The sequence below is a fragment of the Vigna unguiculata genome, chromosome 4 (assembly GCF_037176805.1).
Source record: "Vigna unguiculata cultivar grain cowpea cultivar isolate G323 ecotype 2 chromosome 4, ASM3717680v1, whole genome shotgun sequence".
NCBI lineage: Eukaryota > Viridiplantae > Streptophyta > Magnoliopsida > Fabales > Fabaceae > Vigna > Vigna unguiculata.
In genome coordinates this window covers 37,481,999-37,626,177 of record NC_140795.1, presented here as the reverse complement: position 1 = coordinate 37,626,177, position 144,179 = coordinate 37,481,999, and the positions used below count along the sequence as shown (strand labels likewise).

Here is a 144,179-nt window from a genome sequence, read left to right as displayed (position 1 = left end):
GTTTCTATGAGACTCTTGTAAATTTATCTTATAATAATACGTTGCTAACATTACTTTTAACATAATATACATTTTTTGTTTTTTTAGGTTCCGGGGGATATCTCTATGTGGTGGTCGTTCCTCATTTGTTTTGGATATAAGGGACTTTAATTATTGTGATCATTGTATGTAAATTTTTTGTATTTTATTTTAGTGAAATACGAAATGAAATTATTTTTTTAATTTAATTACTATTATGGTTGTATTTTTTTATTTAAACTAGTTAGATGTACAATGATATATTCATTGAAAAGTGATGTATGTATTCTGAATATTTCTAATAGTTACAATTTAAGAAGAAGAATTTTAGATCTTTTCTCTTGACCAAATATTAGCAATATTTCTTTCTCTTGAAAAAAAAATGAAACAGAAAAGGTAAATGATATACATATCTATTTTTTAAATCTTATTTTTAACTAAAATTTTTCCTGATAAAAAGAAAAATTGTTACAGCCTTTAAAAGTTTATAATATTCTGCAGGTTCAAAAGAGGTTTTTTCAACGGTAGCCTTTATTTTGTTTTCTTAAAACAATGAATTAGTTTAAATTAAATTTTGTTTACTTGGATCAGGAATGGGAAAAAAAATTCTAATTTTCGGTTAAAATTCAGAAAAATTTGATTAAGTCGGTCTCGAAAACAAAGTTCTGGTAGAAAGTGGATTTTGAATTTTGAATTTAATCCAATGGCACTCGAAAACGCTTTTCGGGTTTCAATTACGAACTCTGCCTCGTGTTGTTTCTTTTCAGATGGCAAAGAGCGGTGCTCTTAATGAAGAGATGAGAAGGAAGACACATGGTTCTTCATCTCAGTATGGGATGCTTATTACAGAAGCTAGGGGGAGAAGTCAGAAAAAAGGAACATAAAGGTGGTAGAGAGAAGAGTAGGAGCAAGTCCAAGTCAAGATACAAGAATTTAGAGTGCCATTTTTGTCATAAAATTGGGCATATTCAGAAATACTGTTTTAAGTGGAAAAAGGAGAACAAAGACAAGAAGGGCAAGCAGAGAGAGAATGACCATGATGATGATGATCGTGTCACTACTGCTACAGATGGTGATCTTGTTCTTCTTCGTGACTTTGAGTCCATTAATCTTGTATCTGATGAGAGCATGTGGATTATTGATAGTGGTGCTACACTGCATGTTACACCTAGGAAGGAGTTCTTTACATCTTACACTTTTGGTGATTTTGAAGTGTTGAAGATGGGTAATGATGGTGAGTCTAAAGTGATTGGTGTTGGTGATGTTTGCCTGCAAACCAACATGGGAGTGTAGTTATTGCTTAAAGGAGTCAAACATGCTCCGGATGTCCGTTTTAATTTAATCTTTGTGCAGTTGCTTGATGATTGTGGTTATGACAATCACTTTGGTTCTAGTAAATGGAAGCTCACTAAAGGTAACTTGGTTATGGCCAGAGGGGAGAAACAATCTAAATTGTACTAGACTAAAGCTTTGGTTGCTAAAGACAGTGTGAATGCTATGTATATGGAGGCATCTTTGTGGCATCGGAGGCTTGGTCATATAAGTGAGAAAGGGCTTAACTACTTAGCTAAAAAGGATGTGCTTATGGGATTAAGGAATGCAGAATTGGAGAAATGTTCTCATTGCATGACTGGTAAACAAACCAGAGTATCTTTTAAGAAGCATCCTCCCTCAAGGAAGTTAGAATTGCTTGAATTGGTGCATTCTGATGTTTGTGGCCCATTAAAGGTAAAGTCTTTTAGTTGTGCACTTTACTTTGTTACTTTTATTGATGATTGTTCCAGGAAGCTATGGGTCTATGTTCTTCAGGGGAAAGATCAAGTACTTGAAAAGTTCAAGGAATTTCATGCTATGGTTGAGAGGCAATCAGGCAAGAACCTGAAATGCATCCGTAGTGATAATGGTGGTGAGTATCGTGGACCTTTTGATGTTTATTGTAGGTAACATGGTATTAGACACGAGAAGACTCCTCCTAAAACTCCTCAGTTGAATGGTCTAGTGGAGAGGATGAACATGAACTTGGTTAAAAGGGCTACATGTATGCTTTCGGAAGCAAAGTTGCCTAAGCACTTTTGGGGAGAGGCATTGATTGTAGTTGTGCATGTTATTAATCTCAGTCTCGTAGTTGCTTTGAATACTAAGGTGGCAGACACAATTTGGTTTGGTAAGAATGTTATCTATGATCATTTGCGTGTCTTTGGTTGCAGGGCATTTGTTCATGTTCCTAACGATGAAAGATCTAAGTTAGATAAAAAGACAAGGCAATGTATCTTTATTGGCTATGGTGAGGATGAATTTGGCTACAGGTTTTATGATCCTGTTGAGAAGAAGCTTGTTAGAAGTCGTGATGTATAATTCATGGAAGACCAGACCATTGAAGACATTGATAAGGTGGAGAAGACCACACCCGAGAAAGATAGTAATCTCACTGATGGTAGTCCGATGAGGTTGCCCGCTCACAATCTGGAGAATGTTAAAACAGAAGCTCAAGACAATGAGCAACATGGTGATGTTGATGATCAACAAGTTGGAAGTGGAGTAGAGGTTCCAATTGATGATGCTCAAGAGGAACATGATGATGATGATGATCTTGGTGATGTACCTGAACCATCTCAAGTCCAACTCAGGAGGTCTAATAGACAGAAACAACCTTCTACAAGGTATTCTTGTGATGAGTACATAACCTTGACTGATGGTAGAGAACCTGAGTGTTTTGAAGAGGCAAAGTTCATTGCTATTACTGAAGCATACAAGGAGTTTCTATAGTTGAAGAAATTCTTGCAGGAGCTTGGTTTTAGGCAAGATAACTATTCATTGTTCGTTGATAGCCAAAGTGTTATCCATCTTGGTAAGAATCCAACTTTTCATTCTAGATCTAAACATATTGATGTGAGGTATCATTGGATACGTGATGCTTTGGATGCCAAGTTGTTGGAGTTGGAAAAGGTTCATACAATTGATAATGGTGCTGATATGATGACTAAAGCATTGCCAAGACGGAAGTTTGAAGTTTGTTGTGAGATCGCCAATTTGGCGGTTATCTCCACATAGTTGGAGGGGGAGATTTGTTGGGTATTGGTTACCTCCACCTTTCCCGCTATGATCAACCACCCCGTTCCACCTCACATGCCCCCTCCTCACCAGCCTAGACGCCGCCACCCATTCACGGACTTTATCGCCAACACCCCTCTCCCAGCCCAGTGGGAACCCTTCACCTTGGATCGCTATACTGGCGAAACCGACCCTGACGAGCACCTTAAAGTCTACATCACCCATGTCGCCTTGTACACGTCCCAAGACGCAGTCTTTTGCAAAGCTTTCCCCACCAACCTCAAAGGCCCTGCCCTAGAATGGTTCACAACTCTTCCGCCTTACTCAATCGATAGTTTCGACATCCTCTCCCACATGTTTTCCACCCACTTCGCCGGAAGCCGTCCCCATCAAACCACCACCATATCCCTACTGGGCATCAGACGGGAACCTAACGAACCACTCAGAGCGTTCATCGATCGCTTTAGTAAAGCCGCCCTCCGTACACCGCACCTCAACCAGGAGATGATTCTCCAGTGCATGACTCTTACCCTACAACCCGGCCCCTTCGCCAACAACGTCTATCTCCACCCACCTGCCTCCATGCACGAACTCAAGCTGTGTGCAGCCGACTACGTCCGCATGGAGGAAATGCAAACACTTCACACCAAATTCTGCAACGACTACGCCGCCACCACCTCCAACCCCACCCCATAGCCTAACCCACGCCCTGATACCCGCTCACGTGAACCCCGCCAACCTCACTTCACCAGATACGCCCCCCTCACAGTAGCCCGTTCCCGCATTCTGGACGAAGCCCTCCAAGCCGATCTAATCCCTCCACCACGCAAGACAACCACTCCCCCCGACGTCAACATGACCAAATATTGTCGTTACCACCGCAACCATGGCCACACTACAGAAGAATGCAAAGCACTCCAGGATAAAATAGAAGAAATGGTCCGTGCTGGCCACTTTCACCGCTTCATCCGAAGAGATGACCATTCCTCCTCCTCTCGATCCTGTCACCCCCCGCGACCTGACCACAGACGTCAACCAAATGACTCCCATCACAACAGCCATCTCGTCCAACCCAACAATCAACAACCAGAGCCCGCCCGCATCGACATCACCCTTGCCGACCCCCCCTTACAAGGCACCATTAACACCATCTCTGACGGCTTCGCAAGCGGAGGCTCCACCTCCTCTGTCAGAAAAAGACACCTCCGCCATATACAATCCATCAACCATATCACTCATTCCCAGCACAGACGCCGTATGCCCCCCATTGTATTCACAGATGATGACTTCCACGGCCTCGACCACCAACAAGATGACCCCATGGTCATCACTGTCGAAATCGAGAATTATGCTGTTAAGAAAGTCCTTGTTGATCAGGACAGCTCTGTTGACATCCTCTACTGGGCCACTTACCAAAAATTACAACTTCCTGACACCGCCATGGTCCCATATGATGGGCCCATATATGGCTTTTCCAGCGAACAAGTATCCACCCGGGGCTACATAGACCTCCACACCGTCTTTCGGGACGGAACCCAAACCAAAACCATCCCAATCCGCTTCCTTATTGTCGATGCGCCAACATCTTACAACATCCTCCTAGGCCGTCCTTCCCTCAATACACTTGGCGCAGTCGTCTCCACCCCTCACTTGGCCATGAAGTTCCCTGCCCCATCCGGTGACATCCTAACCATACACTACGACCAGCGCTTGGCACGCGAATGATACATGGCAAGCTTGCGACCATAAGTCCCAATCCAACAAACCAACCATATCGAACGACCCCCTGGTTCCAACATAGCCCTATCCGACGAAGACCTTGACCCCAGAATAGGTCGGGATGTCCGCCTCGAACCAGTTGAGGACACCACTCCTCTAGAGCTTCCCAATGGTCACTTTATTAACTTAGGCACCGGTTTGAACTCTTACGAGCGTGCCACAATCACACCTATCCTCATCAACAACAAAGATCTATTCGCCTGGTCGGCCGCCGACCTCCCTGGAGTAGACCCCCAGGTGGCATCCCATAAGCTGTCCATATATAAAGAAGCCCGCTATGTATCCCAGAAAAAACGCAAGCTTGGTGAAGAACGCCGGCAAGCAACCAAGGTGGAAGCCGACAAGTTACTGAGCGCAGGATTTATAGAAGAAGCTCAATACACCACTTGGCTTTCCAACGTTGTCTTGGTAAAGAAAGCCAATGGCAAATGGCGGATGTGCGTAGACTACACGGACTTGAACAAGGCTTGCCCTCGCGACGCCTACCCCTTACCCAACATCGATCGACTCGTAGACGGTGCGGCAGGAAACAAGGTGCTTAGCTTTTTGGATGCGTATTCAGGGTATAACCAAATCCCCATGGCCACAGCAGATATGCACAAAACCGCCTTCATCACGGACGATGCCAACTACTTCTATAGGGTCATGCCCTTTGGCCTCAAAAACGCCGGGGCAACTTACCAACGACTAATGGATAAAGTTTTCAACCACCTAACAGGGCACTGTGTCGAAGTATACGTCGATGACATGGTTGTCAAGTCCCCAAGCCATCATTAACACGCTGAAGACCTGGCAGCAGTGTTCTCCGCGCTGCGCCAAAATAACCTTCGCCTCAATCCCGATAAATGCGTATTCAGCGTTGACCGGGATAAATTCCTTGGTTTCATGTTAACCCAACGCGGCATAGAGGATAACCCTGAAAAATGCAAGGCTATCATCGAAATACGCAGCCCCACTACTGTCAAAGAAGTCCAACGTCTCATTGGCCGTCTCACAGCCATCTCTCGCTTCCTACCTAAACTAGCTGAACAAACCCAACCCATAATCCAACTCCTAAAGAAATCCACCTGGTTCACGTGGACTGATGACTGTGAACAAATCTTCCAAAAACTCAAAACAACCTTAACCTCACCGCCTATCCTCCACAAACCGGACACCAGCCAACCCCTGCTGGTATACATCACGGCCACCGACTATACCGTCAGCGCAGCGCTTGTACAAGAAATAGAAGGCACACAACATCCTGTGTATTTTGTGAGCAGAACACTGCAAGACCCTGAAACCATATATCAGATGGTAGAAAAACTAGCCCTATCTTTGGTCCACGCAGCACGCCGCCTTCGCCCGTATTTCCAAAACCATACCATAACCGTTAAGACCGACTACCCAATCCAAAAAGTATTACAAAAACCAGATCTAGCCAGACGCATATCATCATGGGCCGTGGAACTGTCAGAATTCAACATCCGCTATGAACCCCACGGCCCCATCAAAGCCCAATGTCTTTTAGACTTCGTCAACGACCTACAACAAACACCCATTGAGGACCAGTGGACGCTTCATGTAGATGGCTCCTCAAATCCAAGGGGTGCCGGTGCCAACATCGTCTTAGAAGGCCCGAACGACATCCTCATCGAAAAATCCCTTCACTTTGCTTTCAGAACGTCAAATAACCAAGCCGAATGATAAGCCATCCTCGCCGGCCTTTCCCTAGCCCGTGAAGTCGGCGTCAAGAAGTTAACGTGCAAAACCGACTCCAAACTCACTGTAGGTCATCTAAATGACGAGTTTCAGATCAAAGACCCCATCCTTCTACAATATTACCATCTGGTCCGTGCAGTTATTCAATCCGCTTTTGAACAAGTCCGCGTCGAACACATCCCAAGAACCGACAATGTCAAGGCCAACATCCTTTCCAAATTGGCCAGCACCAAGCTCAAAAACCGTAACCGATCCCTACTACAGCAAACACTATCCACACCTTCCATCACACACACTTGCCAAAACTTAACCCACACCCCAGCTAACAACATCACCCCCTCCCAAACCCAAAACTGGACCACCCCCTACATTCAATACCTCAAAACCGGCAACCACCCCTTCGACGCGGACAAAACTTGGCTGGCTAAGGCCGCTAGGTACACTATGATAGGCGATGACCTCTACAAACGCGGATACGGCCAACCCCTACTTAAGTGTGTCACAGCAGAGCAAGCCCAATATATCATCAAAGAGCTACACAAAGGAATTTGTGGTTATCATTCCGGTGCACGCATCATGGCTACAAGAGTTCTCAGAGCCGGATACTTCTGGCCCACTATAGAAGCAGACTGCCAGGATCATGTCAGGAAGTGCAAGCCATGTCAGAAACACGACAACCTTATTCATCAGAAAGAGGAACAACTACATCACATACTATCCCCATGGCCATTCGCTAAATGGGGAATGGACATCCTCAGCCCCTTCTCACCCGGTAAGGGGCAAGTAAAATTCCTAATTGTAGCCGTCAATTATTTTACCAAATGGATCGAAGCCAAGCCGCTAACCACCATCATGGTCTAGCAAGTCCAGCAATTCGTGTGGAAGGACATTATATGCAGATATGGTGTACCACATACCATTATCACAGACAATGGCCGACAATTCATCGACAAGGAGTTAGCCAAATTCTACACCAGCCTAGGCATCAAACATATCATAACCTCTGTAGAACATTCACAAACCAATGGGCAAGCAGAGGCAGCAAATAAAGTCATCCTTGTAGAGCTGCGCAAGAGGTTGGATATCGCCAAAGGTCGATGGCCTGAAGAGTTAATAGAAGTACTATGGGCTTACAGATGCACCCCCCAATCATCAACAAACGAATCCCCATTCAACTTAGTCTACGGCGCAGACGCCATGATACCAGTAGAAATTGGCGAACCATCCCTGCGCCGAGAACTATACGACCCAACCCACAACCACCAAAACATGGCCTTACATCTCGACCTCCTACCCGAACTCAGAGAAAAAGCCCAGATACGCATCCTAGCTGCCAAACAACGAGCTGCCAAGAAATACAATGAAAATTTACACCCACGATCATTTGTCGTCGGGGACCTAGTATGGAGAATGGCCAGCAGTGCTAGAAAGAAGGATGGCAAGTTCTCCGCCAATTGGGACGGCCCATACCGCATACGAGAAGATGTAGGAGGAGAAGCTTATCGCCTAGAACAATTGTCTGGGGAAGAGATTCCCAACACATGGAATATATCCCACCTCAAGTTCTACTTCAGCTGAATGTGTATTGTAATCGAACCAATACTTGTAACCCCAGGTGTACTCTTTTTCCTCACTTGGTCTTTTTCCCTAAGGAGGGTTTTGGCCAAGGAGGTTTTAACGAGGCACCCCTATTCGATAAATAAAAAGAAGGGTTCCCTACTTTATGACTCTCTATGTGTCTTGTCTCTTGCTTAATTCGTTAAAGTTCCCCACCCTTACCCCAAGTAAGTGGCCTGGGTCGAACACCCTTATCTCTTGCGTAATTCGTTAAAGTTTCCCACCCTTACCCCAAGTAAGCGACCTGGGTCGAACACCCTTATCTCTCGCTTAATTCGTTAAAGTACCCCACCATTACCCCAAGTAAGCGGCCTGGGTCGAACACCCTTATCTCTTGCGTAATTCGTTAAAGTTCCCCACCCTTACCCCAAGTAAGCGGCCTGGGTCGAACACCCTTATCTCTTGTGTAATTCATTAAAGTTCCCCACCCTTATCCCAAGTAAGCGGTCTGGGTCGAACACCCTTATCTCTTGCTTATTTCGTTAAAGTTCCCCACCCTTACCCCAAGTAAACGGCCTGGGTCGAACACCCTTATCTCTTGCTTAATTCGTTAAAATTCCCCACCCTTACTCCAAGTAAGCGGCCTAGGTCGAACACCCTTAACATACAATCGATTGCGTCACACATACATCACATATAATCCAAAACCGACATACACAATAACATACAAAACCTTAATTGCATTTAAACATAAGTGCAAGAATGTACCAACGTAACAAAATGTACCAAATATTACAAACATAGGCTCATAATAATCTCGAATCAATTAAAGCCGAAATCCTATTCTGCTGCATCAACTGCTACCTCCTCGGCATCGCCCGCCTTCTTCTCGTCCTTTACCACCTGCTGCGCTTCCTCGTTCCCACTATCCTCATCGTCCTGGACCAACTTCCCATCGATAACATCCTTATTTACATCAAACCTCGAGTCCGTTACGTCCACATCTTTATGAAAAAAAGCCGCCTGCCGCAATCCTTTCTCAAACCCATTAATATGCTCCGGTATGATGTTGTTCTTCAGATCATCAAGCTCACCAACAACTCCATCATACTTGTCCTTCAAATCATCGTAGTCCTCCTCCAACTCCCCTACACGTCTATTCAGCTTTTCCTCAGAGTCCAAGCAACGCACCCTCCATGTTACCAACCTTTTCCTCTCCGATTCCCAATCTTCCTTTGCCTTTTCCAAAGCAGCCTTTTCCTCCTCCATCTTATCTACCTTCCCCTGCAACTCCTCCACTCTTTCCCGACCACCCTCCTTCACCTCCCTCCTATAAAGCAACCCAACACACCGGCTCAGAACTAAAGTCTTGCTCCCAAATTCCACCATTGTTCTCACAATGTGCTCCGCATCCATGTTGTCAATAGAGTTTACGATGGTGTCTGGGAGGGTAATCGAGATATCCTTCCTCACGGATATCTCCGGCAACTCGATCAGCCCAGCCTCCAGCCCCTTCTCCCCGCTAGACGACCCCGTTCCAAGCAAGGCCGCCCTTACCTTCTTCACATCCTTTCCCTTCTCGGGTCGAGGCAGAAGCTCAACCTTCCTCTTTGTCCCGCCGTGGACGTGCACCTCCACCACCGATTCCTGTAAGTTGGGAACATCAGTCTTCCTAGCCGCCTTGGCCTTAGCGGCCATTTCTTTCCTCAATGTCTGAAAAAGCGCCAGATTCTTCTTTCCAGACTGCGCCATATGCCCTACAATAACACATCACAACTCGGATCAAAACAACTTAGCATTATTAACACAGCTTAAGTAATAAACAGATACCTTCAATATCTATTATCGGGTGCACCGAATTATAAACCCTAACTAGGCCCTTAGTGGGCAACTTATCGACAAACTTCAACAACATCCCCACCACCTCCTTATCACTAGCCGACAACTCCTCCATTCCCATGTCTTTATACCGAGAAGGGTTGCTGGTCCAACTAAAGGGAAACTTGGTACTCCCATCCGCATTCAAAAAGTGAGCTTTGCCCCCTTCCTTGACGACGACCTTGAAGTACCCATCCTTGAAATGCTTGAAAGACTGGGAGAAGGCATCCAGTCTGCTGATGCTAGGGCGACTTATCAACGATAACCAAGTAGCCGGCCGTCGAGGTCTAGTGTCGTAAAAATACAAGAAAGCGTAAGGAGTGGGCTCCAAGTATAAAGACTGGCACAAAATGCGGAAGGCCTGCAAATAGGCCTGCAAATAGGCCCAACTGTTCGGATGCAGCTGTGTAGGTGCCACATTCAACGCCCGTAATACGCCCATAGTAAAATCATCTAGCGGCAATCGCACATGAAGTTGAGAGAAGTGGCACATGTACCTGTAGAAAAACTTTTCAGTAGCCCCCTCCTGCCCATGGCATACCCGGTCGATAGCACTGACCCTCTCCAGAGAAACAATGCCCCTACTAACACTCTTGGAGATAACAGGTGTGCAATTCAACCAAGAGTTCAGTAAGCGGGACCACCTGAACAAAGACGATTGATCGCGAACATTAGCAGCCACCCACCCGTAGCTGCCTTTCGCCGGCCAGTTGCTCTCCTCCAACTCTTCGGGGGATCCTCCCGAACCTCCCTCACAACCTCCATTGGCATCCCACTTGTAACAACCCTAGAACTCGTACCCTCGTCATCAAGCCGCCTATCTTTACTCCTCTCCGACTCGGTACTCTCGCTACTACTAGACGTAGACATGCTATCACTACTAGACATACCTGGTTTTGTATTTTCGAGAAGATGTCGGTTGAAATTAGGAACTATTCGGACAGTATTACGCGCACAAGATCTCTGAATTCAGGATTCTCGCAAATGAAACAAGTAACCCCTCATCTGTTTTCAAATCCATATTTATAGTCCACGATCCCAAACGACGAAAACTCTTCCCGCAGAAATAATGCCCCAGACCAATCGACACCATCATTGCGAAGGATATGACACTTAAAAACGACGACGCCAAAACTTTTTCGATTTCACCACTGACACCCTTCACCTACCTTCTGACGGTTACCACTTCTTAGCCTTAACACTGTTCACCACACTTAAAGGCTGGGGGACTGGTGTACCGCACCTAGCCAAACTCGACCAAATAAGTAAACAATGTGTATATCAAGGCAGCCAAGTTTCCAGCCTTGGCCGAGTTATCCTAAACTTGTACCGGTTTTAACCTAAACTAAACATCTAAAGGAACAACCTGCATCTCATATCACCAACATAAGCCATCAAGATAAGTAGCTGGCCTAGACCGACTACTCCAGCATATCCGATAAGATTAGAGCCTAGGCCGACCACTCCAATGAACTCAGTATGATAGAAGCCCCCGCGTTCAATAAACCTTAAGGGCCTGGGTTAGGGCCCAGGCCCACTCACATCCCAAGCTAGAGCCCAAGTCAAGGCCCATCCCATGAGATGGTCAGACATCATTAATGCTCTATAAATATACGTGGACCCCAGCAATTAAAGGTACGCATTCATTAATCACTGATTTGACTCTCTGAGAGCTTTGACTTACTTGAGCTTCAGAGACTGTTCCGCAGGTAACCCCTCCTGGGTTCAAGTTGACATGTATCGACTGGGAAGAGACCAACTGAAGAGATAGTGGACTACATGGTAAGGTGATACTCGTGCCTAACTTATCTTATTTGCCCTCTGCAGGAACAATTTCAAAAAAATATATTAGACGAGTTCATTTCATTGATTACACGAGTCTAAGAATACACTGAATAAATGAGTATAGCAAAATATATTATGAGTTTATCACTAATTAGATGAGTGTAACAATATACATTAGACAAGTCTATTCATATATATATATTGGACGAGTCTATTAATATACATTAGACTACACTATCAATTATCTAATTAGATGAGTCTTGTGATACACATTAGATGAGTCTCTCAACATAATGATTGGACAAGTTTAACAATACACATTAGATGAGTCTGTCAACATAATGATTGGACAAATTTAACAATACACATTAGATGAGTGTGTCCATATATTAATTAGACAATAATACAATAATTAGACAAATCTAGATATACACATATTCTATGTTTTTCCACGTACTCTAATTTTTGTATTTTTATAAAATCTACTCATTACATTTATAAAATATATGTGTCGATGCACATATTTTTTTGCACATACTGTTTAAGCATATAATTCCATTATTAGTAATATGTAAGGTCATTTATAAAAATTATTTATACTACATAGTTTAATTCATTTAAAGAATCATAAAATAGATATTGTCCAAGTTTGAAATTTGGTATTTTGTAGAAAACGTCTTAGAGATTAAAAGAATAAGATATAATTAATTTGTTTTGAATTCACCTCCTTAATTAAAATACGATATAGTACATTTTTTAAATTAAATTAGGTCTTCTGTAATTGTCTTTAATATTCAGTAAATTAGATTCGAATATTTTTTAGAGAAAATATTTTGTCAATAACTTTTTGCACTACTACAATTTTTGAAGTAACATTGATTAAAAATCTAAATTTAGATCGAATGTATTCAGAGATTGTTAAAAATATTTAATATATTATTATCATAGGTATGCGAGTCCATTAGCCATATATCAAACTATAAAATATTAAATTATTTTTGCAATTTTTTTTTACTACAAACCTCATCGTTGCATGAGAAAAAAAGGTTAATTTAAATCAACCAAAAAGTATGTGGTGTTTGTATGTGTTTTTAATCCTTAATTATACTTTATTCTTGTAACAATCTCTTAATTCAACATAGATGTTGGATTATCTTGTGATCTAGATTAAAACACAGAAGAACTTGTAATAGGTGACATGAAATAAAATCTTTCAAATTCTTATATATAGAATTCAAATTAGGGAAAATATTATGCCAGCAAATATTTTTTTATTTTTTTTTAATTCGTAAGTTTTCATGTTGCATTTTGGAGAGTAGTGATATGTAAAATGAAATTTCAATTTTGGTAAAAAGAAACGTAGAAATTAGGAGAAACTGAGAAATTCAGTTGATGGCATCGTATGATAATAATGACTTGTTTAGTGTTGAAACCCAGTTAAACTACAACTTATCGAGCAAGTACACTATTTCAATTGTACTATCCTAATACTCCTAGGAATCCACGAAAACCATTAATACTCCCATCCACCCAAATAACCTTCCAACAACCACATCCCAGCAGCCTAAGTATCCATTCCCTCAATTGACCTATTCTAGCCCATTTCCAACTTTGTTGACAAAGTTTTTTCATGCACCACATGATAATGTTAGGATGTTTTTTCCTACACCTCCAACCATTTCTTTAGCACATCTTGTAAGCACACTTTATTTCTTACCTTTTATTTTAAAGGTTGCTCCAAACTATTGGGCCTAAAGGCTGGTCCAAAGAGGAAAAGGAGACCTTAAGTCCGTCCTCATCACTAGTTCAAAACAGTAAAATAACAACAGGATACCACATCATTTATAAAAAAAAGATGTAATAAATCACGCGGTGGCAATTTTGTAATTACTGTGAACTATATTACATCGGTTGTTGATTTAACCGATGTAATACATCATTTTTAAATAAAAAAATTAAAAGATATTTTAATCGTCACTTTTTGAAAATTAAACTTGATATTACATCGATTATATATGGGAACCGATGTAATATATCTGTTTGATTTTAAAATAAATCGTCACTTCTGCTTCTCCTCATTCCATCTTCTTTCGTTTCCGTGTTACTTTCACTTCTTCGTTTTCCACCTCCGTTTGCACCGTTGCTCTTCCATTCGATGTCCTCGTTGCTCCTCCATCGTTCACACTGTCGCTTTGCCGCATTGTTGTTCAGTCACACCGTCTCACAGATCCAGTCGCGCGACCATGGAGTCTTGGGTCTCAATCATTTTTTGCTCTACTCCTTCCAACCCTAGCCCTAAGCCACCGCTACATTGCCCTCAACTCACGCCTCTTGGCCATGCTTTGTGGTGGGCTTCATACGGGAGTTTGTAACTTTGTTCCAACCAACGCCAACGATGTCATTCTTCCCACCACCACCAACGAGAGGGTTTTTGTGTTCGGATGTCATGGGTTGAAGTGTGGTTAGACATGTCAAAGTGAGCCAACCCGGCTCACACGGGTTGGCTCACCACGAGCCGGGTTCAAAACGAATGAACCCAACCCGGCTCACTTTCTGGTGAGCCAGAAATTTTGTAACCCGGCTCAACCCACCATGGGTTGATGGGTTAAGTGGGTTGGCTCACCAACCCACCTAAAAAAATTATTTATTTTTTTTTTAGTATTCAAATATTTAAATAATTTTTTAAGTAATCCATGAGATGACAATTATAGTAAAATTAAGAACCAATGTTTTGATCATGCTCACCACTAATATATGAAGAATTATTTCCAAGAAAGTATCCATTAGTCTAAGAAAGCATGGCTAAGATTACAAATTTTCTGTCATGCTATTCAACAAAATATAAATAAAAAAACTATACATTTTCTTCATGCTAATTTAGAAAAAAATGTTTATAAGATGTTTACTTGAGTAATTTACTATAAAGATTATAGTTAAACATTAAAGTATCAACATATATATAACTTGACAATCAAATTAATTAAACATTTAAACTATTTAAATATAATTAAGCAACATTCTAGCATTTAAAAATATGAAATTGTGAACAAATATAATAGGAGTAGTAAATAATTATTAAAAAAAAAATTTAAAAAATAAAAAAAAATTGTAAAAAAATGTTGGTGGGTTAAGTGGGCCAACCCACCTTCAACCCGGCTCGAACTCGTTTAACCCGTGGGTTAAGTGAGCCGGGTTGAATTCAACCCACTTTTGAAAAAGTTGAATTTTTCTCAACCCAACCCGGCTTGAACCCGTGGTGAGCCGGGTTGGCTCACGGGTTGAAACCCATTTTGACATCTCTAAGTGTGGTGGTGTAGACGTTGTTTTCGGTGAGCTTTCTGGTGCTTATGGCTTTTGTTGGCATCTAGGGTTTGTTTCAAGCCAATGTAACAATTTTTTGTTGAATAAGGAAAAATTTATTTGTGTGTGTTTTGATTTTGTTATGGGTTGTGTGTTAATTGTTGGTTTCTTTTGGCAGGTGGAAGGTTAGGGGTGTTTTGGCAGGTGGAAGGTTGGGGGATGCATCCTTCCATTCCTCTTACTCTACAGATTTCGCAGCCGTCAAACTCTTTCTCTTTTTCGCAACTGGAAGCTCTGCTAGGGTTTGATCCTAGCTCTTGGGCAAGACAGCTCTGAGCTCAGCTCTGCTCCATGTAAGTTAATCTCGAGCTCATGCTTCTCACTCTCTAGGCATCCTTTTCTTTTGATGATCACAGTAGGAACTTTGTAGTAATCTCGTTCCTATTCTGCTCCCCTTCTTTTTCAGCCCCTTGGCCTACTCTTAGGACTGTGGTGCTCTCTGTGTGCGTGTCAAAACCTCTCGCTAGCTCGTTTTCAGGTAAGGGAAGCTAGGGTTTACGATTTACTTATGTTTTTCGCATGTTTTCTGAGTTTAAGTTACATTCTTGAGGTGTGCTCATGATTTGATTGTTTGATATTGGTAAAAATGTGGTTTCTGTGTTTTGCACGAGAGAGCAGTGGCGAGCACTGGTTTTCTTGCCCAAGCAAGCCTGCCTCGCCTAGGCGAGATTAGTAGAGGCTCGCCCAGGATCTGCTGCTTGAACTGTCGCTTAGACGACGAGTTTTTATTTTTTGAGCGAGGAGTGGTCTCGCCTAGGCGAGAAGGGACTCGCCTGAGCAAGACCTCGCAGAGTCCGCTGCTCCCCTGCTCGAGTCCTCGCCTGAGCGAGAGGACCTCCCTCGCCTGAGCGAAACTGGTTAGCCTTAGCGAGACTGGGGGTAAGTTTTGGTACTATTGTTGAATGGTGCACTGATGTGTGATTGCTTATCTGATCTAAATGTTTTACTATGAGGGCACTTATGTTCTTAATTTTTGTTTATATCATGATTGATTCTCCCTAAATCTAGAAAAGAATGAACTTCCAAGTTTTTGTTGAAAAGAAATCACTTAATCCCTATTTTGTGTAATTTTCAGGTAAATTATGATTGAAGGAGGAAAGAACAGAAGAAGAGTGAAAGGAAAAATGAAGAAACAGGAAAGAAACTCTGCAGGGTCGCTCAAAACCAAAGCATGCTCGCCTAAGCTAAAGCCACTGCCGCCATTCTCGCCTAAGCGACGCAGGACCTCGCTTAAGCGAGCGCTCATGCAGTGGAGACCCTCCCTTGCCGCCATTCTCGCCCAAGCGAGATCAAATGATGCCAATCTCGCCTAAGCGAGATCCTTTCTTCAGCTCGAAGTACTCTTGCTCGCCTAAGCGAGATCTTGGCTTCAGCACGTCTCGTCCAAGCGAGAGGCTTTCTTTAGCATGAAGAATGCTGTCTCGCTCAAGCGAGACTCAGGTGGCTTGAGCGAGACCTTCGTGGAGTATATATACTCCGTGAATCAGAAGTGAAAAGGAGCTAGAGATTTTGGAAGAGGAGTGCATCCGTGCTGTAGAGCTACTACCAGGAGCATAACACAGATCATATTTCTTCTTCTTCTTTAGTTCTTAGGATTTGATAGCTACCATGAGTGGCTAATCTTCTCCTTTGGGATTGAATGTAATCTACTCGACCTTGGATGTAATCTGGTGATATTTATATATAGCATTTCTGTTTTACTCAATATTGGTATTATTGTTCTGCTCTTAATGCTTACTTCTATCTGATAAATAGATGTTTTGATTTTGATTTTTAGATCTGACTGGAAAGTATTTTTGAAAATCTGATTTGAACAATGATACTTGATATACTGTGATGCTAGGAATAGATCTCAATATATCAATTGCTTTTAACACTTGATCCTAATGCTGGATAGTTTGTTGAATATGTGAGCAATCAATATTCAGGGAACTAATCTTATGAATTTTATACGCGAGGGATCGATATAAATGATTTTTGAGTGTGCATCAATATTGGTATTTTCAGAAGTTATGTATTATATTCATCCAGATTACAGACAAGGGAGATAGATGAAATTCAATCCCAGTTTCTTTTACTGAATTTTTATCTAATTTTCTGCTTTTACTGTATTTGTTTATGCAAATTAGTTTAAACATCAATGATCTATCAAATTAAAATTTCTGTATATATATGCTGATCGAGATAATTAATTATTTTAACTGAATCCGTTCCTCGTGGGTTCGACACTCTTACTTCAAATCATTATACTATAGTTGACTTTTGGTACGCTTGCCAAGAGACCAACAGTGGAGGGAAAATGTTATGGATAGGATTCACTTGGACTGTTGGGGGTAAATAAAAGGTAACTCCGATTTGTCCTTCGATGACAATCGGTGCGTTTGGAGCAGAGAGGAAAGTAATGGTAGAGTTTCTCGTTCCCTGAAATGTTACAGAATTATTTACTGCGTTGGTCTGCTATGCATTTCCTGGAAAAATAGCCACAATATCAGCGAAGAAGGGATCAAGCATGTTGGGAGCAACCAACTATGATAAGGTTATAAAATTTTGTTTTTCACACACAACCAAAAATGGGGAAGTGAAACAAATATCACATAAAAAAATACAACATCTCATAATAAAATAAAATGAAATGAAAATTCTCCCAAATCCATGAAACTAAATTTAATCATACTTTATAAAGATATTGATTAATTTTGTAGTGACTAGTCAGGATAAATGAGCTCATGGCCAACAAAGTAACTCAAGAACATCTCATCTTGTGTAATACTAACTCGTTTAAATCCCCAAGGTCATACCTCCAATTACAATAATCAAATCTTTATTTATCATAAGTTTCATTTTAATATTAAACCATATAATTATATAAATAATTAAATAGATAGGATCAATGAATAATAAATATAAATAAATAAAAAGGACCAGTACATAACTGGAGATAAATATAAATAAGTAAATGAGAGTAAATATAAATTGAATAAATAGGACCAGTGCGGAACTGGAGATGAATATAAATAAATAAATAGGAACGAGAACTAAATATAAATTAGAATGAGGTTAGGGGCACCTCACTTAAAGGTAAAAATAAAATAAATTATGAGGAGATAAGAAAAATTAAAAGTCAAAAGATAGAATGATAAATGTGTCCTTCCCTTACCTTAGAAATTGAAAAAAAAAAGTATGAATAAATGCACGATTCAACTCTTCTTTCTCCTTAGAGTCTCATTACTTTGTTTTTTTTTTCTATTTGCCTCTCTCTAACTCTCGGATCTCTCTCTTTTTTTTTTTCCTTCCTTTGCTTCATATGACTTTTAGTGAACCAGCTCCATATATATAGAGGCTTGACCATTAAATTCACCTAATCTTTGCAGAGATTTGCAGTACAAGAATGGAATATCATTAACTGAAACTTTATCTCTTTCTAAACAATGTACTTGCACCATTCATTCCAGGATAAACTTGTATTATGTTTGTAAACGTAATTCTATTATAATATTTATCTTATATATATATACACGTTTGAATATAAGATTATGTACTCATAGTCAAATATACTACATACATATATAACGTACATATATTCTTATTTATAATATTTATAATATTATGATATTAAATAATATATATATATATATATATATACGTTTAAATATTACGTACATATATACGTACAATTATATATATATATATATATATATATATATATATATATATATATATATATATATATATATATATATATATATTTATTTATTTATGACTGAAAAAAAAAATTATTATAACTATTTAACCTTTTTTTTATACCGAAAATATTGTGGCATAAATTTTAAGACGTTACATGCAGAAATGGAAGATGGCTTTGCGTCAAGTAGCTGACTTGTCTTGTTATCATTTCAAAGATGAGTACACCACCTTACCAATCTTTCACTTCATAATTTTGTTGCCTTAAATTTCACTTCAAGATAAAACAAACATTTGTTGTCCTTGATACTAATTTGTTAAAATCTTCTGTTTGAAACAGCATTGAATATGAATACAAGTTTATTGGGAGCATCGTTGAAAGGGTCTCTAGCGAAATTAATCGCGGTAGTTGTTTACATGTTGCAGATTACCCGGTTGGACTAGATTCACAAGTGCTTGAAGTTAGGAAGGTGTTAGAGGTTGGATGTTATGATGGTGTCCACATGATAGGCATCCACGGAATGGGTGGTGTAGGAAAATCAACACTTGCTCGAGCTGTTTATAATAGTTTAATTGCTGAGAATTTTGATAGTTTGTGTTTTCTTGAAGATGTTAGAGAAAAATCAAACAAACATGGTTTAGAACACCTCCAAAGCATCCTTATCTCACAAGTATTAGGAAAGGAGGAGATTAACTTAACAAGTAAGCAACAAGGAATTTCAATGATAAAGTGTAGGCTCAAGAGGAAAAAGATTCTATTGATTCTAGATGATGTTGACAATATCGAGCAATTACGAGCACTTGCTGGAGGATGTGATTGGTTCGGCCCTGGAAGCAGAATAATCATCACAACTCGGGATAAACAATTGTTAGCAACTCATCAAGTTACAAGAACATATGAGGTGAGGGAATTGAATGAGAAGGATGCTCTACGACTGCTTACATTGAAAGCTTTCAAAAAGGAAAAGGCTGATCCAGATTATGTGTTAGTCTTGAATCGTGTGGTAACTTATGCTTCTGGCCTTCCACTGGCACTAGAAGTAATAGGCTCCAACCTCTTTGGAAAAAGTGTAAAAGAATGGGAATCTGCTACCAGACAGTATAAGAGAATTCCTAAGAAAGAAATCATTGAGATACTTAAAGTAAGCTATGAAGCTTTGGAGGAAGAAGAGAAGGTTGTTTTTCTTGACATTGCTTGTTGCTTCAAAGGATATGCATTCAGAGAGGTAGAAGATATTCTTGGAGCTCTCTATGATGACTGCATGAAACATCATACTGGTGTGTTGGCTGAAAAATCTCTCATAAAGGTTAGTCTACTTAGTACAGTTGAAATGCACGATCTGATTGAGGACATGGGTAGAAAAATTGATCAGAAAGAATCACCGAATGAACCAGGGAAGCGCAGGAGATTATGGTTACCTAAAGATATAATCCAAGTTTTAAAATACAACATGGTAAGTGAGCTTCACCAATCATTAATTTGCCTTCTTATCTTGATGCAGTCTTTGTCTATCATAGTTCACATCATAGTTATTTTTTCTGGACAGTTTCTAAATTTTTCTGTTTATATTAGCTTTTAAACTTCGCTTAATTGAGGTCTTACACTTATGTTGTGGTTGATTCGTGCCTTTTTGCAATATCAGGGAACAAGTAAAATTGAAATCATGTGTCTGGATTTCTCCATCTCTGAGAACGAAGAAACAGTAGAATTTGATGAAAACACCTTCATGGAGATGGACAACCTTAAAATACTTATCAATAGAAATGTTAAATCTTTCAAATGTCCCAATTACTTTCCACAAAGTTTGAAAGTACTGGAATGGCATCGATATCCTTCAAATTGTTTACCATCTAATTTTCATCCCAACAAACTTGTCATATGTAAGTTACCTGACAGTTGCTTTGAGTCATTTGGGATTCATGCTTCATCGAAGGTAAGTTTAAAGCGTATATTTTCCTCATCTTGTAAAGTGATAAATGTACTTTAAATATATCCATTGGGTTGTCATTTCTTTTCCCTTGTTTTCTTTGCAGAAGTTCGAGAATCTGACAAGCTTGAATTTTGACGACTGCAAACTTCTAACACGAATACCAGATGTATCTGTTTCCTTTGAATGGTGTGAGAGTTTAACTGCAGTTCACGACTCAGTTGGTTTTATGACTAAACTTAAAATATTAAGTGCAGAAGGTTGCTCAAAGCTTACGAGTTTTCCATCTCTTCACTTGACTTCTCTTGAAAGACTAGAACTTTCATATTGTTCCAGTCTTGAAAATTTTCCTGAAATATTAGGAAATATGAAAAACATAAAAAGACTTGAACTGATTGATAACAGATAGCTTCATTTGATGAATTGTTGAATAGATGAACTGTGACTAGCAGAAACTTCACGAGGCTGGAGGAACAGTGTTTATCTTTCCAGGAGGAAGTGTTCCAGAGTGGTTGGATAAAGAAAGCAAGGGACCTTCAATCTCTTTCTGGTTTCGAAATAAATTCCCTGTCAAAGTTCTTTGTCTTCTAATTGCACCTGTGCTGGGCCCTTTAGACTTGGCTATACCAATGGTGTCCATCAATGGAAAGATTAGAAAATATCTTTTTCATATGAATAAAGGAGTTAAGATTTTGGAATTGGACTATACACATCTCTTCGACATACGAGAGTTGAATTTCGAAGATGATCTTATGGGAGTGTCTACAGAATGGAAGCAAGTGGAGATCACCTATGAAGGGTTGTTTGATACCTCCGTCATTAAAGCAACAGGAATTCATGTAGTGAAAGAGGAAAGCATGAACGTGGAGGACATTCGATATGATGATCCTTGTACCAACAATAAAGAAGACAGTCATCTCAACACTTTCCAATCACAAAACTACTCCTAAACGAGCATAGGTTTAATGTTGACATTCAAGTTTTTGATAGGTTCTTTTATATTGTTTTCTTGCTTCTTCCTTTTTGTTGTATTTACAAGCCTGGGGAGTTAGTATCACCCATCAATTTTCCTTTGCATTGTGGTCAAAGAATCGGATTTCTTTCTCCAAACATTTTATTCATCATGAATGACAAATTACATACATTTTTCTTTCACGGTAACAAGAGAAGAGTGAGAAAAGGTACCATTCCAACCTCAAGTCCAATTAAATAGCTTCGTTAAGGTCAATATTGAGGTATTGTTCGTTTGGTCTCAATTTCAGAGCTAGACTATTAGATATACCGAAATAATGTGAATCATACATTTAATTGATACATGTTAATGATAATTTGCTTTTGTATACAACTGACTTAATTGATACATGTTCATGATAATGTGTCTGAAGTTTAGTTTAACTGAAATAAGATTTAGTTTTTCTTGACATAGCTTGTTGCTTCAAAGGATATGCATTAAGAGAGGTAGAAGATATTCTTGGAGCTATTTATGATGATTGTATGAAACATCATATTAGTGTGTTGGTTGACAAATCTCTCATAAATTGGTTGGTGGAGTACAGTTTAAATACACGACCTGATTGAGGAGATGGGTAGACAAATTGACCAGCAAGAATCACCAGAAGGATCAGGGAAGCCCAGGAGAATATCGTTACCTGAAGTTATAATTCAAGTTTTAATTGTAAAATGCACTAATTTTCCCTTAGAAGTGACTGTAGAATCACCAAACATCTCAGAATCACACGAATGAGAAGGTAATTGGGAAGCTTTGCTCAATCTCCTAAGAGTCTGATTTGTAAAATTACTTGTCACACTTTCTTAGTCTATATTTTCCACTATAGGCTCCACTTCCAGCACAATGCTGGGCTGTGAGAACACTTTAGACTTTTTCCAGTTCCAACAGGGTGTCTGATCAACTACAACATCTATGTTGTTTAAGACTTTGCAGTTTACAGGATCAAACAACTTATAACCACTTATTGAGTGATATCCAATGAGGATTAATGGAATCTCTATATCATCCAGCTACTTCCTCATCTGATCTGGAACATGCTGGAAACAAAGAGAGCCAACTATTCTCATGTGTGTGACATCTGGTTTGGTCTCGATTCAAGCTTGCTCAGGTTATCTCTTGAAGCCTCTTTGTTGGACGCCTATTAACAACATGTGTTGTTGTCTCAACAACTTCTCCCCACAAGAAATTTGGAAGACTTTTACTCTTTAACATGCAGAGTACCATGTTTAGGAGAGTTTTGTTTCTCCTTTCAGCAGTACCATTATGTTATGGCATGTATAAGGGTGTTACCTCATTTATTAATATCCCTTTATCTGCACAGAGACTTTGGAAATCTATACTGATGTGTATTCTCCTTCTCCATTAGTTCTCAACACTTGAACATTGTGTCCACTTTGTTTCTTAGCAAGCCATTTAAACCTTTTAAGCACATCCAAGGAGTCACACTTTCTTTTTAGCATATAAGTCCTCATTTTCCTAGTCACATCATCAATGAATGTGATGAAATATCTATTTCCACCAGGGGTTTCAACCTATATTAGCCCATAAATATTTGAATGGATGACTTTCAACTTTTCAGTTGCCTTTTAGGGTAAAAAATTACAAAATTTTCCCTTTGTCTGTTTGCATTGAATATACTCCTTACACAATTCATCTGGAAGCAGTACAATAGGCAATCAAAACACCATATTTCATTGGTTGAGCTGATGTAAATCTCTGAAGTTCAAATTTCTAGATCTAAGATGCAAACCATTCATTTCTATTCACTGCACTGGCAAAACACTGATATTTCAAAATGCTCATTCTGACCCGAAATGTCCTGTTTTGAGACAAGTTAGCATGTATAACTAACTTTTTGTTCGTATCAAAGACAATCAAAGAGTTACCTTTCATAGTCATCATTAACCCTTTCTGCAATAGTTGACCCAAGCTTAAGAGATTTGTGATTTGTGTTCAAACCTGGTACATACAACACATCTTCGATAATGACATCTCTGCCCTCATAATCTTTTAAACCATATGTCCATTGCCCTTAGCAATCAAATTGTTATCATCCGCTAAGTGAATCCTTCCATGAGCTGCCTCATTTATACGAACAAACTAGTCTTTTCTACTAGTCATATGTGTTGAACATCGTGAGTCCAAATAACAAGATGATTCATCCACGACATCAGTGCCGGTTTGAGCCATCAGCATTATCGCTTCCAAATCAGAATTATCATCTTGTGCTAGATGTGCTTCGTTTTTTGGTTTATTCTTTGCTCGTATAAATGAGGCAACTCATGGAAGGAATCACTTTGCAGATGATAACAACTTGATTGCTAAGGGCAATGGACATATGGTGTTAAAAGATTATGATGGCAGAGATGTCATTTGGAATATGTGTTGTATGTACCAGGTTTGAACACAAATCTCTTAAGCGTGGGTCAACTACTGCAGAAAGGGTTAATGATGACTATGAAAGGTAACTCTTTGAGTGTCTTTGAAAAAAAAATTCTTTACTCCCTATCCATCCTAGAAATGTCGAGCAAAATGACCAAATTTTTTGCAATTATAACACATAACCTTTTTATCAAACTTCCACTCCTTCCTTCCACTGGAAGAAGCATTCACCTTCTAATCTTTAGCCTTTGTAGAGTCACCAGAACCATTAGAATTGTGATCAAGTTTTTGTTTATGCCTTTCCTTTCCCCCTTTATTCTTCCCTTTATAACCAGACATTGCTTGGAGATCTTGTCCTTGGATGTGTCTTCTTTCATTTATCCTGTAATCATGAGCTTCAATCAAATGTTGCAACTCTTCGATCTCCATGGTCTATAGATCTTTTGTTTCTTCAATTGCAACAACTACATGATCAAACCTTGGAGGTAAAGTTCTCATAATCTTGTCCACGACCTGCTGATCTGAGATGCTGATATGAGATGTTATCTCAACAAGATCCCATAGCATGAACACGTTCTTGAATTTTATCAAAATAATCTGATGTGGTTTCACTATCTTCCATAGTCAGAAATTCAAACTATCGTAGTAGAATTTGGAGTCTTACCTTCTTGATTTTATTACCATCATCATAGGTCTTGACCAAAATTCCCCATTCTTCTTTGGCGATGGCTGCTTTTGAGATTTTGTTGAAGATCTTAGGACTCACACATTGACAAATAAGGAACTGTTCCTTGCTGGCTTTTGCTGAACCTTGTAATTTTTCTTTTCTTCATCGGTGATCTTGGACCCCAGTTCTGACAGCTCATCGGCAACCACTTCTGCAGCATCTTGAAATCCAAAGATGGCTAGTATCTTAATCTTCTCATCATCAAACATCTTGCCCTAAAAAACTATCAACACCCCTTCATCATTCCACCCATTCCAACCATTTCTTTTTTATCAAACTTGGAGGTTCTTCTATCTTCTTGTTTCGCTCAAGAAACCACACTACAATATGAAGAATCATTCTTGGCTAACTCGCAATTTCGCAACACTCAATGTAAGATAAAAAGATTGGAATAGATTTTATTTCCAGAGTCTTAATGGATCGTATGTAACTCCTGATACCATATAGGAATAGAAAATCAAGAGAGAAAAATATATAAACAACTTTTGTCGTTAAACCATAAAAGTACAAAAATATAACGGGAGATAATTCACCTTTGTAAAAGATAAAATAATCATTTTAAAACTCATGAAAACCAGTTAAAAGTTATGAGGTATACAAAAAAAAGTTTTTTTTTTCTTTCTAGAATTTGGGCCTTGGTTCCCAATCCGTGAAGCATACGAGGCAACACGTCTCTCGGCCTTTTGCAACTTTAATTGATCTATTGTATACCGATGCTACCCTACAAAATGATGTCATTTTCATTTCTTAACCAATCTTTTTTTATTTTGTATAATATTCAAATAATAACTTATAAACATCATAAATCTAAATTATAAAATATTTATAATTTATTAAATAAATATCTAGTAATATCTATGTCAGGTGCATTTCAATATGATGGTTATTACAATATACAAAATTAATTTAAATAACTTCAATCTTTGTAATTCATACAAAAATTAATTAAAACTGCTTTGAAATTTAATTATTTAAGTATTTTCGATAGATGTATTTTCAATTAGCTGTGGTAAAATTAATTAAATTAAAATATAAAATAAATATATGTTTTAGGATGTTACCGTTCCGTTATGAACTGATGAAAATGCCTTCAGAAGATGAGTGGGATTATGTGGAGATTACATACGAAGGTTTGTATGATACCTCACTCATCAAATCGGAAAGAAGAGGCATGAAGGACATTCGATATGATGATCCTTACTGTTATATAAGGTCTGCAATATTCACTTTTATGAGAGATATTTTATTGATTGCAACGTTGGCTTTAAATAAGCCTTTACACAGAAGGTAACTGTTTAGCAGTTACAGCAATGCCACTGAAATAGAAAAATGCATATATGCCTACCACTAAACTAGGAGAAAAATATGCAACTAAAGAAAAGATTCATCTCTCGTCATAATAGGAGATTTATTCGAAACATTAAATAACATTCCCTCCCTTAAGCTAAATACAATATTGTATTTTAGCTTATCTCACTGATTTTCACAACTCCAAGCATTTGGCGAAGTCGTTCGAACTGCTCCTGCTTCAGTGCCTTGGTCATTATATCAGCTAATTGTTCTTCAGTGCAACAGTAGCTGAGGCACACAACTTGTTCTTTAACTAAGTCTCTAAGAAAATGAAATCTTACTGCAATATGTTTACTCCTCCCATGGAAGACAAGATTCTTGGACAATTGAATTGTTGAATTGTTATCACATTGGATTTTTGTTGCTTCCCTTTCTTCTGATCCAAGGTGTTCTAAAATTCTGCGAAGCCAAATACATTGACATGCGCAAAATGCTGCAGCAATATACTCTGCCTCAGTTGTAGACAAGCTTACTACGGGTTGTTTTTTTGAGGCCCATGAAACAGCACCAGTTCCTATTAGAAAGACAGAACCAGAGGTGCTTCTTCTATCATCTAAATCTCCTGCATAATTGCTGTCGCTGTAGGCAATAAGACCAGTCTTTCCTCCCTGTTGGTAGAAAATGCCGTATTCGATAGTCCCTTTAAGGTATCTTAAAATTCTCTTGGCTGCAGCCCAATGAGATTCCTTTGGATTTGCCATATATCGACTTATAAGACTTACCCCATACATTAAATCTGGCCGAGTGACTGTGAGATACATGAGACTACCAATTACTTGTTTGAACTTTGTGGCATCTACTGGAGTCCCTTCCTCATCTCTAGATAATATTGTTCCTGGTACAATAGGATTCCTTACAGAATTGCTTTCTGTCATATTGAATCGTGCCAAGATCTCTCGGGCATACCGTCTTTGACAAATAAATATTCCTGCATTGCTTTGTACAACTTCTATTCCAAGAAAGTATTTCATCTTGCCAAGATCAGTCATATCAAATTCCATCTTCATTGAGCTTTTGAATTCTTCACACATGTATTTGCTGTTTCCAGTAAAGAGCAGATCATCAACATAAAGACTCACTATTAAAATATTACCTTGACTTGTTTTTGTGAACAAGGTGTGTTCACTAGAGCATCGGTTGAATTTTTCTTTGGCAAAGTAGGTTTCAATTTTACTGTACCAAGCTCGTGGAGCCTGTTTGAGGCCATATAGAGCCTTTTGAAGTCGATATACCTGAGTTTCTCTGCCTTTCTGAATGAAATCCGCAGGTTGTTGAACATATATCTCTTCTTGGAGATCACCATGTAAGAATGCACTCTTTACATCAAGTTGAAATACATCCCATGCACTTTGAGCAGCTAGTGCTAACAACAATCTTACTGTATCAAGTCTTGCAACAGGTGCAAAAACCTTAGTATAATCTATGCCATACCTTTGCGAATATCCTTTTGCCACCAGTCTAGCTTTGTATTTTTCTACCTGACCATCTTCATTGAATTTGGTCTTAAAAACCCATTTAATTCCAACGGGTATAACTCCTTTTGGTGGATCTACAAGCTGCCATGTGTTGTTTTTTTCGATAGCTTCCATTTCAACTTTCATTGCCTCTCTCCAACGTTGACTCGTCCAGGCCTCTTCAAAGGTTTGGGGATCCGCAGAATCAGCAATCATCATTGCCAACAACCCTTCATCCTCTTCTACTAGCATATTTGTTTCATAATCAGTCATCCATAGAGGAGGTTTTCGAATTCTGGTTGCCCTCCCTGAAGCTGCAGATTCAGTTTCAATGTGTTCTGTGATTGACTCTGATGCGCTTTGATTCCCATCCGTGCGAATTGTTGTGTCTTGTGGTGCTTGTTCATGTTCATCTTCTTGGGTCACTCTTTCCTCCCAATCCAGAGTGTCTGCGGTGTCTGCCTTATTCTTCTCAGAATCATCAGACCAGTTCCAGCTTTTTTCTTCCTCAAACACAACATCCCTGCTAACTATAACCTTTTTTGTAATAGGATTAAACAATTTATATGCTTTAGATTCGTCACTTACCCCCAAGAGAACGCACTTTTGACTTTTGTCGTCCAACTTTCTTCTAGTTTGATCTAGAACATGAGTATGTGCAATGCAACCGAACGTTCGAAAATAATCAACACATGGTTTTGAACCACTCCATACCTCTTCTGGTGTTTGATGGTCTATGACAGATGTTGGACTCCTATTTTGAACATGCACACACCATCGTACTGCTTCAGGCCAGAAAGGTTTTGGAACCTGTTTTTCATGTCATACAGCACGCACAGCATTCATAATGGTACGATTCTTCCGTTCAGCAATTCCATTCTGCTGTGGAGTGTAAGCAGCAGTCAACTGTCTGGATATACCCTCCTGAGTGCAGAAATCAGAAAACTCCTTCGAGGTGAATTCTCCACCTCTATCAGTCCTAAGACAGGTGATAAAGGTACCAACTTCTTTCTCCACCCTGATTTTAAAGCTCTTGAAAGTGGAAAGTGCTTCGGATTTTTCATGTAAAAAATAGGCCCAAGTCTTCCGTGAATAATCATCAATGAAATTTATTACGTACCGTTTGTTGCTATGAGAAGGAGGTGATATGGGACCACAAATATCTGCATGAATCAACTGGAGCTTTGATGAGGCTCGCCAGGTGCTTTGCTTGGAAAAAGTGTCTCTGTGTTGTTTTCCCACCAGGCATGTGGTGCAGATTTCCTTGGGTGGTTTCAAGGATGGTAGACCAATTACCATTTGCTTATTTGCAAGTGTTTCGAGACCTTTGAAATTAAGATGTGCAAATCGCTTGTGCCATAAATGACTTTTTGTGTCTGAGGCCTCTACAGTTTGAAGGCAACGGGGTTGTAGCGAAGCTGTCAAATGAAACATCCTGTTTCCCTGCATTTTGGTCTGTAAGATGAGTCCATGCTTTGGATGAAATACTTTGCACATACCATTTTGGATTAAAATAGAAAAACCTTTCTCTTGTAACTGTCCAAGACTTAAGAGATTTGTCTTAAGTTCAGGTACGTAATAGACATCCGATATGACATAAGATGTGCCATTAATCTCAATCCTAACACTCCCTTTTCCAATAACAGCTAGAGTTGAATCATTACCAAGTCTGACTGTTTTGTTGACTCCGTCTTCTTCCAAATCAACGAACCACATTTTGTTTCCGGTCATGTGATTGCTACAACCAGAGTCTAAAAACCAATCCTCCTTCTGGACAGTTTGTGTGCCCTCATAAGCAACCAGTAGAACTTCTTCCTCCACCTCTGCTGTTGTTTCGGATGATGCATAATAAACCCTTTTTCCAGCCTCTGGACATTCATATTGATAGTGTCCTAACTTGTGACAATGAAAACACTCAATGAGTGCTTTATTTAACGTAAATCTCCCACGCCCTCTTCCACTTCCATACATGCTTCTTCCGCGGCCTCGACCTGCTACAGGTTTATCAGCATGAATAACCTTCAGCACATGTTCATCCGGTTGTGCATCTTGCATCCTTTGTTCATGGACAAGTAAGCTGCCATGAAGCTCGTCTAGGCTGAGAGTACTCAGATCATTGGATTCTTCAATCGAACATACAACGTAGTTGAATTTCGGGGTCAAAGATCTGAGAATTTTGCTTACCACCATGCTTGTTTTTATCTCTTCTCCATTGGATTTCATCCTATTGACAATACCTAGTGTGCGTCCCACATAGGTATCTACTTTCTCACCTTCTTTCATTCCCAGCAGTTCAAACTCTCGACGCAAAGCTTGAAGCTGAGAACGCTTAACCCTTGTGGACCCCTGATATTTCTGCTGCATGGATTTCCATATGTCCTGTGATGTGCTCTTGTCCAATATTGTTTCAAGAATCTCCCTATCAATTGCTTGAAACAAATAATTCTTCACCTTCAAATCCTTAAGGTTGGCTTCAGATACGCTTCTCCTCTGTGCTTCTGTTGGTGCAACACCAAGCGTTGGAATTCCCTCCTCAACGAGCGACCACAATTCTTTGCTTCGTAGAAAATTTTCCATTGTCATGGCCCAGAAATCATAATGGCCATCAAACCTTGGGATGGCTGGTTGCACAAATTTTTCAGCCATCTTCTCACTTTTACTCACGCTGTTTTCTCTCGTCACTCTCTTCCACTAAATTTTACTGTGCACACTCTGGATCAGGCCCCTTACGGAGCTCTGATACCAATTGTTATATAAGGTCTGCAATATTCACTTTTATGAGAGATATTTTATTGATTGCAACGTTGGCTTTAAATAAGCCTTTACACAGAAGGTAACTGTTTAGCAGTTACAGCAATGCCACTGAAATAGAAAAATGCAGATATGCCTACCACTAAACTAGGAGAAAAATATGCAACTAAAGAAAAGATTCATCTCCCGTCATAATAGGAGATTTATTCGAAACATTAAATAACATGGTGTCTTATGTGGTTGGGCTCAGGTCTCATTGGTGTTGTTCTCCCCGGTGAAACCCCCTCTGTAAAACCTGACAAGTGGTATCAGAGCCGATGGTTGAAACCGGCTCAGACGAGTACAGTATGGTCCCTGTATCGAAAGTCTTCCTGGCAAGGCTTCCAGGTAAGCGTGTCCCGTTAAGATGAACGGCGGTACGAGAAGGGGTACTCACCCTTGAGGGGGAGAATGTTAGGAATCCAAGTGTGAGTCTAAGTCCCACATTGACCAGAATTGAGAAAGTAGAGCACCATATAAGGATCAAGGCCCATAAACCCATTGCCTTAAGGTTTTGGGTTGAGAGTGGTGTCAGTGTCTTATGTGGTTGGGCTCAGGTCTCATTGGTGTTGTTCTCCCCGGTGAAACCCCCTCTGTAAAACCTGACACTTACACCACCACAAAAGTGTGGCCATGCAACTTCTTTATAACTTTTCTTCCTTTCTTTTTTCGCTTTTTCTTAGCTCTCATTTTATTTACAAGTCTCATGGCCTACCCTACCCAACTATGACAACTCTATTTGGGTTTATGTTGTATAAAATACATTTGAAATCAATTGACATTGGTTGATCCATTTGGATTTCGTAAATCTTCATGACTTTATGATTCTGTGTTTTCAATCTTTCAGGTTTTAGCCTTTTTTTTTAGGGGAGAACTGACATCATGCATTTATTAATGTGATTGCAGTAGTGAGTTTGTTTTTGTTTTGAAAAAGCTTATGCGCTGATGTGGTGTGGAATAAGATAATGATACTTGGAGAGAAAATTTTAGCATAATTGAATTTTACACATGTCCTCAATCAAGTCATGAAATGTAACTGTTTTATCATGAATGGTTAGCTACTTCTTTTAGTGCCATCTTCCAATTCTCCATATTATGTTCCTCAAGAAGCCTTTTGGGTAGTCTGGCCAATGCTTCTCCATCTTGTAAAAGACAGGCAACATCAAGAATGACTGCAAGTTCATGTAAACAGACTTTAAGTTTACTTTAAGTTCTGGTGTTATTACTTCTCCACTCTGAATGCCCTCATCATCAATGAAAACGTGGATTCCACTCTCATCAAGAGCTTTGTGGCATGTGTCTCAGAGAAGTTTATTCCAACAAACCAACGTATGATTTGGAAATGAATAGGGATTATTTATTTTTTGAGAGAAGTTTCATCCGCGTAAATTGAGTTATGTGTGTGATGTCCCCGTAATATTAGGAAACATAAGGGAACTTTCTTTGTAGAATTTCCCATAGAAGAATTCCCAGTTTCATTTCTTAATCTTACTGGGTTCAAGCATGTTGTTAAATTGTGATAAATTCCCTCCCAAAGTTCTTTGTCTTATTATGTTCCTGTACTACAGGGTCATATCACTATAAAATTGGATAGACTATAGAATAAGAGTGGAAGCATGTGGACATTACATTCCAAGATTTGTTTCATACCTAACTCATCAAAGCAATGGGAATCCGTGTAGGGAAAACGGAAAGAAGGACCATGAAGGACATTCGATATGATAATCCTTACACCACCACAATAGTCTGTGGCCATACACAACTGTTTTTTTTTTTTTTCTTTACCTTTTTTTTTTTTTTTTTAGCTCTCATCTTATTGGCTTGATTACGTTTTAAATCATGATAAATTTTGAGAATTCTAATAAATTTTTATGGTTTATATTAAGTATTTAATAAGTTTATATTTTCTATTAGCAAAGAAGTGATATGGAATTATAAAGTTATAAAGACATAAAATTTTTAATTTATGAAATTATAAAATTTTAAAATTTTAAAATCATAATTTATAATTTCAAACCTGGAATCCATTGTCATGTTTATTTCTCATGCTTATTTCTCATTGCTTCCATCTCCCTCTTCATTTCTTGCATCATAGCCATGGGATCCATATGTTGCTCGATGACTTCTTCGACTACTATATTACTCGTCATATTACTTATGGTTCCCATGGAAGTAAAAGAAATGTTTCTTCGACTATATTACTCGTCATATTCCTTATGATTCCCATGGAAGTAAAAGAAATGTTTGTTCGGCACCACGGTGATGCCAAAATGTGTCTATAGAATTAATCAAACACTTCCAACTCCTCGATGTCTCGATTTTCGAGTCGCTTCTATCTTTGTTTGATATGAAGAGTGTTCCGATCGTCTCAAACAGTTTCAATTTAATGCTTAAGTATAGGAGTTTGAGTACATATTATTGAATGTTGTAATCAATGAGTGTTCCAACAATCATACCTGATACCTTTATATAGAGTAATTGTTATAGGCTTTTACCGTTTTGTTGACCTAATTATGACTCAATCACACCTTAATCAACATTAGTTGGTTGATTCAAGGTTATCATTGACTAAATGTTAATCTTACTTTTTTTTACAACCGATCAATCTTGTTAGTTGGTCTGGAAGATCCATCTAGAAATGTATTAGTCGGTTTTGCTAATCAGTCTAGAAGATCAGTTCATAGGTATACTAGTTCATGTTGTCGATTAATTTAAAAGGTAGATCCAAAGATATATTGATCACTCTTTTAGTCTAATTTATTGACTAAAAGGGTGTGTGTGCCATATATATATATATATATATATATATATATATATATATATATATATATATATATATATATATATATATATATATAATTTATTGTCAAGAAAGTGTTGGCCAAATAGAAGACCTCCATTAATACCCCTCCATTAAACAAATCTTCCCCCCCCCACTACTTTGAACTAATCTCATAAATAACACTCATCCATTCAAATTCTTATTTTATTATTTTTTATTATCATAATAATAATGTACCACAATTTTAAGAATTGACCAAAAGTGAAGACCTATTTTCCAAAAAGTGAACACAATTGCTTACACTAATGGGTGATGATAGGTCCCACGCACTTCACTCTCATAATTTCATATTTGTTCAAAGTTTGATTCCACTTACAGTTCCAACGTGCTTAACATTATCACTATTTTTTCTTTCTTTCACCGCTTACTGCAACAAAACATCTTATGATTTGGAAATTAATAGGGATTAATAATTTATATTTGATTTCTTTTATTTTTATTAACGTGGTTTTCATTGTTTTCATTTAAAAATCATAATTAAATAAGGGTAGAAGGAAGGTTTCTTCTTCAGTTTAATATACAACATAGTTCCTGCTGCTATAGTTTATTGCACAAAATTGGCAATGGAGGCAGAATACACGCGAGTCATCCTTAGAATACACGCGAGTGACGAATAAGGAGAAAAGAGACAGTGATTGAAAAAAGAAAAAGTAAATGATAAAGGTGAGAAAAAAAATTAACAATTAAGTTAAGCATACTGATGTAGAAATAAATCTTAATATTTCAGGAAATATAGTTGTGAAAATTAAGTGAAACAACTAACACAGTTAATTATGTGGTTTTAAGTGTATAATCTTTATAAAATGAACCACAATTGTAAGCATTGACCCAAAAGTGAAGCAAATTAGAATGAGAGCAAACAAATATTTTCCAAAAGTTTCACGCGCTTAATGAACGACAGATCCCACGCTGATTATGGTTTGGTATTTCATTACATTACACTTTACTCTTCTAATTTCTTATTTATACACAGTTTGATTCCACTTACAGTTCCAACACGCTCACCATTATCACTCTAAACTTTGTTCCAATGGCGACTCCAAGATTCGGTTATGATGTGTTCCTCAGCTTTAGAGGGGAAGACACGCGATATGGTTTTACTGGCAATCTCTACAAAGCTCTCTGTAACAGAGGAATTCACACTTTCATCGATGATGAGGAGCTTCAGAGCGGGGAGGAAATCACACCAGCACTTCAGAAATCAATTGAAGAATCTAGGATTGCCATAGTTGTGCTCTCTCAAAACTATGCTTCTTCCTCCTTCTGCTTGGATGAACTCGCAACCATCCATTACTGCCACACCCAAGGACAGTTGGTTTTACCGGTCTTCTATAAGGTTCAACCTTCTGATGTCAGACACCAGAAAGGTGGTTATGGAGAAGCATTAACTAAGCATCAGAGAAGGTTCAAAGATAAGGAAAAGTTGCAGAAATGGAAGATGGCTCTGCGTCAAGTAGCTGATTTGTCTGGCTATCATTTCAAAGACGGGTACACTACCATACCATAACTTTCTTGGATTAAGTTTTACTTCTCTAATAATTTAACGTTAAAATTCTTGTTAACCTTTACCCGTACAAATTATTTTCTGTTCTATCCTGTCAGATTCAATTTAATGACAAAGCTTTTAGTGGAAAAAGTTAGTTGAATGGTAAGAAGTAGAGATATTTAGTTGAATGGTATGGTGTGTATTAATTAGAGAGAAAGATTTTGTAAACAACCAAGAAAATTGAAGTTTACTGCTTTTCTCCCTTTATCTGTTGTGCAACTTCACAAAAACCTTCTTCTCTGTTGAAATAGTGATGGATACGAATACAAGTTTATTGAGAGTGTTGTTGACCGGGTCTGCCACAAGATTAATCCTGCTCGTTTACATGTTGCGGATTACCCTGTTGGACTAGGGCCACAAGTGCTAGAAGTAAGAAAGCTTCTAAACGTTGAATGTGGTGATGGATTCCACATGATAGGGATCCATGGAATGGGTGGCGTAGGAAAAACAACCCTTGCTTTAGCAGTTCATAATTTGATTGCTGACCGTTTTGATGGTTGTTGTTTTCTTCAAAACGTGAGAGAGAAATCAAAAAAGCATGGGCTGGAACACCTCCAAAGCATTCTTCTTTCGAACATACTTGGGGCGAAGGACATCAACTTAACAAGTGAGCATCAAGGAATTTCAATGATACAAAGAAGGAAACCAAAGAAGGTTCTGTTGATTCTTGATGACGTTGATAGGTGTGAGCAGTTACAGGCACTGGTTGGAAGCCCCGATTGGTTTGGTCCCGGCAGCAGGGTCATCATCACAACTCGAGATATACAATTGCTTGCATCTCATCAGGTCAAAAGAACGTATAGTGTCAAGACATTGAACAAAGATGATGCTCTTCAGTTGCTTACATGGAAAGCTTTCAAAACGGAACAGGTTGATCCAAGTTACATGGAGGTGTTGAATGATGTAGTAACTTATGCTTCTGGCCTTCCATTGGCTTTGGAAGTAATTGGTTCCAACCTGTTTGAAAAAAGTGTGGAAGAGTGGAAATCTGCTATCAATCAATATAAAAGAATTCCTAACAATCAAATCCTAGAGATTCTTAAAGTAAGCTTCGATGCTTTGGAGGAAGAAGAGAAGTGTGTTTTTCTTGACATTGCTTGTTGCTTCCAAGGATATGAATTGACAGAGGTTGAGGTTATGCTTCGTGCTCTCTACGATGACTGCATGAAATATCATATTGGGGTGCTGGTTCAAAAATCTCTCATTAAGATTTATTACTCTGGTACAATTGTAATGCATGATTTAATTGGGGACATGGGTAGACAAATTGACCGGAGAGAATCATCGAAAAAGCCAGGAAAGGGCAGGAGATTATGGTTACTTAAAGATATAATTCAAGTTTTAAGGGACAACACAGTAAGTGAGACTCATAGATGATTGGTTTTGTTTCTCAAATTGATATATTTTTCTTTTTAATCTTATATCTCTGTCATAGTTTTTTCTTTTTTCTTTCTAGATGATTTACAATTTCTATAGACAAAACTGGTTGATTTGTGTGGCTCTTTTCATTATCAGGGAACTAGCGAAACTGAAATCATATGCCTGGATTTGTCTATATCTGAGAAAGAAGAAACGCTAGAATGGAATGCCAACGCCTTCAGAAGGATGAAAAACCTTAAAATACTTATCATTCGAAATGGTAAATTTTGCAAAGGTCCCAATTATTTTCCAGAAAGTTTGAGAATACTGGAATGGCATGGATACCCTTCAAATTGTTTACCATCAAATTTTCATTCCAACAAACTCGTGACATGCAAGTTGCCTAACAGTCCTTTTACGTCATTTGGGTTCCATGGTTCATCAAAGGCAAGTATAGAGAATAAATTCTTTATCTTGTAAAATGATAAAAACATTTTTAAATTATTCATACTCTTCTTATTCTATCTTCCCATTATTTTCTTTGCAGAAGTTCGAGAATTTAACCGAGTTGAATTTTGACAATTGCCAACTTTTAACACGGATGCCTGACCTATCTGATCTCCCAAATCTGGAGAAACTTTCATTTGAACGGTGTGAGAGTTTAATTGCACTTGACGACTCAATTGGTTTTCTGAATAAACTTAAAATATTGAAAGCTCAACGTTGCACAAAACTTCGGAGATTTCCACCTCTCAACTTGCCCTCTCTTGAAGTACTTCATTTTCCATATTGTTACAGTCTTGAGAATTTTCCAGAAATATTAGGAAAGATGGGAAACATAAGAGAACTTTATTTGCTTAACCTCGCCATAAAAGAGTTGCCAGTTTCATTTCAAAATCTTACCGGACTCCATGAGTTATACGCGGCATGTGATTTTCTTCAGTTAAATAGCAGTGCCTTGATGTCTTCGTTGACTACCTTTTACGCTTCTCGATGCAAGGAGTGGAAATGGATAAATTCAAAAGATGGTGAAGAAGTGGGCTCAACGTTATCTTCGAATCTACGTTCGTTTGATTTTGAGCTTTGTGACCTGAATGATGATATTTTTTCAGCAGGTTTTACGCAGTTGACCACAGTTACGTATTTAAACCTATCGTACACTAATATCACATTCCTTCCTGAGTGCATCAAAGAATTTCAGCACCTGGATGATCTTGAGGTGAGTTATTGCAAGTATCTACAGGAAATAAGAGGGCTTCCACCAAACTTGAGAGAGTTCAGGGCGATAGACTGTAGATCATTGACTTCCTCGAGTTCAAGCATGTTGTTAAATCAGGTTTTTGTCTTGTTTTTAATGAAATTGATTTGATAATACATAGTTCATTTAATGAATTTCCAATGAACTGTGGCTTGCAGCAACTTCACGAGGCTGGAAAGACTAAATTTGTGCTTCCAGGAGGATGTATTCCCGAGTGGTTGGAGAAAGAAAGCAGGGGACCTTCAATTTCTTTCTGGTTTCGTAATCAATTCCCTCCCAAAGTTTTTTGTTTCCTTATTGGATCTGTACGGGATGATACCCACTTTTACTTCATTAGACCCGTGGTGTTAATCAACGGCAAAGTTCAAGAATATAAAGCTGGTTATCATACGGATGTGATAATGCCAGAATTGGATCATATGCAGCTCTTTGATCTACATGTGTTACCGTTCCGTTATAAACTGATGAAAATGGCTTCAGAAAAGGAGTGGAAGCATGTGGAGGTTACATACGAAGGTTTGTTTGATACCTCACTCATCAAAGCAATGGGAATCCATGTATTCAAATCCAAAAGAGGAGGCATGAAGGACATTAGATATGATGATCCTTATACCACCACAAAAGTCTGCCCATGCAACTTCTTTATACCTTTTCTTCCTTTCTTTTTTCGCTTTTTGTTTGCTCTCATTTTATTTATTAGTCTCATGGCCTATCCAACCTAACTATGACAACTTTCTTTGGGTTTATATTGTATAAAATATGTTTGAAATCACTTGGATTTTGTAAATCTTTCATCACTTTGTGTTTTCAATCTTTAAGGTTTTAGCTTTTTTCTTATAGTGTAGCATTGGTTTTTTTATACGCCCAGTTGACACCATGCGTTTATTAATGTAATTGCACAGTGAGTTTTTTATTTTCGTTTTAAAAAATCTTGTGGGCTTATGTGATGTGAGTAGGAAAATTGTTTACAATAAAATCTCAGAAACTATAATTTGTCTTGAGTAAACTATAATTGTTCTTATTGCAATGTCGTACAAGATTCAAACAAAGCAATATGTTAAAGTGGTCTAGAAATGGATTTTTCTTCTAGTGACATGAGTTTTAATTTTTTTAACTCATTTTATATTATTTTAAAAAAAAATTATCTGTCAATAAAGTTGGCATTATTTAGTAGGATGGATGCTTATGACAAGAATAGAGTTGATAAATAACTATAGTTGAATTTAATTGATCTGAAAACACTTTTTTTGTATAAATAGTTTTCTTGCCATGTCTAGCATAAATTCCTCTCTTACATAGGTTTAATATTTATATTTTTTATAGTTTATGAACTTGTTGTTTGTCCAAGCTGTTTTTTCTGAAAATGCAACTTATGCTAATTAAGGATATATTTTTTGATGTATTTTTAGTTGATTACGTGTAACGTTTCAATTTAGTAGAATAATTCTAATTTATAGAAAGCTTCATGTTTATAGTATAAAATAGAGCACAAATATAAAGTATATTAGAATTAACCTTTTACAGTTATCCCAAATTATACTGGAATGGAAGCCCAAAGACACAACACAGTGCCATGAAAAGAATCTAGACACAGATTAGATTAAACTGGAAATTTGCTCAAAGAGCAAGAAACTACAAAATAACCGTACACAAGAAGAAATGTTCAACTAGGGATGACAACGGGGCGGGGCGAGGCGCGGACGGGTTTCACTATCCCATACCCATTCCCGTAAAAATAATTCATCCCCATACCCATACCCATACCCAAACCCAACGGGTATCAAAGTTTTATCCCATCCCCATCCCTATCAGGTAACGGGTATAATCTCGTACCCATACCCGTACCCGTTTCCTTACTAACTTCAATATAAATTTTAATTAATTTTTATAAAATAATAAAAAATTACGGTAAAGGAAACATAATATTATCACATATTCAATATTAGGAGGATGGTTGTTTCTTTGATATCAAATACTTTGGAATAAATTATAATTGTTTACATTTTAGATTAGAATACCAAATAAAATTTCATGAGAACTAAAACATTTATTAAATTTGCAAACTGCAAACATTAATGAAACCTAGTTGATAAAATTTAAAAATATTTTTAAAAAAAATTAAAGGAAAACAAATATTCAAATTAAAATATATTTTAAATATTTGTTTACTTCAATTTTTTAAATTCTAATTAATCTCTTTTTTATACACTAATAAAAATGATAATACATCACTTAATCAAAATGACGCAAATAACAAATAATAAACATAATAAAACAAATTTAACATGATTATTGTATCTTTTGAACTCCAATATATGTTGAATGGTGATAAAAAAATATTCATAGCAATTACATTAAATTTTGATATTGTAGTAAATAAAAGTTATTTATACAATTATAGTGAAAAATTACAGTATGATTGATATAATGAGTTAGAAAATAAAAATAATTAGATAAAATATACTGAAATAGTATTCTACATGATGAAAATAAACAACAAATAAAAATATTAAAAAATTAACAAATGTATGTCTTAGAAACAATTTGAGAAACTATTGAAAGAAAGAAATCACACAAAGGAAAACGAATGTATAATTAAGGGTATGATAAGATGAAAAATACCTTAGACATGTAAAAACATTTTTCAAATATCAACATATATATTCAATGGTTGAAAAATAATTGTTTTAGCAAAACAAAAGAGTTTTTCAAATGAAACAAAAATTAATAAAAATAAGTAAAGAATTTTTTTTATATTACCTAGTAAATGAAAGATTTAGATTATTAAACACTTAAATTGAGAGTATTGAACATACTCATGTGAAAGGAAAATATACAATAAATAAAAATATTAAAAAATAATAGAAATATTCAAATATGAGATATAAAATTTTTTTAATTAACATACATCATTTTAACATAATTACATAAATGTTATGATAAGATGAAAAATATATTGGAGATGTGAATGAGTTTCATGACAAACCAAATAATTAGAAGAAATAAAAAATTGAGAAATAAATAAATATATATATATATATGGTTACTTAATTAATTGTGAATATTTTAATAATTTAAATGATGACGAAGATATGGCGGGGACGGGTATTATGGCGGGGATATGTACATACCCATAACCATCCCCATACCCAATTGAAAAAGTCGGGGATTCCCCATACTCATACCCATACCCAGTCAATGCGGGGATTCCCCGTCAAAACGGGAACGGGTTCGGGCAATATCCATGGGGACAGGTTTATTTGCCATCTCTATGTTCAACAATGAGCAATAAAGGATCTAGGAAGAGAACAGACACAAAGAGAAAGGGTAAGCTATAGTAGAATATTTAACATGTTATTGAGCAATCAGATTATAAAACAAGTTATAGACAAGCAAAGCAGTAAGCACCCAAAACATGTGAAAGCAAACAATTAAAGGACTCTCTAACTCAATATTCGGATCATACTCTTGATATAGAATTCTAAAGGAAGTATGCACATGTGCTGGTTTCTAAACTCTACAGAGTCTAGACGCAAGGGGTTATCACCCAACCACACACATGGTTAATCCTCTACTGTCTTGGGGCCAATATGTCCCAAGACTAGGACCTCCTGCCACTCTCATCACATAAATTATTCTACTCTATGTGAGCGTGAATAATTATTAGAGTTCAGGATATCTTCCTTTATCTAGACATGTCCTATATCAAGGTATACACTAACCACCATCACCAAGAGTTTCTCTTGAAACTCTTTTACCAACAAGCATTCAATTCTCATGCCAAACAACTACCAACCATACAATCATGTTTTCCATTTCATACCCAACATAACAAGATCCCATTCAATTTCATGCTTTATAAATGCATACCAATGTCCAACCCAACCAAGTCATGGCTCATTACATAACAACACATTATGCAAACGATTTGGGATTTTAGAAATAAAACTGCAGCTTGTGTAAAGCTCCAAAAATTTTGTATTTATATTCAAATTAAAGATTATTGAATCAAGAACCAAATGCAATAAGAACCAACTTAATTGAATAACTATAGAGAAAGTTATGCATCAAACAAGTAACGAAGGTCAATGTTGTCAACAACCAAATTACAGGGACCTTGCGATAAAAACTGCTCTCACTACAAAAGCTCTGATTCAAGATCCGACCGGTCAAATTCAAGAACTAGGTGTTAAAGATCAGCTGTTAAAACTTTAGCTCAATTCAACGGTTAAAGAGACGAGAAAGACAATTTTACTAAAACTGCGCATATGAGAAAAAGACACAGTCGTCCAACGACCAAGGCACTCGCTCAGCAACCACCCGACGCTTCAAGAATACGAAAAATAACGTCAAATATCACAGTTTCATGAATATTTAAACCCTAACTTGGAAACACACAAAAAATTAACGTTTTTCCCAATCTTGTCTCATATTCCACAAAACACTAATCAAACTTTATCAAATGAAATAGGAACAAGCAAAACAACTTAAAAAAAATGAACCCTTTATCCCTTACCTCAATAACACTAGAAAACAAAGGCAAACTCTTAACCGAGGAACACCACAGCTCTAGGAATCAAACAGTGAGCTGAAATGTGTATACAAACACAAAACAGGGGCATGAGGATGAACCCTAACCCAAACCTACGTACCCGAACAGGAAAAGGAGAAGAAAGAGCAAGAAAGTTCTAAGGTCCACTTACTTGGAGGCAAAACTGACTTAGCTGGCTCGAAAATGGAAAGTTTCTTGTGCCCTAGCAGAGCTCTCAAATGCTACAAAGGAGGGGGAGAAACTGCTTTTCGAAAATCAGACAAGTGAGGTATTAGGGCTGGAAAGGAGATCTTGGAGGTCCCCAAAATGAGCTGACTCTGGATCCTCGAATAAGCTAGGCCTAAACCCCTCTAAAAACAGAAATTAATTAAAAGGGTCTCACATCCATGCGATTCTTTTTCCATCCAGTATTAATTTTTACAAAATTTTAGATAATAATAAAAACTTTCATTTTTTTTTCTGGAGAATGGAGTAGTGGATTATTGAATTCTCTTTTAAGATATAATTTTAGTATCACTATATTATTTTAGTTGATAATTATGTTTTTATGACAATGATTTTTTTTCAACTCCTGACATTCAAACAACGTTTATTTTTAAATATTTTAAAATGATTAATTACTTCATAAAATTACATCTTTTAAAATCAACTTAGTCTTATTTTGCCGTTTAATTTTATTTTATAATAATCATTGTCACAGTTTTAAATAATACAACAAAGGTTGCAGAAAAAAGAAGGTTCTATTGATTCATGATGATGTTGACAAGTGCGAGCAGTTACAGGCACTGGCTGGAAGCCCAGATTGGTTTGGTCCCGGCAGCAGGGTCGTCATCACAACTCGAGATACACAACCGCTTGCCTCTCATCATGTCAAAGAAACATATGAGGTCAATCCATTGAACAAAGATGATGCTCTTCAGTTGCTTCCAAGGAAAGATTTCAAAACTGAACAAGTTGATGCAAGTTACGTGGAGGTCTTGAATCATGCAATAACTTATGCTTCTGGCCTTCCATTGGCTTTGGAAGTAATAGGCTCCAACTTGGCTGGAAAAAGTATAGAAAAATGGAAATCTGCTATCAATCAATACAAAAGAATTCCTAACAATCAAATCATAGAGATACTTAAAGTAAGCTTTGAGGCTCTGGAGAGAGAAGAGAAGAGTGTTTTTCTTGACATAGCTTGTTGCTTCAAAGGATATGCATTAAGAGAGATAGAAGATATTTTTGGAGCTATTTATGATGATTGTATGAAACATCATATTAGTGTGTTGGTTGACAAATCTCTCATAAAGATTGGTTGGTGGAGTACAGTTTAAATACACGACCTGATTGAGGAGATGGGTAGACAAATTGACCAACAAGAATCACCTGAAGGATCAGGGAAGCGCAGGAGAATATCGTTACCTAAAGTTATAATTCAAGTTTTAAAGGAGAACACAGTAAGTGAGACTCGTGGATGATTGGTTTTGTTTCTCAAATTGATATATGTTTCTTTTTAATCATATATCTCTGTCCTAGTTATTTTTGTCTAGATGATTTGCAATTTTTCTGGATTTGTTACACAAAACTACTTCATATGTGTGCTTCTTTGCATTAACAGGAAACTAGCATGATTGAGATTCTCTGTCTTGATATCTCGATATATAAGGAAGTAGAAACACTGGATTGGAATTGAAACGCCTTTGGAAATATGAAAAACCTTAAAGCACTTATTATTAGAAATTGCAAAATTTCTGGAGGTCCCAATTGTTTTCCTGAAAGTTTGAAAGTATTGGAATGGCATGGATACCCTTCAAATTGTTTTCCATCGAATTTTGATCCGAACAAACTTCTGACATGCAAGTTACCTGACAGTGATTTTACGTCATTTAAATTCCGTGGCTCATCAAAGGCAAGTTTACGGAATATATTCCTTGTAAATTTGTAGGTTTTTTTACACAAAATAATTCCCTACGAAAATAGACAACTTTTTTAAAAACTACAAAAGTCAACTCGGACGACTTCAGTGTTTTTTTAATTGTTCTTAAATCTCTATTGCCTCCTATGACTTCTTTGTAAGTTTGTTCAATTTCCCGAAGTCGTAGTGATACGACTTCTTATTGAAGTTGTACTCATACCGGTAATTTGTTTAAAAGTTGCCTATTTTTGTATTTAAAAAAGACAATAACCTCATTTGTGTAAGAAAATGAAATTTGTAAATACACCTCCAAGTTATCCATTGTGTTCTTATCTCTTGTTCCCATTATTTTCTTTGCAGAAGTTCGAGAATCTAACCGAATTGAATTTTGACTACTGCAATCTTTTAACACAGATACCTAACGTATGTCATCTCCCAAATTTGGAAAAGCTTTCTTTTAAAGAATGTGCGAGTTTAATTGCAGTAGACGACTCAGTTGGTTTTCTGACTAAACATAAAAACGTATGTCTTGATTATTAATTAGCATTTTTAAGGGAAAAAATAAAATAGAACTGATGTACACAAGACATTAACCCAAAAATGTGATAATTAAGACATATCGAAAAAAATCCACACTTTATCAAATATTCTCCAAAAATGAAAAAAAAAATGTTTCATTTCCACAAACATCAACGAATACCACAAATTTGTTGTAATAGGTAAATCCAATACTTTTTATGTTCCACCAATGGGGAAATGACGAACCGCGTCGAAAAATAACTTCGAAAACGGAGTAATAACAAACTTGGGGAATGGAGGAAGAAGAAACTTAGGGGATGGACGAAGAATACACTTCGAAGATGGAAGAAGGAAAAACTTGGGGGAAGGAGGAAGAACAAACCTGGGGATGGAGAAAGAACAAACTACTTTCCACTTCTCTCACGCTTCCACTTCTCTCTCTCCTTGTCCTTCACCCCATTGATGATATTGTTGGTAAATATATTCATTATTCACCATTGTCCATGTACTTATAGTTCTATCTAATATTATATTTGGTTGGAGGTGTGTAGAAGAGGATTGAGATCATAATACATATTGTGATAGACATCATTTTAGTCCATGTTATTATGATAATAAGAATGTTAAAATAGATATTAGCACACTCTAAACATCTCGTACTAGGTCTATCCTACCTTGTGCACAGCCATGTTAATTCAACTAAAACCCAAAAAAAAAAATGTATAAAGGGAACATTATTGGTATAAGTAAAATGGATTGTAAACTATCAAGTATGGTTAAGATGTGAATTGCATTGTTCAGGTCGACTAAGATAGTCAAATGATTTGGATATACTTGGATTAGAAAACTATTTGGTTAAATAACGACACAATGATAACATATCTGAAGAAAACTGAAGGAAAGAAACAATTGGAAAGTAAATCAAAATGAGGATTTACGGTTCTAAGACTTAAGCAATTCAAAACTTAAGCCAATTGGAATGAGAACAAAACCTATGAGTGAAGAAGGTTATGAGATGAGTGAACTTAAGATATACATGCACATTCTCTCAGCATTAGCATTTGTGCATTTGTTAGCAAAAGTGTGTGAAATCTCTAAGAAAAGTTATACAAGATAAACCATCAGTACAAAAAATAGAAATTGCATTCGAATACTAAATCTTAATTGGTAAACAAATTAAAATACAATATTCAAATAATTGACAGAACATTACACCTGTTCAAATCACAAACCTGCAAATCAACCATATCTAACACAATATCAAATCATCATATGTTTCAAGTATTTGTGTTTAGGACATTTAATTCAAGATGAATAAGGTGTGGAGTGCCAAAATTTACAAAGGCAGTATTCTAAATGTTTAATTAACTTTTACTTAATTCCTTTTTATTTTCACATTCTCCTTATGTGTCCTAAATAAAGGAACATGAAATATACCCAATGCAGAGATGTTATATCTAAAATAGAGAAACAAAAATATATCAAATCTAATTAATTGTAAAAATTGGAAACATTAAGTCATCCTTTAAAACGCAAAAGTTACTACCGGAAAAATAAATTTTAGCATCATTTAACCGGTGACGGTTTTACTAAAATGCCACTATATTCAAAAAATTAATAAATTATAAAATAATTATAGTCGATTTAAAACTGACGGCATATACCAACATAATTTTTGTTCATTGTTATATTCTAATAACTTGTATTTTTACTGATGAATTCTCGCGTTTTCATTGTAGTCTCTTCTAAGAAGATTCTCTTTGTTTTCTTCTTTTCTTGGAAGTCATATTTAATCTTCTCGTATTTTGTAAGTCATCTTCTCTTACGCCTTTATTCTTTTTTTTTTTTTGGAAGTCATGTTCAATTTTCTGGAGAATTCTTGTAAATCATCTTCTTCTTTCTTTTTTAGAAGTATTTTTCCCCTTTTCACTGTAGTTTATTTTTCTCTTCAAATTCATTTTCTTTTGCATTTTCAACTCTGAACCCTAATTACTAATGCGTGTTTTTGGATTGGTTTAGAGGCAAAGCTCAATCCGCCGATTTTCCCAACTACATCAACTACAGCTTCTCCATCGGTACTTCTTGGCTGGCCAATTTCAATCACAATTTCTGCTACTGATTACCAAAATGATACCAGAATAGTAGATGTTACTAATAATACCATCAATGCATCAGCCAAGGAAAATCAAAAGAGAGTACAAGGAACCATGGGTGAGAATGTGAGATCATTGTCATATAATCCATTGTTATCTGTACCTTTCCCATGCATCTAAGAATTTGAATATTTATCTACAGGATTATAACAACTCTTATTATCTTATTACTCTTCCATTAAAGAAGCCAAATTCTGGAAATCTAGGTTTACTCGAATACATGTCAATAAATGATCCATTAATAGAATTAATATTTGTGAACTCGACTAATAAAAGTCCAAAATAACGTTTACATTGCAGTAGTAGTGCTCTAGAAGATATAATTTTAGCAAAAGTTTCCAAAGGATGCTTTTCTAAACATTGAAAGTCATGTACTTTTTAATCTCGTAGAAATTCTTGATGAGGAAGAATTTGGGGAAGCTGCTACTAGTTTGGAGTATGATGAGAATATTGTTAAAGTGACACAAAATAATATATTTAAACAAGCTAACTTTTATTCACTTTCACCAATACACAATTAACTAACCAGAACTTAAATCATGCTAAACATGAATTTTAGTTACTGTATGAATCACTAAACCTATCGTATGAGCTAAAGGTAAGCTTAAGAAAGAGAACAATTTGATCATGAATACCAAACATCACTTTCAGAAGTGATTAAGTTTGGAAAAATATTGACACTGCTGAAAAGTGATTAAGTTCTCCAGAAAGTAGTGATTATAGTATGTTAAACTTTAAGTAATTAAGAAAATATCTATGTATGCTTGTATTCAATGTATATGTAATGTAATATTCCTTTTGGTAGGTCATTGTTCCCAAAGGCTCTCTTTGCAACATCAATGTAGAAATTGATGTTGGGTTACCCACTAATGTAGTATATAATATACCGACAGATCCTGGAAATAGAAGAGTTTTAAAAAATATATCAAAAGTAAGTGACTTTATCGTCCTTACTTTTGTGATGAATGCAAATCCTTACCTTAAATATTTTTGTGATGAGAACATGTTGGTTAGTGTCAGGCACGCGACAAGAGTTGGAGAAGAAAGGATGGGCATCTCAAGACACATACGAGGATAATTGAAACAAATCTCACATATTATCATTGAAAGTAATGTTTTTACCTGATGATTGGAACTAAACATGTATCTTCTTGGTTTGCTTTAGTTTACTTTCCATGATAGAGATTAAATACCTCAGTTACACTTACGTGTGAATATATTATCATATGCTTAAACATTTTCCATAATGGCTTATGCTTTCTCTAGAGATGGGGCCATGCCATTGTCATCATTGTGGCACATTAAACACTGGCTTTCTGTTTCAGTATTTTCATTTGTGAAAAGGTGTAACTTTAGGTTTCTTTGATTGTTGAAAAGTGGAATAATATTTTTGAACATATCAGTGAAATGTAAATAAATGTCTTACAGTCTCTTAGTAGTATTTGGCCTTTGAAGCAATAGTGTCTATAGCAGTGTTTTACATATTGTCTATTCCCTACCTACACATCAGTTTTAACATAACTGAAACAAGTATATTTACCTACATTGGATTTAATATAAAGTTTAATCCATAATGTTACAATGTGCAAAAGATTAATTTAAAAAAATAAAGATTATGATTTTGCTGGCAGTTATAATTGTCGTTACATATTAGATAATTTTTTTAAAATATGATTTTGCTTACGGTTATAACTGTGTTATATATTAACTATTTTTTAAAATTTCAATTTTGTTGGCAGTTATAAATGTTGTTAAATATTATATAATTTTTTCTTTAAATTAGTTTAGAGACGGTTAGAACCGACTTTAATAATTTTAATGACGGTTAAATCGATGTTATGGTATTTTGTGGCGTTAAATTTTGTGACAATTAATTAACTTACGGAAATAAACATAGTGACAATTAGAACCGTCGTTAATCCACACATTTAATTGACGTTAAAAATCAAATATTTAGTATATTTATAAATAAAAGAAATTGACATTTTCTTCAAGTGATAAGTTTCCTATTTTCTCTAGTATTTTAAAAAATTTAGAAAAATAATATCTTATGGATTATATTTTATAATTACTTTAGAATCTAATAATTTTAAGAAAGAAAAATTCCAACACATTAGAAAGGTCTAAATTCAATTTAACTTCCAAATAAATATATTTTAATTTAAATTACTTAATTATATAAGAAAGCATAAATCAAAGGTTTATTCATAAAATTTTTCAGAAAACTGTAAAATATTATAATATTTAAAACTAAAACAAAATCATCTTTTGAATTAAGAATACTTTTAATTAAAAAATAATTTACTGAATTTTTATATCATAACACATGTACTGTTTCTATATTTTAGTATATATTTTATTAGAGTGCTCTCTAAATTAAATATGTGATGACATAAAGCATTTCAAGCGTATTGAAAACACATTGATTTCTATAATAGAGAACAATAAGTTATTTGACTAAAAGATAAATTTACATATATTTCAACTATTGGTAATTAAAAGAAAATGACACTATAGAGATAAAATACAAATAATTATTAACTAGACCACTAAACAAAAAGTTTTATGTCCCTAAAAATATTTAATATTCCAAATATATTAGAGAAGTATATAATAAATTTCTAACAGAGAAGAGAAATATTTATTAAATTTGCTTAAATTTGAACTCATTTACGTAAATAAAAATGGTGAAAATAGTATACTCCTTTTTGTCATGTACGAGAGATTTGTTTTAGAATGAATCTCCCTTAGTTGAAAGTGATACACCCAAATACTCATATTTTATATTTCATACTTATACTTAATTTAGTATTTATTTTTTGATACCATTCTTAAAAATTAACAGAAAGTATGGTAAACAACTAAATCGAAACTAACTATTAGGGTGATCACGGGTAAATATTTAAATCTACATCCAAATATTTAGATTAATTTCAAAATTTAAAATGCACTTTTTACAAAAATACTGTTTTTGAGATGGATTTAATTAAATTTGTTTGAATTTTAATTAAGACATACTCGATCAAATTTTGGCAGAAATTGACTCAATCCAATTTAAAATTAAAGTAGATCGCATTAAAAAAATTAGAATTGTTTTCCCACTCCTAATCCAAGTAAACAAAATTTAGTTTAAACTAATTCATTGTTTTAAGAAAACAAAATAAAGACTACCGTTCAAAAAAAAAACATTTTTGAACCTGCAGAATATTATAAACTTTTGAAAGGCTGTAACAATTTTTCTTTTATCAGGAACAATTTTAGGAACAATTTTAGTTAAAAATAAGATTTAAAGAATAGATATGTGTATCATTTACCTTTTCATTTTCATTGAATGTTTTTTCAACGGTGCCTTCTAAATTAAATATTTTAATTTTAAGTTTTTTTTTTTTAACTATGCATCAGTATTCGTGTATTTATTACTATTATTTTTTTAATGATATTTGATGATATAAACAGTCATGAAAAATGAATAATCATAAAATGATATATATATATATATATATATATATATATATATATATATATATATATATATATATATATATATATATATATATATCAAACATTCAAACAATAAAATAAAATTTGTATAAATAAATAATAAAAACTATTAATATTAATATAGATATTCAATTCACCCTTGAGATGTATAAAATAATTCATACACATTGACCAAATAAAACTATTCATTACGAACAACTTCTATAAATATTTGAATTATATGGTTGTGAAAAATAGCAACACTAAGTACTATTAAATAAAAATATATATTGCTAATATTTGTTCAAGAGAAAAGATCTAAAATTCTTCTTAAATTGTAACTATTAGAAATATTCAGAATACATACATCACTTTTCAATGAATATACCAATGTACATCTAACTAGTTAAATAAATAAAAAAATACAACCATAATAGTAATTAAATTTCAAAAATAATTTCATTTCGTATTCCACTAAAATAAAATACAAATACAATGATCACAATATTTAAGGTCCCTTGTATCTAAAAAGAAATGAGGAACGCCCACCACAGAGATATATACACCAAAACCTACAAAAACAAAAAATGTATATCATGTTAAAAATAATGTTAGCAAAGTATTAATCATGACATAACTCATAATCTATTAATCATGACATACCTTTTTGATTTGTGCTCTTTAACATGAGCATATCAGTGTGTGCTTCATCAACATGGGTTCTTATGTCTATAAGAGCATCATGCTCCTCCATCGGACATGGGAACACTTTGGCCTTCTCATTCCGCAACCTCTGCACAAGACACTTTACCTGTATATATCATGCACACAGATCTTCTGGCAACACTTAAGAGTGGAAAACCAACAAAAGTGTTATCATCCAAATACATCACAACATCAAGAAACAAACTGAACACACTCCAAAATGTAAGATTAGACATCACAAAAGTAAAAACCAAAAAGAAATTAGTAAACTACTTGATGACAAGATTTTTTAGTTCCTCCAATTCGTTCAAATTGGAGGACAGGCTCTTTGGAGTTCTTATTCTAACCCAAAATTCCTTGACTATACGATATACAAGATTGGTATGGTTCACCTTGTCGCTTCCTGTAAACATAATTCCAGAATTATAATTCATGACTACAATACAAACTCAAAAAACCAATTGATAAAAATGAAAAGAAACCCACTAGAAGAAACTACGGTTGCAAAAGTCTCGACACTTCGAACATGTTCAATAAGCCAATTGTGCCACCTCTTTGACATTCTCCCCATACCTAATTTTCCACATGAAAATCCTCTTTAGACCAAACATGTACATATATATACTTTTTAGGCAAATCCAATTTATAGTATTCAATGCTTTCTTAAAGAAAATACAAAGAAAAACATTTAGAATATGACGTGATTGCATCATTAAACTCTCCAAATATTTCAATTATAGCTCTTACAAATACAAAAGTGAATGCTTAAACCATAAAATAAATAAAAATAACGTCTTTACAAATTTATAATTGCCATGCATTAGACCAAAACTATTTTTCTGTCAAACTTTCTTCCACTTGTCACTGTGATTTCTCAGATTTTCTCCAAGGAAAAGGAGGAGAAAAAAAATGAAGAAACAAGAGAGAAAGAAAAGTGAAACATATTATGCAAAAACTAATTAATAAGATAAGTTACCAACACCAGTGTAATAAGGGCTTTTGGCCCCAGTTATTTTTGTCATTCTGCCTCGGTTTTAGAACCGAAGCATATTGGGGTGAGGCCAAAAGGGGGTGCCTTTTGGCCTCGGTTATCACCCGAGGCCGTAAAAACACTTTTCTGCCTCGGTTGCAGAGGGACCGGAGCCATAGGTTCAACAATATTTTTTTTAATTAAAAATTTCGCAGAGCCTTTGGCCTTGGTTATGGTAAGAACCGAGGCCATATACCCCGTCAGTACCCATCAGCAACCATCCATCATCAACAAACCCATTCTCTTCAGATTCACCCACTTTCTAGTTCAGAAGCCTCCATTTTATACGAATATCAAACCCAAATTCTAAGCCTTTGTTATTGTATTTCTTTTTTATGAAACTCAAGAGAGGATTTGGAAGATTCTCTTCTCCACAAGCCACCAAATTCACTGAGGTAGTATTAATGTTCTCACATTCTGAACAACAGAGATATGAAAAACATGCTTTTTATACTGAAATAAAAGCCACCTAATCTATGTGATAAGGAAGCAGTACCAACAATGTAACCTGCATAGGAAGATGAAGGAGTTTTTATACTGAAATAAAGATAGTAAAATAAAACTTCAATGGCATACTACATACTCATCAGATACAGGTAAATTTTTATGCTTAATGATTTTTCCTGATATTGTTTTGTTGATGGTTCTTGGCTTGATTAACTTGACAGTGATTTCATTGTTATTACCTATTCCAGCTGTCATGACTCAGTGCGTGCATGCTGAAGTTTCTTCCAGTGCTATTCTCCTGACACTGCCATGGATTAGTGTTATTATCTTCGATTTTTCATTGCTCCCTCTCCCTTTATCTCAACCACTCTGCCATCTTCATCTACAATTGAGAAAAACAACATTTTCGGTATTCTGCACAATACTAAACAAAATCTTGGCACTGATCACACAGGCACACTACAAAGAATCAAAAACCATACAACCAAGACTAGACTTTTCACATAGAATGCTTCTTGCGTAAACCTTTTTCATGACCTGAGAGATCCGACTCCTTTGCCGCCACGCGCTGGTGCAGGATGAACGGTAGGCGCTTGATCGCGTCGGCGTCGAGATCGTCCTGAGAAGGAAGCATCGACGGCGCCTGGTGCGATGGATGGCGTCGAAGAGGAGGCCATGGTGGCGGCAAATCTGTCGAGCGAAGAAGAGCCACCAGCGAGAGCTTGTCACGACCTTGCAAGCTTCCCGGTCCGCTAGAGCCACCAGCAACGGCTTGCGGAGACAGTGGCCGGAGCAGCGCAGTGGCAGCACAGCGTGGTTGCAGAACTTCGCGTGGTGGTGGTGGGTGGCTGGAGCAGCAAGTTGTAGAGAGAAAGAGAGAGAGAGAGAGAGAGAGAGAGAGAGAGAGAGGAGAAATGCACCGCGGGGAAGAAAAGGGGTTCGCAAATTTTGAACCCTAATTAAACTATATGGCCTCGGTTCAATTAATAACCGAGGCATATAGCCCTATTTGGCCCCGGTTCAATGACACCCGAGGCCAAAGACTTAATGGTTAGTGGCATTTTTGAAATATCCAGCCACATTTTTTGCTTCGGGTCTTTGGAACCAAAGTATATAACCCTCTTTTGGCACCGGTTTTTTTGAACCGAAGCATATAACCCCCTTTTGCTTCGGGTTTTCGCTGAACCGAGCATAAAAGTTGCTTGAAATTGCAAAAATGTCACCGCGCCATTATATGCTTCGGTTCCTGACCAACCGAGGCATATAAGGCGAGGTAAAAAGCAAAATTTGTACTAGTGCAAGAAGAACAAGCGCCGCAAACTATTGTTTTGCTCTTCTTCTTCTCCTTTCTAGCTAGGTTAGAAAATTTTTTTTCTTCCTCTGAATAAATTAGGTATCTTAATGGAACCAAACCTAATCTACGGAGCAGTGGAGAAATGAGTTAGGTCTCTTAAAAAGAAGGAAACCTACTCTCTCATTTTGGGACTTTGAAAGAAAAGAAATAATACACTTTTGCCACTGCCAATACGAATGCTTTGGCTTTGAAAGTAAAAACAATGTATCGTTGCCACTGTTTATACAAATGCTTGCACCATAGGTTTTAAAGACGCTCACGTGAATTACTTTTGTTTTATTTATTATTTTTTTTATATTTTATGTTATTATTGAATTTTAAAATTAAGATTTTTTTATCTTATTATTTTATTTTCTTTCTTTTCTAAATTGCATGTTTTAGTTTGTTTATATTTTACTGTTTGTAGAGAAAGTTTATGAACAAATATCTTATATTTTATTTTCTTATATAATCAATTAATTTTATTTAAATTATTTTTATCTAGATGTTAAATTTAATTTAATTTCTTTCTAATGTTTTAGATTCTAATATAATTATAAATATAATCTATATTTTAAGACTTATTTTTAAAATCTTTTAAATATTAAAATTTGCTTAACTAGCATATTCTAGTAAAAAAGAAAATAAGAGGGGATTTACGATGTAATTTTTCTAATTTATAATAACATGTCTAAATATCGTAATGAAAATAAATATCTGATAGAAAGTAAGACATTTAAGTTAAATTTTAGATATAATTTTTCAAAAATTTGAAATCATAAAACACGGGATTATTATTTTGTTTCTGTTACTTTTTTCTGAAATCATAAATCATAAAACCAAAGTCCTACTGATTAGATTAGTTTATTAGAAAATTTACCTAATTGATTATCGTAGGTGAATTTTCACTCCATATACAATGTTTTATGATAATCTATTAGTTAAATATCTAATTCATTAATGTAATCGATATATTCAAGAATATGAAAACTTACCATTAAAAAGACAGTAGTAATTAAATTGCTTCTTTCATTGGTTCAGAAAAAGTACGGTTTTCAATGAAAGAAAAGAAAGAAGTTATTGAAAAGATGTAGAAACAGTAAATTGTTTGTTTCGTGGTTGAGGTCATTGGTGAATAGAAGCGGCACAAGAAAAGGGTTTTCAATGAAAACAAAATTCATTGAAAAGCTAAACTTGCTGCGTCATTGCTAAGTTGGAATGAGTGAAAGAATACAGATTTCAACAAAAGAAAAAGTTGGTATTGAAAAGCTGAATACCGTTGCCAATAGCAATTCTGCACATGTTTCAACTATTGGCAATTAAAAGAAAATGACACTATATAAATAAAATACAAATAATTATTAACTAGAGCACTAAACAAAATATTTAATATTCCAAATATATTAGAGAAGTATATAATAAATTTCTAACAGAGAAGAGAAATATTTATTAAATTTGCTTAAATTTGAACTCTCACTTACGTAAATAAAAATGGTGAAAATAGTATACTCCTTTTTCTCATGTACGACAGATTTGTTTTAGAATGAATCTCCCTCAGTTGAAAGTGATACCCAACTACTCATATTTCATAATTAATTTAGTATTTATTTTTTAATGCCCTTCTTATAAATTATCAGAAAGTACGGTGAACAACTAAATCAAAACTAACTATCCAAGTTAGGGGTTATATCACGGGTCAATATTTCAATGCACACCCAAATATTTGCATTAAATTCAAAATTCAAAATTCACTTTTTATAAAAATTTTGTTTTCGAGACCGACTTAATCAAATTTATTCGAATTTTAACTGAAAAATAGAATTTACCTTTTCAGTTTCATTGATTTTTTTTCAACAGTGCCTTCTAAATTAAATATTTTAATTTTAAGTCTTTTTTTCTAATTATGCATCAGTATTCGTGTATTTATTACTATTGTTTTTTTAGTGATATTTGATGATATGAACGGTCATGAAAAATAATAATCGTAAAATGATATATATATATATATATATATAAATATATTTCTACATATATGAATTATATGGTTATGAAAAATAGCAACACTAGGTGCTATTAAACAAAAATCTATATTGTTAATATTTGATCAAGAGAAAAATCTAAAATTCTTCTTAAATTGTAACTGTTGGAAATATACAGAATACATACATCACTTTTCAATGAATAATATATCGTTGTACATCTACCTAGTTAAAAATACAACCATAATAGTAATTAAATTAAAAAAAATAATTTCATTTCATATTCCACTAAAATAAAATACAAAAAATGTATATACAATTAATTAAGGTCCTTGTATCCCAAAACAAATGAGGAACGGCCAGAACAGAGAGATATCTACGAAAACCTACAAAAACAAGAAATGTATATCATGTTAAAAATAATGTTGGCAACATATATTATTATTAGATAAATTTACAAGAGTCTTATAGATACAATACCATGATGCACCGAGTGTTTTGACAAGCGTCTTGTTTGAGAGCTCTTACATCTTTTAGCCCTGCAAATGCAATTCAATAGCTGTGGCTTAGTCTAGATAACATGAATGATGCATAACTTATAATCCATTAATCATGACATACCTTTTTGATTTGTGCTCTTTAACCTGAACATATCAGTGTGTGTTTCATCAACCTGGGTTCTTATATCTATAAGAGCATCATGCTCCTCCATTGGACATGGGGACACTTTGACCTTCTCATTCCACAACCTCTGCACAAGACACTTTACCTGTATATATCAAGCACACACATTTATTATGAACACACGATAACAACAAGGATAATCCATATACAAAGAGCATAATAACACCTTGTTGTATATTACCTTTTCCTTAGTTGCAGCTTCAAAAATGGCTTTAGCTTCTCCTTTCTTGAGATCAAGAGCCTGATTAAAATTACACATAGAAAATATCAGTGAAGAAATAATTGATAATTAGTTCCAATTTTGTAACATCACTCGAAGCATTAAAGGAATTTGTCGATTATGGTGCAAAAGTAAAATTAAAAAAATAATAATAAAGTACCTGATATGATTTTTTAATAAGGTTTTCAAATTCCTTGACAATACGATATAAGAGATTATACTGTTTGTCTCATCGTTTCCTACCAAAATAACTCCAGAATTAATCCATGAATAAAATACAAACTCAAAAAACAAATAGATAAAAATGAAAAGAAATCCACCATCAAAAACTACGGTTGCAAAAGTCTCGATACTTCGAACATGTTCAATCAACTTCGAACATGTTCAATCAACCAACTGTGCCACCTCTTCGACATTCTCCCCATACCTAATTTTCCACAGAAAAATCCTCTTTAGACAAACCATGTACATATTTATATACTTTTTAGCCAAATCCAATTTATAGTATTTAATGCTTTCTTAAAGCTAATACAAAGAAAAAACATTTAGAATATTGCATTATTAAACTCTCCATATATTTCAATTATGAATTAGTTTTAGCTCTTACAAATACAAAAGTGAATGCTTAAATCATAAAATAAATAAAAATAAGTCTAAACTTTAGAGTTTTCACGTTCTTAGAATAAGAGAGAGAAAAATTTTAACATGAATATGCATGAAAGAAATTGCACTTTATGTATATATAAATGAAGAGAGTATATAGAAAGTTGTAAAGGTAAATGAATATATGTCATGAATTAGACCAAAACTATTTTTCTGTCAAACTTTCTTCCACTTGTCACTGTACTTTCTCATATTTTCTCCAAGGAAAAGGAGGAGTAAAAGAAAAATGAAGAAACAAGAGAAAAAGAATAGTGAAACATATTATGCAAGAACTACTTAATAAGATAAGTTACCTGAAGAACACACTCTGCTATCTTAGAGGAACAAACCTAATCTCTGAAAAAGTGAAGAAATGAATTAGGTCTTTTAAAGAAAAGGAAACCTATTCTCTCATTTTGAAACTTTGAAAGAAAAAAAATAATAATGCACCGTTGTTACAGTCAATACGAATGCTTTGGCTTTGAAAGTAAAAGCAATGCACCGTTATCACTGTCCATACAAATGTTTGCACCACAGGTTTTAAAGACCCTCACGTGAATTACTTTTATTTTATTTACTATTTTTTTTATATTTTATGTTACTATTGAATTTTAAAATTAAGATTTTTTTATCTCATTATTTTATTTTCATTCTTTTCTAAATTGCATTTTTAGTTTGTTTATATTTTACTGTTTATAGAGAAAATTTATGAACAAATATCTTATATTTTATTTTCTTATATAATCAGTTAATTTAATTTAAATTATTTTTATCTACCTGTTAAATTTAATTTAATTTCTTTCTAATATTTTAGATTTTTTTTAAATTCATTAATAGATAGATTCTAATATAATTATAAATATAATCTATATTTTAAGACTTTATTTTTAAAATCCTTTAAATATTAAAATTTGTTTAACTAACATATTCTAGTAAAAAAGAAAATAATGAATCATTGAGCAGGTTTGTCCTATACATTGACGTGAATGAAGACTAATTTGTTTATAGAAGAATCTGCGCATTCAATTTTTGCTATGAAGAGTTGAAGTCATCGGTTGAGAGAAGCGGCAAAAGAAAAGGGTTTTCGATCAAAACAACATTCATTGAAAACCTAAACCTGCTGCGTCATTTCTATGGTTCAGAAAAGAGGCAAAGAAAAACGTTTTTCAAAGAAAACAATGTTCATTGAAAACCTAATCCTGCTGCATCACAGACCTTAGAAGATATTGCAGAGATATTTTGTTTCACAGTTGAGGTCATTGGTTGAGAGAAGCGGCAAAAGAAAAAGGTTTTCAATGAAAACAAGATTTATTGAAAAACTAAACCTGCTGCGTCATTTGTAAGTTGGAATGAGTGCAGAAAACCCTCTGAAACAATACAGCTTTCAATGAAAGAAAAACCCTAGAAATTGCAGAGAGGTTGGTGTCTTCTTCATTAATATTGCCTCTTTCATACTCATCATATCTTATGCTCATTGGTTCAGAAAGGAGGCAAACAAAAACGTTTTTCAAAGAAAACAATATTCATGGAAAAGCTAAACCTGCTTCGTCAGAGACCTTAGAAGATATTTTGCTACAAAAATGGGGATTAAAGATATAATTTAACCTAGATAAAATACAAATAATTATTAAATAGAGCATTAAACAAAAAGTTTTATGTCCCTAAAAGTATTTGAGGCCAACTTGGTCGACTTCGACCATATTTTGGTTGGGACTGACTAGGTCGATGTTGATCGAATTTCGGTCAAGGTCAACTTGGTTGAATGGTGGTCGGAACTGAATGGACTGAATTCTGTCATATTTCGGTTGGGGTTGATTCGACTGAATTTTAGTTGAGCTTCAGTCAGGATTGACTTATCTCGACCTTGAACTCTATCTAGATCAACTCATATCGACCTTCTGTCCTAACCAACTAAAAACTTAGATTAAAAATCTGAATTGGATATTTTGTGATTTTCCATATTTGAAAATCCGAATTCAAAGAAAAGATATTCAATTAAAAAATATATAAAATATAGATCAACTAATATCTAAATTTAGTAAATAAATTTAAATAGATTAATTTTTAATAAAATAAACTTTAAATGAATTCGATTGGAAAAAAAATAGATCTAGAGAAAAAATAGATCAGATCAAGAAAATTGAAAATTTATGTCCGACCCTAATCAAGTAAACACAATTTAATTTAAACTAATTCATTTAAGAAAACAAAATAAAGGCTACCATTCAAAAAATTTCTTTTGAAACTGCAGAATATTATAAACTTTTAAAGGCTGTAACAATTATATTTTTTTTATCAGGAACCATTTTTGTTAAAAATAGATTTACATAACTTTTATGTTCTTAACGTGTATCATTTACCTTTTCAGTTCAATTGATATATTTTTAAACAGTACCTTCTAAAATAAATATTTTAATTTTAAGTTTTTTTTTACTTGTACATGAGTATTCGTGTATTTATTATTATTTTTTAATTATATTTGATGATATGTAAAACAGTCAAGAAAAAAATGAATAATCATAATATATATATATATATATATATATATATATATTATTTATAAAACATTCCAACAATAAAATAAAATTTGTATAAAAAAAATAAAGCTAATAATATTAATATAGATATTCAACTCAGAATTGAAATGTATAAATAATTCGTACACATTGACCAAATAAAACTATTCATTACGAACAACATAAATATTTCTACATATATGAATTATATGGTTATGAAAAAAAAAGGGTGATTGTGATATTGATAATTTATATATTTGTAGGAAAAGAATGGGTGATTGTTTCTTACATGCTTGCTCTCCACCTGTTATATTAAGGTTGTGGCTTAATTCTTTGAGAAGCTTAATTCATTTTAATTATTTTCTTCACCAAAATACTTATTGGATGTTGTTTATCGTATAAACATTCATTCAAAAGTGTATTTATATGGTTAAAATAAGATATAATTAAGACATTTCCACCACTCTATTATATAAGCTATGATACCATGCTAGATTTCATTTTAAAATATCAATAAATATGTAATAAGATGTACTATTACACTTAAGTCGACTATATGTGACTTCTCAACATTTATTTGTGGAATTAATTTTTATAGAAATCTTCTTAACTAATTTCGTAAATAACTAAAGCATAACTTCTTTTATAATCTCAATTCATTTTAATTACTTTCTCTTGATATAAATATTTATTCTGAAATTTGTGGAATTAATACCGAAATACTTTTTAAAATGTATTTATCATGTAAGTATTCATACATAAATTATTTCTATGATTGAAATCTGTAATGTTTTATTTTAATAAATACAAGCTATTAATTGAATTAAAAAATAATATATAACATATAATTGGTAACTATATATTATTTATGTAACAATATAGAACCATTTCATAAGAGTGATTTTTTAAACAGTTATTATCATTCATACTTTTAGATTATTCTAAATAATTTATTATGTAACAATTTAAAATACATTTTTTTAATTTATTATTATTATCAAATAAAGAAGAAACATACCATAAAACAAATTTCAAAATAAGATTTATTTATCTTCATTCACAAATAAGGATAATGATAAAACAAGACTACTTTATGAAACATCTGATGACAAGAATTTCCTCTTTTTCTGATTCGAATCAGAGGACTAGTCACAACATTCTTAGAGTTCTTAATTCGTTTTCAAATTCTTTGACAATACAATATAAGAGATTGATATTGTTCATGTCATCGTTTCCTATAAAAAAACCTTCAGAATTAATTCATGAATACACAAACTTAAAATACAATTAGATAAAAACGAAAAGTAATCCATTAGAAAAAAATATGGTTACAAAAGTCTCGAAATTTCGAACAAGTTCAATCAATCATTCTCTCCATACCAAATTTCTCATAGGAAAATCCTAAAGAGAAAAAAAAAAAAATATATATATATATATATATATATATATATATATAAAAGGTATATTATTCATGTGAATAATTACGAAAAAAAAAATAAAAATATTCGTCAAACAAGTCAAATTCACTTTCAAATAAAAATCATCTTTAATTAATTTCTCTTTCCAAAGGACATGCAAAATTCTTTCTTTTTGAACTCTAACCCTTAGCCAGGACTGTTTCAACTCTTTCTTTAAAAATAATAATTATTCAAACTGATAAACATCAAAGAACAACAAATTTGAATATGGAACACTGTCTTTGAATCTCCAAATGTGAACACTGTTCCACAATAAGAAGATATTATATTTAAGAACTAATACATATTAGTACCTTCTTTCTGTGCACCCTCAATTGAAGAAAAAACATCAATAAGCAAAACTGATTTTTATTATATTAAATCAGTTATTTTTCGACTTTATCTTTTTTACCTTACATCTATTACTAATTTTCAAAACTACATTTTTATTACTAACTAATTTAGTCTTTTTAATTATTAATTTTAATTTAAATAACTAATAACTTCAACAAATAATTATCTAATTTGAATTTGAATTTTTTAATTTTATACATTTTGTATTTTAAATTTTATATAAAATTTTATTAAGTAGTTTTATACTTCTTTGAAATAAAAAAATAAAATTCAATCTAACAATTGAAAATAAATAAAAATTAATCTTATATTTTATGTGCAGATGTGACACTTAATCCCAATGAATGTGCAAATGTGACACTTAATCCCAATGTCAAGTTTGACCATCCAAGATTGAATTCATTGTCAATCTTCTTGAATGTCTAATAGAATGATCTCCCAAGAATGCAAGAACTCTGCCTATCTCAATCTCTTAGAAAAATCTCTTCTTGATTCAGTGATGTGTAATTTTCAAATTGATTTCATATTTGTTTTTAAACCAGAGTTGTATTAATGAGATTAGTGTATTAGGAAATTTACCTAATTGATTATCATGGGTGAATTTTCACTACATAAGTACAGTGCCTTATGATAATCCATTAGTTACATGTCTACTCCATTAACGAGTTCTGCAATTGATATATTCAAGAGTCTGACAACTAATCTATACCGTTCAAGCTTGGCTTACATGTAATCCTAGGTATACATCACCTATACAAATGATAAGTTCAAGACTAAGTCTAAAAAAGTGATACAAGGTGCTTGTATGACTTTGGACATCATCAAAATCATTTTTATTGGATTGATCAGGCTCCCCTTTCAACAATTATTTTTTAACAAAATACATAAAAATTAAAAAAAGAAAAAGACATAAAGGTTAAAAAGGTATTTTAGGTAGTTTCATAAAATATGGGAATGCTGAAGAAATTATTGGAGGTGCAGGGAAAAACAGCCCAACAGTTTCATAAAATTTGTCCACAAAGTTGGGAATGGGCTAGGTCAATTGAGGGAGTGGGTATTGATGCATTAGACCTTGGCGGGGTATATGAGAGTATTAATGATTCTCGTGATTCCTAGGAGTATTAGGGTATTACAATCGAAGCAATGTACTTGCTCCATAAATTACACCTTTTTTAACACTAAACAAGTCATTATTATCATACCATGCCATGAACCGAATTTCTCAGTTTCTCGTAATTTCTACATTTCTTTTCACCAAAATTTAAATTTCATTTTACATATCACTACACTCCAAAATGCAACATGAAAACTTACCATTTATATAGAATAAAAAAGAAACATACTTGCTCGCGATAGCAGTGTGTTTACGCTAGTGCCAGTTAATGATTCTCGTGATTCTTAGGAGTATTAAGGTATTACAATCGAAGCAATGTACTTGCTCAATAAATTACACCTTTAATTGGATTTTAACACTAAACAAGTCATTATTATCATACATGCCATGAACTGAACCTCTCATTTTCTCGTAATTTCTACATTTCTTTTCATCAAAATTTAAATTTCATTTTACATATCACTGCACTCCAAAATGCAACACGAAAATTTATGATTGAAAAAAAGTAAAAAAAAGAAAAATACTTGCTGACAATATATATTGTTATACTCGTTTAATTAGTGTATAACAAACTCATATAATATATTTTGCTATACTCATTTATTTAGTATATTTTTAGACTTGTGTAATCAAAGTATGAAATGACTCGTCTAATATTTTTTTTTTTAAAATTTACCATAAATATAAAATAATTTTACTTAAACCCTTGTTAAATCAATAACAAATTTATTAAAAAAGTTTAGAAACTTACCTTGAAATTATATTTTTAAAAAGGATTTATTTTTTGTTCGTTTATATATATGGATACTAATCATAAAATGACTCCAAAATGCAACATTAAAACTTACGATTAAAAAGAATAAAAAAGAAAAAAATAGTTGCTGGCGATATATTTTCCTAATTTGAATTTTATAAGATTTTGAAAATTTTTATTTCATGTCACCTATCACAACTTCTTGTATGTTTTAATCTCGATTAGAAGATAAATCAATATTTATGTTGAATCAAGAAATTTTCTAATGTATATTGTTATACTCATCTAATTAGTATATCAACAAACTCATATAATATATTTAATATATTTTATTATACTTATTTATTTAGTATATTTCTAAATTTGTATAATCGTATGAAATAGCTCGATTAGAAGATAAACTAATATCTATGTGACGTAATTTATGATGAATAGATAAGATGCTGTTAAATTAAAGTTCAAAAACTATGCATTTCTTCCTCTCTTTTACATCGGAGAAGAAGGAAACAATTTTAATGTGCACATTCAATTATTTACTATAAACAGTTAGATATAAAGACAGTAGTAATTAAATTGCTTCTTTCATTATTGGTTCAGAAAAAACACGGTTTTCAGCAGGTTTGTCCTATACATTCACGTGAATGATGACTAATTTGTTTATAGAAGAATCTGCGCATTCAATTTTTGCTATGACAGAGCACAGACTAATGTTTGGTTGTTTCACAGTTGAGATCATTGGTTGAGAGAAGCGGCAAAAGAAAAGGGTTTTCGATCAAAACAACATTCATTGAAAACCTAAACCTGCTGCGTCATTTCTATGGTCCAGAAAAGAGGCAAAGAAAAACGTTTTTCAAAGAAAACAATGTTCACTGAAAACCTAATCGTGCTGAAAACAAACGTTTCTTCTTTCTAAATCAAATTTGTTTCATGATAAGTTTTCTAAAAGATATAATAAAAGTAACGTCTTCATTTTTTGTTTTTGTTTTAAACTGATACAGATTAAATTTGAACGTAAATATATAAACATCTTATGGACTAGAATCTAATAATTTTAAGAAAGAAAAATTCCAACACATTAGAAAGGTCTAAATTCAATTTAACTCCCAAATAAATATATTTTAATTTAAATTACTTAATTATATAAGAAAGAAAAAATCAAAGGTTTATTTATAAACTTTTTCAGAAAACTGCAAAATACTATAATATCAAAAACTAAAACAAGTATAATTTTCTTTTGAATTAAGAATATTTTTAATTAAAAAATAATTTACTGGATTTTTATATCATAACATATGTACCGTTTCTATTTTTTAGAATATCTTTTATAAGAGTGCTCTCTAAATTAAATATTTTAGTTTTACTTATCCATGAATTTTATTATTCAGGTGTCATCAACGGTTCATGTATCCATTAATACGTAAACATTTCAAGCGTATTGAAAACACATTGATTTTTATAATAGAAAAAAAAATAAGTTACTTGACTAAAAGATAAATTTACATATATTTCAACTATTTCTTAAAATAAAATGACATAATAGATAAAATGTTGTTCCTATTTTCGTAGTAAAATATTAATTTAGTCACTTTATTCTTTTTATTTTAATTTGGTTCTTATTTTGAGAAATTTGATGCAATCAAGTCCTTTCCATTAGTGGTGTAGTAACGGTATTAAATGGGATGTCACGTGTCAATTTTTGAATTTTTTTGAATTTTTTTTATATTTCATTTATTTTTTAAAATTTAAAAAAAAATTAAAAATTTGACACGTGTCAAGGTGACATTGTGCCACGTGGAAGTGACAGTGCCATGTGGTGAGTGATAGTGCCACATTTCACTGTTATGCCATGTGTCATTTTCTTATTCTCAATTTGGTTCCTGTATAAATTGTACAATTTTGATAGAAATATTTGTGCACATTTATATAGAAATTAAATTTGGTTTCAATTTGGAGAAGGACAAAATTGCACAATTTTTACAAAATTTTGGACTAAATTGAGACAAAAATTAAAATATTGGGACCAAATTGTGAATAGAGAAATGACACCTCGCATGATAGTGACATGTGGTACTATCACTGCCACGTGGCAAAATTTTTAATTTAAAAAAAATTCAAAAAAAAAATAAAAAAATCCAGGAACTAACACATGGCACCCCATTTAACGCCGTTACTACACCACTAACGGAAAGGACTTGATTGCATCAAATTTCCCAAAATAGGGACCAAATTGAGATAAAAAAATTGAGGGACCAAATTTATATTTTGCTACGAAAATGGGGACCAAAGGTATAATTTAACCTAGATAAAATACATATAATTATTAAATAGAGCATTAAGCAAAATGTTTTATGTCCCTAAAAGTATTTGAGGCCAACTTGGCCGATTTCGACCATATTTTGGTCGGGACTGACTTGGTCGATGTTGATTGAATTTTGGTTAAGGTCAACTTGGTTGAATGGTGGTCGGAGTTGAATGGACTGAATTTCATCAGATTTCGGTTGGGGTCGATTAGATTGAATTTTAGTTGAGCTTCAGCCAGGATTGACTTGTCTCGACCTTGAACTTTTTCTAGACCAACTCATCTCGACCTTCCGTCCAAACCAACTAAAAATTTAGATTAAAAATCTGAATTGGATATTTTGTCATTTTTCGTATTTGAAAATCCGAATTTAAAAAAAGGATATTCAATAATATAGATCAACTTAAAATCTAAATATAATGAAATAAATTTAAATAGATTATTTTTTAATAAAATGAACTTTAAATGAATTCGATAGGAGAAAAAATAGATGAGATAAAGAAAATTGAAAATTTATGTCCGTCTTAATCAAGTAAACACAATTTAATTTTAACTAATTCATTTAAGAAAACAAAATAAAGGCTACCATTCAAAAATTTTCTTTTTAAACTGCAGAATATTATAAACTTTTAAAGCTGTAACAATTATTTTTTTTATCAGGAACCAATTCTTTTTAAATAGATTTACATAACTTTTATGTTCTTAACGTGTATCATTTACCTTTTCAGTTCAATTGATTGTTTTTAAACAGTACCTTCTAAAATAAATATTTTAATTTTAAGTTTTTTTTTTACCTGTGCATGAGTATTCGCGTATTTATTATTATTTTTTAATTATATTTGATGATATGTAGAACAGTCAAGAAAAAAAATGAATAATCATAATATATATATATATATATATATATATATATATTATTTATAAAACATTCCAACAATAAAATTAAATTTGTACAAAAAAAAAGCTAATAATATTAATATAGATATTCAACTCACATTTGAAAAGTATAAATAATTAGTACACATTGACCAAATAAAACTATTCATTGTTAGGTTTATAAAGAGGGGGTTTCATTAGGGAGAAACAACACCAATGAGATCGCTCAACCACATAAGAAATTGACACCACTCTCAACCCAAAACCTTAAGGCGATGGGATTATGGGCCTTGATCCTTATATGGTGCTCTACTTTCTCATTTCTGGTCAATGTGGGACTTAGACTCACACTTGGATTCCTAACAATCTCCCACTCAAGGGTGAGTCCTTTCAACCACATTGGTACACTCCCCTTCCAACAGAAGCATTCCCAACCACGAGTACTCATTTTTTTGTCCTTTTCTGTACTTCCATTCTTTTCTTAACGGGACACGCTTTACCTAGTACCCTTGCCAGGAAGACTTTCGATACTAGGACTATATTGCACTCGTCTAAGTCGGTTTTAACCATCAGCTCTGATACCATTTCTTAGGTTTATAAGGAGGGGGTTTCACTGGGAGATATAACACCAATGAGACCTGAGTCTAACCACATAAGGCATTGACACCAGAAATACAAATACTTCCTAGTGTAGTCATGGACGTAGGCATACACATTGTACGCCGAACCACGTTAAATTCTCTGTGTCTATTTTTCTCTCCTTTATTCTTCCTTTATTGCCTTGTTCGTAACAATTGGTATCAAGAGCCATTTTTCTTAGTATGATCTATGGTTGCAACATTGTTTGATCTTCTACATCAAAAAAGATTTGGTTTCTATTTTTTCTTCTTGGGGATCTCAGTTTAGAGAAGTAGTGGGAGCTTTGGTCAAAAGTCGCAACAGGAGCTTTGGTCAAAAGCCGTAGCAGGAGCTTTGGTCAAAGGCAGTAGGAGCTTTGATTAAAGGCAGTAGGAGCTTTGGTCAAAAGTCGCAGCAGAAGCTTTGGTCAAAAGCAGCAGGATCTTTCGTCAAAAGCAACAAGAGCAATGACATTGGAAGAAGGGAAGGTGAGGATTGAGAATTTTATGGCAGTGACTTCGGGTTCTGGAAGATGCAGATAGAGGACTACCTGTATCAGAAGAAGTTGTATCTACCCTTAACAGGGCAGAAGCCAACCGACATGGAGCAGGCAGAATGGGATTTGTTAGATCGACAAACACTCAGTGTGATCCGGTTGACATTAGCCAAGAATGTTGCGTTCAACATCATGAACGAGAACACAACCATAGATTTGATGAAGGCGTTGTCAAATATGTATGAGAAGCCATCTGTAGCCAATAAAGTGTATTTGATTCGCAGGCTAGTCAACCTAAAAATGGGTGAAGGTAACTCGATTACTAATCATATTAGTGAATTTAATACAATTATTGTGCAGTTGACATCAGTGCAGATAACATTTGATGATGAGGTGAAAGCATTAATTTTATTATCATCTCTTCCGGAAAGTTGGAGTGCAACTGTTACTGCAGTTAGTAATTCTGCAAGTAATAGTAAGTTGAAGTTTGATAACATCCGTGACTTGATCTTAAGCGAAGATGTTCGTAGGAAAAGTTTAGGGGAATCTTCCAGTTCTAGTTCTGATTCAGCATTGAGTACTGAAACTAGAGGAAGAAGTAGCCATAAAGGTCGTAATCAAGGCCGAGGCAGATCAAAGTCTAGAGAGAAATCAAAACCAAAATTCCGGAATGATATCACTTATTAGAATTGTCAGAAAAGGGGTCACTTTACAAATCAATGTAGGGCTCCAAGGAAGAACAACAACAACAAGAGGCAAGATGATGATCAATCAGCAAATGCAGCAACTGATGAAATTGAAGATGCACTATTATGTAGTCTAGATAGTTCTATTGACTCATGGATTATGGACTCAGGTGCGTCATTTCATACTACACCTTCCTTAGAATTATTATCTAACTATGTTCCAGGAAAGTTTTGGAAGGTCTACCTTGCAGATGAAAAATCTCTTGATATTATAGGAAGAGGTGATATCAATATCAGAACCTCTAATGGAAGTGTGTGGACTTTGAATAATGTTAGACATATTCATGCCTTAAAGAGAAACTTAATATCTATAGGGCAGTTGGATGATGAGGGGCATTACACCACCTTTGGAGATGGACACTGGAAAGTAATGAAAGGTAATCTTGTTGTTGCTCATGGAAAGAAGCAAGGATCTCTTTACATGATTGCATATGAGGATATGATATCAGTTGCAGAAATTGGCAATAGTTCCTCTTTGTGGCATCAGAGGCTTGGGCGTATGAGTGAGAAAGGAATGAAGCTCATGGTCTCAAAAGGTAAAATACCTAACTTGAAGCATGTTGACGTTGGACCTTGCGAACATTGTATTTTTGGAAAGCAGAAAAAGGTTAGCTTCTCCAAAACAAGTAAGTCGTCTAAAGTTGAAAGACTAGCACTAGTGCATACAGATGTTTGGGGGCCAGCTCCAGTGAAATCTCTTGGAGGTTCAAAGTATTACGTAACCTTCATTGATGACTTTACAAGAAAGGTATGGGTTTATTTTCTTAAAAATAAATCTCATGTGTTTTATGTGTTTAAAAGGTGGAAACAGGAGGTTGAGACTCAAACAGGTTTAAAGATTAAATGTTTGAAGTCTAATAATGGTGGAGAATATGACAGTAGTCAATTCAAGGAGTTTTGTTCAGAGAACGGGATCAGAATGATCAAGACAATTACAAGAACACCAGAACAAAATGGTGTGGCAGAAAGAATGAACAGAACCTTGAATGAGAGAATAAGATGTATGAGAATCCAGTCAGGATTACCAAGGTATTTTGGGCAGATGCAATAAGCACAACAGCCTATCTCATAAACAGAGGACCATCAGTTTCTTTAGGCTATAAGTTACCTGAAGATGTATGGTATGGAAATAGGTATACCTTTCACATCTGAAAGTTTTTGGTTGTGCTTCATATATTTTGTTGAACTCTAATAGTAGAGATAAATTGGACCCTAAGGCAAAGTGATGTTATTTCATTGGCTATGGATCTGACATGTATGGCTACAGGTTTTGGGATGACCAACACAAGAAAATTATCAGAAGTAGAAATATTACTTTTACTGAAAACATGTTCTATAAGGACAGTACTGCAAAATTTGTAAATGCAAATAACCAGCCAGAGCAGGTATCATTAGAAGAAATTTCAGAAAGTGATGTAGTCAACAGAAGGCAGAATACAGAAGTAGAGCTTGAGTCAGAGCTTGAGTCAGAATCTGGGTCAGAACTTGAACAGATAGTAGAGTCTGTAACTCCTGAATTATCGACTAGAAGGTCTAGCAGAACAATTGTAGCACCACAAAGGTATTCCCCTTCATTGCATTACTTGTTGTTGACTGATGCTGGTAAGCTAGAGCATTTTGTTGAGGCTATGCAAGGAGATGAATCTATTAAGTGGGAGCTAGCAATGGAAGATGAGATAAAGTCTCTTCAGAAGAGTAAGACATGGTCTTTAACCAAGCTTCCAGAAGGAAAGAATGTTTTGCAAAACAAGTGGGTCTATCGGTTAAAAGAATAACCAGATGGCAGCAAACGATATAAGGCTAGACTCGTAGTGAAAGGGTTCCAACAGAGACAGGGAATTGACTTCACAGAAATTTTCTCTCTTGTTGTCAAGATAACTACCACAGAATTATCTTGAGTATAGTAGCTGTAGAAAATCTTCATCTAGAGCAGTTAGATGTGAAAACTGCATTCTATATGGAGATCTTGAGGAAGAAATCTTTATGGCACAACCAAAAGGTTTTGAAGTACAAGGCAAAGGAAATCTTGTATGCAAGCTTCATAAAAGTTTGTATGGGTTGAAACAAGCACCAAGACAATGGTACAAGAAGTTTAATGAGTTTATGAGAAACTCAGGATTTCACAGATGTGAAGAAGATCATTGTTGTTACGTGAAGAAATATGTTGACAGTTATATCATTCTTGCCTTCTATGTTGATGACATGTTGGTTGCTGGTGCTAATATGGCAGAAATTGACAAGTTGAAGAAATAATTGTCAAAAAATTTTGAAATGAAGGATCTTGGTCCAGCCAAGCAAATTCTTGGTATGAGAATTTCCAAGGATAGATATGAAGGTATTTTAAACTTATCTCAGGAAAAATATATAGAAAAATTGCTTAGTAGGTTCAATGTTGGAAATGCTAAAACCAGGAATACACCTTTGGGAACTCACTTAAAGTTCTCAAAAAGGGAATCTTCTCAGACAGAGAAAGAAGAAAGTCATCTGTCTAAAGTGTCATATACATCTGCAGTAGGGAGCTTGATGTATGTTATGGTTTGCACCAGACCTGATATAGCACATGCAGTGGGAATTGTGAGCAAGTTTCTATCCAATCCCGAAAATGAGCATTGGGAAGGCGTGAAGTGGATATTGAGATATTTGAAGGGCACTTCAAAGATGCATTTGTCTTTTAAAAGGAGTAATCTCACTTTACAGGGGTTTTCTGATTTAGATTTTGGAGGTAATTTGGATGGTAGAAAGAACACAATAGGTTATATTTTTACGTTGGGTGGCATAACTATCAGTTGGAAGTCTAAACTTTAAGGAAGAGTTTCCCTTTCAACCACTGAAGCTGAATATGTAGCTATCTCAGAAGCAGCAAAAGAGATGATATGGTTGAAGAATCTTCTAAAAGAATTAGGAAAAGGGCAAGATGAATCTCCGTTGTTCAGTGACAGTCAAAGTGCCATTTGTCTAGATAAAAATCTAATTCTTCACTCCAGATGCAAGCACATTGAATTGAAGTATCATTTTATCAGAAACTTGATAAATGATGGAGACATTTTTTTTGTTGAAGATTTCAGGTGCAGAGAATCCAGCACTGTCACAACAACTAAGTTGAGGCTTTGCATTGCCTCAACTGGCCTACGAGAAAATTGATGATGAAGGCACGACACTAGGTGGTAATGTAAATCAAACCCCAAGTGAGAGAATTGTTAGTATTATGGTGCTTGATTTAGTCTCACATTGCTCAAAATAGTGAGATATGGTTCTCTATTTTACTATATAAGAGACTTTATGTAAAGCTTTGAGATACACCAAAAATACAAATACTTCCTAGTATAGTCGTGGACGTAGGCATACACATTGTACACCGAACCACGTTAAATTCTCTGTGTCTATTTTCCTCTCCTTTATTCTTCTTTTATTGCCATGTTCCTAACATTCATTACGAACAACCATAAATATTTCTACATATACGAATTATATGGTTATGAAAAAACAATGGGTGATTTATATTGAGGTTGTGGCTCTCTTTAAAGCATGCGTTTATTCTCCTTTCTTCATCATTTGTTTAATGGTGTACAATATTTTCTTAATTTTTCTAAAATATAAATTATAATATCTAACTTTATATTTACATATAACATAAAAAGATAAATTGTCATTAGGTCCATGTCCTAAAACAAACCAACATTTATGATATTATTGACTAACCAATACATAAATTTAATAATTTTCTTCACCAAAATACTTATCGGAAGTTGTTTATCATATAAACATTCATTCAAAATGTATTTATATCGTTAAAATAAGATATAATTAAGGCATTTTCACCACTTTATTATATAAGCTATGATACCATGGCATATTTCATCTTAAGATATCAATAAATATGTAATAAGTTGTACTAATAGACTTAAAGTCGACTATATCCGACTTCTCAACATTTCTTTGTGGACTTAATTTTTATAGAAATTTCTTAACTAACTTCCTAAATGACTAAAGCATAACTTCTTTTATAATCTCAATTCATTTTAATTACTTTCTTTTTGTTATAAATATTTATTCTGAAATTTGTGGAATTAATACCGAAATACTTTTTAAAATGTATTTATCATGTAAATATTCATACATAAATTATTTTTATAATTGAAATCTGTAATGTTTTATTTTAATAAATACAAGCTAATTAATTGAATTAAAATATAATATATAAAATATAATTGGTAACTATTATTTATGTAACAATATATAACCATTTCATAAGAGTGATTTTTTAAACAATTATTATCATTCATACTTTTAGATTATTCTAAATAATTTATTATGTAACAATTTAAAATACATTTTTTAATTTATTATTATTATCAATCAAATAAAGAAGAAACATACCATGAAACAAATTTCAAAATAAGATTTATTTATCTTCATTCACAAATAAGGATAATGATAAAATAAGACCACTTTATGAAATAAGAGTTGGTATGTTAAAATCAGATTTTAGGTTCGAGTGTCGGTTTAACTATGTAAAATGAAGGTGATTTTTATAAATGTTTTTCCCAAAAATAAAAATAAAGAAGGTATAAAATAAACAAAAACATATATTTTAACTTTCAGATCCGACAAAGATTAACCTCGATCCTATGTACTCCCATTTACCGTCGAAAATTAGGACCACGTAGTTCTAGAAAAAAACTATTTGAAAACATATTTTTTGAATATTTTGGATTTGTAAGGAGTCACTAGTGCAGAAATTGATTTTTACCTCGCCTTATATGCCTCGGTTGTCCAGGAACCGAAGCATATAATGGCGCGGTGGCATTTTTGCAATTTCAAACAACTTTTATGCCTCGGTTCAGCTTAACCCGAAGCAAAAGAGATGTATATGCTTCGGTTTGCCAAAAATCGGTGCCAAAGGAGGCTCATATGCTTCGGTTACACAGACCCGAAGCCAAAAACCCACTAGTCGTTACCTCTTTGGCCTCGGGTGGGTCTGAATCGGTGCCAAATAGGGCTATATGCCTCGGTTCAATTAATAACCGAGGCCATATGGTTTAATTAGGGCACCAAATTCGCGAGCCCCCTTTCTCTTCTTCTTCCCCGCGCCCCTCTCTGCAACAGTACCCTTTCTCTTCTCCCTCTGGCATGGTTGTTCCAGGCGCAGTGGTGATGGTTGGATGCGCTGCTGCCTGTGCTTCTTCTTCTCCTGTGATGTGGCTGTGCGATGGAGATGGTGGAGCTGCGGTGGCTAGTGCAGGTTCCATGGCTCGTTGACGCTGCTGTTGCAGGTTGTGTGTCGCGGCTCAATGAAGCTTTGCGTGAGCGTTAATGGTGCATATCAGTGTTGGAGCGTTGCGAAGAATGCATCTTGCTCTCGTTGCTGCAATGGAGGCGTTGGTCGCAGTTTCAGATCTGCCAGATCTGCGGAGCGTTGATGATGGTTCGAATCTGGCTCGTGTGCAGGCAGTGGATCTGTGTTGATGGTGAACGTTGCAGGTGCTGCCTTGGTGGTTGCAGGTCCAGACAATGTTGTTGCTATTGCGGAACGCTGGCTGTTGTTGCGGTGTCGGAACTCGCGGTCACGGTGGAAGAAGATGGTGGTGGCTGCTGCTTTTCGCTGGCGAGGTTACAGAACACTATGGCTCCGGTTCATTTAGAACCGAGGTATAAAAGGAATTTTATGGCTTCGGGTAACGACCGATGCCAAAAGGGGTGTCTTTAGGCCTCGTCCTAATATGCCTCGGTTCCAGACCCGAGGCAAAATGAGAAAAACAACCGGGGCAAAAAGCCCTTACTGCACTAGTGAGTGAGTCCGACAAGGATTAACTTTTGTCCTACGTATCGCCATTCAAAAGGGAGAATCAAGATCATGTAGTTCTTTGAAAAACACATGTTTCGGTAGAAGAATTTTATTGGAAACATTTGTAACTAGAAAACTTTTATAGAAAATATTTGTGGGTAAAATAGATTTTTAATTTTAATGTAATATTTTGTAAAACCAAAATTATGAATATTGAAAGATATTTCCAATAGTTTTAAAATAACTAAAGTAGAAGTATATGCAAAGTGATTTTAAAATATATAAATAACTGAATTAGAAATGTACGTAAAGGATTTAAAATATTAAAATAACCAAATTGGAAGTGATTCAAAGTGATTTGAAAATTGAAATAACCAAATTAAAAGTGCATTTAAAGTAGTTTAGAATATTAAAATAACCATATTAGAAGTGCATCCAAAGTGGTTTAAAATATTACAATAACTAAATTAGAAATGCATCCAAAATGGTTAAAATATTGGAATAACCAAATTAGTACATCTAAAGTAGTTAAAATATTGGAATAACCAAATTAGTACATATAAAGTGGTTAAAATATTGGAATAACCAAATTAGAAGTATATTTAAAGTGGTTAAAATATTATAATAATAGTTTTAAAATCTTTAAAAATGTATTTTTTTCATATTTTTATTATTTATAAAAAAAGACATTTTAATGTTACTTTAAAATATATTTATTTTATATTTAATGAGATGCTGAATAATGAAAAGTATGAAGTATGATTAATAATAAAATAGAGACTGTGAAGAGTAAAATAAAGATTAGCCAAAAAAGTGATGTAAATAAGGAAACATGGGATATAAAGAACAAATAAAGTGTTAATAACATGGATGCAACTAAGTAAAATGTAGGGGTACGCATAGCAAAACGTGGGTGCAACCAACACTTAACATCAGGTATATGTTGTGTGAATGTGAAGGTGCTGTCAGTGAAATCATAAAAAGCAATAAAATAAACCTAAAAAACAAAAAATGTGTCACATTAAAAAAATAATGTTAACAACATATTATTATTTTAGATAAATTTACAAGAGTATCGTAAATCCAATACCAAGATGGGGTGAGTGTTTTGGCTGATGTTATGCTATTAAGAACAATTAACATAAAACATAAATTCTTTCAAATTTTGTTGAGAACCAATGTGATCTTACAGTACATTACGCCACATTTAGTGAAGCATTTGATAACAAGATTTTCCTCTTCCTCCGATTCGAATCAGAGGACTAGTCACAACATTCTAAGAGTTCTTAATTCGTTTTCAAATTCTTTGACAATACAATATAAGATATTGATATTGTTCATCTCATCGTTTCCTATAAAAAACCTCAAGAATTAATTCATGAATACACAAACATAAAAAACAATTAGATAAAAACGGAAAGAAATTCACTGGAACAAACTATAGTTGCAAAAGTCTCGACATTTCGAACATGTCAATCAATCATTTGTGCCACCTCTTCCACATTCTCCCCATACCAAATTACTCATAGAAAAATTATCTTTAGAAAAAAAAAAGAAAAAAAAAAAAATATATATATATATATATATATATATATATATATATATATATAAAAGGTACATTATTCATGTGAACAACTATAACAAAAAAAACATAAAAACATTCATCAAACAAGTCAAATTCACTTTCAAATAAAAATCATCTTTAATTAATTTCTCTTTCTAAAGGACATGCAAAATTCTTTCCTTTCGAACTCTAACCTTTAACCGGGACTGTTTCAACTCTTTCTTTAAAAATAATAATAATTCAAATTAATAAACATAAAAAAACAACTATCTTTGAATGTGGAACACAGCTTTTGAATATCCAAATGTGAACCACTATTCTGCAATAATGAGAAGATATTATATTAAAGAACTAATACATATCAGTGACCTTCTTCATGTACACCTTCAATTAAAAAAAACATCAATAAGCAAAACTGATTTTTATTATATTAAATCAGTTATTTTTTGACTTTATCTTTTTTACGTTACATCTATTATAATTTTCAAAACTACATCTTTATTACTAACTAATTTAGTCTTTTTAATTATTAATTTTAATTTAAATAACTAATAACTTCAACAAATAATTATCTAATTTAAATGTGAATTTTTAATTTTATACATTTTGTATTTTAAATTTTATATAAAATTTTATTAAGCAGTTTTATAATTCTTTGAAATAAAAAAAATATAATTTAATCTAACAATTGAAAATAAATAAAAATTAATCTCGTATAATTTATTATATAAGAAAATAAAATCAATTGTTTCAAAACTGTAAAAATATTATAACTAGCAAAAACTAAAACAAACAAATATATATATATATATATATATATATATATATATTTAAATATACATCCAAATATTTGCATTATATTCAAAATTCAAAATTCACTTTTTAAAAAACTTTGTTTTCGATACTGACTTAATCAAATATGTCTGAATTTTAACTGAAAATTAAAATTTTTTTTCCCACTACTAATCTAAATAAACAAAATTTAATTTAAACTAATTAATTGTTTTAAGAAAACAAAATAAAGGCTACCGTTTATAAAACTAACCTGCAGAATATTATTAGCTCTTTTAAAGGCCGTAGGAACAATTTTAGTTAAAAATAAGATTTAAAGAATAGATATGTGTATCATTTACCTTTTCAGTTTCATTGATTTGTTTTTTCAACAGCACCTTCTAAATTAAATATTTTAATTTTAAGTCTTTTTTTTAACTATGCATCAGTATTCGTGTATTTATTACTATTATTTTTTTAATGATATTTGATGATATGAACAGTCATGAAAAATGAATAATCGTAAAATGATATATATAAATATATATATATATATATATATATATATTTATATATATATATATATATATTTATATATATATATATATATATATATATATATATATATATATTTCTACATATATGAATTATATGGTTATGAAAAATAGCAACACCAAGTCCTATTAAACAAAAATCTATATTGTTAATATTTGGTGAAGAGAAGAGATCTAAAATTCTTCATAAATTGTAACTGGTAGAAATATTCAGAATACATACATCACTTTTCCATGAATAATATATCACTGTACATTTACCTAATTAAAAATACAACCATAATAGTAATTAAATTAAAAAAAATAATTTCATTTTGTATTCCACTAAAATAAAATACAAAAAATGTATATACAATGATAACAATAATTAAGGTCCCTTGTATCCAAAAACAAATGAGGAACCCATGATTTGTGCTCTTTAACCTTAGCATATCCGTGTGTGCTTCATCAACCTGGGTTCTTATATCTATAAGAGCATCATCCTGCTCCATTGGACATGGGGACACTTTGGCCTTCTCATTTTGCATTATTAAACCCTCCAAATGTTTTAACCATGAATTAGTTTCACTCTTCGTAAGTGAGGATTGAGACCTACACCAAAATCATTCATATGTAAACTTTAATTCAAGTATCTAAAAAAAATTAATCGCCGAAAAAACTTCAAAGAAGAGTTGTAAGGGATAGTCACTCACTCTTTTTCGGAATCACTTAGGATCAATGCCAAAAGTTTAATGTGAAATTGAATTAGTGAAGAGTTATGTTCATCCATACTTTCTTTACTAATCAATTCTTCAAAAATGGCTTCAGCTTCTCCTTCCTTGAGATCAAGAGCCTGATTAAAATTACACACCGGAAATAACAGTGAAGAAACAATTGATAAATAAATATATTATGAATAGCTGTGACACCATAAGTGTAAATCACCACACTCCAAAATGGAAAAATTAAACGCGCAAAAGTAAAATTAAAAAAAAATAATAAAGTACCTGATACATCCTATGATTTCTTAACAAGGTTTTCAAATTCCTTGACAATACGATATAAGAGATAATACCGATTGTTTCATCGCTTCCTATAAAAATAACTCCAGAATTAATCCATGAACAAAATACAAACTCAAAAAACAAATATATAAAAACGAAAAGAAACCCACCGTCAAAAACTACGGTTGCAAAAGTCTCGATACTTCGAACATGTTCAATCAGCCAACTGTGCCACCTCTTTGACATTCTCCCCATACCTAATTTTTCACATAAAAATCCTCTTTAGACAAAACATGTACATATTTATATACTTTTTAGGCAAATCCAATTTATAGTATTTAATGCTTTCTTAAAGCTAATACAAAGAAAAAACATTTAGAATATGATGTGATTGCATTATTAAACTCTCCAAATATTTCAATTATGAATTATTTTTAGCTCTTACAAATACAAAAGTGAATGCTTAAACCATAAAATAAATAAAAATAAGTCTAAACTTCACAGTTTTCACGTTCTTAGAATAAGAGAAAGAAAATTTTTAACATGAATATGCGTGAAAGAAATTGCACTTTTATGTATATATAAATGAAGAGAGTATATAGAAAGTTGTAAAAGGTAAATGAATGTATGTCATGCATTAGACCAAAACTATTTTTCTGTCAAACTTTCTTCCACTGTGCTTTCTCATATTTTCTCTAAGGAAAAAGAGGAGAAAAAAGAAAAAATGAAGAAACAAGAGAAAAAGAATAGTGAAACATATTATGCAAGAACTAATTAATAAGATAAGTTACCTGAAGAACACGCTCTGCAAACTATTGTTTCTGCTCTTCTTCTTCACCCTTCTTTTCTTCCTCTGAATAAATTAGGTATCTTAAAGGAACGAAACCTAATATATGAAGAAGTGGAGAAATGAGTTAGGTCTCTTAAAAAGAAGGAAACCTACTCTCTCATGTTGGGACTTTGAAGGAAAAGAAATAATACACTGTTGTTTGGCTTTGAAAGTAAAAACAATACACCATTGTCACTGTCCATACAAATGTTTGCACCACAAATTTTAATTACGCTCACGTGAATTACTTTTATTTTATTTATTATTTTTTATATATTTTATGTTACTATTGAATTTTCAAATTACGATTTTTTATCTCATTATTTTATTTTCATTCTTTTCTAAATTGCATGTATTAGTTTGTTTATATTTTACTGTTTATAGAGAAAGTTTACGAACAAATATCTTATATTTTATTTTCTTATATAATCAGTTAATTTAATTTAAATTACTTTTATCTAGCTGTTAAATTTAATTTAATTTCTTATACAGATTTCAATGAAAGAAAAAGCTGAATACCGATACCAATAACAATTATGCACAGATACGAATCCCAAGTGAAGAAACGGTGACCTGAGTTGGAATGAATGGAAGAGTCAAACCCTAGAAATAGAAATTGCAGAGAGGTTCGTGTCTTCTTCATTAATATTGCCTCTTTCATACTCATCATATCTTATGCTTATTGGTTCAGAAAGGAGGCAAACAAAAACGTTTTTCAAAGAAAACAATATTCATAGAAAAGCTAAACCTGCTTCGTTAGAGACCTTAGAAGATATTGCAGAGATCTTTTGTTTCTTTTTCTCTACTTTGTTTCTTCTTTCTAAATCATATTTGTCTTCCTACATCTTTATTATTCTTTCATGATAAGTTTTCTCAAAGATAAGATAAAGGTAACGTAAATAGATAAATATGAACGTCTTAATTTTTTCTTTTGTTTTAAACTGATACAGATTAAATTTGAACGTAAATATATAAACATCTTATGGATTATATTTTATAATTACTTTAGAATCTAATAATTTTAAGAAAGAAAATTTCCAACACATTAGAAAGGTCTAAATTCAATTTAACTCCCAAATAAATATATTTTAATTTAAATTACTTAATTATATAAGAAAGAAAAAAAATCAAAGGTTTATTCATAAACTTTTTCAGAAAACTGCAAAATACTATAATATCAAAAACTAAAACAAATATAATTTTCTTTTGAATTAAGAATATTTCTAATTAAAAAATAATTTACTGGATCTTTATATCATAACATATGTACCGTTTCTATTTTTTAGTAATATCTTTTATAAGAGTGCTTTCTAAATTAAATATTTTAACTATTTATCCATGAATTTTATTATGCAGGTGTCATCAACTGTTGATGTATCCATTAATACATAAACATTTCAAGCGTATTGAAAACACATTGATTTCTGTAATAGAAAAAAATAAGTTACTTGACTAAAAGATAAATTTACATATATTTCAACTATTGCTTAAAATAAAATGACATTATAGATAAAATACAAATAATTATTAAATAGAGCACTAAACAAAAACTTTTATGTCCCTAAAAGTATTTGAGGTCAACTTCGCCGACTTCCACCATATTTTAGTCAGGACCGACTCCATCGATGATGATTAAATTTCAATTAGGGTCAACTTAGTTGAATTGTGGTCGAGCCGACTCGACTGAACTCTGTCAAATTGTGATTGGAGTCGATTCGACTGAATTTTAATTGAACTTTAGTTAGGTTAACCTGTCTCGACCTTGAACTCTATCTAGACCAACTCATCTCGACCTTCCGTCCAAACCAACTAAAAACTTAGATTAAAAATTTGAATTGGATATTTTGTAATTTTTCATATTGGAAAATCCGAATTGAAAAAAAGATATTCAATTCAAAAAAATATAAAATATAGATCAACTTAAAATCTAAATTTAATGAAATAAATTTTAAATGGATTAATTTTTAATAAAATAAACTTTAAATGAATTCGATCGGAGAAAAAATAGATCACATATCAAGAAAATTGGAAATTTATGTCCACCCCTATCAAGTAAACACAATTTAATTTAAACTAATTCATTTAAGAAAACAAAATAAAGGCTACCATTCAAAAAGTTTCTTTTGAAACCGCAGAATATTATAAACTTTTAAAGGCTGTAACAATTTTTTTTTATCAGGAACCATTCTTTTTACAAATAGATTTACATAACTTTTATGTTCTTAACGTGTATCATTTACCTTTTCAGTTCAATTGATTTTTTTTTTAAATAGTACCTTCTAAAACAAATATTTTAAGTTTAAGTTTTTTTTACTTGTGCATGAGTATTCGTGTATTTATTGTTATTTTTTAAATATATTTGATGATATGTAAAACAGTCAAGAAAAAAATAATAATCATAATATATATATGTATATTATTTATAAAACATTCCAACAATAAAATAAAATTTGTATAAAAAAAAAAAATAAAGCTAATAATATTAATATAGATATTCAACTCACAATTGAAATGTATAAATAATTCGTACACATTGACCAAATAAAACTATTCATTACGAACAACCATAAATATTTCTACATATATATGAATTATATGGTTATGAAAAAAAAAGGGTGATTGTGATATTGATAATTTTAGCCCCAGACATATAATTTATGTATTTGTAGGAAAAGAATGGGTGATTGTTTGTTAGATGCTTGTTCTCCACCTATGTTATATTGAGGTTGTGGCTCTCTTTAAAGTAGGGATGACAATATGAACCTGGCCCGCAGGCCTGCGAAAAAAACGTAGGGCAGGTAAAAATGTCATAGTATGAATATGAATATGATAAAAATGTTGAATTATCAATTTATCATCCAACTCCCCAAAGTCTTTACTTAATTTTGTGAACTTCTTAAAGTTTCCCAATTTTTAAACATTGAAAGTTTTATCATAAGAATAAAAAAAAACGGGTTACTCCGCGGGCCCGCGAACCAAGTGCGGGGCGGAGCGGACCAGTGAAATCAGCATACATAAATTGTATGGGACAGGGTGGGCCAATCCGCGATGTGCGGGCCGGCCCGCATTACCATCCCTACTTTAAAGCATGCGTTTATTCTCCTTTCTTCATCATTTGTTTGATGGTGTAGAATATTTTCTTAATTTTTCTAAAACATAAATTATAATATCTAACTTTATATTTACATATAACATAAAAAGATAAATTGTCATTAGGTCCATGTCCTAAATCAAACCAACATTTATGATATTGACTAACAAATACATAAATGGTAATCTAAGACTTGATTATGGTGATGCCATACTTTCCAACGTTTTGTTTTTTTTTTCAAGTTATCCCTGTAAGTAGACATCTAATTTCTTTGAGAAGCTCAATTCATTTTAATTATTTTCTTCACCAAAATACTTATTGGAAGTTGTTTATCATATAAACATTCATTCAAAGTGTATTTATATCGTTAAAATAAGATATAATTAAGGCATTTTGACCACTCTATTATATAAGCTATGATACCATGCCAGATTTCATCTTAAGATATCAATAAATATGTAATAAGTTGTACTACTACACTTAAGTCGACTATATGTCACTACAAGAGAAATTATTTTTAACGGAGGTTATTTTTGGCATTTCCGACGGTTTTAACCTCCACTAAAGGTGTTACCCGCGATTTGGTTTTTCCCTAGAAAAGCCAGCGTCGTTAACGGATTACCGACGGTTTTCAGCAACCTCTGGTAAAGTTGTACTTATTGGCAGTTCTGGAACCCTCGCTATTTATCGGTGGTTCTAGAACCCCCGCTATTTATCGGTGGTTCTGGAACCCGCGCTATTTATCGGTGGTTCTGGAACCCCGCTATTTATCGGTGGTTTTGGAACCCCTGTTACTTACCGACGGTTCTGGAACCCCCACTACTTACCGGCAGTTCTGGAATCTCCGTTACTTACCTACGGTTCTGGAACCTCCTCTACTTACCGACGGTTTTGAAACCTCTGCTACTTTCTGGAAGTTTTTAAAATAAAACTACTTTATAAAATAAATTTTCGATCTAGAGATTCAATTTTTTATGATAGACAACTAGAATACAAACAAATAAAATAACAAATGGCTTCTTTTATTAGTTCAAAAAGAACACAGTTTTCAATACACATTGCCAATAAATCCGAATTCCAAGTGAATTGGATTGAGTGGAAGAGTAAAAAAACCCTGATATTAGATATGGACGCGACACATATTTTCTCATTCAAATTCACCGTTTTTATTTAATTGAATTATATATTACTAACAATTGTCACAAATTAAATTCAGACGGGACAAGACAAATAGATAAATAGTTGAAAAATAGAATTTGCAATTGTTATCATAATTTATTTTGAAAATTTATAGATTATGAAATAAGAGTTTGGTATGTGAAAATCAGATTTTAGATTCGAGAGAGTTGGTGTCCGTCCTAAGACGGTACCTTTAACTATGCAAAATGAATGTAATTTTTATAAATGTTATTTCCTAAAAATAAAAATAAAAAAGGTATAAGAGAAACAAAAATATATATTTTAACTTTTGGATCCGACAAAGATTAACCTCGATCTTATGTATTTCCATTCACAATAAAAAATTAGGACCATGTAGTTCTAGAAGAAAACTATTTGAAAACATATTTTTTGAATATTTTGGATTTGTAGGTGTTAGGTTTATAGAGGAGGGGGTATCACTGGGGAGATACAACACCAATGAGACTTGAGCCTAACCATATAAGGCATTGACATCACTCTCAACCCAAAACCTTAAGGCAGTGGGTTTATGAGTCTTTATTCTTATATAGTGCTCTACTTTTTCATTTCTGGTCAATGTGGGACTTAGACTCACACTTGGATTCTTAACAATCTTCCCCTCAAGGGTGAGTCCCTTCAACCACATTGGTACACTTCCCCTCCAGCAGAAGCATTCTCAACCACGAGTACTCCTTTTTTGCCCTTTTCTGTACCACCATTTTTCTTAACGGGACACGCTTTACCTGGAACCCTTGCCAGGAAGACTTTCGATACTAGGACCATACTGCAGTCGTTTGAGCCAGTTTCAACCATCGACTCTGATACTATTCTAAGCGATGTGGGACTAAATCAAGCACCATAATACTAACAATTCTCCCACTTGGCATTTGATTTACATTACCACTTAGTGTAGTGCCTTCATCATCAATTTTCTCGAAGGCCAGTTGAGGCAATGCAAAGCCTCAACTTAGTTGTTGTAACAGTCTTGATCAACATATCAGCTGGATTCTCTGCACCTGGAATCTTCAACAAAATCAAATCTCCATCATTTATCCAGTTTCTAATAAAATGATACTTCAATTCAATGTGTTTGCATCTGGAGTGAAGAATTGGATTTTTAGCAAGACAAATGGCACTTTGACTGTCACTGAACAATGAAGGTTCATCTTGCCCTTTTCCTAATTCTTTTAGAAGATTCTTCAACCATATCATCTTTTTTGCTGCTTCTGAGATAGCTACATATTCAGCTTCAGTGATTGAAAGGGAAACTCTTCCTTAAAGTTTAGACTTCCAACTGATAGTTGTGCCACCCAACGTAAAAATATAACCTGTTGTGCTCTTTCTACCATCCAAATCACCTCCCAAATCTGCATCAGAAAACCCTTGTAAAGTGAGATTACTTCTTTTAAAGGACAAATGCATCTTTGAAGTGCCCTTCAAATATCTCAATATCCACTTCACGCCTTCTCAATGCTCCTTTCCGGGATTGGATAAAAACCTGCTCACAACTCCCACTGCATGTGCTATATCAGGTATGGTGCAAACCATAGCATACATCAAGCTCCCTACTGCAGATGCATATGGCACTTTAGACATATGATTTTCTTCTTCCTTTGTCTAAGAAGATTGCCTTTTTGAGAACTTTAAGTGAGTTTCCAAAGGTGTATTCCTGGTTTTAGCATTTCCAACATTGAACCTGCTAAGCAATTTTTCTATATATTTTTCCTGAGATAAGTTTAGAATACCTTTAGATCTATCCCTGGAAATTCTCATACCAAGAATTTGTTTGGCTGGACCAAGATCCTTCATTTCAAAATTTTCTAACAATTGTTTCTTCAACCTGTCAATTTCTGCCATATTAGCACCAACAATCAACATGTCATCAACATACAAGGCAAGAATGATATAACTATCAACATATTTTTTCACGTAACAACAATGATCTTCACATCTATTAAATCCTGAGTTTCTCATAAACTCATTAAACTTCTTATACCATTGTCGTGGTGCTTGTTTCAACCCATACAAACTTTTATGAAGCTTGCATACAAGATTCTCTTTGCCTTATACTTCAAAACCTTTTGGTTGTGCCATAAACATTTCTTCCTCTTGATCTCCATGTAGGAATGCAGTTTTCACATCTAACTGCTCCAGATGAAGATTTTCTACAGCTACTATACTCAAGATAACTCTGATGGTAGTCATCTTGACAACAAGAGAGAAAATTTCTGTGAAGTCAATTACGTGTCTCTATTGGAACCCTTTCACTATGAGTCTGGCCTTATATCGTTTGCTGCCATCTGGTTCTCCTTTTAACCGATAGACCCACCTGTTTTGCAAAACCTTCTTTCCTTTTGGAAGCTTGGTTAAAGACCATGTCTTATTCTTCTGAAGAGACTTTATCTCATCTTCCATTGCTAGCTCCCACTTAATAGATTCACCTCCCTGCATAGCCTCGGCAAAATGCTCTGGCTCACCAGCATCAGTCAACAACAAGTAATGCAATGAAGGGGAGTACCTTTGTGGTGCTACAATTGTTCTGCTAGACCTTCTAGTCGGTAATTTAGGAGTTACTGACTCTAATATCTGTTCAGGTTCTGACCCAAACTCTGACTCGGGCTCTGGCTCAGGCTCTACTTCTGTATTCTGCCTTCTATTGGCTACATCACTTTCTGAAATTTCTTCTAATGATACCTGCTCTGGCTTTTTATTTGCATTTGCAAATTCTGCAGTCCTGTCCTTATAGAACATGTTTTCATTAAAAGTAACATTTCTACTTCTGATAATTTTCTTGTTTTGGTCATCCTAAAACCTGAGTCATACATGTCAGATCCATAGCTAATGAAATAGCATCGCTTTGCCTTAGGGTCCAATTTATCTCTACTATTAGAGTTCAACAAAATATATGAAGCACAAAAAAAAAAACTTTCAGATGTGAAAGGTTTACCTCATTTTCATACCATACTTCTTCAGGTAACTGATAGCCTAAAGGAACTGATGGTCCTCTGTTTATGAGATAGGTTGTTGTGCTTATTGCATCTGCCCAAAATACCTTGGGTAATCCTAACTGGATTCTCATACATCTTGCTATCTCATTCAAGGTTTTGTTCATTCTTTCTGCCACACCGTTTTGTTCTGGTGTTCCTGGAACCGTCTTGATCATTCTGATCCCGTTCTTTGAACAAAACTCCTTGAATTGATTACTGTCATATTCTCCACCATTATCAGACTTCAAACATTTAATCTTTAAACCTGTTTGAGTCTCAACCTCCTGTTTCCACCTTTTAAACACATAAAACACATCAGATTTATTTTTAAGAAAATAAACCCATACCTTTCTTGTAGAGTCATCAATGAAGGTTACGTAATACTGTGAACCTCCAAGAGATTTCACTGAAGCTGGCCTCCAAACATTTGTATGCACTAGTGCTAGTCTTTCAACTTTAGATGACTTACTTGTTTTGGAGAAGCTAACCTTTTTCTGCTTTCCAAAGATACAATGTTCGCAAGGTCCAACGTCAACATGCTTCAAGTTAGGTATTTTACCTTTTGAGACCATGAGCTTCATTCCTTTCTCACTCATATGCTCAAGCCTTTGATGCCACAAAGAGGAACTGTTGCCAACTTCTGCAACTGATATCATATCCTCATCTACAATCATGTAAAGAGATCCTCGTTTCTTTCCACGAGCAACAACAAGATTACCTTTCATTACTTTCCAGTGTCCATCTCCAAAGGTGGTGTAATGACCTTCATCATCCAACTGCCCTATAGATATTAAGTTTCTCTTTAAGGCAGGAATATGTCTGACATTGTTCAAAGTCCACACACTTTCATTAGAGGTTCTGATATTTATATCACCTCTTCCTATAATATCAAGAGATTTTCCATCTGCAAGGTAGACCTTCCCAAACTTTCCTGGAACATAGTTAGATAATAATTCTAAGGAAGGTGTAGTATGAAATGACGCACCTGAGTCCCTAATCCATGAGTCAATAGAACTATCTAGACTACATAATAGTGCATCTTCAAATTTATCAGTTGCTACATTTGCTGATTGATCATTACCTTGCCTCTTGTTGTTGTTCTTCCTTGGAGCCCTACATTGATTTGTAAATTGACCCCTTTTCTGACAATTCCAACAAGTGATATCATTCCAGAATTTTGGTTTTGATTTCTCTCTAGACTTTGACCTGCCTTGGCCTTGATTACGACCTTTTTGGCTACTTCTTCCTCTAGTTTCAGTACTTAATGTTGAACCAGAACTAGAACTGGAAGATTCCCCTGAACTTTTCCTGTGAACATCTTCGCTTAAGATCAAGTCACGGATATTATCAAGCTTCAACTTACTATTACTTGCAGAATTGCTAACTGCAGTAACAGTTGCACTCTAACTTTCCGGAAGAGATGATAATAAAATTAATGTTTTCACCTCATCATCAAATGTTATCTACACTGATGTCAACTGCGCAATAATTGTATTAAATTCACTAATATGATTAGTAATCGAGTTACCTTCCCCCATTTTTAGGTTGACTAGTTTGCGAATCAAATACACTTTATTGGCTGCAGATGGCTTCTCATACATATTTGACAATGCTTTCATCAAATCTACGGTTGTGTTCTTGTTCATGATGTTGAACGCAACATTCTTGGCTAATGTCAACCGGATCACACCGAGTGTCTGGCGATCTAACAAATCCCATCCCGCCTGCTCCATGTCAGTTGGCTTATGCCCTGTTAAGGGTAGATACAACTTCTTCTGATACAGGTAGTCCTCTATCTGCATCTTCCAGAACCCGAAGTCACTACCATCAAACTTCTCAATCCTCACCTTCCCTTCTTCCAATGCCATTGCTCTTGCTACTTTTACAAAAGCTCATGCTGCTTTGACCAAAGCTCCTGCTGCTTTTGACCAAAGCTCCTGCTGCGGCTTTTGACCAAAGCTCCCACTACTTCTCTAAATTGAGATTCCCAAGAAGAAAATAGAAACGAAATCTTTTCTGACGTGGAAGATCAGACAATGCTGCAACCACAGAGCATACTAAGAAAATGGCTCTTGATACCAATTGTTAGGTTTATAGAGGAGGGGGTATCACTGGGGAGATACAACACCAATGAGACCTGAGCCTAACCATATAAGGCATTGACACCACTCTCAACCCAAAACCTTAAGGCAATGGGTTTATGGGTCTTTATTCTTATATAGTGCTCTACTTTCTCATTTCTGGTCAATGTGAGACTTAGACTCACACTTGAATTCTTAACAGTAGGGAGTGAGTCCGATAAGGATTAACCTCTGTTCTATGTATCTCCATTTAGAAGGAAGAATCAAGATCATGTAGTTCTTTGAAAAACACATGTTTCGGTATCAAAATTTTATTGGAAACATTTGTGACTAGAAAACTTTTATAGAAAATATTTGTGGGTAAAACAAATTTTAATTTTAATGTAATATTTTATAAAACCAAAATTATGAATATAGAAAGATATTTCCAACAATTTTAAATTAACTAATGTAGAAGTATATGCAAAGTGATTTTAATGTGTGATGGAGGTCGGAGGAAATCCTAATTTAATTTCACTATTATTTAAAAAATAATAATAATAACCAAATTAAAAGTGTATTTAAAGTGGTTTAGAATATTAAACTAACCATATTAGAAGTGCATCTAAAGTGGTTTAAAATATTAAAATAATCAAAAATGCATCCAAAGTGGTTAAAATATTGGAATAACTAAATTAATACATCTAAAGTCGTTAAAATATTGGAATAACCAAATTAGAGGTGCATCTAAGGTGGTTAAAATATTATAATAACCAAATTAAAAGTGCATCTAAAGTAATTTTAAAATCTTTAAAAAAAATTCATATTTTTATTATTTATAAAAAAAACATTTTAATGTTACTTTAAAACATATTTATTTTATATTTAATGGGATGCTGAATAATGAAAAGTATGAGTATGATTAATAATAAAATAGAGATTGTGAAGAGTAAAATAAAGATCAGCCAAAAAGTGATAGAATGTAAATAATGAAACATGGGATATAAAGAACAAATAAAGTGTTAATAAAATGGATGCAATGCAACTAAGTAAAACGTAGGGGTACGCATAGCAAAACGTGGGTGCAACCAACACTTAACATCAGCTGTATGTTGTGTGAATGTGAAGGTGCAGTCAGTGAAATCATAAAAAGCAATAAAACAATAATGGGTGTGGGGTTAACATAATGAGGGGTATGCAAAGTAAAACAAGTCTAATAAAAAATAAACAAAAAAGAGGTATGGTATGGTGAGAGACAAACAAAGTTATAGAATATTAAAGAAAAGCTAGCAGGTTTCTTTTCTCCACCTCCATTTTCAGACTCTACACCATGGACCTGCATCCTTGGCGAACCTCCGAGCACCGCCATCGCAGCGACTGCAACCGCGACTGTCGCCACCAGCGCCGCCACGAGCCTATCCATCTCCTTTTGATTTTCCGATTTGGTTTTCTCTTGTTGTGGATTGCTCTAGGGTTGTGTTAGGTGATGAACATTCTAACAATAAAATAAAATTTGTATAAAAATATAAAAAAAAAGTGAAGTAAATAATATTAATATAAATATTCAAACTCACCTCGGACATACTTAAAAAAAAAAACATCTTAAATAAAAAATCTGAGATTTATAATGTAAACAGACCTAGTTCGGACAATTCTTCTTTTTCTTTTTAAGTTCTTACAGCTTGCATCACAATTCTTCTTTTTTGGTCAGCACTTTACAATGAAAAACCAACAAAATAAAAGATTCAGTTTCATGTACATCATTCCCAACCACTTTAAATAATATTAAAAACAACAACAATAAAGAGAAATAAAACGAAAAGAAAGATGAAGTGGTAAAAGTAATAAAACAAAGAAAAAGATACACAAAAGATAATATTTTTTAACTGAATTTCAAATGCTTACTTAACGTTTAAATTGTTGGAAATATTTTATTATAATTTAAAAAAATAAATAATTAAAATAAAAAATATACCGTTACTTGTGTGTTTATAAAGCTTTAATTTATGGGTTAATGTGTTTTATGGCTAACGGCTATATTTTTAATATTATTTACTTCTTTGTCTCTTTTTTCTACCTATAAATACCACATAGGTGCATGGGGAAAGACACAACAAGAGAGACAACAAACACTAGAGTTTTTCTTAAAAGTGTTATTCTTTCTTCTCTATATTATATTTAAGACAATGGTGTTTATAAGATTTGGAGATCCTTCGCTGAGCGTTTTCTCTCTAAAGATAAAGCTATGCATGCCTCAATACAGGATATTTCTACTCCTTACCTTCTAATTTTATTTATTATTGTTATTATAATTGTTGATCTCTAATTAAAATTCATTGTTTTATATATTGTCTTAATATTATTATTGATTTAATAATTATTATTATATTATTTCATATTTATATTATTATTAGTATTATTTGAGTAATCATTTTCTAACACAAATTAGTTTAATTTCTCTTGAATTGTGAATTCATCTCACTTTGAGAAGATATTATATTAAAGAATTAATACATACATATGCATGTCAAAATCAGATTTTATAATTGAGCTTCTTCCTCTATAACCAAAATTGAAGAGAGAACATCACTAAACAAAAGTGAACCAAAGATAAAAAATATAATTATGAAGAATAAAAAATATAAGGAAATTATCATTGACAAACATTTATATAAAACAATCAAACTTTAGACAATAAAACTTTAATGATGTATAAAAATAACTTAACTTTAGGATCATTAGATCTATAAATGGATAAATACAAGATAATACTTAATTAGTTTAATGTTAGATTTATCTAATTGGAAAATTAATTCCATATAATTTATTTAGTGTATAAATAATGAAAGCATGGTCAAATTGAAATTGCACATACATTGCATGTTAAACACTGTAAATAAAACTTAAACTTTGACACATGTTATGGTCTAATTAGGCATTGTCATAAATATGATTTAAAAGATGTTTTAAAAGATCTTGTTCACACTTACTGGCATAATATAGTATATTTTCATGGTTTAATTATATAATACATGCAAAAACAAGAGCAACGGTCAAAATATGCATTCAAATAAAGTCAAATCAAGCATGGACTCTCAAATAAAAATAACCATTATATATATATATATATAATATTTTTTATATAATATATTAAAATATAATATTTTTGAATAAATTAAATTAAAAAACATTAATGTTAAAACATATATGTCTAATATATCCCAACCAAGAGGGTGAGTGAATTGGTTATTTGATTTTTCACTATTTTTAAGGAAATCTTGAAAATTGTCTTTAGTGTTTATAAATTCAATAACCAAATTTTCAATTATGTTTTTATGGACTTATTCAATCAATTAGGAATGGCATAAAAGAGCAAAGAAACAAGAAAACACAACAATTTTTATACTAGTTTGATTTAAGATGAATCTACGTCTAGTCTTCTCCTAAGCAACCCAAGCTTAGGAGGATTTCACTAAATCAGTAGAATTACAAGATCACCTATATAATTGAAGACCCTAAAGACTAAGGAGCTTGATCTACAAATCAAGAACTCCCCCTAGATGCAATGTCTCCACACAATTGCAACTAGGCCTTCACTCACACAATGAATTAACAGTGAACAGAAATACAATTCAACAGAAAAGCAAGGAACAAATACATCTAATGAATGTGTAGATGTGACACTTAATCCCAATGTCAGGCTTGACCATCCAAGATTGAATCCATCGTCAATCTTCTTGAATGCCTAATAAAATGATCTCCCAAGAATGGAAGAACTCTGCGTATCTCAATCTCTTAGAAAAATCTCTTCTTGATTCAGTGGTGTGTAATTTTCAAATTGATTTCATATTTGTTTTTAAACCAGAGTTGTATTGATGAGATTAGTGTATTAGGAAATTTACCTAATTGATTATCATGGGTGAATTTTCACTACATAAGTACAGTGCCTTATGATAATCCATTAGTTACATGTCTACTCCATTAACGAGTTCTGCAATTGACATATTCAAGAGTCTGACAACTAATCTATACCGTTCAAGCTTGGCTTACATGTAATCCTAGGTATACATCACCTATACAAATGATAAGTTCAAGACTAAGTCTAAAAAAGTGATACAAGGTGCTTGTATGACTTTGGACATCATCAAAATCATTTTTATTGGATTGATCAGGCTCCCCTTTCAACAATTATTTTTTAACAAAATACATAAAAATTAAAAAAAGAAAAAGACATAAAGGTTAAAAAGGTATTTTAGGTAGTTTCATAAAATATGGGAATGCTGAAGAAATTATTGGAGGTGCAGGGAAAAACAGCCCAACAGTTTCATAAAATTTGTCCACAAAGTTGGGAATGGGCTAGGTCAATTGAGGGAGTGGGTATTGATGCATTAGACCTTGGCGGGGTATATGAGAGTATTAATGATTCTCGTGATTCCTAGGAGTATTAGGGTATTACAATCGAAGCAATGTACTTGCTCCATAAATTACACCTTTTTTAACACTAAACAAGTCATTATTATCATACCATGCCATGAACCGAATTTCTCAGTTTCTCGTAATTTCTACATTTCTTTTCACCAAAATTTAAATTTCATTTTACATATCACTACACTCCAAAATGCAACATGAAAACTTACCATTTATATAGAATAAAGGATTTTGAAGAATGGATTTGCGGGTATAATCGTGTTCGGATTTTTGGATTTGTGAGAGAATAAAAACACAGTTATAAAATAGAACTAATAATAAAGATAAAAAGTAAAGAAAGAATAGAGAATGAGAGAATAAGGAGCAACTTTTTCGTGTGTCGTATTATTGATAGGAAGAGTCATATTTATAGATACAACATGATAACCCATAAAGAATACAAATCAAATAATTAATACAAATATTTACATAAAGAGTCATGAATCATATGAGTATCAATCATATGAGTAAGAGTATCAAATCAATGGACGACCATTAATTCATAACACTCCTCCTTGAGTGTCCATTGATAACAGAATTTATGAGTTGTTGCACTATCAATAAGACATATACTCTCATCATTGATGTCAGTGCCAACATTCATTCTTCATATAAATATAAATATCAATATTTTTATAATTTTTTTTAACACTCTCATAACCAATGAAATGATCAATGCTTCCATTTGTCCATTTAGTTTAGTAAAGAAAATAATAATATCAAGATCAGTAGCATCCATATGGCCATTATCAAAATCATTATCTTCATGAGCAAAGTGTTTTTCTATGTTCTTCTCATTATTTGTGAGATGCTTTGGTATACAACAAGTACAACTTAAATGACATTTACCATTGTAATGATAATATATACTTTCATCTTATTTGTCAATATTTTCACATTTTTCTTTTCCCTTATTCATATTATTGTGTCACTTTTGGTGACAAAATGTGTCTTTGAAATTTCCTTTATACCCATGTCCATAATCAACATCACGATCATGAAAATTTAAATCAAATGTTGTTGCATCCACTTCTGGGAATGGAGAACCAATTGGACAGGTTTCATGATTTTCTATCAAAAGCTCATTGCTTTATTTAGCCACACAAAGGCATGAAATAAATTCATAATATTTGTGAAATCCTTTTGTTTCTTTTCATAATATTGTTGTTGCTGGAGCAAATTAGTTGCTCGGATGCTTTATTTATTTATTTAATGGTATCACCAAGACCCATCACATCTAAATGTATTTTAACATTTAATATCAAATATAAGTAATTCTTCCTTGTAATATCAAGGGTCAAAAATCCAAATTTTACAACAATTGACATGTTTAGAACTAGCACATAAAATAATAATAATAATAATAATAATCATAAAAATAATAATAATAATCACCATCATAATAAAACTAAAAATAATAAGACGAAAATGAAAATTGATAAAGTCAAACAATTCTTATCACAAGAATAAGAATATAAGGTAAAATTGTAAATGGAGAAATGATTAGAAAGAGCCTGGATTGAGACACGCAGAGCACTATCGTTAGAGAGAAAAAGCTTCCATTAGTCCTAAGTTGGTTTTGGTTGGAACATCGTGGTGATAACGTGTTATAAAATAGAGCTAATAATAGAGAGAAGAAGTAAAGGAAGAATAAAGAAGGAGAGAATGTGGAACAACTTTTCTGTGTGTCTAATACTGATAGAAAGAGTCTTATTTATATATACAAGGTCAATGTAACTAATCGATAAAGAATACAAATCAAATAATTAATACAAATATTTACATGAAGAATAATGAATCATATGAGTAACAATATCAAATCAATGGACGACCATTAATTTATCAAACATATTTAAGAAGAGATCAGAGACTTTTTTACATTTCTTTAATGTAGAGAAGATTTGAAAGGATGAATCATAACATGAAAATATTTGATTAACAATCAATTTTAATAGTCAAAAGTTATTAATTATTATAGTAACTAATTTATATACCAATTTACAAAATAAAAATTATTATAATTATTATGAATCAAAAAATTATAATTGATCACTAAATTGGTCATTAATTAATTAGAGATCAATTTAGAAACCAATTCCTAGCTAAAGTTTAGAAAACAAATTAGAGACCAAGTATAATATTTTATTTATAATATTCACATTTTAGTAATTAAAAATTCTTTATTTTGTAAATTGATATCTAAATTGATCACTATAATGACTAACCACTCTTTCATCACTAAAATTGGTTGTTAATTGATAAGTGTGATAATTACCTATTATTTACACTTCTTAGAACCTCTTAATTGTCTTTTGTTCATGTATTTTTTGTGTTAATCCCATGAAAGAATTTAGGATTTTGTTATTTTATTCAAAAACATGTTTACTTTTATGTTTGTGGACTTTTGTAGAAAAAAGATTGGAAAAAAATCACTAGTAACTGCCTGGAGTCACTTGCCCAGCTAGCTAGACGTGCTCGCCCAACAACCAAGACTCACTAGCCCAGCGAGGAAGGCTTGTTAGCCCAACGAGAATGTATGTTGGCCCAACGAGTTTCACTTTTTACTTAAACATTAAAAGTGTCGAGACTCAAATAGAGACGTAGTTTTTGGTGGGAGGAACACTGTTGGAACTCAAGATGAAGGCAGAGACACTTTTGGAGCTTAAAGGATTCATCTTTTTTCATTCATTCTACCATTCCAACTCCATTTGTGCTCTAGATGTATAGGAGTGGCTAAACTCCATTTCATTGGGGTTGGATGTAATGTACTTAAACTCATTGTAGTTTCATCTATGCAATAGAATCTCTTTCACTGTTTTTGTGTTCTATCTACATTATTTTCGTGCATGATGGAATATCTATGCGTTTTTGTGGTATCTAATCATTGGAAAGTGTTTTGGAACCTTAGACATGGATAGAACAATCTAGAGGTTTGGTTCTAGACATTGACCAAAGCTTTTGGTCATTCTAGACATCGTTTTTATTGTGTCTTTTGTGTTTAAACATCTAAAGGATTAGTATTTTTACATAAAAGTTCAAAACATGCCCCTAAGGGATTAGGGTTTGAATACCTTTGATGTCAATGCTTGACTAGATGAGAGATATATATTGTGAGATGATTGCTTAGAGTTTTGGTCATGAATTCCAACCCCAATGAGTCTTTGCCTTGATTATTTTATCACTTTAAAGTTTAGAAATATTTATGTTTTCACTTGTTTCAAATTAATCTATGGTTACATTCAATGCTTAAATTAGTAAGTATGCCTAGTTAACCAAACAAACGCAATTCTCGTGGGAAAACGATAATTAGACTTATCATTTTTATTACTTGCACAACTTGGTACACTTGCCAAAGTCTTAACACTAATGAGACAATATAAAAAAAAAAAGAATAACAATGATAATAATAAATAAATAAATAGTAATAATGAATAAAAACTACAAATAATATATATATATACACATAATAATTAATAATATATATAATAATTAAATATAATAAATAAATATGTATATAATAACTAATATTAATTGTCAATATTAGTTATAATAATAAAAGGATGTACAAAAGAAATAAAAATATTTTTTTTAGTTTTTTGGGCCTGAAGAGGATTAATCCTCGCTCCTGCTACGTATCTTCATATCTCCATTCACCATGGAGAATCAGAGTTACGTAACTTTTTATGAAAAACCTATTTGAGAAAATATTTGATTGTTATTTGGTGAATTTTGAAAACTTTTTTATGTTTTTTTGGTATTTTTAATTATTTGAAAATTAGTGTCACACGACACGAACAACCTGGATAGACACAAAAATTAAATAAAGAAAACAATTTTTTATCTTTAGTTATTTATATTTTTTTATATTTTTTAGAAAAAACAATTTGAAAAATTGGTGTCACACGATGTGAGCGGCCGATCAAACACTAAAAGAAATGAAGAAAACCATTTTTTATGATTTTTAGAATAAAATATTTATGAACAATATAAATAATATACCTTAAGCAAAAGGCCCAAGTTAGGTGTAAAACAAAATGCGTTCAATATTAAAAGATAATATAAGAAAAAAGGAATGAATAAATTAAAAAAATAACGGTAGTGGCATACCTTCTACACTTCTCAATTCCTCTTCTCTTGTATCAATATCACCTTCTCATTTTGCATATTATAACTACCTTTTTCTTTTTGTGTCTTGCCTATTTTTCTAATTTTTGTTCCAAGAGAGATAAAAAAAAAGAGGTGTGTCTGTGTGGGTGGTAATAAGAAGTAGAGAGAAAGTGTAAGAATATTTTGTTTTCTTTTTCGATCCTTTTTCATGGGAGAGATTGTTTATTTATATTCACAAATTGCAATATCAATGTAATCATTACCTTACTTATAATGAACAATATAAGAAAGAAATTGGTCATGATAGCAGCACATTATGGGAATAAAATCATAGCAAATCATAGCACAATATCAAACAAAATCGATAATATTGATTCTAATCATTAATAAATCAGAGCACAAAATCAGTCCCAATTAGTAATATTGATTCTAATTATATGAAGAGATATTGTTTTTAATTATTAAAATCATATCACTAATTTATCTATTTTAATAAAGGATAAGGATAAAATATATGTTGAGTTGTTGGGCTCAAGAATAAGAGTGTCACAAATAAAAATAATTTGGACTCTTCCTTCTTCTTCTTTTACTTATTTTTTATCTCTCTCTTTTTTTTACTAAAATTAAAGTTTGAAAGTCCTTGAAGAAAAATTAATTTCATTTTTTTATTTAACATTAACTAAAAAACATTTCATTTTTTTATTTATTTTTTCAAAAATAAATTTATTCACCTGGACGAAATTGGGTGTTGACAGCTGCCCATTTTTATTTATATTTTACTAGATAATATTAAAGTTTGACTTTTTCATATTATCGTAGTAAAAGATAAGTAAAGATAGAAACACTAATTTCGTTCGGGTTACAAAAGAAGACAAAGTTAAAGACAAATTTGACCATTCGAAAGGAGATGGTCTCTATCTGAAAGAAAGGAACTAGGTGACCATTACCAAGTAAAGGGTCTCCATCTAACACACCTCTGTTTTTTTTTTACTTTTTTGAAAAAAAAAACAAATTAGACCAATCCTGAGGGGAGGGTATCTATCCAAAAGATTCAACGACCATTACCATGTAAAGGGTCACGACCTGAAAAACCACATTTTTTTTTTAATTTTTGAAAAAAAACATATTAGACCAATCCCAATGGAGGGTCGAGATTCAGTGACCATTACCATGTAGAGGGTTCCAACCCGGGAAACAATATTCTTTTTGCAAATTTGACTTTTTGAAAAAAAGATTAGACCAATCCCGAAGAGAGGGTCTTTATCCAAAAGATTTGGTGACCACTACCATGTAGAGGGTCCCGATCTAAAAATCACATTCTTTTTGCAAATTTGACATTTAAAAAAGAGATTAAACCAATCTCGAGGAAAAGGTCTCTATCCAAAAGATTTGGTGACCATTACCATATAAAGGATCCTGATCTAAAAATGACATTCTTTTTGCAAATTTGACTTTTTGAAAAAAAGATTAGACCAATCTTGGGGAGAGGGTCTCTATCCAAAATATTCGGTGACCATTACCATGTAGAGGCTCTCGATCTGACAAATCACTTTGCTTTATTATTTTCTTTTCTGACTTTGTAAAAAAGAAATTTGACCAATCCCGAGGAGGAGATCTATATCGAAAGGAAAGAAATTAATGACCATTGCCTCGCAAAAGGTCTTGATGTATAAAAGAAGAACCTAAATTTTGCTCTTGAAGTGTCGACAAACAATACGTAAATGCCTAACATTTCAATGATTCTATAGGTATCATGGATGACATGATGTGATGATGCATGAAATATTATGATTTTCTTTTTGAACCTATATGATGATGCATACATGGATGCATGGATGAAATTTGCTTTTTTTTTTTCATTTTTCAATTTTCCTTTATTTTAATTTGATAGCAAGGAAAACTAGGCTTAAAGGCTAGAAAAAAACTGAGCTTGAGGCAGATAAAACTGGGTTTGGGTGACCAACGTGGAAATTGGGCTTGGGGTTAGTATGGAAACCAGGCTTGGGTGCTAGTGTGGAAACTAAGTTTGGAGTCCAGTATGGAAACTGGGCTTGGGGACCAGTGTGAAAACCTGGCTTAAGGACGAGTGTGGAAATCGGACTTGGGGGCCAGTGTGGAAACTGGGCTTAGGGGCCAGTGTGAAAATTGATTTTAGGGTATATTGGTCATTCATATGAATGAAGAGGACTATAAATTTGAGAAACATCATAGAAACAAATTTGTGTATTTCTTTTAATTTTCTTCCTTCTAAAACGAAAGGATTCAATAACCATTCATATGAGTGAAGAAGGTTTTGATTGGAAAGGTGTAAAATATTTTATTCACAAATATGAATGACTCGTGTATGCATGACTTAGTATGATGTATCAAATACCTTATACGTGAATTTTTCTTTTTGCACTTTTTTGAAACAAATTCGATTTGATCCTCATTTCATTGTTATTTCGAATTCATAGAATCATTCTGCTTTGAAATTATTTTACTTTTCCAAATCATTTATTTGGTCTAAGCAGTTTACTAACGAACCTTTCTTTTAATCATTTCTTTTGAAATACTATTTGAATGACAAGCATAAAATTGTTAAGGGTTTGAAAAGGCTTGGATGAGGTGCTGATGATTAATTAGGAAGTTGCCCCAATTTGAATTAGTCTCGGGGCACAAAATATATTTGGGGTTTCCCTAGTTATTGATGGTATGAAGGAAATGATGGTGACTTTAAAAATTTGCCCCTAGTGTGGGAGCCTAGGATGGTTTTAAGGTGCAAAAGCATGTTTGGCTTCTCCCAATTGAGGAGATTGAAAAATGACGAGGTCTTCACAAATTGCTCCTAATGTGATCACATTCTTCAATGTAAATAAATGTCCCAATTCAAAATGAATGGGAATATCTCAATTACAAACAAAGTGACTGTCCTAGTTTGGATTTGGAATTGATAAAGATGGACTATTTTAAGGTTGGTCAAAGTTTAGGCTTAGAACAAGGATAGTCTAGGAGCAAAGATGGAGTTTCATAAATAATGAATTGAAAGGGAACAATCCAAATTTAACATGATTGCTTGATTTCTCGTGCTAATTTTGGAGTTTTGAAAACATGTCAACCAAATATAAACTGCTCATTTGTATTTTTATATTTGCATGTTGCATTCTTTCAAAAAACTTGCTAAACTCGAAGTCAAAATGGTATCATCTTAGTCAAAAAAAATTGAGCTTATGAATTTTGAGAATTGCCTTGTCACAAAATAACAAATTCATCAGTGTAACTTTGTAAGTTCCAAAATGTCATCGTAATGTTATCCACAAACTCTGGATTGATTCTCGTGGCATCACATCCATTTTTCTCTTCTAACATTAGAAAAACAAATGTCAACCCTTATAATAGAAAAACATTAAATCCCAATGTTGTCCACAAACTCTAGATTGATTCTCGTGGCATCACATCCATTTTTCTCTTCTAACATTAGAAAAACAAATGTCAACCCTTACAATAGAAAATCATTAAAGTTAGAAAGATATAAAGTATCAAAACTTTCCATTTTGGCCTCGTTAAGAGTGTTAATTTATTTAAGAAACAAAATACCTACATTAAGAACAGTTGTTTGCCATACACAAAACCAACATTTTATTTTTGCTTTCAAAGTCTTGTGCTGATAACTACTTGTTTACAACTAGGATAATTTGAACCAGGAATTTTTGTACCACACCAAAATATTTTGATGAAAGTGGAGAATTTTAGCCAAGATAACATGAATAATGCATAACTCATAATCAATTAATCATGACATACCTTTTTCATTTGTGCTCCTGAATCCTAGTCAAGAGGCACTTGAGTCAGAACATTCCTTTCTTTAAGTTCTTACATGTTGCAACAAAATTTCTCTCTTTTTGTTGGCACTTCAAAGTAAAAAACCAACAAAAAAAAGTGTTATTATCTAAATGCATCACAAAATCAAGAAACAAATTGAACAACAAAGAGTAATTACAAAATCACCACACTCCAAAATGAAAAATTAGACACCACAAAAATAAAAATAAAAAAATTAATCTACTTGATGACAAGATTTTCATGTTCCTCCAATTCAAAAGAAAGGACTGGCCGAAACATTCTAGGAGTTCTTAATCCGTTTTCAAATTCCTTGACAATACGATATAAGAGATTATATTGTTTGTCTCATCGCTTCCTATAAAAATAACTCCAAAATTAATTCATGAATTAAATACAAACTCAAAAAACAAATAGATAAAAACGAAAAGAAACCTACAAGAAAAAACTACAGTTGCAAAAGTCTCAACACTTCAAATATGTTCAATTAGCCAATTGTGCCACCTCTTCGACATTATCCCTATACCTAATTTTCCACAGGAAAAACCTCTTTAAAAAAATAATATATATATATATATATATATATATATATATATATATATATTAAGCAAATCCAATTTATAGTATTCATTGCTGTCTTAGAACTAATACAAAGAAAAAAAAACATGTAGAATATGATGGGATTTCATCGTTAAACTCTCCAAATATTTCAGTTATAAATTAGTTTTAATTCTTATAAATATAAAAGTGAATGGTTAAACCATAAAACAATAATTCTCTAATTGACTTTACAAATTTAAATTACACACATTATTATATGAAAAAAAATTATGAACATATTTATTCACATATTTTATCTAAATGTTCCTCATATCCAAAACAATATTTAGTAACACTACTATAAAATCATAAAAAAATAAAAATAAGATAAAATTTAATAAATTTACCCAATTAAAAAAATAGTGATCAAAAATTATAAAATTAATATATTTTTTTATAAATACTAAATATTGCGTCACACAAACAATGCATGTTAAAGTATAAAACTTTGACACATGTTATCATAAATTTCTTTAAAATATCATACTCACACTTGCTATCACAATCTATATCTATATCTATATCTATATATATATATATATATATATATATATATATATATATATATATATATCCATGTGAATAACTATAAAAAAACATCCCTTCAAACGAGTCAAATTCACTTTCAAATAAAAATCATTATTAACTAAAGATAAAAAATATAATAATCGAATAATCAAACATCGAAAAAGTAAAAGTGAATCAAAGATAAAAAAATATATAATTGAAGAATAAACATCAAAATAGTGACAACACACTAAAATGAAAGGTTTACCAAGTTCAGAACAAAAATGTAGACTCTACTTATTTATTCTGCGGCAATCGAGATAAAGCAAGTATTTGAAAAAAATTTATATATTTGAAGATATAAAACACATTTATATTTTGTGAATACTATTTATAAAATGTAAGTAAAGAAAAATTACCGCATGCAGAAACATAACAACTTCGAAATCTTTCTTGAACCAAAACCTGTGATGAAATGAGCCATTTCTTCACGGATATGTATGAAAGAAATTGCACTTTATGTGGATATAAATGACAGAGAGCATATAAAAAAGTTGTTAAAGGTAAATGAATACAGTGAGAGATGCCATGCATCAGACCAAAACTATTTTTCTATCAAACTTTCTTCCACTTGACACTATGTTTTCTCAAATTATCTCGAAGAAAAAGGAGGAAAAAAGAAAAATGAAGAAACAAAGAGAAAAAGAAGAGTGAAACATATTATGCAAGAACTAATTAATAAGATAAGTTACCTCTTGAGCACAAGCGATGCAACTTTTTTTCCTTTTTAGCGAGGTTAGAAATTTCTTTTTCTTCCTCTAAAGAAAATGAGTTAGTTATCTTAAAGGAAAGGAACGAGACATATTCTCCGAAGAAGGAATGAAATGAGTTAGGTCTCTTAAAAGGAATGAAACATTAATTGATTTGGAAGAAAAAACAAAGCACCATTGCCATTACCAATTCAAATGTCTGGCTTGGAACCACAGGCTTTAGAAACCGATCTCACATGAATTATTTTTGTTTTTTTTTAATTGTTTATGTTACTGTTGAATTTTAAAATTAAGATTTTATTTTTTGGAAAATTATATTTTGATTCTCATTCTTTACTTCTTGAATCTCTGACGTGATTTTAGTGTTGATCATTAACTTTTTTGAAAAAAAGAAAATAATGATACATTAATCAATAATCAACACTAAGTCACGTCAAGAAATAAACGAATAAAGAATGAGAATGGGAATTAAATTATCATTGACTTTTTTTTATCATATTTTTTTCATTCTTTTCTGAATCATTAGTTTACTACTCCTATGTATCCACTAAAGTATAAAAAAAAAATTGTATGTTTTAGTTTTTTTTAGTTTTTTTTTTACTGTTTGCAGAGAAAGTTTACGAACAAATATCTCATATTTTATTTTCTTCTATAATTTATTAATTTAATTTAAATTATTTTTATCTAGCTGTTAAATTTAATTTAATTTCTTTCTAATGTTTTAGATTTTAAAAAAAAAATCTCATGTAATAGATAAATCTAATATAATTAAAAATATAATCTATAGACTTTATTTTTGAAATCCTTTAAATATTAAAATTTGCTTTACTACGAAGAGTTTAGTAACAAAAAAAATATGAGTCGTGTAATTTTTCTAATTTATAATAATATGTTGAAATATAATAATAAAAATAAATATAAATGGATAGAGATAGAGATAGAAAATAAAACTTGTGATTTCCACTGTTCTGAAAACATTTAAATTAAATTTTAAATATAAATTTTCAAAATTTGAAATCATACAACATGGGATTGTTATTTTGTTTCTGTTACAATTTTTATCCATCTCTTAATACTTTTTACTTCTTTTCTTTCATTATTGTATTTAAATAAGAGAGTCTCAATGAAGTATATGAATTTGTGATACTCCCTAAAAAAACATTAAATATTGAACTACATCAACTTCACTTCTTTTAAAATTTTAATCATATATTTAATTCTTTACTTCATTCTTTTTAAGTAATTTCACTTACAATAAGTTTATCATTTAATTTTACTTTTCTAACAAATTATATTAAAATTTTAACAAATTAAATTATTTTAATCATATACATTTGATAAATTTAATTTAAATAAGTTATTTTTCGACTTTATCTTTTTTACCATAAATCTATTATTAATTTACAAAACTACATTTTTATTACTAACTAATTTAGTCTTTTTAATTATTAAATTTAATTTAAATAACTAATAATTTCAACAAATAATTATCTAATTAAAATTTGAATTTTTTTATTTTATACATTTTAAATTTTAAATTTTTTATAAAATTTTACTAAGAAGTTTTATACTTCTTTGAAATAAAAAAAAAAATCAATCTAACAATTGAAAATTAAAAAAAAATTAATCTCATATAATTTATTACATAAAAATAAAATCAAAGGTCAATTTGTAAGCCCCCTTTTTCTTTCAGCATGTGAGTTTTGGGCCTGGCCTTTTCGTAGGCCCAAGGCCAGTCTTGTAGGGAACCCCTGCACTCTACCAGCTCATTCACTCTCACTTGTTCCTTTTGCAGAAACTGTTCCCTCTCACTCACCCTTGAACTCTAGTTAAGGCTCTGCTAGGGCATAAGTTCCCTTTCCCTCCAACTAGCTACCCTGCTTAATACTCTCAAGTAAGTTGAACCTTGACTTCATCCTTCCTCTTTCCAGTTAAACAAATTTGGGTTCGTCTTAGGTTCTTCCTAATACCCATTCTTAACTTCGTGAGTGTTCTTTTTCAGTTCTGTAGATTTATCCGGAACTCGTTTTCTCTTGCTTGGGTTGCCGTTCTCTGTGTTAGTATCTAAAAAAGGTAAGGGAAGCTAGATACTTTGTGTTTTTAGGTTACTTTTCATATTTCTGGACTGTCTTTGTGTCTGTGATGCTTGAATGATGTTGTTGGTTGTATATAAATGTGTGGTGCGTGTGTATGTTGGTTGAGCAAGAAGTTACATGTGCTAACAGGTGAGAAACCTACTAATCTCGCCCAAGCGAGTGACCCTCGCCTAAGCGAGAGTAGCAGGGACTCACCCCTGAATTCTAGCTCGTTTTGTCGCCTAGGCGACTGGTTTTTTAAATTTGAGCGAGGCGCAGTCTCGCTTAGGCGAGACGCTGTCACCTAAGCGAGAACCCGCTGGAACCTTGCAATGGCCACTGTTACACTCTCGCCTAGGCGAGAAGGGGTCGCCTGAGCGAAAGAAACCCTTTCGCCTGGGCGAGGACCTTCAGATTGGACGAGAATCCGTGATAGAGGTTGTTGTGTTGGCTGATATGATTCTATGCATGTATTAATTATTTCTTTTGCTCATAGTATGTGACCATAATTAGTATGTATGCCTGAATGGGACTGGAATGAAAATGCTGTCATGTAATAAGCTATGATTTCCTTGGATTGATCGTTGGTATGCATGTAATAAGTATGAAATGAGAAACATGATATATTTGTGGATGGAATTTCATGACAATTGGGTGATTGTAAGGCATGCGGAATGTGTTGAAAGGAGTTTCATGGGGAACTCTTGGTGACATATATATATATATATATATATATATATATATATATATATATATATATGCCTAGTGTATACCTTGATATAGGAGATGTCTAGATAAAGGAGGGTATCCTGAACTCTAATAATTGTTCACGCTCACATAGAGCAGAATGGTTATTGTGGTGAGAGTGGCAGGAGGTCCTGGTCTTGGGACATTTTGGGCCCAAGACAATAGAGGATTAATCTTGTGTGTGGTTGGGTGAATACCCTTTGCGTCTAAACTCTGCAGAGTTTAGAAACCAGCACAGACGCATACTTTCTTTAAAATCCTATATCAAGTGTATGATCCGGATATCGAGTCATAGTAACTGCATTTGATTGTTCTCGCATGATCTGAGTGCCTTTTGTTAAATGTTAATGACTTGCCTTGCCTTGTACATGCTCTATAATTTGTTAACCAATATTTTCACACTAGCTTACCCTTTTATCTTCGTGTTGTGCTTGTCTTGTTCCTCTTTTGCAATGATCACCATGTTGGTGGGAGTAGATGGGAAGCTTGGGGAAGGTGGACCTGACGGTAACAGTGGTGCGGCGTAGAGGGCCCCGTCACCCTTGGCTCTTGGGAGCAGTTTTTAGATGGCAGTAGTGCTTTTTGTCATTCCTAGTTCTAGGAGTCTTGATTGGTGTAACTGTTGAACTTTTGGATTATGTTTTGTTTATGGCATGGTTGTATGCCCAGTTTTCATTGCAAGTACTTCCGTGGATGACTGTAAGAGTGCCTTCCTTGGCTTTGGCTTTATTTGTCAGTTTTGTTCTCTACTGTTATAAATATGTGATGTTTTATTTAGTAGATTAATCTATTTAAATGGGACGTCACACAATTTTGTTTCAAAACTACAAAAATATTAGAACTAGCAAAAACTAAAACAAATATATATATATATATATATATATATATATATTTGTGTTAAGAGTATTTTTAATTAAAAAATAAATTTACTTAATTTTTATGTCTTATTATATGTAACGTTTTTTTAATACACGGTAATATTATTAAAATTATCTTTTTTTTATTTTACTTCTTTTTGTATACAAATTTTTTTAACCCCTATAGCCATTAATTTGTTGAAGACATAATGACCATATTAAATAACAATAAAGAGGAAATGTAAATAAACATTTTTTCATAGAGATGAAAATAGTAAAAGTTATAATCCATTGAATAATGACCATATTAAATAACAATAAAGAGGAAATGTAAATAAATATTTTTTTTATAGAGATGAAAATAGTAAAAGTTATAATCCATTGAGTATCAATTTAAAATAAAAAGATATTTCACATTAAAAAAATTTATTGAATTAAAAAATTTTGTGCTGACCGATGAATCATTATATTAGTGACTTTGTTAGAAAAAAAATTTAAACCTTTAAGGAAGAAGTGTTATGAGAGGAATTTTCATTTCTAACAATTTTTTGTTTTGAACTAAAAAAAGAGACAAATTTTTGAAAGGATTTAAATGAGTTGATTAACTTGTTTTTGTTGAAAATTTGAATGGATTTAGATAAGTTTAGATTCCCATATTAATAATTTATCCATGTCCATGTACTTCTCTCCAATATTATATTCTAGGGATGTGTTAGAGAAGATTAAGATCACACTGCATATGAGACATCATCTCAAAATTAGGGTTGTTATTATTACATAATAAGAAGAAGGTTAATATGGATATTAGCACATTCTAATCATCCTCTTACTAGGCTTAGCCTACTTGACATAAGTCCATTCAAGTAAAAGCTCAAAAATAAAATGGGCATTATTGATTCAAGCTATAATAGATTCTAAGCTATCAAATATGATTCAAAATTGCATTGTTCAATTCGGCTAAGACTCTCAAATGAACTAGATATTCTTGAATTAAAAAACTATTCGGTTAAATAAAAACACAACAATAAAAACTCAAAGAAGGGAATTGTTAGGCGGTAACAACCATTATCCTAGGAAGAGTTATTGAACATGGAAGACAGGAAAAACAAGCGCCTATTTTCATTCATTGTCCTAATTCACTGTAGGAAGTCATATAAGGGCAAGAAGTTATATAAATAAAGGTCGTATTGCAGTACATTTGAGCCCAAAACTATTGATAATAATTAACGAAACTCTAATAAATATTATATTCTTTAATCCTTATGGTCTTTTGTATCTTGCGTTTGTTCCAAAATTTCTTTTACACCTTCAAATATTTTTTAAATCCCAAAATTATCTTTGACCATTTGAGCAAAGTCACTTAAATCACACCCCCAAAATTACTTTCATATGTCAACTTCCCACGAAGGATTCGAATATAAAAATATATTACAAGAAGTCGACATCCAGAAAAGAATACTGCAAGATGTCAAAATATATTATCGGAAGTCGACTTTCGAAATATAAAAAAGTTAGACTTCCAAAATATATATAATACCATAAATCAATTTCCAAAATATATATATATATATATATATATATACACATTTATATTTTCTTAATTTAAAGTTTAACTATTTTTAAATTTTATTTTATTTAGTTTAATTTATTTTTTAATACATTATATAAAACAAAAATTATATATATATATATATTATATGTTTTATTTTATTTTTTTAAACAAATATTAAAAGATAAATAATAAATAAAATAAATAATAAACTAAATAAAAATAATTAAAATTAAAAAAATAAATTAATATATATATATATATATATTTCATTTCTTTAATTAAAATATTAAAATATTATATTTTTAAATAAATTAAATTGAAAAAAATTAATTTTTAAGAAAAAAAAACTATGTACATATATAAATATATATTAATATTGTATTTTATTTTTAAAATAAGTAATAAAAAATAAAATATTATAATATAAATAAAATTAAAAAAACTAAGAGTAAAAAAAATTAAACATAATTAATAAATTAAAAAACAAAAGAAAAAAAAGAAAAAAAAAAAATATATATATATATATATATATATATTATTGTGTTATTTCATTTATTTATTTCTTTTTTATTTTGTTTAATATATATTTTAAAAATAAAAGATTTATATATATATATATATATATATATATATATATATATATATATATATATATATATATATATATATATAATATAGCCCAATCAAGAGGATGGGTGTATTTGTTATTTGATTTTTTACTATTTTTAAGGAAATCTTTAAAATTGTCTTTAATCTATATAAACTCTAACCAATTTTTCAAGAATTACTCCTAAATACAATGCCTCTACACAATTACACAAAAAAAATAAAAAGAAATTTTTTTTATATATATGTTGATGTAAAAATCCGTTTATATATATTCTGATATTCACATCCGGTGTGTTTATGTATATATATATGTTTTGGATGTCGACATATGGTTATATAATTTCTTTAACCGGATTTCAACATTTGAATCGTAAAAGTAGTGCAGATTTTAAGTAGCTCAAAGTTAAAAGGGCATTTTAAGTAATTTGATAAAATTTGGGGGTGCTAAAGAAATTGTTGGAGGTGTAGGGAAAAACAACCTAACATTATCGTTGGTGCAGGAAAAACTTTGTCTACGAAGTTGGAAATGGGCTAGGTCAATTGAGGGAATGGATACTTAGGCTGCTGGGATATGGTTTGGTGGCGGGTTATAGAATAGGTCATAGTTGTTGGAAGGTTATTTGGGTGGATGAATGGTTTTCGTTAGGATGGCAATTAGGGTCTAGTCTGCGGGTCCGGCTCATAGAAAAAATGCGGGGCAGGTCAGTGAGTCCGCAAGTTCGCGCGGACCGGTCCGCAAGTCCGCATAAAATTAAAAAAAAAAAATTTGTACTTGTGTATATTAATTACTTCTTTTATGGACTCTTGCATTAATATTTCAAATTTTTGTATAACTGGAAAAGACAAGTATTATGTAATTTTTAATGTGCTAAAATTTAAAGAATACATTGTGTATGTCATAGTATGAATATGATGAAAATGTTGAATTATCAATTTATCATCTAATTCCTCAAAGTCTTTACTTAATTTTGTGAACTTCTTAAACTTTCTCAATTTTTAAACATTGAAAGTTTTATCATAAAAAAAATTAAAAAAAAATTAAAAAAAAAAACGGGCCAGCCCGCAGGCCCGCGGGCTAACGTATATGTGGGGCGGGATAGAGTATGCAGCCCGCATAAAATGTACGGGACGAGACGGACCGGCCCGCGATGTGCAGGCCTTATGCGGGACGGACCTAAACGGACGGCCAACATGCATTGTCATCCCTAGTTTTCGTGGATTCCTAGGAGTATTAGGGTACTAATGGTTTTCGTGGATTCCCAGGAGCAGTAGGATAGTACAATTGAAACAGTTTCAACACTAAACAAGTCATTATTATCGTACCATGTCATGAACTGAATTTCTCAGTTTCTCCTAATTTCTACATTTCTTTTTAACAAAATTTAAATTTCATTTTACATATCACTACTCTCCAAAATGCAACATGAAAACTTACGAATTAAAAAAAAATAAAAAAATACTTGCTGGTGAAATATTTTCCCTAATTTGAATTCTATAAGAATTTGAAAGATTTTATTTCATGTCACCTATTACAAGTTCTTCTGTGTTTTAATCTCGATCAAAAGATAATCCAACATTTATGTTGAATTAAGAGATTGTTACAAGAATAAAGTATTATTAAGGATTAAAAACACAAACAGACACCACATACTTTTTTTGGTTGATTTAAATTAACCTTTTTTCTCGTGCAACAATGAGGTTTGTAGTAAAAAGAAATTGCAAAAATAATTTAAATTAACCTTTTTTAGTTTGAATACATTGCATCTAAATTTAGATTTTTAATCAATGTTACTTCAAAAATTGTAGTAGTGCAAAAAGTTATTGACAAAATATTTTTTCTATAAAATATTCGAATCTAATTTACTGAATATTAAAGACAATTACAGAAGACCTAATTTAATTTAAAAAATGTACTATATCGTATTTTAATTAAGGAGGTTAAATCAAAACAAATTAATTATATCTTATTCTTTTAATCTCTAAGACGTTTTCTACAAAATACCAAATTTCAAACTTAGACAATATCTATTTTATGATTCTTTAAATGAATTAAACTATGTAGTATAAATAATTTTTATAAATGACCTTACATATTACTAATAATGGAATTATATGCTTAAACACTATGTGCAAAAATATATGTGCATCGACACATATATTTTATAAATGTAATAAGTAGATTTTATAAAAATACAAAAATTAGAGTACGTGCAAAAACATAAAATATGTGTATATCTAGATTTGTCTAATTAGTGCATCATTGTCTAATTAATATACAGACACACTCATCTAATGTGTATTGTTAAACTTGTGCGATCATTATGTTGACAGACTCATCTAATGTGTATCACAAAACTCATCTAATTAAATAATGGATAGTGTAGTCTAATGTATATTAATAGCCTCGTCCAATATATATATATATATATATATATATATATATATATATATATATATATATATATATATATATATATGAATAGACTTGTCTAATGCATATTGTTACACTCATTTAATTAGTGACAAACTCATATAATATATTTTGCTATACTCATTTATTCACTGTATTCTTAGACTCGTGTAATCAATGTAATATATGAAATGACTCGTCTAATATATTTTTTTGAAATTTACGGTAAATATAAAATAATTTTACTTAAACCCTTGTTAAATCAATAAAGATTTATTAAAAAAGCTTACAAAAATACCTTGAAATATATTTTAAAAATGATTTATTTATATTCGTTTATAAATATGGATAATAATAATAATAATAAGATATGACGTATATAGAATGTAAAAAAATACTTTTTATTATTAAAACAATAGTATTTATAGTAAAAACGAAGGCATTTCTTTATTTATAACGTAATTTATGATGAACAAATAAGATGCTATATAAGTTAAGGTTAAAAAACTATACATTTCTTCCTCTCTTTTACATTAGAGAAGAAGGAAACAATTTTAATCTGCACATTCAATTATTTACTATAAACAGTTAGATGTAAAGACAGTAGTAATTAAATTGCTTCTTTCATTATTGGTTCAGAAAAAACACGGTTTGTCCTATAATGAATCATTGAGCAGGTTTGTCCTATACATTCACGTGAACGAAGACTAATTTATTTATAGAAGAATCTGCGCATTCAATTTTTGTTATGACAGAGCACAGACTAATGTTTGGTTGTTTCACAGTTGAGGTCATTGGTTCAGAGAAGCGGCAAAAGGAAAAGGTTTTCAATGAAAACAAGATTTATTGAAAAACTAAACCTGCTGCGTCATTTCTATGGTCCAGTTCAGCTCATTGGTTCAGAAAAGAGGCAAAGAAAAACGCTTTTCAAAGAAAACAATATGCACTGAAAACCTAATCCTGCTGCATCAGAGACCTTAGAAGATATTGCAGAGATTTTGTTTCTTCTTCTCTACTTTGTTTCTTCTTTCTAAATCAAATTTGTTATTCTTTCATAATAAGTTTTCTCAAAGATATAAAAAAGTAACGTAAATAGAAAAATATGAACGTCTTAATGTTTTGTTTTTGTTTTAAACCGATACAGATTAAATTTGAACGTAAATATATAAACATCTTATGGATTATACTTTATAATTACTTTAGAATCTAATAATTTTAAGAAAGAAAAATTCCAACACATTAGAAAGGTCTAAATTCAATTTAACTCCCGACTAAATATATTTTAATTTAAATTACTTAATTATATAAGAAAGAAAAAATCAAAGGTTTATTCATAAACTTTTTCAGAAAACTGCAAAATACTATAATATCAAAAACTAAAACAAATATCATTTTCTTTTGAATTAAGAATATTTTTAATTAAAAAATAATTTACTGGATTTTTATATCATAACATATGTACCTTAGTAATATATTTTATAAGAGTGCTATCTGAATTAAATATTTTAATTTTATTTATCCATGAATTTTATTATTCAGGTGTCATCAACTGTTCATGTATCATTAATTTTTTTTTTTTTAATTATGTGATGGCATAAAACATTTCAAGTGTACTGAAAACACATATCAATAGAGAAAAATAAGTTACTTCACTAAAAGATAAATTTACATATATTTATTAAATCTCCTTAAATTGAACTCACTTTCGTAAATAAAAATGGTGAAAACGGTATACTCATTTTTGTCATGTACCAGAGACTTGTTTTAGAGTGAATCTCCCTTAGTTAAAAGTGATACCCAAATACTCATATTTTATATTTTACAATTAATTTCGTATTTATTTTTTAATACCTTTTCTAAAAATTATCAAAAAGCATGGTAAAAAACTAAATCAAAACTAAATATCTTAAGGGTGATCACAGATCTAAGATTTAAATGCATACCCAAATTTTTGGATTAAGTTCAAAATTCAAAATAATTTTTTCACAAAATAAATTTAAATTCTATTTTTCAAATATGGTGTCTTTGAGGTCGACTCATTTGAATTCGTCTGAATTTCGGACAAAACTGACTCAATCGAATTTTGACAAGGACTGATTCGGTCCAATTTCGGCCACGTAGACTAGGCTAAATTTCTACTAGGACCGACTCAACTGAATTTTTCGGTCGAGGCGAATCAATAGGAATTAGGTCAAGCCTTCTCAATCGAACTTTAACTATGTCTGATTAAAACAAAGTCAGCTTAATTTCTGTCACGGTTGACTCAATAAAATTCAGCCAAATTGTGGGGCTGACTCGACCGAATACGACAATATTTCTTTCGGGGCCAACTTGGCCAAATTTTGTTTGGGGCCGACTCAACTGAAATGGTCAAATTTCAGTCGGAGCTGACTCAATCAAATTCAACCAAATTTCGGTAAAGGACAATTCGGCCGAATTTCTACCAAGGTTGACTCGATAGGATTCAGTCAAATTTCGGTCAGGGATGATTCAACTGAATATGATAGTTTTTCGTTGGGAAAGACTCAGTAGAATTGAGCCAAATTTCAGTAGAGGTCGTCTCGACCGAATTTCTACCTAGGCTGAATTTCGGTCATGGTCGACTTGGCATTTTTTCAGTTGGTGCCAAATTTCAGTTGACCTTCAGACAATGCTGACCCATCTTGACCTTGAACCCAGACTGTCCAATATCAACCTTCGATCTGAACAATTTTTTTTGTGATGTCTATAGCTAATGTTTATGTTGTTATATTAATTTATGCTTTAATATTGTCTACTCTTACCATTGATAAAGATGTTCTATATCATGTATATATTTTAATTGTTTTGTATGAAAACAATTATAAAATAATTTGTCATTCTAAAACTATTATTGTGTTATGGAAAACACTTGAACTAAACTTTGCATTTGCAAAGAGAAAAAAATTAGCTTGATATTTATATGAAAAAAAGTGACTAATAATAAATATAATCTTTATCAGATTTATGAATAAAAAGGAGTTTTTCATGTTTCTGAATTTATAAACTTTCTCGTGCTCAACAAGGTTATGAAGTGGTGTCCAAGTGTAATAAGATTATTATTTCTAGACATGTGTTTTGGTTGGTAAATGATATATTTATGATGGTTTGTTTGAGTTAAAAACCTTTATCTTGTAATAAATTATTTTAGTAACTTTTTCTTTGATTATTATAATTTTTGAGAAGTTTGGTTAGAGACCATTCAAATTATAAAATTTTGAGGTACAAAATTAATTAAATAGAGAAGTGATGATACATATCTTTATAAATGAGTGTTTTTGTGTGAAATTCATGGTATTATTTATTATGTAACATCTTCATATAGTGTATGGTGTTAATATAATGGTGTAGTGAAAGAAAGAAAAAAATGTTTTGATATGGTAAATATTATTCTATAAGTTCTACCTTGCCTAACATTATATTAGTGAAATTTTATATCTTGCTTACCATATTTTGAACACAAAAGATTGAGATAAAACTTTTTATGAGTTATGAAAGAAAAAAGAACCACATTTAAAATATTTCAAAGTGTGGGGGTGTCTTGCAATGGTTAACATACCTGTTAATAAAAAAATCTTGGTTATATATTATAAAGTGAATGAATATATACCTCACTGTTTTGCCATCTAATGTAATATTATTTGTGTTTTTTCTAGTTATGGAAATATGTCCAATTTCTTGAGATTATTGAATGATATTTTTAATGTAAATTGGATATTGATTTTGGTGGCACAATATCAACTATTGGTTATGGTTATGTTTTAACCTTGGATGAAGATGTACTATCATGGAAACATGTTAAAAAGTTGTTGTTCTATCATGATCTATTATGCAAGCATAAATTATTATTTTTTTCGATGCATCCTGACAATTAAATTGTTATATTTAAAGTTTTTAGTAAAAATGTCAATAAAATTGGCATATAAGAATGAGAGACAAATGTATTAGAAACTTAATTACTCATGGTTATCTCTCTTGACTTTGTCAGGTCAAAAAGAAATATTGCAGATCTGCTTATCAAAGGGTTGATGCATCAACAACAAGTATTTGAGTCGTCGAGGGGAATGAGACTATAACCCATAAATTAGTTACAACAATGGACACCCATCTCCACATGAATGGCGATCCCATGGAATGGAGTTCAATGGGTAACAACGAAGTTGTTGTTGACTAAAGTACACCAAATAGTTTGATTAAATTTTATGTCTCATTCCTATGACGAGGTGTAATATAAATTGTGGCAATAATTAGGTTGAGGTATGTGCAATATTATGCTTATTTTATAAAATACCTCTTAATAAACCCAATGGTTGAGGTACGTGCGTTATTTTATAAAATACCTCTTAATAAACCCAATGACAATTATTGTAGGGGTGTGAGTCACAAACCACCCTTTGAGGGTTTACCTAGTGAGTGTGATGGTGGGGCCGCTATTGTGAGACATGGGTAAGTCTCTAAGTGACACTCATGAAACAAGATACATGCACAAGATCGTAACGTGCACCCACTGATTAGAACCTATAATGAACACCGATATTGTATGTGTTATTTACTAAAATCCGACCACAAGGGATGTAGTTCAAGACAATCAAGTCTCTGCATTTTCTCGGGTTGAAGTTTATAAACACTAGGTGTAAGGGTCAGACCTGGAAGGTTCCTTACACTGAACTACAATATTTTGTTTAAAAAGATAATATATTTTTTTGTTTTATTTTATTTTTTAAATTATGTGGGGGATTGTTAGAATATTTTATTATAATTTAAAAAATAAATAATTAAAATAAAAATTCTACTGTTACTGAAGTTTTTATAGACCTTTAATTTATGGGTTAATGGTTTTTAATGACTAACGGCTATATTCTTATTGCAATTTACTTCTTTGTCTCCTTTATCTACCTATAAATACCACCTAGGTGCATGGGGAAAAACACAACAAATAGAGACAAAAAACACTAGAGTTTTTCTTAAAAGTGTTATTCTTTATTCTCTATATTATCTTTAAGACAGTGGTGTTCATAACGTTCGGAGATCCTTCGCTGTACTCGATTGATCTGACGGGTTGTTGTATCTTGGGAGAGAAACGCAAATGATTAAAAACACATATGATTGTGTATTGACATATTTGTTTAGCCCTGTGCAGTAGGGGCGTTTTCTCTCTAAGGATAGCGCTATGCGTGCCTCAACCTAGAATATTTCTATTCCTTTCCTTATTTATTTTTTATTTATTATTGTTATTATATTTGTTGATATCTAATTAGTATTCATTATTTTATATATATTGTCTCAGTATTATTATTGATCTAATAATTATTATTATATCATTTTATATTTATATTTATATTTTTATTAATATTATTTGAGTAATCATTTTCTAACAGAACTAACACGTGGCACACCATTTAACGTCGTTACTACACCACTAACGAAAAGGACTTGATTGCATCAAATTTCTCAAAATAGGGACCAAATTGAGATAAAAAAAATTGAGGGACCAAATTCATATTTTGCTACGAAAATGGAGACCAAAGGTATAATTTAACCTAGATAAAATACATATAATTATTAAATACAGCATTAAGCAAAATGTTTTATGTCCCTAAAAGTATTTGAGGCCAACTTGGCCGATTTCGACCATATTTTGGTTGGGACTGACTTGGTCGATGTTGATCGAATTTTGGTTAAGGTCAACTTGGTTGAATGGTGGTCGGAGTTGAATGGACTGAATTTCATCAAATTTCGGTTGGGGTCGATTCGATTGAATATTAGTTGAGCTTCAGCCAGGATTGACTTGTCTCGACCTTAAACTTTATCTAGACCAACTCATCTCGACCTTCCGTCCAAACCAACTAAAAATATAGATTAAAAATCTGAATTGGATATTTTGTGATTTTCCATATTTGAAAATCCGGATTTAAAAAAAGGATATTCAATAATATAGATCAACTTAAAATCTAAATATAATGAAATCAATTTAAATAGATTATTTTTTAATAAAATGAACTTTAAATGAATTCGATAGGAGAAAAAATAGACCAGATAAAGAAAATTGAAAATTTATGTCCGCATTAATCAAGTAAACACAATTTAATTTAAAATAATTCATTTAAGAAAACAAAATAAAGGCTACCATTCAAAAATTTTCTTTTGAAACTGCAGAATATTATAAACTTTTAAAGGCTGTAACAATTATTTTTTTTTGTCAGGAACCAATTTCTTTTAAATAGATTTACATAACTTTTATGTTCTTAACGTGTATCATTTACCTTTTCAGTTCAATTGATTTTTTTTTAAACAGTACCTTCTAAAATAAATATTTTAATTTTAAGTTTTTTTACCAGTGCATGAGTATTCACGTATTTATTATTATTTTTTAATTATATTTGATGATATGTAGAACAGTCAAGAAAAAAATGAATAATCATAATATATATATATATATATATATATATATATATATATATTATTTATAAAACATTCCAACAATAAAATTAAATTTGTACAAAAAAAGCTAATAATATTAATATCGATATTCAACTCACATTTGAAAAGTATAAATAATTCGTACACATTGACCAAATAAAACTATTCATTGTTAGGTTTATAAAGAGGGGGTTTCACTAGGGAGAAACAACACCAATGAGATCTCAGTCCAACCACATAAGAACTTGACACCACTCTCAACCCAAAACCTTAAAGCGATGGGTTTATGGGCCTTGATCCTTATATAATGCTCTACTTTCTCATTTCTGGTCAATGTGGGACTTAGACTCACACTTGGATTCCTAACAATCTCCCACTCAAGGGTGAGTCCCTTCAACCACATTGGTACACTCCCCCTCCAGCAGAAGCATTCCCAACTACGAGTACTCATTTTTTGTCATTTTCTGTACTTCTGTTCTTTTCTTAACGGGACACGCTTTACCTGGTACCCTTGCTAGGAAGACTTTCGATACTAGGACTATACTGCACTTGTCTAAGCCGGTTTTAACCATCGGCTCTGATACCACTTCTTAGGTTTATAAGGAGGGGGTTTCACTGGGAGATATAACACCAATGAGACCTGAGTCTAACCACATAAGGCATTGACACCAGAAATATAAATACTTCCTAGTGTAGTCATGAACGTAGGCATACACATTGTATGTCGAACCAAGTTAAATTCTCTGTGTCTATTTTTCTCTCCTTTATGCTTCCTTTATTGCCTTGTTCCTAACAATTGGTATCAAAAGCCATTTTTCTTAGTATGCTCTATGGTTGCAACATTGTCTGATCTTCTACATCAAAAAAGATTTGGTTTCTATTTTTTCTTTTGGGGGATCTCAGTTTAGAGAAGTAGTGGGAGCTTTGGTCAAAAGTTGCAGCAGGAGCTTTGGTCAAAAGCAGCAGGAGCTTTCGTCAAAAGCAACAAGAGCAATGGCATTGGAAGAAGGGAAGGTGAGGATTGAGAATTCTGATGGCAGTGACTTCGGGTTCTGGAAGATGCAAATAGAGGACTACCTATATCAGAAGAAGTTGTATCTACCCTTAACAGGGCAGAAGCCAACCGACATGGAGCAGGCAGAATGGGATTTGTTAGATCGGCAAACACTCAGTGTGATCCGGTTGACATTAACCAAGAATGTTGTGTTCAACATCATGAACGAGAATACAACCGTAGATTTGATGAAAGCGTTGTCAAATATGTATGAGAAGCCATCTGTAGCCAATAAAGTGTATTTGATTCGCAGGCTAGTCAACCTAAAACTGGGTGAAGGTAACTCGATTACTAATCATATTAGTGAATTTGATACAATTATTGCGCAGCTGACATTATTGCAAATAACATTTGATGATGAGGTGAAAGCATTAATTTTATTATCATCTCTTCCGGAAAGTTGGAGTGCAACTGTTACTACAGTTAGTAATTCTGCAAGTAATAGTAAGTTGAAGCTTGATAACATCCGTGACTTGATCTTAAGCGAAGATGTTCGTAGGAAAAGTTCAGGGGAATCTTCCAGTTCTAGTTCTGGTTTAGCATTGAGTACTGAAACTAAAGGAAGAAGTAGCCAGAAAGGTCGTAATCAAGGCCGAGGCAGATCAAAGTCTAGAGAGAAATCAAAACCAAAATTCCGGAATGATATCACTTGTTAGAATTGTCAGAAAAGGGGTCACTTTACAAATCAATGTAGGGCTCCAAGGAAGAACAACAACAACAAGAGGCAAGATGATGATCAATTAGCAAATGCAGCAACTGATGAAATTGAAGATGCACTATTATGTAGTCTAGATAGTTCTATTGACTCATGGATTATGGACTCCGTCATTTCATACTACACCTTCCTTAGAATTATTATCTAACTATGTTCCAGGAAAGTTTGGGAAGGTCTACCTTACAGATGGAAAATCTCTTGATATTATAGGAAGATGTGATATCAATATCAGAACCTCTAATGGAAGTGTGTGGACTTTGAATAATGTCAGACATATTCCTGCCTTAAAGAGAAACTTAATATCTATAGGGCAGTTGGATGATGAGGGGCATTACACCACCTTTGGAGATGGACATTGGAAAGTAATGAAAGGTAATCTTGTTGTTGCTCATGGAAAGAAGCAAGGATCTCTTTACATTATTGCATATGAGGATATGATATCAGTTGCAGAAATTGGCAATAGTTCCTCTTTGTGGCATTAGAGGCTTGGGCATATGAGTGAGAAAGGAATGAAGCTCATGGTCTCAAAAGGTAAAATACCTAACTTGAAGCATGTTGACGTTGGACCTTGCGAACATTGTATCTTTGGAAAGCAGAAAAAAGGTTAGCTTCTCCAAAACAAGTAAGTCGTCTAAAGTTGAAAGACTAACACTAATGCATACAGATGTTTGGGGGCCAGCTCCAGTGAAATCTCTTGGAGGTTCACAGTATTACATAACCTTCATTGATGACTTTACAAGAAAGGTATGGGTTTATTTTCTTAAAAATAAATCTGATGTGTTTTATGTGTTTAAAAGGTGGAAACAGGAGGTTGAGACTCAAACAGGTTTAAAGATTAAATGTTTGAAGTCTAATAATGGTGGAGTAAGATGAAGACGATTACAAGAACACCAGAACAAAACGGTGTGGCAGAAAGAATGAACAGAACCTTGAATGAGAGAGTAAGATGTATGAGAATCCAGTCAGGATTACCCAAGGTATTTTGGGCAAATGCAATAAGGACAGCAGCCTATCTCATAAACAGAGGACCATCAGTTTCTTTAGGCTATCAGTTACCTGAAGAAGTATGGTCTGGAAATAGGTATACCTTTCACATTTGAAAGTTTTTGGTTGTGCTTCATATATTTTGTTGAACTCTAATAGTAGAGATAAATTGGACCCTAAGGCAAAGTGATGCTATTTCATTGGCTATGGATCTGACATGTATGGCTACAGGTTTTGGGATGACCAAAACAAGAAAATTATCAGAAGTAGAAATGTTACTTTTACTGAAAACATGTTCTATAAGGACAGTACTCCAGAATTTGCAAAAGAAATAACCAGCCATAGCAGGTATCATTAGAAGAAATTTCAGAAAGTGATGTAATCAACAGAAGGCAGAATACAGAAGTAGAGCTTGAGTCAGAGCTTGAGTTAGAATCTGGGTCAGAACCTGAACAGATAGTAGAGTCAGTAACTCCTGAATTGCCGACTAGAAGGTCTAGCAGAACAATTGTAGCACCACAAAGGTATTCCCCTTCATTGCATTACTTGTTGTTGACTGATGCTGGTGAGCTAGAGCATTTTGCTGAGGCTATGCAAGGAGATGAACATATTAAGTGGGAGCTAGCAATGGAAGATGAGATAAAGTCTCTTCAGAAGAATAAGACATGGTCTTTAACCAAACTTCCAGAAGGAAAGAAGGTTTTGCAAAACAGGTGGGTCTATCGGTTAAAAGAATAACCAGATGGCAGCAAACGATATAAGGCTAGACTCGTAGTGAAAGGGTTCCAACAGAGACAGGGAATTGACTTCACAGAAATTTTCTCTCTTGTTGTCAAGATAACTACCATAGAGTTATCTTGAGTATAGTAGTTGTAGAAAATCTTCATCTAGAGCAGTTAGATGTGAAAACTGCATTCCTACATGGAGATCTTGAGGAAGAAATCTTTATGGTACAACCAAAAGGTTTTGAAGTACAAGGCAAAGGGAATCTTATATGCAAGCTTCATAAAAGTTTGTATGGGTTGAAACAAGCACCGAGACAATGGTACAACAAGTTTAATGAGTTTATGAGAAACTCAGGATTTCACAGATGTGAAGAAGATCATTATTGTTACGTGAAGAAATATGTTGACAATTATATCATTCTTGCCTTGTATGTTGATGACATGTTGGTTGCTGGTGCTAATATGACATAAATTGACAGGTTGAAGAAACAATTGTTAGAAAATTTTGAAATGAAGGATCTTAGTCCAGCCAAGCAAATTCTTGGTATGAGAATTTCCAGGGATAGATTTGAAGGTATTTTAAACTTATCTCAGGAAAAATATATAGAAAAATTGCTTAGCAGGTTCAATGTTAGAAATGCTAAAACTAGGAATACACCTTTGGGAACTCACTTAAAGTTCTCAAAAAGGGAATCTTCTCAGACAGAGGAAGAAGTAAGTCACATGTCTAAAGTGTCATATGCATCTGCAGTAGGGAGCTTGATGTATGTTATGGTTTGCACCAGAAAAAGAGCATTGGGAAGGCGTGAAGTGGATATTGAGATATTTGAAGGGCACTTCAAAGATGCATTTGTCTTTTAAAAGGAGTAATCTCACTTTACAGGGGTTTTCTGATGCAGATTTGGGAGGTGATTTGGATGGTAGAAAGAGCACAACAGGTTATATTTTTACGTTGGGTGGCACAACTATCAGTTGGAAGTCTAAACTTTAAGGAAGAGTTTCCCTTTCAATCACTGAAGCTGAATATGTAGCTATCTCAGAAGCAGCAAAAGAGCTGATATGGTTGAAGAATCTTCTAAAAGAATTAGGAAAAGGGCAAGATGAATCTCCGTTGTTCAGTGACAGTCAAAGGGCCATTTGTCTTGCTAAAAATCTAATTCTTCACTCCAGATGCAAGCACATTGAATTGAAGTATCATTTTATCAGAAACTTGATAAATGATGGAGACTTGTTTTTGTTGAAGATTTCAGGTGCAGAGAATCCAGCTGATATGTTGACCAAGACTGTCACAACAACTAAGTTGAGGCTTTGCATTGCCTCAACTGGCCTTCGAGAAAATTGATGATGAAGGCACTACACTAGGTGGTAATGTAAATCAAACCCCAAGTGAGAGAATTGTTAGTATTATGGTGCTTGATTTAGTCCCACATCGCTCAGAATAGTGAGATGTGGTTCTCTATTTTACTATATAAGAGACTTTATGTAAAGCTTTGAGATACACCAAAAATACAAATACTTCCTAGTATAGTCGTGGACGTAGGCATACACATTGTACGCTGAACTACGTTAATTTCTCTGTGCCTATTTTCCTCTCCTTTATTCTTCCTTTATTGCCTTCTTCCTAACATTCATTATGAACAACCATAAATATTTCTACATATATGAATTATATGGTTATGAAAAAACAATGGGTGATTTATTATGCCAGACTTTCCAACGTTTTGTTTTTTTCAAGTTATCCCTGGACATTTAACTTCTTTTGATAAGCTCAATTCATTTTAACTATTTTCTTCACCAAAATACTTATTGGAAGTTGTTTATCATATAAACATTCATTCAAAATGTATTTGTATCGTTAAAATAAGATATAATTAAGGCATTTTCACCACTCTATTATATAAGCTATGATACATGCCAGATTTCATCTTAAGATATCAATAAATATGTAATAAGTTGTACTAATAGACTTAAAGTCGACTATATCCGACTTCTCAACATTTCTTTGTGGACTTAATTTTTATAGAAATCTTCTTAACTAACTTCCTAAATGACTAAAGCATAACTTCTTTTATAATGTCAATTCATTTTAATTACTTTCTTTTTGTTATAAATATTTATTCTTAAATTTGTGGAATTAATACCGAAATACTTTTTAAAATGTATTTATCATGTAAATATTCATACATAAATTATTTTTATGATTGAAATCTGTAATGTTTTATTTTAATAAATACAAGCTAATTAATTGAATTAAAATATAATATATAAAATATAATTGGTAACTATTATTTATGTAACAATATATAACCATTTCGTAAGAGTGATTTCTTAAACAATTATTATCATTCATATTATTCTAAATAATTTATTATGTAACAATTTAAAATACATTTTTTAATTTATTATTATTATCAATCAAATAAAGAAGAAACATACCATGAAAAAAATTTCAAAATAAGATTTATTTATCTTCATTCACAAATAAGGATAATGATAAAATAAGACTACTTTATGAAATAAGAGTTGGTAAATCAGATTTTGGGTTCCAGAGTCGGTTTAACTATGTAAAATGAATGTGATTTTTATAAATGTTTTTCCCAAAAATAAAAATAAAGAAGGTATAAAATAAACAAAAACATATATTTTAACTTTTAGATCCGACAAAGATTAACCTCGATCCTATGTATTCCCATTTACAGTCGAAAATTAGGACCACGTATTTCTAGAAGAAAACTATTTGAAAACATATTTTTTGAATATTTTGGATTTGTAGGGAGTGAGTCCGACAAGGATTAACTTTTGTTCTACGTATCTCCATTCAGAAGGGAGAATCAAGATCATGTAGTTCTTTGAAAAACACATGTTTCGGTAGAAGAATTTTATTGGAAACATTTGTAACTAGAAAAATTTTATAGAAAGTATTTGTGGGTAAAATAGATTTTTAATTTTGTAATATTTTGTAAAACCAAAATTATGAATATTGAAAGATATTTCCAATAGTTTTAAAATAACTAAAGTAGAAGTATATGCAAAGTGATTTTAAAATATATAAATAACCGAATTAGAAATGTACGTAAATGATTTAAAATATTAAAATAACCAAATTGGAAGTGATTCAAAATGATTTGAAAATTGAAATAACCAAATTAAAAGTGCATTTAAAGTAGTTTAGAATATTAAAATAACCATATTAGAAGTGCATCCAAAGTGGTTTAAAATATTACAATAACCAAATTAGAAATGCATCCAAAATGGTTAAAATATTGGAATAACCAAATTAGTACATCTAAAGTTGTTAAAATATTGGAAAAACCAAATTAGAAGTATATTTAAAGTGGTTAAAATATTATAATAATAGTTTTAAAATCTTTAAAAATGTATTTTTTTCATATTTTTATTATTTATAAAAAAAGACATTTTAATGTTACTTTAAAATATATTTATTTTATATTTAATGAGATGCTGAATAATGAAAAGTATGAAGTATGATTAATAATAAAATAGAGACTGTGAAGAGTAAAATAAAGATTAGCCAAAAAAGTGATGTAAATAATGAAACATGGGATATAAAGAACAAATAAAGTGGTAATAACATGGATTGCAACTAAGTAAAATGTAGGGGTACGCATAGCAAAAGGTGGGTGCAACCAACACTTAACATCAGGTATATGTTGTGTGAATGTGAAGGTGCTGTCAGTGAAATCATAAATAGCAATAAAATAAACCTAAAAAACAAAAAAATGTGTGTCACATTAAAAAAATAATGTTAACAACATATTATTATTTTAGATAAATTTACAAGAGTATCATAAATCTAATACCAAGATGCGGTGAGTGTTTTGGCTGAGGTTATACTATTAAGAACAATTAACATAAAACATAAATTCTTTCAAATTTTCTTGAGAACCAATGTGATCTTATAATACATTACGCCACATTTAGTAAAGCATTTGATAACAAGATTTTCCTCTTCCTCCGATTCGAATCAGAGGACTAGTCACAACATTCTAAGAGTTCTTAATTCATTTTCAAATTCTTTGTTCATCTCATCGTTTCCTATAAAAAAAAACCTCAAGAATTAATTCATGAATACACAAACATAAAAAACAATTAGATAAAAACGAAAAGAAATCCACTAGAACAAACTATAGTTGCAAAAGTCTCGACATTTCGAACATGTCAATCAGTCATTTGTGTCACCTCTTCCACATTCTCCCTATACCAAATTTCTCATTAGAAAAATCCTCTTTAGAAAAAAAAAATATATATATATATAAGGTACATTATTCATGTGAACAACTATAACAAAAAAACATAAAAACATTCATCAAACAAGTCAAATTCACTTTCAAATAAAAATCATCTTTAATTAATTTCTCTTTCCAAAGGACATGCAAAATTCTTTCCTTTCGAACTCTAACCTTTAACCGGGACTTTTTTCAACTCTTTCTTTAAAAATAATAATAATTCAATTTGATAAACATAAAAAAACAACTATCTTTGAATCTGGAACACAGCTTTTGAATCTCCAAATGTGAACCACTACTTTAATGAGAAGATATTATATTAAAGAACTAATACATATCAGTGACCTTCTTCATATGCACCTTCGATTGAAGAAAAAACATCAATAAGCAAAACTGATTTTTATTATATTAAATCAGTTCTTTTTTGACTTTATCTTTTTTACCTTACATCTATTTCTAATTTTCAAAACTACATTTTTATTACTAACTAATTTAGTCTTTTTAATTATTAATTTTAATTTAAATAACTAATAACTTCAACAAATAATTATCTAATTTAAATTTGAATTTTTAATTTTATACATTTTGTATTTTAAATTTTATATAAAATTTTATTAAGCAGTTTTATAATTCTTTGAAATAAAAAAAATATAATTCAATCTAACAATTAAAAATAAATAAAAATTAATCTCGTATAATTTATGTGCAGATGTGATACTTAATCCTACTTAATTCTAATAAATGTATAGATGTAACACTTAATCCCAATATCAATATCAAGCTTGACCATCCAAAAATAAATAAATAAGATGCTATTAAGTTAAAATTATACATTTCTTCCTCTCTTTCACATTGGAGAAGAAGGAAACAATTTTAATCTGCACATTCAATTATTATTGATTGTAAACAGTTAGATATAAAGACAGTAGTAATTAAATTGCTTCTTTCATTGGTTCAGAAAAAATACTGTTTTCAATGAAAGAAAAGAAAGAAGTTATTGAAAAGATGTAGAAACAGTAAATTGTTTGTTTCGTGGTTGAGGTCATTGGTGAATAGAAGCGGCACAAGAAAAGGGTTTTCAATGAAAACAAAATTCATTGAAAAGCTAAACCTGCTGCGTCATTGCAGAAAACCCTGCGAAAGAATACAGATTTCAACAAAAGAAAAAGTTGGTATTGAAAAGCTGAATACCGTTGCCAATAGCAATTCTGCACAAACACGAATCCCAAGTGAAGAAACAGTTACCTGAGTTTGAATGAATGGAAGAGTGAAAAGAAACCCTAGAAATTGCAGAGAGAGCTTCGTGTCTTCTTCATTAATATTACCTCTTTCATTCTCCCAATTCATCTAATTGGTTCAGAAAAGAGGCAAAGAAAAACGTTTTTCAAAGAAAACAATATTCATTGAAAACCTAAACCTGTAAGCGTTGGAAGAGAAGACAGTGCTTAGAAGAGATTGCAGAGACCTTTCTTTCTTCTTTTTAAGTTTCTATCAGAGAAGAGAAATGTTTATTAAATTTGCTTAAATTTGAACTCACTTACGTAAATAAAAATGGTGAAAATAGTATACTCCTTTTTGTCATGTACCAGAGATTTGTTTTAGAATGAATCTCCCTTAGTTGAAAGTGATACCAAATACTCATATTTTATATTTCATAATTAATTTAGTATTTATTTTTTTAATACCCTTCTTAAAAATTATGAGAATTAACTTTAGGGGTGATCACGGATCAATATTTAAATGCACATCCAAATATTTGCATTATATTCAAAATTCAAAATTCACTTTTTAAAAAACTTTGTTTTCGATACTGACTTAATCAAATATGTCTGAATTTTAACTTCTTTTGAACCTGCAGAATATTATAAGCTTTTAAAGGTTGCAACAATTTTTCTTTTTATCAGGAACAATTTAGTTAAAAATAAGATTTAAAGAATAGATATGTGTATCATTTACCTTTCCAGTTTTATTGATTTTTTTTTCAACAGTGTCTTCTAAATTAAATATATTTTAATTTTAAGTCTTTTTTTTAACTATGCATCAGTATTCGTGTATTTATTACTATTATTTTTTTAATGATATTTGATGATATGAACAGTCACGAAAAATAATAATCGTAAAATTATATATATATATATATATATATATATATATATATATATATATATGAATTATATGGTTATGAAAAATAGCAACACCAAGTCCTATTAAACAAAAATCTATATTGTTAATATTTAGAAGAGAAAAGATCTAAAATTCTTCATAAATTGTAACTGGTAGAAATATTCAGAATACATACATCACTTTTCCATGAATAATACCATGAATAGTATATCACTGTACATTTACCAAATTAAAAATACAACCATAATAGTAATTAAATTAAAAAATTAATTTCATTTCGTATTTCACTAAAATAAAATACAAAAAATATATATACAATGATAACAATAATTAAGGTCCCTTGTATCCAAAAACAAATGAGGAACAACCACCACATAGAGATATCCACCAAAACCTACAAAAACAAAAAATGTATATTATGTTAAAAATAATGTTAGCCACGTATTATTATAAGATAATTTTACAAGAGTCTCATAGATACAATACCATGATGCAGTGAGGGTTTTGGCAAGCATCATTCTATTAAGAACAATTAACATAAAACATAAACTCCTACAAACTTGTTTGAGAGCACTTACATCTTTTGGTCCTGCAACCAAGGTAGAAAGGAAGCATGCGGCTTAGCCTAGATAACATGAATGATGCATAACTCATAATCCATTAATCATGACATACCTTTTTGATTTGTGCTCTTTAACCTTAGCATATCCGTGTGTGCTTCATCAACCTGGGTTCTTATATCTTTACCTGTATATATCATGCACACACATTTGTTATGAACACACTGTAACAGCAAGGATAATCCATATACAAAGAGCATCATAACACCTTGTTGTATATTATCGTTTCCTTAGTTGCATCAATCTTAAGTTTCACTTCTTTTACTACTTTTGCTTGTCTTGAATTTTCATCTTGAATATATCTTCTCAGTTTCCTACACATATTTAGCAAGTTTCCAACCACTTTAAATTATATTAAGACAACAAAAATAAGAAGAAAAAAAACAAAAGAAAGATAAAGTGGTGAAAGTAATAAAACAAAAGAAGAATAGAAAAAAAAAAGAATATTTTCTAACTTAATCTGAAATACTTACTCTGTGTTCAAAGGCTTCCTCACGGAGAAAAGTCATTAGTCTAAACCTTTTAGACAAATCCAACTTACAATATCCACTTATGCCCTTTTGAAATCAATTCACAGGAAAAACATTTGGAAAATATGCCATTGCATCATTAAACCCTCCAAATGTTTTAACCATGAATTAGTTTCACTCTTCGTAAGTGAGAATCGAGACCTACACCAAAATCATTCATATCAAAACTTTAATTCAAGTATATAAAAAAAATTAATCGCCGAAAAAACTTCAAAGAAGAGTTGTAAGGGATAGTCACTCACTCTTTTTCCGAATCACTTAGGATCAATGCCAAAAGTTTAATGTGAAATTGAATTAGTGAAGAGTTATGTTCATCCATACTTTCTTCACTTATCAATTCTTCAAAAATGGCTTCAGCTTCTCCTTCCTTGCGATCAAGAGCCTGATTAAAATTACACACCGGAAATATCAATGAAGAAACAATTGATAAATATATTATGAATAGCGGTGACACCATAAGTGTAAATCACCACACTCCAAAATGGAAAAATTAAACGCACAAAAGTAAAATTAAAAAAAAATAATGATAAAAGTAAAATTAAAAAAAATAATGATAAAGTACCTGATCCATTTCAAATTCCTTGACAATACGATATAAGAGATTATACTGTTTGTCTCATTGCTTCCTATAAAAATAACTTCAGAATTAATCCATGAATAAAATACAAACTCAAAAAACAAATAGATAAAAACGAAAAGAAACCCACCATCAAAAATTACGGTTGCAAAAGTCTCGATACTTCGAACATGTTCAATCAACCAACTGTGCCACCTCTTACATTCTCCCCATACCTAATTTTCCACAGGAAAATCCTCTTTAGACAAAACATGTACATATTTATATACTTTTTAGGCAAATCCAATTTATAGTATTTAATGCTTTCTTAAAGCTAATACAAAGAAAAAACATTTAGAATATGATGTGATTGCATTATTAAACTCTCCAAATATTTCAATTATTAATTATTTTTAGCTCTTACAAATACAAAAGTGAATGCTTAAACCATAAAATAAATAAAAATAAGTCTAAACTTCACAGTTTTCACGTTCTTAGAATAAGAGAGAGAAATTTTTTAACATGAATATGCATGAAAGAAATTACACTTTATGTATATATAAATGAAGAGAGTATATAGAAAATTGTAAAAGGTTAATGAATATATGTCATGCATTAGACCAAAGCTATTTTTCTGTCAAACTTTCTTCCACTGTGCTTTCTCATATTTTCTCCAAGGAAAAGGAGGAGAAAAAGAAAAATGAAGAAACAAGAGAAAAAGAAAAGTGAAACATATTATGCAAGAACTAATTAATAAGATAAGTTACCTGAAGAACACCTGAAGAACATGCGCTTTCTGCTCTTCTTCTTCACCCTTCTTTTCTTCCTCTGAATAAATTAGGTATCTTAGAGGAACAAACCTAATCTCTGAAGAAGTGAAGAAATGAGTTAGGTCTTTTAAAGAGAAGGAAACCTACTCTCTCATTTTGAAACTTTGAAAGAAAAAAAATAATAATGCACCGTTGTTACAGCCAATACGAATGCTTTGGCTTTGAAGGTAAAAGCAATGCCCCGTTGTCACTGTCCATACAAATGTTTGCACCACAGATTTTAAAGACGCTCACGAGAATTACTTTTATTTTATTTACTATTTTTTATATATTTTATGTTACTATTGAATTTTAAAATTAAGATTTTTTTATTCATTATTTTATTTTCATTCTTTTCTAAATTGCATGTTTTAGTTTGTTTATATTTTACTGTTTATAGAGAAAGTTTATGAACAAATATCTTATATTTTATTTTCTTATATAATCGGTTAATTTAATTTAAATTATTTTTATCTACATGTTAAATTTAATTTAATTTCTTTCTAATATTTTAGATTTTTTTTAAAATTCATTAATAGATAGATTCTAATATAATTATAAATATAATCTATATTTTAAGACTTTATTTTTAAAATCTTTTAAATATTAAAATTTGCTTAACTAACATATTCTAGTAAAAAAGAAAATAATGAATCATTGAGCAGGTTTGTCCTATACATTCACGTGAATGATGACTAATTTATTTATAGAAGAATCTGCGCATTCAATTTTTGTTATGAAGAGTTGGGATACAGACAGAGCACAGTTGAGGTCATTGGTTCAAAGAAGCGGCAAAAGAAAAAAGTTTTCAATGAAAACAAGATTTATTGAAAAACTAAACCTGCTGCGTCATTTGTAAGTTGGAATGAGTGCAGAAAACCCTCTGAAACAATACAGCTTTCAATGAAAGAAAAACCCTAGAAATTGCAGAGAGTTTGGTGTCTTCTTCATTAATATTGCCTCTTTCATACTCATCCTATATCCTATGCTCATTGGTTCAGAAAGGAGGCAAACAAAAACGTTTTTCAAAGAAAACAATATTCATAGAAAAGCTAAACCTGCTTCGTTAGAGACCTTAGAAGATATTGCAGAGATCTTTTGTTTCTTTTTCTCTACTTTGTTTCTTCTTTCTAAATCATATTTGTCTTCCTAACGGTTAAATATGAACATTTTTTAATTTTTAAGAAAAAAATTTGTAATACCATTTCTTGATCATTTCGAGATTCTTATAAAAATAAAATATTCTTAACAAAAAATAATATTTTTTACTTATGTATGGTTGAAAAGACAATCCAGATAGAGTACACAAGTGGCTAATGAAGGAATAAACAACTACAACAGCCTCATTAAAAAATATTTATTTATTTTAACATTGCTTTAGTATCATGCTACTGTTGCCAAACTTTATAAGACCAAGTATGAGGTTCTTTCTCTGTATTCTTGAGTGTTTTAATTTTGAATCACTAACTATGTCCTCAAATTTAGATAACAATGAGACTTCAACTTTTCTAATGGAGGGTTACAAAACCCACACGTAATTTCTTTTTTTTTTTTTTTGATGGACCATGCTTTATTTTCATGTAAAGATATCAGATACAATTAGTAACTATATTACTTACAAATTTTCTATTTTTTTCTTCTTAATATCATTTGAATCACCAGCAAAACTCCTTTAACAACATCACCGTGTCTTATCAAGCTTGGCTCCTCTCAACATTAAAACAAACTCATAGAATAACGAATGTTGTTAATGAATAAGTATCCAATATGGTAATATTTAAATCTTAATATGTTAATATTATTTTATATTGTAATTTGGATGTTACTAATTATGACTAACTTTTGAATGTTAGCTATTTGATAAGGGTGTGATTGAAGATTGTTATTTGATTTTCCTTTTGTCCAATTTTATGATAGTGAACAAAGATATCGAAATGTTTCCTAGTTTCACCTAAACGAGTTGTTTTACATTATTTTATCTTCAAAATCTAAACTATGTACTTCTTTCCGTTAATATATGTTATATTCAGTATAATACCATCATTTCAAAATATTTGCCTCTTGTCTTTTTCATTTGCCTCTTGTATTTATGTGTATTAAAAAAAATCAATTTACCTGCACTAAAAAGAACTTATAAAAATAACGAGGGTTTGAAACCCCAAGAAAAAAAACAAAAAGATGATAATGTAATAGTAAAAGGGGTTTGGAAGTATCGGGGTTTTGAAACCTCTAATAATTTATGGGACTTATGAAACTCTAGGAAAGTTTAACTTCACCAAGTATTATTCAAAATCATTGATAATTTGTTGGTGACACTTGTTTTACCAAGGAAAAGTCAAATCACAGGTAACATACCAAGTGGGGGGAGGGGGGACCCTTGCTAAAACCATTTTTTTAAGTGTTTGATGTGATTTATGTGTTTTGCATCTACAAAACTTTTATGCATTTATTTTGTTATTAAATATTTATTTGGTTTCTTAACTTTTAGTTAAAATTGAAATTAGTCTCTCCTCAAAAATTTGGGCTAATTTAGTCTCATATCTTTATCGATGTGTGAATTTAATTATTTTAACCAAATTTTGTTAAGATTATTTGACGTTTCAAACGCATTTCTCAACTAACATTAAAGCGACAATGTGTTAAATGGTGTAAATAACTTAAATGCTATCATGAAATGCGTTTACATATATATCATCTAAGTTACTTACACTATTTAACATATTTCTACTTCAATGTTATATGAGAAACACATTTTAAACGTCAAATAAGCTTAATAAAATTTGATTAAAATGATTAAATTCATGTATTTTTAAGGTTAGGAAATTAAATTAGACCAAAGTTTTGAAGAGAAACTAATTCTAATTTTTACTAAAATTAAGAGACCAAAATTTATATTTAACCCTTTATTTTGGCACCCCCTGTATTTTGTCTGAAGATCTGCCATTGCCAACCCATCTCACTCATTAGTGAGCTCAAGAAATTTGAATCTGACCTTGCCCACCACAGGATTGGTGGGTTAAATAAACGGATTGACTCACTTAATTAAAAAAATTACTTTATTTTTCTTCAATCTAACATTTTTTTAATGTTACTAAAATCTAAAAGTCCAAACCTATTTTAATTTTTTTTTTCTCATTTTATACAATAAATAAATCATTCATCCCAAAAATAAATGGGTAATATGATGTGATATTAGAATGTAGGCATAGGAAGAAACAACCAATTAAGAGTGATGTGTTTTTTTTTTTATGTCTAAGTTGGTGAACCAACTTGTGACCTAGATTTTTATTGGACCAAGTCCATTTTTTCTCCATACTAAAATTTGTAAATTATTTTTTATCCAATCCAACTCAAATCTGTGATGGACCAAGTTAGTTCACGAGTTTTAACTCACTTTGAGAACTCTAATTTAAATGGGTCAAGCGGACTCACATTGCTACCCCAAATATATGTACTATTTCTATTTTTTAGTACTCAATATCTTTTATAAGAGTGCCCTCTAAATTAAATATTTTAATTTTATTTTACCTTTGAATTTTATTATTCAGGTGTCATTAACTATGTATCCATTAATTCTTTTTAATCGTGTGATGACACAAAAAAATTGAAAAGTATTGAAAACACACTGATTTCTATAATTAAAAAAAAAAAGTAGTTACTTGACTAAAAGTGAAATTTAAATACAAATATGGGTTAAAAGAAAACGAGTGCCACTATATAGATAAAATGCAAATAATTATTAGGTAGAGCACTAAACAAAAAAGTATAAATTTCTAACATAGAACAGAAATATTTTATTAACACATATTTAAAGTAAAAATGGTCAAAGGGGTATAATCATCTTTTTCATGTTTGAGAAACTTTTTTGAGAGTGTATCTTCCTTAGTTCAAAGTATAAATAAGTTTTAGTGTTTTTCTACCTATGCATGAGTATTCGTGTATTTATTCCTTTTTAGTTCCATTAATTTTATAGTTTTAGTTTTCTTTACTATGCATGAGAATTCGTGTATTATTAGTATCTTTTAGAGTGGGTTCGCACAAAAGATTTGCGAGATCGAAGGATTTTGAAGAATGGATTTGCGGGTATAATCGTGTTCGGATTTTTGGAGTTGTGAGGGAATAAAAACATAGTTATAAAATAGAGTTAATAATAGAGATAAGAAGTAAGGAATAATAGAGAAGAAGAGAATGGGGAACAACTTTATTGTGTGTCGTATTACTTGTAGGAAGAGTCATAGTTATAGATACAATATGGTAACCCATAAAGGATACAAATCAAATAATTAATACAAATATTTACATAAAGAGTCATGAATTATAATAGTATCAATCATATGAGTAACGATATCAAATCAATGGACGATCATTACTTCATAACACTCCTATTGGGTGTGTCCATTGATAAGACAATGTATGAATTGTAGCACTATCAATAAGACATATATCTTCATCATTAGTGCTAGTGCCAACCTTCATTCTTCGTATAAATATAAATATCAATATTTTTATAATCATTTTTTAACACTCTCATAACCAATGAGATGATTAATGCTTCCATTTGTCCATTTGGTTTAACAAAGAAAATAATAATATCAAGACGAGTAGCATCCATATGACCATAATTAGAATCACTATCTTCACGAGCAAGGTGTGTTTCTATGTTCTTCTCATTATTTGTGAGATGCTTTGGCATACGACAAGTACAACTCAAATGACGGTTACCATTCTAATGATAATATATATTTTCATCTTATTTGCTAATATTTTCATATTTTTCTTTTCCCTTTTTCACATTATTGTGCCACTTCTGGTGACAAAATGTGTCTTTGAAATTTTCTTTATAATAATCATAATAATAATAATAATATTCATCATAAAAATAATAATAATAATCACCATCATAATAAAACTAAAAATAATAAGACGAAATGAACATTGATAAAGTCAAACAATTCTTATCACAAGAATAAGAATATAAGGTAAAATTGTAAATGAAGAAAGGATTAAAAAGAGCTTGATTTGAGACATGCAGAGCACTATCGTTAGAGAGAAAAAGCTTCCACTAGTCCTAAGTTGATTTTGGTTGGAACATCGTGTTGATAACGTGTTATAAAATAGAGCTAATAATAGAGAGAAGAAGTAAAAGAAGAATAGAGAAGGAGAGGATGTGGAACAACTTTTTTGTATGTCTATTAATAGATGGGAGACTTTTTTACATTTCTTTAATGTAGAGAAGATTTGAAAGGATGAATCATAACATGAAAATATTTGATTAACAATCAATTTTAATAATCAAAAGTTATTAATTATTATAGTCACTAATTTATATACCAATTTACAAAATAAAAAATTATTATTATTATGAATCAAAAAATTATAATTGATTATTAAATTGGTTATTAATTAATTAGATACCAATTTAGAAACAAGTTCCTAGCTAAAGTTTAGAAATCAAATTAAAGACCAAGTATAATTTTTTATTTATAAGATTAACATTTTAGTAATTAATAATTTTTTATTTTATAAATTGATATCTAAATTGATCATTACGACTAACCACTCTTTCATCACTAAAATTGGTTGTTAATGAGACAATATAAAAAATAATAATAATAATAACAATGATAATAATGAATAAATAAATAAATAAATAAATAGTAATAATGAATAAAAACTAAAAATAATATATATATACATAATAATTAATAATATATATATATATAATAATTAAATATAATAAATAATAATATTTATATAATAACTAATATTAATTGTCAATATTAATTATAATTATAATAATAATAATAATAAAATAACTTTTTCTTGCAACGATAAAGTGTGTAATAAAGAGAAGATTGCTACATGAGAATAACTTGACTCGCTTACCTATGATAATAAATATATTAAATATTTTTAACGATTCCTAAATACATTTAATCTAAATTTAAATTTTAATAAATATTTTATTTCAAAAATCATACGAGTGTAGAACAAAATATTTTAACAAAATATATTTTTTTTAAACATATCAAATTTTAATTTACTAAATATACTATATCAAGGACTAACACCAAAATACTTAATTTAATTTAAAAAATTATTATATTTTTGTCGCAACCGAAATAAAATATTAAAAACAGAATTTTTAGTCGCCACCATAGTTTATTCTGAAAAAATAAAAAATATAAGACAATGTCTGAAAAAAAAAATACCATCCTACAACGTCCGTCCTAAGACTTTAATTAAACATGCAAAAGGATGTGGTTTTCAAAATTTTTAATTTTTCCCAAAAATAATAATAAAATGATGTACAAAAGAAACAAAAATATTTTTTTATAGTTTTTTAGGACAAATAAGTATTAATCCTCGCTCCTCCTACGTATCTATGTTTACCATAGAAAATCAAGGTTACGTAGTTCTTTTATGAAAAACCTATTCGAGAAAATATACGATTTTTATTTGGTGAATTTTTAAGACGTTTTTATGTTTTTTTGATATTTTTAATTATTTGGAAATGAGTTTGAACAACTGGACAGACACAAAAATTAAATAAAGAAAATTGTTTTTAATCTTTAGTTATTTATATTTTTTTATATTTTTTTAAAAAAAGAAATTTAAAAATTGGTGTCACGCGAACGACCGAACAAACACTAAAAGAAATGAAGAAAACTATTTTTTATGATTTTTAAAATAAAATATTTTTGAACAGTATAAAATAATATCCTTAAGCAAAAGACCGAAGTTAGGTGTAAAACAAAACACGTTCAATATTAAAAGATAATTTAAGAAAAAAGGAATGAATAAATTAAAAAAATAACGACAATGACATACTTCTACACTTCTCAATTCCTCTTCTCTTGTATCAATCTCATCCTCTCATTTTGTATATTATAACTGTCTTTTCTCTTTTTTTGTATTGCCTCCTTTTAGTGGCATACCTTCTACACTTCTTAATTCCTCTTCTCTTGTATCAATCTCACCCTCTCATTTTGTATATCATAACTACCTTTTTCTCTTTTTTTGTCTTGCCTCCTTTTCTAATTTTTGTTCCAAGAGAGATAAAAAAAAAATAGGTGTGTCTGTGTGGGTGGTAACGAGAAGTAGAGAGGAAGTGTAGAGAAAATTTTGTTTTCTTTTTCGATCCCTTTTCATATGACAGACTGTCTATTTATATTCACAAATTGCAATATCAATGCAATCCTAGCCTTAATTATAATGAACAATATAAGGAAGAAATTGATCATGATAACAACACATTATGGGAATAAAATCATAGCAAATCAGAGCACAATATAAAAAAAGATCGTTAATATTGATTCTAATCATTAATAAATCAGAGCACAAAATCAATCCCAATTAGTAATATTGATTCTAATTATATGAAGAGATATTGTTTTTAATTATTAGAATCATATCACTAGTTTCTCTATCAAAACAAAGGATAAGGATAAAAGATATGTTAAGATATGTTGAGTTGTTGGGCTCAAGAATAATTATGTCACAATTAAAAACAAATTGGGCTCTTCCTTCTTCTTTTTTTCTTCTTTTTTTTATCCCTCATTTTTTTTTTACTAAAATTAAAGTTTGAAAGTCCTTGAAAAAAATTAATTCATTTTTTTTATTTACCATTAACTAAAAAACATTTCATTTTTTTATTTTTTTTCGACCCAAACGAAATTGGGTGTTGACAGATGCCCCTTTTTATTTATATTTTACTAGATAATATTAAAGTTTGACTTTTTCATATTATCGTAGTAAAAGATAAGTAAAGATAGAAACACTAATTTTGTTCGGGTTACAAAAGAAGACAAAGTTAAAGACAAACTTGACCAAATAAAGGGTCTTCATCTAACACCCCATTTTTTTTACTTTTTTGGAAAAAAAAAACAAATTAGACTAATCCTGAGGGGAAGGTCTATATCCAAAAGATTCAATGATCATTACCATGTAGAGGGTCTCGACCTGAAAAACCATATTTTTTTTTAATTTTTGAAAAAAAAAACATATTAGACCAGTCCCAATGAGAGGGTCAGAATTCAGTGACCTTTACCATGTAGAGGCTTCCGACCCGGGAAACCGCATTCTTTTTGCAAATTTGACTTTTTGAAAATAAGATTAGACCAATACCGAAGAGAGAGTCTTTATTCAAAAGATTTGGTGACCACTACCATGTAGAGGGTCCCTATCTAAAAATCACATTCTTTTTTGCAAATTTGACTTTTAAAAATGAGATTAGACCAATATCGAGGAAAAGGTCTCTATCCAAAAGATTTGGTGACCACTACCATGTAGAGGATCCCGATCTAAAAATCACATTCTTTTTGCAAATTTTACTTTTTGAAAAAACTTAGACCAATCCTAGAGAGAGGGTCTCTATCCAAAAGATTCAGTGACCATTACCACGTAGAGGATTCTGATATGAAAATCACTTTGTTTTATTATTTTCTTTTCTGACTTTTTGAAGAAAGAAATTAGACCATTTCTGAGGAAAATGTCTATATCGAAAGGAAAGAAATCAATGACCATTGCCTTACAGAGGGTCTTGATGTATAAAAGAAGAACTTGAATTTTGCTCTTCAAGTGTCGACAAACACTGCGTGAATGCCTAACATTTGTGAGACTTACACAAAAAAAATTTTCATTGCTGACTTTTTTCAAATTTCTTTGTTTATTTTTTTGGAAATGATTTTCAATGATTCTATGGAGTATCATGGTTGACATGATGTGATGATGCATGAGATATTATGATTTTCTTTTTGAACTTATATGATGATGCATACATGGATGCATGGATGCCTGGATCAAATTTGCTTTTTTTTTCATTGTTCAATTTTCCTTTATTTTAATTGATAGCAAGGAAATTATTTTATTCACAAATATGAATGACTCATGTATGCATGACTTGGTATGATGTATCAAATACCTTATGTATGAATTTTTCTTTTTGCATTTTTTTGAAACAAATTCGAATTGATCCCCATTTCATTGTTATTTCGAATTCATAAAATCATTCTACTTTGAAATTTTTTTTACTTTTCTAAATCATTTATTTGGTCTAAGCAATTTACTAACAAACCCTTCTTTTAATCATTCTTTTGAAACACTATTTGAATGACATGCAAAAATCGCTAAGGGTTTGAAAAGGCTTGGATGAGGTGATGATTATTAATAAGGAAGTTGCCCCAATTTGAATTGGTCTTGGGGCACAAAATGTATTTGGGGTTTCCCTAGTTATTGATGGTATGAAGGAAATGATGGTGACTTTAAAAATTTGCCCCTAGTGTGGGAGCCTAGGATGGTCTTAGGGTGCAAAAGCATGTTTGGCTTCTCTCAATTGAGGAGATTGAAAAATGACGGGATCTTCATAAGTGGCCCCTAATGTGATCAAATTTTTCAATGTAAATAAATGCCCTAATTCAGAATGAATGATGGGAATATATGAATTACAAACAAAGTGACTGTCCCAATTTGGATTTGGAATTGATAAAGATAGACTATTTTAAGGTTGGTCAAAGTTTAGGCTTAGAACAAGGATACTCTAAGAGCAAAGATGGAGTTTCATAAATAATGAATTGAAAGGGAACAACCCAAATTTAACCTAATCGCTTGATTTCCCGTGCTAATTTTGGAGCTTTGAAAACATGTCAACCAAACATAAACTGCTCATTTCTATTTTTATATCTACATGTTGCATTCTTTCAAAAAACTTGCTAAACTCGAAGTCAAAATGGTATCATCTCAGTCAAAAAAATTGAGCTTATGAATTTTGTGAATTGCCTTGTCGCAAAATAACAAATTCATCAGTGTAACTTTGTAAGTTCCAAAATGTCATCCCAATATTGTCCACAAACTCTGGATTGATTCTCGTGGCATCACATCCATTTTTCTCTTCTAACATTAGAAAAACAAACATCAACTCTTACAATAGAAAAACATTAAATCCCAATGTTTTCCACAAACTCTGGATTGATTCTCGTGGCATCACATCCATTGTTCTCTTCTAACATTAGAAAAAAAAATGTAATCCCTTACAATAAAAAAACATTAAAGCTAGAAAGATATAACGTATCCAAACTTTCCATTTTGGCCTTGTCAAGAGCATTAATTTATTTAAGAAACAAAAATACATACATGAAGAACAGTTGTTTGCCATACACAAACCAAAATTTTATTTTTGTTTTTAAAGTCTTGTGCTGATAACTACTTGTTTACAACTAGGATAATTTGAACCAGGGATTTTTGTACCACACCAAAATATTTTGATGAAAGTGGAGAATTTTAGCCAAGATAACATGAATGATGCACTCATAATCAATTAATCATGACATACCTTTTTCATTTGTGCTCTTGAATCCCAGTCAGAGGCACTTGTGCCAAAACTTTGCTTTCTTTAAGTTCTTGCATGTTGCAACAACATTCTCTCTCTTTTTGTCGGCACTTGAAAGTTAAAAACCAACAAAACAAAAGTGTTATTCCTAAATGCATCACAAAATCAAGAAACAAATGAAATAACAAACAATAATTACAAAATCACCACACTCCAAAATGAAAAATTAGACACCACAAAAATAAATAAAAAAATAAAAAAATTAATGTACCTAATGAGAAGATTTTCATATTCCTTCAATTCGAAACAAAGGACCGGCCGAAACATTCTAGGAGTTTTTAATTTGTTTTCAAATTCATTGACAATATGATATAAGAGATTATATTGTTCGTCTCATTACTTCCTATAAAAATAAATCCAAAATTAATTCATGAATAAAATACAAACTAAAGAAAAAATAGATAAAAAAAAGAAAAGAAATCCACTGGAAGAAAATACGGTTGCAAAAGTCTCGACACTTCAAACATGTTCAATCAGCCAATTGTGCCACCTCTTCAACATTCTCCCCATACCTAAGTTTCCACAAGAAAATTCTCTTTAGACAATATATATATATATATATATATATATATATATATATATATATATATATATATATATATATACATACATACATACATACTAGCGTACAGACAAGCGTTGTCGCGTCTGTGTGTACGCATTTTTTAAATATGTATGATTTTATATTAATATAATGATATTAAGTTAATATATAAAATAAAATTATATTTATTAAAAATAAAGTGAAATATATAAGAAAAGATAAGAGAATAATTGTTGATATATAGAGAAAAATGTTTTGTAAAAGTAACGATCAATTTTCAAAAATTTAATAAATAATTTTATTTTAAAGGGTAAATTTGGTATTTTAAAATGTGGACACAAAATAGGGAATCCTCTTTATATATTGTTATTTTTATGAATTAATGGTCGTCCATTGATTTGATACAATTACTCATATGATTGATATGATTGATACTTACATGATTCATTACTCTTTATGTAAATATTTATATTAATTATTTTATTTGTATCCTTTATGGGTCACCATGTTGTATCTATAAATAGGACTCTTCCTATCAATAACATGACACACAGAAATTGCTCCATATTCTCTCATTCTTTATTCTTCATTCTATTGTCTATTCTTCTCTCTTCTCTCTATTATGCTTTATTTTATAACATGTTATCAACACCATGTTTCAACCAACTAAGGGCTAGTGGAAGTTTTTTTCTCTTTTAAAGACAGTGTTCTGCGTGTCTCAACCTAGACTCTTTCTAATCCTTTCTTCATTTACAATTTTATCATATATTCTTATTCTTGGGATAAAAATTGTTTGACTTTATCAATTTTCTTCTCCATCTTATTATTATTATTATTATTATTATTATTATTATTATTATTATTATTATTATTATTATTATTAGTATGGTGATTATTATTATTATTATTATGTGTTAGTTCTAAACACTCGAAACAATGCAAAATTTGGATTTATGTCCTCTGATATTACAAGGAATAATTACTTATATTGGATACTAATGCATCTGAGCAACTAATTTGTTCCTACGAGAACAATATTGTGAATAGAGATTTCACAAATATTATGAATTTATTCATACTTTTGTGTGGTTGGACAAAGCAATAAAGCTTTTGATGAAAAATCATGAGATATGCCTAATCTGCTCCATTCCCAAAAGTGAATACAGTAAATAATATTATAAATTTATTTCATGCCTTTGTATGGCTGAACAAAGCAATGAGCTTTTGATAGAAATTCATGAAGTATGTCCAATTGGTTATGCTCCATTCCCAAAAGTCAATCCAGTAACATTTGATTTATATTTTCATGATTGTGATCGTGATATTGATTATGGACATGGTTATAAAGAAAATTTCAAAGACACATTTTGTCACCAGAAGCGGCATAATAATGTGAAAAAAAAAGGAAAAAAAGTGTGAAAATATTAGCAAATAAGATGAAATTATGTATTATCATTACGATAGTAAAGGCCATTTGAGTTGTACTTGTCGTACACCAAAGCATCTTACAAATAATAAAAACACATTTTGCTTATGAAGATGGTGATTCAGATTATGGTATATGGATGCTGCTACTCATCTTGATATTATTATTTTATTTGCTAAACCAAATGGAAGTATTGATCACCTCATTGGTTATGAGAGTGTTAAAAAAAATCTCATATTGATATTTACGTTTATATGAAAAACGAATGTTGACACTAGTATCAATGATGAGGATATGTGCCTTATTGATAATGCAACAACTTATACAATTCTCAAGAGTAATGAATTTTCTCTTGTTTGGTAATGTGAGATATCAATGTTAGTATTATTTATAGTACAACAAATATATTTGAAGGCTCCAGAAGAGCTATTATACTTCTGCCAAGAAGTTGAATAGAAACTTATTAAGTTTCAAGAGTATTTGTCTAAATGGAAATCATATTGAGACAAACAATGAAAAAGATATGAAATATCTTTATATCTCTTCGATTGAGTTGAAAAAAAAAAGGTGTATTGGAGAAATTATCAACATTCTCTTATGATTTGTACTATATATATATATATATATATATATATATATATATTAGTAAAATTGAAATGCATGTCATGGTAAACCAGAAGTTTATGAATCAAAATGAATGCCTTGTTTGGCATGATCAGTTGGATGATTTGTACTACACATATATTAGTACAATTAAAATGCATGTCATGGTAAACTAGAAGTTTACGGATTAAAATGAACTCCTTGTTTGGTATGATCAATTGGGTCATCCTGGATCTTTTATGATGCAAAAAAAAAAGGTTGAAAAACTCATGTGGACACCCACTTAAGAGTCAAGAAACTTCTTTAGATCAATGACTTCTCATGTACTATACGTTCATAAAAGTTGATAATAAGACCATCACCAGAAAAAATTAGAAATAGGTCAATCTCATTTTCAAAACGAATACATGGTGATATTTATGGTCCAATACACCTACCATGTAGATCATTTATATATTTCATGGTTTTAATTGATGCATCTATTAGATGGTCACATGTTTGTTTATTATCAACTCGCAATCAAGGATTTGCAAAATTATTAGTATAGTTAAGAGGTCACCTCCCAGATTATCCAATTAAGAAAATTTGTTTTGATAATACTGGTGAAATTACATCTCATGCTTTTCATGAGTATTGTATATCAATTAAAATTGAAGTTGAGCATCCAATACCAGACGTTCATACTCAAAATAGACTTGTGGAATCATTACTAAACCATCTAAAATTGGTTGCAAGACCATTACTTATGAGAGTTAATATTCCAATGGCTACTTGGGGATATGAAATTTTGCATGTTGTATTATTGATTCGCATCAAACCAATAAGTTATCACAAATACTCTATTATGCAGTTGGTTTTTGGTCAATGACCTAATATTCTCATGTAAGAATTTTTTTGGAATGATGTATATGTTTTCCCCACCAAAAGGGACTATGATGGGTCCTCAGAGACAATTGAGAATATATGTTGGATATGATTCTCCCTCAATCATGAAATATCTTCAACTACCAACAAGAAACTTATTTACAATTCGACTTTTCGACTGTCACTTTGATAAATAAGTTTTTTCAACATTAGGGGGAGAAAGAAAACAATTGGAAAAAGGTATTGGTTGGAATGAAGTATCATTATCTCATCTTGATCCTTGTATAAAAGAATGTGAACTAATGAACTAGAAGTTCAAAGGATAATTCACTTTCAAAACTAGTCAATCAATTACCTTATGTTTTACTGATAGAAAAAGGGTAACTAATACCAACTGTTAATAATCTAAAGATAATTGATATTGATTCATAACATGCCTAAAGCATGGTAGGCCTGTTAGTTCCAAAGACACGCTTGAAGCGTGTTAGGTCTATAGGTTCCAAAGATAAAGTCTCTTGAATGAGAATGAGAGCTAAAATGCAAGATGACCTAAACAAAAAGGTGGAAATCCCAAAAGATTCATTTGACATAATTAATGATTCAGTTCCAGAAGAACCTCAGGTACCTGAAATTGTTCAAAATGATGAGATCTCAATAAATTATGTCATGAATCATAAATATGGAACCAAAATGAAGTCAACATTGACAAAACTTTTACATATAATATAGCGATGAATGTTATGAATGACAATGAGGATCAATAACCAATGATCGTTGAAGATTGTCGACAAAGAAATGATTGGCCAAAATGAAAATATGCAAAGAATCATAATTAGATTTGCTTGCTAAATGAAAGGTTTTTAGACCTATAGTTCGCACACTTGAAGGTGCGAAACCCATTGGG

At 31.9% G+C, this 144,179-nt stretch overlaps 4 protein-coding genes, 3 long non-coding RNA genes and 1 pseudogene across 27 annotated transcripts in view; 5 read left to right on the top strand and 3 right to left on the bottom strand.

The window, feature by feature from the left end:
* The window catches only part of LOC146887116 (uncharacterized), a 1,032-nt gene extending 805 nt beyond the window's left edge, over nt 1-227 (top strand). Inside the window, exon 5 of the mRNA XM_085672485.1 lies at nt 88-227. Within this exon, the coding sequence (XP_085528611.1) occupies nt 88-172 (85 nt within the window). The 3' untranslated portion in view covers nt 173-227. The remainder of the gene's footprint in view (nt 1-87) is intronic.
* An 18,905-nt stretch (nt 228-19,132) lies between these two features.
* LOC114180733 (disease resistance protein Roq1-like) lies at nt 19,133-21,882 on the top strand. Its single transcript, XM_085672484.1, has 3 exons — nt 19,133-20,264; nt 20,454-20,744; nt 20,845-21,882. The coding sequence occupies exons 1-3, from the start codon at nt 19,314-19,316 to the stop codon at nt 21,145-21,147; spliced, it is 1,545 nt and encodes a 514-aa protein (XP_085528610.1). The 5' UTR covers nt 19,133-19,313; the 3' UTR covers nt 21,148-21,882.
* Nucleotides 21,883-34,205: 12,323 nt separating this feature from the next.
* LOC114181947 (disease resistance protein Roq1-like) lies at nt 34,206-38,397 on the top strand. Its single transcript, XM_028068636.2, has 5 exons — nt 34,206-34,780; nt 35,090-36,194; nt 36,354-36,644; nt 36,745-37,533; nt 37,614-38,397. Exons 1-5 carry the CDS (start codon nt 34,323-34,325, stop codon nt 38,175-38,177), a joined length of 3,207 nt encoding a protein of 1,068 aa, XP_027924437.1. The 5' UTR covers nt 34,206-34,322; the 3' UTR covers nt 38,178-38,397.
* A 3,793-nt stretch (nt 38,398-42,190) lies between these two features.
* Nucleotides 42,191-44,234, top strand: LOC114180732 (disease resistance protein Roq1-like; annotated as a pseudogene). Its single transcript, XR_014994235.1, has 3 exons — nt 42,191-42,270; nt 42,735-43,446; nt 43,608-44,234. The product of XR_014994235.1 is annotated as a disease resistance protein Roq1-like (transcript).
* A 6,262-nt stretch (nt 44,235-50,496) lies between these two features.
* Nucleotides 50,497-53,796, bottom strand: LOC114181643 (uncharacterized). 2 transcript variants are annotated; one of them, XR_014994666.1, is made up of 5 exons: nt 52,764-53,796; nt 52,478-52,620; nt 51,248-51,334; nt 50,720-51,164; nt 50,497-50,628 (listed from the first exon to the last, which is right to left on the bottom strand). It is a non-coding gene; the product is annotated as an uncharacterized LOC114181643 (long non-coding RNA). The 2 variants fall into 2 exon arrangements; XR_014994667.1 differs by having other exon boundaries at nt 52,776-53,796.
* A 2,007-nt stretch (nt 53,797-55,803) lies between these two features.
* On the bottom strand, nt 55,804-129,814 carry LOC114181543 (uncharacterized). Of its 19 annotated transcripts, none has more exons than XR_014994657.1 (9): nt 129,603-129,737; nt 129,410-129,509; nt 128,794-128,878; nt 128,649-128,712; nt 128,329-128,468; nt 128,030-128,227; nt 127,612-127,870; nt 127,423-127,525; nt 127,190-127,330 (listed from the first exon to the last, which is right to left on the bottom strand). XR_014994657.1 is itself a non-coding variant. In XM_085672757.1 (6 exons), the coding sequence occupies exons 2-6, from the start codon at nt 129,429-129,431 to the stop codon at nt 77,258-77,260; spliced, it is 669 nt and encodes a 222-aa protein (XP_085528883.1). In that variant the 5' UTR covers nt 129,432-129,509; nt 129,603-129,814; the 3' UTR covers nt 77,174-77,257. The 19 variants fall into 19 exon arrangements, 1 of the variants encoding a protein (XP_085528883.1); XR_014994659.1 differs by having other exon boundaries at nt 127,190-127,525; nt 127,612-127,683; nt 127,765-127,870; nt 129,603-129,736; XR_014994662.1 differs by lacking the exon at nt 127,423-127,525 and having other exon boundaries at nt 127,612-127,683; nt 127,765-127,870; nt 129,603-129,736.
* LOC114181544 (uncharacterized) lies at nt 104,196-105,907 on the top strand. Its single transcript, XR_003603842.1, has 3 exons — nt 104,196-104,293; nt 104,402-104,472; nt 105,699-105,907. It is a non-coding gene; the product is annotated as an uncharacterized LOC114181544 (long non-coding RNA).
* LOC146887115 (uncharacterized) lies at nt 125,595-126,284 on the bottom strand. The gene is made up of 2 exons (XR_014994192.1): nt 126,058-126,284; nt 125,595-125,946 (listed from the first exon to the last, which is right to left on the bottom strand). It is a non-coding gene; the product is annotated as an uncharacterized LOC146887115 (long non-coding RNA).
* Nucleotides 129,815-144,179: the final 14,365 nt, after the last annotated feature.

Coding starts and splice junctions, on each gene's coding strand:
- LOC114180733 (XM_085672484.1), top strand. CDS start 19,314: ATGATAGGCATCCACGGAATGGGTGGTGTAGGAAAATCAACACTTGCT. Junction 20,265..20,453: donor AAGTTTTAAAATACAACATG/GTAAGTGAGCTT, acceptor TTGCAATATCAG/GGAACAAGTAAAATTGAAAT. Junction 20,745..20,844: donor GGATTCATGCTTCATCGAAG/GTAAGTTTAAAG, acceptor TTTTCTTTGCAG/AAGTTCGAGAATCTGACAAG.
- LOC114181947 (XM_028068636.2), top strand. CDS start 34,323: ATGGCGACTCCAAGATTCGGTTATGATGTGTTCCTCAGCTTTAGAGGG. Junction 36,195..36,353: donor AAGTTTTAAGGGACAACACA/GTAAGTGAGACT, acceptor TTTCATTATCAG/GGAACTAGCGAAACTGAAAT. Junction 36,645..36,744: donor GGTTCCATGGTTCATCAAAG/GCAAGTATAGAG, acceptor TTTTCTTTGCAG/AAGTTCGAGAATTTAACCGA.
- LOC114181543 (XM_085672757.1), bottom strand. CDS start 129,431: ATGTTCTTCAGGTGTTCTTCAG. Junction 78,241..129,409: donor GTTCTTCAGGTGTTCTTCAG/GTAACTTATCTT, acceptor GTGAAAAATTAG/GTATGGGGAGAATGTCAAAG. Junction 77,833..77,986: donor GAAATCATAGGATGTATCAG/GTACTTTATTAT, acceptor AATTTTAATCAG/GCTCTTGATCTCAAGGAAGG.